The sequence below is a fragment of the Scardinius erythrophthalmus genome (genome assembly GCF_964197995.2).
Source record: "Scardinius erythrophthalmus genome assembly, chromosome: 18".
NCBI classification, from domain to species: Eukaryota; Metazoa; Chordata; class Actinopteri; order Cypriniformes; family Leuciscidae; genus Scardinius; species Scardinius erythrophthalmus.
The window spans coordinates 8428135-8539346 of NC_138238.1; the positions used below are offsets into that span (position 1 = coordinate 8428135).

At 37.5% G+C, this 111212-nt stretch overlaps 6 protein-coding genes across 8 annotated transcripts in view; all 6 read left to right on the top strand.

The window, feature by feature from the left end:
- Window positions 1-9679: 9679 nt before the first annotated feature.
- oxld1 (oxidoreductase-like domain containing 1) lies at window positions 9680-11996 on the top strand. Of its 2 annotated transcripts, XM_081392931.1 has the most exons (3): window positions 9694-9755; window positions 9843-9896; window positions 10741-11591. In XM_081392931.1, the coding sequence occupies exons 2-3, from the start codon at window positions 9870-9872 to the stop codon at window positions 11107-11109; spliced, it is 396 nt and encodes a 131-aa protein (XP_081249057.1). In that variant the 5' UTR covers window positions 9694-9755; window positions 9843-9869; the 3' UTR covers window positions 11110-11591. The 2 variants fall into 2 exon arrangements, with proteins under 2 accessions (XP_081249056.1, XP_081249057.1); XM_081392930.1 differs by having other exon boundaries at window positions 9680-9896; window positions 10741-11996.
- Window positions 11997-15330: 3334 nt separating this feature from the next.
- Window positions 15331-18773, top strand: pde6gb (phosphodiesterase 6G, cGMP-specific, rod, gamma, paralog b). Its single transcript, XM_081392394.1, has 4 exons — window positions 15331-15423; window positions 16532-16732; window positions 16941-16981; window positions 17250-18773. Exons 2-4 carry the CDS (start codon window positions 16587-16589, stop codon window positions 17324-17326), a joined length of 264 nt encoding a protein of 87 aa, XP_081248520.1. The 5' UTR covers window positions 15331-15423; window positions 16532-16586; the 3' UTR covers window positions 17327-18773.
- A 5506-nt stretch (window positions 18774-24279) lies between these two features.
- nploc4 (NPL4 homolog, ubiquitin recognition factor) lies at window positions 24280-39740 on the top strand. The gene is made up of 17 exons (XM_081393200.1): window positions 24280-24437; window positions 25486-25566; window positions 31189-31298; window positions 31409-31636; window positions 31828-31876; window positions 32487-32581; window positions 32666-32789; window positions 32950-33129; window positions 34134-34220; window positions 35157-35228; window positions 35314-35440; window positions 35647-35807; window positions 36473-36544; window positions 36857-36949; window positions 37286-37405; window positions 37673-37775; window positions 37899-39740. Exons 1-17 carry the CDS (start codon window positions 24423-24425, stop codon window positions 38054-38056), a joined length of 1875 nt encoding a protein of 624 aa, XP_081249326.1. The 5' UTR covers window positions 24280-24422; the 3' UTR covers window positions 38057-39740.
- Window positions 39741-45282: 5542 nt separating this feature from the next.
- Window positions 45283-77182, top strand: rnf213b (ring finger protein 213b). Of its 2 annotated transcripts, none has more exons than XM_081392668.1 (63): window positions 45283-45696; window positions 46390-47176; window positions 47296-47451; window positions 47615-47781; window positions 47865-48145; window positions 48240-48475; window positions 48615-48833; window positions 48938-49151; window positions 49250-49305; window positions 49386-49548; window positions 49621-49764; window positions 49905-50003; window positions 50088-50216; window positions 50392-50551; window positions 50712-50879; window positions 51072-51221; window positions 51352-51974; window positions 52065-52224; window positions 52315-52532; window positions 52826-52969; window positions 54594-54746; window positions 54926-56102; window positions 56421-56605; window positions 56737-56886; window positions 57006-60920; window positions 60995-61131; window positions 61238-61336; window positions 61495-61628; window positions 61710-61826; window positions 62283-62332; window positions 62440-62596; window positions 62679-62814; window positions 63217-63405; window positions 63506-63639; window positions 63783-63958; window positions 64063-64266; window positions 64483-64670; window positions 64828-64948; window positions 65138-65238; window positions 65427-65609; window positions 65683-65828; window positions 66193-66292; window positions 66462-66573; window positions 67716-67914; window positions 68026-68216; window positions 68346-68468; window positions 69094-69204; window positions 69441-69683; window positions 69778-69859; window positions 69955-69989; window positions 70080-70328; window positions 70506-70671; window positions 70898-70983; window positions 71139-71375; window positions 71491-71623; window positions 71730-71807; window positions 72004-72184; window positions 73059-73260; window positions 73357-73434; window positions 73622-73819; window positions 73942-74031; window positions 75485-75660; window positions 76490-77182. In XM_081392668.1, the coding sequence occupies exons 2-63, from the start codon at window positions 46452-46454 to the stop codon at window positions 76623-76625; spliced, it is 15270 nt and encodes a 5089-aa protein (XP_081248794.1). In that variant the 5' UTR covers window positions 45283-45696; window positions 46390-46451; the 3' UTR covers window positions 76626-77182. The 2 variants fall into 2 exon arrangements, with proteins under 2 accessions (XP_081248794.1, XP_081248795.1); XM_081392669.1 differs by having other exon boundaries at window positions 46419-47176.
- Window positions 77183-77419: 237 nt separating this feature from the next.
- Window positions 77420-103508, top strand: cep131 (centrosomal protein 131). The gene is made up of 26 exons (XM_081392670.1): window positions 77420-77579; window positions 78391-78579; window positions 79292-79386; window positions 81302-81413; window positions 81601-81728; window positions 83685-83789; window positions 83915-84091; window positions 84248-84365; window positions 85737-85853; window positions 85950-86103; window positions 86242-86339; window positions 86430-86609; window positions 87216-87407; window positions 87494-87631; window positions 87793-87918; window positions 88714-88830; window positions 91075-91177; window positions 91696-91897; window positions 92810-92917; window positions 93783-93900; window positions 94448-94522; window positions 95706-95848; window positions 96350-96527; window positions 100160-100356; window positions 100490-100550; window positions 100659-103508. The coding sequence occupies exons 2-26, from the start codon at window positions 78391-78393 to the stop codon at window positions 100728-100730; spliced, it is 3303 nt and encodes a 1100-aa protein (XP_081248796.1). The 5' UTR covers window positions 77420-77579; the 3' UTR covers window positions 100731-103508.
- A 2944-nt stretch (window positions 103509-106452) lies between these two features.
- Window positions 106453-111212, top strand: part of st6galnac (ST6 (alpha-N-acetyl-neuraminyl-2,3-beta-galactosyl-1,3)-N-acetylgalactosaminide alpha-2,6-sialyltransferase) — a 14034-nt gene continuing 9274 nt past the window's right edge. The window contains exons 1-2 of the mRNA XM_081392721.1: window positions 106453-106749; window positions 110656-110919. Coding sequence (XP_081248847.1) covers window positions 106595-106749; window positions 110656-110919 — 419 coding nt within the window. The 5' untranslated portion in view covers window positions 106453-106594. The remainder of the gene's footprint in view (window positions 106750-110655; window positions 110920-111212) is intronic.

Genomic DNA, 111212 nt, shown 5'->3' on the forward strand with positions numbered 1-111212 from the left:
ATTGTTTTAATTGTATTAATTATGTAGATGTGAACTCGTGAATAAATGTGGTGGTAAATAAACAGGGTGGTGCGATACAGCGCGCACTGAGGCGGATCCGAGGACTGCCGTTCAAAAGTTTAAGGTCAGAAAGATGAAGAAATGAATCCTTTGTTTGTTTTTTGTTTTAAAAAGAAATTTAAGAAATGAATACTTTAATTCAGCAAGGATGCATTAAATTAATCAAATGTGACATTAAAAACATTTATAATCTGTTTGAAATAAATGATGTAATGTTGAACTTTCTATTCATCACACAATTTCATAAAAAAGAACAGAGTTTGTAGTAGCCTATGTGCAGGTGTATAAAATATCAGGTTGTTTTTTGGGAAGCAATGCTGATTAATTAAGTAGTAATGCAGACTTTTCAAAAAATGAGGTTTCAGAGTCAAGAGTAGCAGTAGCTAAAGTTTTTGCATTTATTACAGTAGTTTTCTGTTCCAGTAAATATTCTCGTATGTATATTATCAGAGGTTTTATGTTCCAGTAAACATTCACCTATACGCAGGTGTACCAAGAAATAAACAATCACCTACGCAAATGTACCACTAAATTTTCATGTATGCAAATGTACCACCAAATTATATTATACGGTGAGGTTATCAATGCATATCTGCCTCCAAACAATGAAAGTCAATGGGGTCCAATTTGTTTAGACCTCAGTGTTGTTCAAAACATCATCTCACATTCTAATATACAGGTTTGGAATGAGTAAATTATGACTTTTTTTCCATTTTTGGTTGAACTAGCCCTTTAAATTTCTTTCCCTACATCCTGTTCATCATATTCAACAATTCACCAGCATCTGTCTTACATTTCATTCGAGATAACAGGATCCACCCAAGCTAAATTCACAATAAAAACACAAACTACCTTCTAGATTTGATATAAAACGTGATTTAGGATGCGTCTGCAGTTTCTCGACTGTCTCCGATAACCTTCATCGGTGTAGACAAGTTCACCCCGGCTGCCTTCTTGGATGTGTTCCCTGCAGCCCGTCCTGACCGTGTATCAAATGTTAAGCGCTGCCGGTAAAATCTAGATGCTGAATCTATAGGTAATATGATAAGCATTTTCTCCTCACATTGAGAGCACAATGTGCTGGGTATTTAAGGAGAAAGCAGACATAAAAACATGTCCTTGAGACACAAGCATCTTTTCTCCAATGACATTGAATATAGGCCTAGCTATAATGTTTAATAGCTAAAAAGACATTTGACACATTAAATGAATGAGTAGGTGTTGTGGACCTATCAGTTTTCCTCATTTTCACCCATTTGGCTAAATTATGTGTATCTTATGTAAACTTGTTCGCAATTTGGCAGCAGATTTCACAAGACAAGATGATTTCAATTTGCCACCTGTCAGAGTCAGACATCTTTAAGACTGTCAAAGTTTAGATGCACGTAATTTTTCGATAAGAAAATCTATTTTCTGGTTAAGACTTCATTCCAATACCCAGGACGTGATAATCAGATAATCTTGTTCATAACCTGCCATGGAGCATAATTTATGGTCATGAACTGTTAAAAGCCGAGACACTTTCATGGTGCCTATAAATCCTCGGTTGACGCAAACTAAACTGAAACACACAGTACCTGGCTAGCCACCTAAACCGGCTTCATTGTATGCCGCAGGCCAGCACTTTAACATGATAGCCTACTCAAATTATGACCAATCAGAATTTAGTTGTACATGTAAACAGTGTGGTATCAAATGATCAGCCTCGAATAGCTGTTTAACAGGTGATATATTATTTGCCTGTAATGAGCAATGGGCAACTTTTATTTTCATAATGTTGCACAAACAACAAAATTCATTACAACAGTTTTTTCAATTTAAATGGCTGAAATCCTCACTGCAGGGCATTTTCTGTATAAACCTGAACTAAACTGAAACTGATCCATCTGGTTTATAGAGTCACCACAGCGCTTATTCTGAGTCTGACTCACCCATTAAAACAATTCTTATATTCTTATATTGCACAATCTTCATTCTTTACCACAAAACTTCAAAAGACTGACCCTTTGTCATTTTGGTTGTACACAAGGTTCAAACCATAGGCCTATAGAAAAACAAAGGCTTAAAATGTAACCTCACTGGGCATGTAATGTTTGCAAAGTGTCTTTGACGTTATAGTTAAAGCAATTGTTGGAAAACACACAAACTCAGTAAACCAGAACTAATTCATCTGCAAACTCCCGTTCACCTCACAGTTCATCAAACACACCCAGTGACTCATTTATAAAGTGCTGCCTTCAAGCTGAAAGAACATAGATGAATAGAAGCTGTTACACTCTATTTGTAAGTGTTTTAAAAGTGATATTTATGTCAGCAGCTACTGCTAAATTAGTCTCTGGTCAACATTAGCTGAATGCATGTGCTGACTGAACATATGTGTTGCATTGAAAAAGTATCTTAAAATGTCCAATACTCATTTAAGGGCTTTAAAAATCACACCTAAAGTCGATCTACCGTACCGATCTACCTTCTAAATGCATATTACTGATCTTCCACCGGAAAGTGTTACAAATTTGAAGTTGATATCACAAAAAAAGAACCCATTAAAAGGTTTTAAAGTATACCCAGGCTAATTTATGGCAAATAAAATTTGAACAATAACTGTGTGAACCAAAATTTGTTGTGAAACAAACCACATAAAAATGATTTGAGGTATACAAACTACTTTTTCTGAATTTTGAGCACCTCTTTTATTGATTTGTTGAAAAATAAGTAGCAATTCACTGTAAAAAAAAATAATACATAAAAAAAAATTCTGCCTTTAATTTTTTAAGTACAATCACCTTGGATGTTTAAGTAATTTCAACTTAAAATACATTAAACTGACTTAAAAAAATAAGTTGAATCTTATATAACTTATTAAAAAAGTTGAAAGTTGCTTAACTTATGTTGATGAGTCAAAGCTTTTACAGTGAAAGAACAAAATAAAAAAGAAACATTATGTGCCCTATAAATCAGATTATTTATCTCTGGAAAGAAGTGCCTCGAACCGATTTTAGAGAGAATACCGAAATTCCCACAAGAGTTGACTGGCTTTGGTCTTAATTGGACCGTTCTCATGACTCCTATGTATTGTTTGTCTTGTTGCCCTTGCGGGATCCCTGCTGGGATTCAATTTGTTGTACCTTGTCAGTCGTGACTTTTCATTACACACAACAGCCTCACAACACAGAAAGCTGCTGCACAATTATTAGCAGTTGCTTCATTAGCTTACACTCTAAATAGCAAATCATGACTTTACAAAAAGTGCTTTCCCAGAAAAGTCAATGTCTTTTTATATAGTTCAATATATTTGCAAAAGAGATATATACATCAATAGCACTATCCATGTTCATTTCATTCCGCTGTTGGACAAGATAGAAAAGCAGCGCAGCCTGTCACAAAGGTGTCATTCTGTGACCGTCTCAGTGAGCCTGTTAGGAAAAGAGAGGAACAGTGACGTCTTTGTGTGAGCTGGACAAAGCTGGACCTGTGTGAAAGCAGGTTAATGTTCCTCTACAGGTTTGGAAGCCAAGGACATCTGAAGGACCCTCACACACACTCATCCAAACCCGCCTTTGGATTCTGCTCTCGCTCTCTAACACCTCCAGTGAGAGACACAATGCAAACACGCAACAAAACCATAAACAAAGCAAGTAAAAAACTCCCAACATGCAGTATTTGAACAAAAGGCAGTACAAAAAGATCCAATTCATAAGAAAATATCTCAGTATAACAGAGGTGTGTGCTGTATAACGGTATACTGTGTGTTCAAGTGGGGTGTGGAGAGCTATAAATAACACACTTACAGTGCACACAATTGTGCAGACAATTTTCAACTTCTTAGAATTGCTAAAGAACTGTTGACACATGTGGATGTGTGTGTGGGTGGCAGGAAGCGTAATGACTGACTAGGCAGTGAAACAGGACGCCATGCACAAGAAAGAGAGTCCCAGAGGATCCAGGTGTTTGTCCAGTGTGTTGTCTTACATCAGCGAGTGAATTAGTCCTAAAAGAGTAAAGGACAGAACTTTGTTAATAAAGATGATAAAAACAGACTGAGCTGAACTATAGTTCCACGATGTTTACTTTATCTTTCATGACAACATCGCTTTGAGTACTGGGTAACAAATGGTGCCGTTTGTGTTCTTATATTGTGTACTTATATATTGTGAATGCCTGAATGACATTCACTTAAATTTATTTGACAGATTTAACTTTGTTTAACTCCTGTTACTGTATTGTACACCCAAAATGTAATTTCTTAAAAATATTTATGTAGTTATAGTTGTTGAAATGAAAATATATAATGGTATATATATGTGTGTGTGTGTGTGTGTGCGTGCGTGCGTGCGTGCGTGCGTGCGTGTGTGTGTGCGTGTGTGTGTGTGTGTGTAAAAATTACATGAATGGTGTTCTTGTGCCAAGAACAATATTTTCATATAAAAAATTTATATGAACCAATATGAAGTTATTAACATTTTACAGGTTTTTTTTTTTACAATCGTTGGACATATTTCTCAATACACTTTTTCAAAACTTCACCCAGTTCTCCTAACCAACTTTCAGCTCGGCACAGCAGTTCATTTCACATTCAAAATGTACTAAAACTACCAAAACGCTTCATACATGTCTCAAATCAAGCCATTATTTCATTACACTAAAGGTTGTCAGCCAACGAACACACTTTGTCACCCATACAAATGACCTAGGTAGCAATATACAATGTTTTCTTCTGTAAAGCAAGGGCACCTGTTTAGAATTCACTGTAATTTATGTTACTGGAGTGAATCAGACATGATGCAGTATGCTTCAATATATTTTATGAGGGTTTGTTTTGTCACTCAGTAATTCCAAAATACAAGAACTTGTGTACACACCATCCACCGATACAGAAATTCTAATCTACTCGGTCTTATGTCACATCTTACGTCATCTAGGGCAATACATTTAGTAAAGAATCATCTGGCATGCCTTATCCAGCCCTGGCAATCTTCTGTTGATATGTCCAGGCATCCAGCATTCATTGCGTCCAGGAGGGACATTTGGTCACGTGGATGGTAGTCATAAACCTTCCACCTCCACGAAGAAAAGAATTCCTCTATGGGGTTGAGGAATGGAGAGTAAGGTGGGAGGAAATGTGACACCATCCTGGGATGGGCAGCAAACCACTCAGTGTTTGCACGGGAGTGGTGAAATGTCCCAGTGTCCCATACAATTATAAATGTTGGCTGATTTCATAGAGGTCATGCAGGGACGCAAGGAGACGCCCAATTAGAGGTTTGTGTAACAGCAGTCCACCAGTGGATATTGCTGCACACATTGGGATGTTGGCACCCCTCTGACCCGGGACATCCACTGTGGCTCTCTTCCCAGTCACGTTCCTTCCTCGTTGCCATGTTTTGGCCAAGTTGAAACCAGCCTCATTCACAAAGATGAATATGTGTTTGGTGTTTGCCTGCCTCCAATCTCCATGACCCTCTAAAATAAATCCACAAGGCAACATAAGAGTTAAGGCCCGTTCACACCAAGCACGATAACTATAAAGATAACGATAAAGATATAATTCTAAAAATCGTTCTCCATATTAAAGAATAACAGAGTTCACACCACAACTATAACGATAAAGATATGAGGAACGATATCGTTGGGATCACTTTAAGAACGATTTTTTTCCAGCTGTCAAACGATAAAACACTGACAGCCAATCAGAATCCATTCTAGCAGGTCATCCATTTTCGCTACTTTGAAACCACAGCGCGGGCGCGCGCGTGCTTAGAATAAAAAGACCGTTATCTGTCGTTGGTGTGGATGCATATATAGTTATCTTTATAGTTATCGTGCTTGGTGTGAACGGGCCTTTAGGCTATTACAGAAGCATAAATTATACCTAAAAAATGTGTCTTTGTGTGTGTGTATTTGGAAAAGTAACGTTGTCTCCCAGCTAGTAAAAAGTCGTCTATTAGACGTTGAATAGACGTAAATCTTTTTTAAGACGTAAGACTTTTCAACATTTAAAACAGGTCGATCTTCAACGTCTTGATGGAATATGTAAAACTCTTTAAAAAAATGTGAGCTAATAATGAACATGGTTTGGTAGTTTGTTTTTCTCCGTTATTTTAGCATGTATAACAGACTTATCCTGTCTTAGATCATCAGCTGAAAACATGTGGTATCTTAGATGCAGTTGAAAACACGTAGTCAAACAGTCCGGCCGAAACTACTTAGTTGAAATCACGTTGAAAACCGGTCCGACTTATTTTCAACAATATTTCAACGTTGAAAGACGGTAATTGTTTACTGGGCTGCCAACACTCTTTCTCGAATGTCTGTGAGTTTTGCAATCGTTGATCAGTTTTCAACGATTGCAGTTTCCTCCACATCAGTGAACATCCCACCTCTGTGTGAGGTAACCTAAGCAGAAATGCAAAAGCAATTACACACAAGTAGGTTTGGAGGCTTTGTTCTATTTACTTCTTTACTGTAATGCGGAGCTCAGTCAGATGCCCTTGCAGAATACAGATTACCTGTTGGTTTGCTGAAAAACTCTAACAATAGATGCCATTGATAAGCGTTGCAGATTTGGCTGCGCCCTCAGACCAGTCTGATTTATTACATGATCAATTACAGTAGCTCCGATCTCATCTGAGACTAGCTCTTGATCTTCCTCTTATTCTTCTTCTACCACACATAAGTATTCTTCTCCCTCTCCCAGCCACTCTTCTTCCTCTTTCAGCCTTCATCTCTAGCTTCATCTTCTTCTCTATCTCTGGCTGGGTCCATGTTTACATCACAATACAAAACTATTCTGAGGTTGGCTCCATGAAATTGAAAGAGTAACACCTGTGTAGGTGTTCATAATGGGAATCAGCTGTGGTTGGTCCAGTTGTTTTCATAGCATTTCATTTTTAGATTCAAAATATATTTCATTACAATATCACCATGTAAATGTAGTGTTGTTTTGAACGTAAGTTTTGAAAACAGTATGTATGCATGCGCAAATTGGCCTGTAGGTACACAGAGTTTTGGCGGTTGTTGTGTGGAAGTGAGAAAAAAATCATGTAATTTGAAAGATGTAGTAATTGAATGCATTTTGTGCCAAAGCAATGATAAATTCTCAACAGTTTAGCCCACACATAGACTTCTGTTGTGCTCACTGTGGGAAGAGTTATGAAAAAGTGACCTAAGTATGTGTCCTATAGCGATTGTAAAAAAACTGTAATACAGAGCACACTTTTACACAATTAAATACCTGATAATAATGCCGAATTTTTGCTCTCATGGCTGTTTCTAGCACAGGCAGTTACACAGAGCAGGAAGGCATTACTGAGGGTCAGGAATGTGCAGACCTTGGCAGAAAATATGCCAGGGGCTTATTGTGCTGCAAAGAGCATTTCTGTCGCTGGGATTAATGTATTTAAAATGTCCCAGTCTGATTCGGGTCTAAGTGAAAGAGACGCTTTTATGCATTTGTGTGTGTGACTCTCTGTTAGGTAAATCCTCTAATGCCTTGTTTTCACCTTTGTCTGAGTTTGAAACATGTCCAACGTATTTGCCCGTAGGTAGAATCGAATGTGTGTGTGTGTGTGTGTGTGTGTGTGTGTGTGTGTGTGTGTGGCCTGGTAAACTCTACATAATGGGAACAAAATGTCCCTACAAAGATGGTAATATCCAAAATCCTTGTCCTTGTGAGGAAATTTTTTGGTCCCCAGCATGAGGAAAACAGCTTATAAATCATACTAAGTGATGTTTTTGAAAAGTTTTCTGTGATGAGTGGGTTTAGGGGTAGGGTTAGTGTAAGGGGACAGAATATACAGTTTGTACAGTATGAAAACCATTATGTCTATGAAAAGTCCCCTCAAAGCATGAAAACCCAAAGTGTGTGTGTGTGTGTGTGTGTGTGTGTGTGTGTGTGTGTGTGTGTGTGTGTGTGTGTGTGTGTGTGTGTGTGTGTGTGTGTGTGCACGTGCGAGCGCGGTTACTTATCGAAATATGTGTGTGAAAGCATGTTCAAGGACCTTTCCTCTTCTCGAACTCAGGACATGCTCGCATGCCATGCATGTTTACTGATTCGTACAGTCAGAGGAGCCATCACAAGTGTTCAGTCCAGACAGCAGCTCGTCTCTTTCAAAATATCATTACTGTTTTACATACTGATATGATCCATAAAAGGGCAAGAATAAATGTCACATGCAAATATATTTCTGTTAACAAACAGTTGTGTTCGTACATGATGTAAAACATTTCAGGAACTTTTGAATTGAATGATTCAGTGATTTTATAATTTATTATGGATCTTTTAGCTGCTTTAAGGGATAGTTACACAATATATCCCAGCAAGTATCTCAAAATACCATATAATTCTGTAATTATTTGTATGGAATAGTTAGTCAACTACAGTGTATAATAAGATCTTCCTGGACACACCTGTTCATACAATCACTAAAAATGTTCTAATCAAGCCACACCAATCTCTGTTCTGATAATGTTGTGTATCAGACCTGTGATTTTTTCAGACCCCAGATTACACCCCTGTCTCCTTGTTAACGGTACGTGTCACTGAGGACATAATAGTATTGCACAATTTTTAAGTTTAACTTGTCAGGCCAGTTGCCTTTAATGAATATTTCTGATATCAGTGTGCTCACACCTAACAAAACATGAGTAAACTTGTTTTATGAACACGGAAATTCCACCCTTTTTGGGTAAAATATTCTCAGCCAATCATTTGAAAGGCATGCCTTGTTTTTCCAGACGTAATCACAGGAAAACCAAGCCTTGTTTTTCTCCAGAGAGTCAAACTGGTTTTGTTCATGGGAACTTGTAAGTGATTCTGAGTCATCAGTATCGGTTATCTGAAAGATACAGTATCCACCAAATTAGCTGAGATAAATATTGTTTTATTATGAGCTAAAACAGAGGGTTAAGACATCAGCCCATATGAAAATGAATATTTTCCATGCATGCATTCATATTTTATGTACAGTAGGTCTCCAGGTTGCTGTGTTCTGTTTCTATGGACGTGCCTCTAAAACACACAGTCCTATGGGAATCGCTGGATGATTTCATGCATCACTGATATTTTACAACCTGGCTGACTATAAAAGTGCCATCCATACTTTAAAGCTACTTTTAATATATTTGCTTTAAAGCTATTTTTCTTGGCCTGTCATATAACTGGTACTTAATATTAATAAAAAATATAGGTACAACTGACCATCAAAAGTTGACCATCAAAATTAAATAAAGGCAGACTTGAAAAAAAAAACAGCATGATGGCAATGCTTTTTGTTACTCACACTCATGGCATTAATACAAATAGACCTAACACACAATTACCATCACAAACATGCACTATACATTAATAAAATTTAATCAATAGAGTATTTCTTTCACTCTAACTCTAATATGTAAAATGTGCTTATTTAATTATGTATTTGTATTACCATCAACTAACACCAACCAACCATCGTTTTTATTATTATGTGTTGGATTATAGTCAATTTCTGCCATCTAATGGATATACTTGGTAGTGCAGCTTGTTTGCACTCTGTATAAACCCCGCCTCCAAAAAATTTCTCTCAACTTCTAATTGGTTCAAGGAATTTTCTCTCTTCAATCTGATTCGCTACCTGGTTTCGCCATTGTCGTCACTCACAACAGAGGTCACACATGACTAAAAAATGGACGCGTCCTGTTGAAACGCTTTCTGCTGTGTGAGTTTAAAATGAATGTTTTTATTATTTCACTTATTTTTGAAGCGAAAACAATGAATCATATGGAAAATATTGATCTTCCTGAAGAGACTGTGTGAGCTGTCTACTCCTGCGATGCCTTCACATGCTGGTTTACAAAGGGTGGGTTTAAAATTATTCTAAAAACAAAGGCCGATTATTGTAGCGTTATCTCAATTATAATGTGATAAAATACAAATCAGATAAAATTGCTAATAGCAAAATATCTGAGGTCCGTGTCGCTCGTGTTTATTTATTTAATGATTGACATGTTACAAAGAGTCATTCTCAAAATTTGGTAACTGTCCCTTGAATTTTCATGAAAATTCATGAGAAATAATATTGAAGAACCACCATAAATACATTTTATTAAATAATATTTTTATCATACACTTGATACATTTACAATAAAAAAAAATGAAATATTAGAATATAAAAAAATGTATCATACACTTAATCATCTTTTTACAATTTTACACATCATCTTGTGACACTGAAGACTGGAGTAATGTCTGATGAAAATTCAGTTTTGCTTCACAGAAATAAATTATATTTAAAGTATATTAAAATAGAAAACCATTATTTTAAATTGTAATAATATTTCACAATATTCCTCCTGACGTTTTTTTTTTTTTTGAGTAAATAAATGCAGGCTTGATGAGCATAAGAGATTTCAAAAACATAAAAAATACAGTAGTGATGTTTCCAAACGTTTGACTCGTTCTGTGTGTGTGTGTGTGTGTGTGTGTGTGTGTGTGTATGTATATATATATATATATATATATATATATATATATATATATATATATATCAATCATACTATTTATGTTTTCCTTATGGAAAAAGTTGAAGTTTAAAAAAAAAAGTTCAGAGGAAGAAAAGGCTGTTCAACTATAAACATTGTCACTGCTCCACATATAAATTCCCACATAAACTGCATCAATCTATTTGTAACACTTTTCTCCAGCTGTGCATCTGCTACCTGGCTCTCCTCAGGACCAGACCCCGTCACTGGACTGTGCTCTCTCAGAACAGAGCTTTGCACTACGCTGCCTGTGGACTGCAGTGTTCAAGCCCAGACTCTTCCTCCTCTGTCAGCAGTGTAAACCAGACACGGACCGCCTCAGAACCAGCGGACGAGGGCCCTCCATCTCCACCCACCCACTGCTGCATGAGCGGCTGTCATAACTGTGTGTGGATCGAACATGCTGAAAAACTGCTGAAGTATTACAGCAATGGTGGAGAGAGAGCTCTGGCGGCCATTGAGGAGAACGTTCTCGATGACAACCTAAAGGCTTATCTTAAAATGGAGATCAAGTTACTGAAGAAGCCTTGATGGGGGGGGGGGCAATGAATCCTATCATGACAATTAAGCCCTCCCCCAAAACTCTCATTATCAAAATCTTTTTGTAATGTTTATAGGACTTTACACAAAATATAGTGCATTTTATTATAATTGAAATATACATAAAAGTGTGTTAAGGGCATGTTCAATATTACAGAACTGACAGATGTCAAACTACACCCGTGATAATACCTTACAGTATCTAAAGAAGTATGTTTTTAATATTTTTAATATGTACAATTCTGCAGTAAAAAAAGATATGAATTGCTGTTATGTATGTATAGATGACTATGTTTTATAATTTCATATGTATATTTAATATAATATTAGGAGAAAGTGCACAATTTTTTATTTATCATTATCAATTTTCTGTAAGATTTTTAATGTTTTTGAAAGACGTCTCATGCTCACCAAGACTGTTAATTTAAAAGTTACTGTAAAAAGAGTAATGTTGTGATAAATTATTACAATTTTAAATAGCTGTTTTAATATATTTTAAAATGTAATTTATTCCTGTGGTGGCAAAGCTGGATTTTCAGCATCATTACTCCAGTCTTCAGTGTCACACGATCCTTCAGTTGGCCCAATTTCACAGACCATTCATTCAGGTCTTCACCTTTTTTTTCAAACGTTTCATTTTTTTCAGCAAAACTCTACACAAAAATGTCTTCATTTTGCACAGGTTTAACCATGTTCTTATTCAGGAAACACAAGTACACACTATAATTACCTCAAGTGTCACACTGTGAACTCAAATAGCATACATTTATCCATGTGTAAACATTAAGTAGCAAAACTGATGACACCAATCAGAAACTCAGAATAACATAAATAGGGCCACCTGTGATTATGTGCTTTGGATCCTACTGGTGGGAGACAAAGAGAAAGAGGAGGGAAAAAGAAAAAATAAGGGAGACAGGGTCAAAGGACATTTGTTCCTGATGAAATGCAAAGCATTGTAGTTGACCCATGTTCTTGTTCATGAGGAAAGTTGGCCTACAGGCTCATCTGCAGGGTTTTTATACTTACACATGCAGTATATATATATATATATAATTATTATTATTTTTTTTTTTTTGCAGAACTGAGAGATGATTGCCTAGGGGAGGGAGAGAAAGTCTTGTCAGAAGACTTAAAAAACAGTTATACTGTAGGATGGCAACTATGGTCACCAATACTGTAATGCAATTTAGCCGAGGATGCTGAATTACAGAAGTGTAATGAAAATAGAAATTTCTTAAAGCTTACTATTGAATTTTACTGTATCTGCACCCCTCTATTTATGCTGTATACTGTAATAGACATTAAGCTGTAAAATCAGTGTTCCAAATTTGAGGTTAATATCCCAAAAAGTGAGCTTTCAGAGTTTCCCATTCATTTCATTTCCAATGCGGTCATTTTTTTACTATTATGACGAAAAAATTGGGCTTTACCAATCAGGACAGTCCAGGGATGACAATATTAAAAACCAAGGTACAGTATATAAACAAAATAATTTGTGTAGGTTCAGTTGTCTTGCGCAGTATATGCATGTCAAAATGTTTTCTTGGAGAAGGACTAAAGCGTGGTAACAAAAGGCCAAACAACTTTAAGGGGTTAGTGAGTCTGTCTGTAGAATCACATCTAAATCATAACTAATTCTTTATGACCCAAATGCTGATTTAAATGACATAGGTCATACGTTTCCCTATCTGATCAGCTCTTGTGGCGTTAGAACCCACATTGGCTGACTCTAGTCATCAGAGTTGTCTAGCAGCTTAGCTTGTTCATGCCTTTGGCTGGCACTTGTATGAGTGGTTGACGACAGCCATCCTGATCTGTGTACCTGTGAGTCAGCATATGAGGGCTTGATGCCGTGTGTCTGGAAGCAGGGCTGTGATCCAGATGCTTGAAGGATTTGTGATGAATGACGTGAATAGGTATTCTGTGAACAAGATGTACAGAAGACAATGTGACACTGGTTCATGGAGGTCATTAATGACCTCCATAGTGAAGTTTGAGATGCAACTCCAGCTGTTGTAATTAATGGCAAAATAAATGTTTGGAAATGTAAATTGATATATCCTACTGACTTTTTTTTTTTGGGGGGGGGGGGGGGGTGAAAATACTAACATGCCAATATATATGTATATATATGTATACAGTATATATATATATATATATATATATATATATATATATATATATATATATATATACACTAACAAAACATACACACTCACTCACACACACACACACACACACACACACACACACACACACACACATATATATATATATATATAAATAAGATAAAGAGATTAAATTCCAGATATTGTAAACTAATAATACACTTGTAACTTCAAATCAAAGGGTCAGTGTTACGAGTGGTTAAATGGTTCAGATAACTACCAGGGATAACAGTTTGGTCACAGGTTTATTGTTTGAACTGGGTCATCACAGTAATCTCACAAGCTAGTTATCAATTGTCAGAGCATGGACGCAGTAACCCACTGGCTTTGTATATAATTGATCGATTCCTCTGTTGTGTCTTCATATCTCATTACACACAGACGGAGCAAGGGGCACGTTCGACCCCATGACCTTGAGCTGAGGTTGTGGGGGCAAATTCTGACATAAAGACAAGAACGAGCAACCAATGACCCATAAATCCCTTTTTAGCACATCTAATTGGATTTTTTTCCTTTTTCTTCTACAAAAAATGTGATTATCCCAATTATCATTTTTGTTTTGGTATTTTGTCATACAAAACAACTCACAAAACAACCCGATATTTAAAAACTAATAATTTATTAATATATATATATATATATATTTTAGTATTATATTATATTATATTATTGAAAGAAGACAGAAGACATCTTGAGATATTTTGCAAAACGTTATGTTCTGCAGACAAAAAATTAATTACATTTACCCACCCGCAGTAATGTACAACAAAATACTCTGAGTTATATTTAATCCTAATCACAGATTTCATATTATTTAACTGACAACAGCCTGTCAATAACAAAGACTCCTATTACTATACAGATGGCCAGGTGCCTGTAATCCTGACCGCAGATCTAGATCATGTAATCAACTAATTAAACCTCCAACCTTTAATCTAGTGTCTTCAGTAATTATTTTTGTGCTGTTAGTCTCAAATAAAGCATGTGCGAAACAGGGGTTCATGTCTTGGCTGGAGTCGTTCACTGAAAATGCTATAAAAACTACAGGATGAATCGCTAATCGCTCCACTCGACCCCCACAGATGTGAGCCTGTTGTGTAACAATGATAGAAAGTTGCAGAACAAACAAACCCTAGAAGAGCGCTCTGTGTCAAACAGTGTTTATGATTCTTTTCTGGATATTTCCATTATGATATTATCCGGTGTTATTTGATCAGCAAATCCACTCTCAAGCAGAATTAGCCCATTCTAGAAACCTTCTGGAAAAGATTCCTGCCTGTCACCTTTCTAGGATATATATGTAATATATATTTAATTATTCTCCTTAAACATTTCTCAGCTCATGTTTTTAAGTCAGTTTAATGTAATTTAAGTTGAATTGACTCAAACATACAAGTTGATTGTACTTAAAAATGTAAGGCAGCAACTTTTTTTTTACGGTATTACTAAATTCCGCAAGCTCTACATTTGTGCAGACTGAGTTCAGAAACATTATATATACAATGGACAATAGGAAAAGCATTTGACCATTATTATTGAACAATACAGTACATTTATATTAATTATTCATATTTATGTTATGCATGAATTATTATAATAATTTTATTAATTCATAACATGAATATGAATATATAATATAAATAAGCAAAATAAACCAAAACAAATATTATATTATATTATATTATATTATATTATATTATATTATATTATATTATATTATATTATATTAGCAGGTCAGCTTTGTAAGAATGTTTTTCTGTTAAACAATAAAAACACTTTACTAGGCCTATATAATGTGGCCTCATCAAATGACCATTGTATATGCAATTTACTACAGATATATGTTGTTTTATTATGTAAAAAATATATAAACAAGTTGCTAAAAGCTTATGGTGTTACACAAATACAAATGCTCCATTAAACAAATACACACATATTGTGTTCATCTGCAGCTGAGGGGATCAGGGGCGCGAGGCGTCCCTCTCCTAATCTTCTGAGGGGGCCAGAGAGTATAAAAGCCTGTAAACCCTGCACCGCTCCCAAGGAAAGCCGAGCGTTGACATCCACTCCTCCTCAGGAGAGAGATACGTACGGTGCTGCAGCTGCACCCAGTCAACAGCCTGTCAATCAACCGGTGAGTAGAACCTTTGAATATTTAATCATCAATAAGGGATGAGCTGTTCTTTAATAATATAATATAGTAAAGTAACAATGTGGTTGAAATAAAATGATGGGCTTTTTTTTTTTGATAGCTGATCGTATATTATCTTGCTTATCATATGGTTACTTGAATGAATAAACAGTATGAAATGTTGATTTGAGGTTAAATTATTTCATTATGCGAAAAGAGAAATGGACATGAATGGTTGCCTGGGACAAGTAGCCTAATTTATATAGTTTAGTGGTCATTATGCAAAATTATTTGATTACAGAATGTATAATGCTCTATAATAATTTCATCTGTAAAGTGTCGAAACGTTCAATGTAACTATTTCAAATAATGACAAATGGTTTATTTTCATTAACATTGTTTATTTAGAGTGGATAGTTGGTCATGTGCATTCAATAATGCATAATATACTGTATATATACATGATTTACAAATTGGTAAATCATGTATATAGATTATATATACATGTATATGTATATAGTATAGATTGGAATTTTTTTTTTTTTTTTGCAAAATATGTATACAAACCATTGACCTTATTAATATAAATATTATGTGATTATAAATTTAGAATTCATTATTCTAGGCATCATTTCCATTGTGACACTATTGCATCTATTCTCATTAGTCTTTGAGGAACATACCTGAAGGTCATATTTTGACTTTGTTTGCTCAGCATGTTTTGTGTTATCCCTGCTCTAATAAGATTAACCATGTGCAGATTGCCACCATTAGAAGGGGGGGACATTTATTAATCCAAGCTCTGGATTACACAAAATGGGTCACCCTACCCATCACTCATTCCCAGAGCTCATTTCAAGGAACACGGGCCATGACAGACATTCAATTAGAGGAGAATATGTATTTGGATTTGCGTATTACTCATCAGTAAGAGGATTATGGGTAAAGTTTTCTCAGCCTGAGGTGGAGGCCATAGATGTTTATTATAGGTGCTGCTTTGACCTTGATCTAGTCTAACCTTCCTGGCCTAACGTGTAAATTTGCCAAAATCCATGTGCCATTGGGTGTGAACCAAAACTCACTCCAGTTATTTCTGCTATTTTTACATCAGCACCACATCACGGAGAGTGAATACAAAGAGAAGAGACCAACAGTGACCAACAGCCATGAATCTTGAGCTGCCCAAAACGGAGATCAAATCAGCCACCCGTGTCTCTGGTGGTCCCGCCACACCACGCAAAGGGCCACCCAAGTTCAAGCAGAGGCAGACCCGCCAGTTCAAGAGCAAGCCACCAAAGAAAGGGATCCAAGGGTAAGCCACACTGTCAAAATCATGACTTTTATGATAATGGCTTTGTGTTATTTCACACGTCAGTCATATTTTATTATACAGCAGTGATAATGATAAAAATGGGACATTTTTTTTAAATGATAATATTGAATAATTCTGCAACAAAAATATTTTAGTTCAATTGAATATATCCAATTAATTGAGCTTTTTATTTTATTTTATCTGACAGTTTTGGAGATGACATCCCTGGCATGGAAGGTTTAGGCACTGGTAAGCATAATCTGCTTTACATTTTTCCTCACATGTTTTGCCATTGGGACAGCATCACCTACCGTCTATTCTAAGCCGCCCTTGTCTGACAGGGTTAGTCTGATCAGACAGTGCATGTATGTCAGACAATCCTCTCATACTGAGTATCATCAATGACATTATGACACCACTATGATTAAACAGACCTGAATGCTACCTGGCCTTCAAGCTGCTTAAGTTAACCCTTTGGATGATAGATGAACTCATGTTGCTGTGTTTCTACCTACAGACATCACTGTCATCTGCCCCTGGGAGGCCTTCAACCATCTGGAGCTTCACGAGTTGGCTCAGTATGGTATCATCTGAGCGTTTCACCTTCCCATCATCCTCCCTTGCCATGGTCTCCAAACCACCCGTCTCCATCCTGGCCATCAGCTCCAAGTGGACCATTCCATCTTTTATAATAGAATAAAAACACAAAAGAGCAACATTTATAAAAATGGAAAAACTAAGAAAAGATTTCTACCAAAAAAAAAAAATCTGACTATCCATTCCTCCGGTTTCTCTTTTTTCTTGCAGTCCGAGAACACGTTCTGCTCAAACTATAGAACAGAAAAGTCTATATGATCCCGTCAGATTGCGTTCTGTTTGCCTAGAAAAACTGCTGCTCCTTTTCTTTGCTCTTTTCTACTCTCCCTCCTCCGTTTTCTTCTGGAACACGAAACATACGCAAGCAAGACAGCCTCACAGTGAGTAAAAACAAGAGACGTACCCGTGAAATGCCTGGCTTCTCATTTCACGTGCCTCGTTGCCTCTTCTGTCCATCTTCGCCGAGTTCATAAGAAAAGATCAGAGTCCTGTAGAGATGAAACACCCTGCTGGCCGACACTTCAGTTAGACCACCAAAACTTTATTTCAGCCCACTCTTTCCCCATTAATAAATGCAGAATTTGACATTTCAACCTTTCCACTCATCATTCTGTGTCCTCAGGAACGGTTACTTTTTAAAATATCATATTGGCTTTGTGCTTTTGCAACCCCCTCATTCAACGCATGCATACGTTAACACATACTATACAGGCACAACTAGATTTCATTTTGGGATATAATTCTCGGTTTTCTCTCAGGGGACTGTTAGGGAGCAGTGTTGGGCTGGCATGTCTTCTGTGTCCTTCATCCATGTAGTTGTTTTTCATCAGCATCATTTATCATCTTCATCATCACATCCCACTTTATCATTGTGTCCCATTTTAGTTTTACTATTTAATTCTTTCCATTTGTATATTTCATTGTATATTCATTATAATTTGATCTACTCACCATTTAATGCTCCATTTAAATGTCCTGTATCTTTCATAGATTTATTTTCTAGCCATCATTTTCTTTCCCTTTTGTCATTGTGTCAAGTGTGTTATTTCCCTATATTTATTTTTGTTGCATGCTCTGTCTATCACCATTATGTTTTATGTTCATTCATTGATTTGTTTAACCATTAGTTTTATCACATTGTAGATCTTATCTAATTTAATTTAACGAATTCTAATAGAAAAAGCCCATTTCCCACACAGTTAGCTCCTCATTTATCCAAAAATTGATATATCCAAAGTAAATTCCTCACTTGTACAAGCATGCATATTTTTAATTTTCAGACAGATCCTTATGTATTTAGATTGTGTGTCCTCCTGAATCCTCAAGTTCTGAGTGAAGTTCTCCTGTGTTGTTTTGGCCTGTATTTCGCAGATTTTTAAAGTTTCATAACATCAGTGACTAAAGTGAAGTTTTCCCTCTACAGGATGAGATCAAAATAAAGCTTAAAAAAAAGAGAAAAAATATTTGTTTGTTTATTTTTCATGCTTCTGATATCAGTATAATAGTCAGTGGGTTGGGAAATAAATAAGATTAATTGTAAGATTAAGATTGTAAAAAAAATAATGTTACAAAATGTTTGAATATAATCAATTAAGAAACGAATATGATTTTATTTTATTTTTATTACAAATATAATGCATTACCTAAAATGTAAAGAATCCACTTCGACTTGTTGAATAAAATACAAAAATATAAACTGGTATAATATAATATATACAGACTGAAAGTACAGATACTACTGGTCAAATATCACTCCGTTACAAGTAAAAGTTGTAAAAACTGATTTTTACTTAAAGGGGTGGTTGATTGCTATTTCACTTTTTTCATTTTAAATACTGTGTAATGTTGCTGTTGGTGCATGAACAGTATCTGCAAAGTTGCTGCGCTGAAAGTTCAACGTAAGCAGAGATATTGTCTTTTAAAAATCAGGAAGTTTAATGCCTACAAAAACGACTCGAATGGGACTACAACGAGATACTTCCCGGGTTTTATACGTAACTAACCCATACATTTACATCAACCTCCGGAACATGTTCTGCTGTCGAAGAGGAGGAGTTATAGTGGAGAGCTGTAGCTGTCAGGTCTTCTGTGTTCAGGCTTCCTACAGACGCTGTAGTTCGTCAACAATGGTTAAAATTTAAGTTTGATTATGTTCCTGACAATTACAATCGTAGTTTAGCTCTCTGTGCTGCGCATTTTACCGAAGACAGCTTCCAGAATCTACACGAGTTCAATGTCGGATTCAACAAGAAACTATTACTCCAACATCAACTCCAAAACCAGAGGCCACAACCTGCAAGTAAGATTTAATCATTTTAAATGTATTTGCCTGTATAATTTAAGACGTACGTTTTAGTTTTATCAAGGATGTAAAAAAATTCCAGCGCTGGCTTTAGTATATGACAGATGCGTATAAACATTTTGGACCCGAATTTGTATATGTACAAATTTTGTAAACGTATTTTCCATGTATACTTTATGACGTAATTTTTTGATTTGATCAAGAACGCAAACCAATGCCAAAGCTGTTTGTTTATAGTAGCTAGTTAGTTCGATGCTATTTTGTGTGTATAAGAAACGTGTACAAACTTCAAAAAATTATCGCAACAGCGAACTTCAGCTGCTGTTATCACATGTAACGTTACACCTAAAGAAAACGACAAACTGAGTAAACTACCGGTAAGTTTTGTGAATAGTTAAACGGTTGTTCATTCTATCAATAAAACAATATCTTTAAAAAACGCTATTACTCAGTCATGTATTCAGTTATATTAAATGTTTAATCAGGGGGAAAGCGTATCTCAAAAGCTAACAAACAGCAGTAGCATTTTCAAGTAACAGCGTATGGGAATTCTTTGAGAAAATAATAATAATTAAAAAAAATTACCATTCAGAAACCTTTAGTAAGAGCCGTGTTTGCGGAGGTTCTGCTTGACTCTCTTCATCACCGCTCTCTGGGTCTGATTCTGGCTCAAACTGATGAGGCAATATTGACACCATTACATTTGACCGGGTCCGGAGCACATGCAACTGTCGCCCGTAAAGGTAATGGGCGTGAAGATTCCGGACGCAGTTTAGCCAATTACAACACACCGGCCGAACTAACCAATCTGAGCTCATTGCCTCTTTCTGAGGGAGTGGTTTCATAGAATCAGGAAGTCAACCGGTCGTTCAAATGACAGAGGAGGAAGCGGCTTACAATAAAGGTGAAATTTATGAAAAATAAGGCGTTTTTTAACAAACGAAACACGAAGACATGTTATATTGCAGCCCATAAACATAATCAAGCTAAGAAAAAAGGCAGTAAACCACCCCTTTAAGTAAAAGTACAGAAGTACTCGTTTTTAAAAGTACTTAAGTATCAAAAGTAAAAGTAAATGTCAATGCATTGTTTTATTATTGTTGTATGTAATACTTACAGTACATTATACCTTTGAATCTATGACTGCTTACCTACCCTCATATCAATATCAAATTTATTTCTAGAACACAGTTCCAGTAGTGGGATTAAATGTGAGATTGAATAAGTGCACTCATAAAGTCCACAATGGTTTCGGACACCCATATGACTGTTCTCTCAAATAGTGCCCTATTTAAAGTTTTTGGGCTTTTAGTATGAATATGTTATTACTGCCTTAATGTTATCTATAAGCTTGTGCTCCAAAACAATGACAAAATTCGTATTTAGAAGACCAAACCCAACGCTAAAAATGACAATTCGGTTGTTGTCAGAATCCAACGTCAGATTGACTTTAATCTCCAACGTTGGACAGACGTTGTATTGTGGTTGAAAATGAAAATCGTGTTGACGTCAGAAACCAACATCAGTCGGGTTCTGACGTCAAACCGACTTTCATTTCCAACCAAAATCCAACATCTGTCCGACATAGGATGCTGACATCAAGCAGACGTCGTTTTCTTTACGTCAATCTGACGTCGAGTTCTGACTTCAACCAAAATCATCCCCTGACTGACGTTACTTCTTTCTACTCAAGGACCTTGACAGAAATGTAGTGGAGTAAAAAGTATGATATTTGTCTTTCAAATGTAGTGAAGTTAAAGTAAAAGGTTACCAGTAGTATGGGATCAAATTCCCGCCAAATATATAGCGGTCGCGTATAAAAAAATAATAAGCGTAAATCAAAAATTTAAAAACACATGTAAAAATATATTGCACAAACTGAAAAAAAGAATGCAAAATGATCAGAATAGCAAACAACGTGGTCACGGATCAAAATATAATAAGCGTGAATAAAGAAATAACAAGCATGAATAAAAACTTTAAACACATTAAAAGTTATTTTGCACAAAACTTAAACTTATGGTCATGCTTTGTTAAAAAGTATGGTTTTATTACTGTGTACTTTGTGCTTTCTTGCATTTTCTGCTCATATTTTACTCTTTTGTACGCTTGTGATGTTTTTCTCTTCGCTCTTCTTTCTATGTTCTGCGCTTGCTCTTCCAAATGTTGCAGTTCGAGTTTCATGTAAATTAGGGCGGGCTTAAGCGTCACCATTGGTCCACTAGTTCTAGATTGACAGATACTCCTCTAGCCAATCAATCGAAGAGGGGAGTTGACGTCACACCAATGCGACTCGTGGCTACTGATGCTTACTTGTTATACAGGGGAAGACGACCATCAACAGGACACCTTTAAACTGCATGTGTGCCTGCAACTCAAACTGTTGCCGGTATACGTATACCTGGCAATATGGTATAGTTAAATTCGTCATCCTAACAACGACCTGTTACAGTTATGCCTGTCTGATGATCCATCATTCACCTCTAATGCACTGGACCTGGCACCGCGAACGTCGATCTTCTCCAAGCAGCCACCACCACCTACTGGCCGTTTTACTTTCATATTTAAAATCATATTTAATCAATAACAAGGATGTGTAATGTCGGTCCTGACTCCTGGGTGCAGAGTTTAGCTCCTTCAACCCTAATCAAACACACCTGAACCAGCTAATCATCGTCTTTAGGATATTTAAGACAGGTGAGGTTTTTAATCGGAGTTGACGCTAAACTCTGCAGGACAGCGGCACTCTAGAAACAGCGTTACCTATCGCTGATGGAGATGTTACTGTATTCAAATTTTAAGCTATATTTAAAACATTAATTCTAAAGTAATATGCAATTATGTAGCTATGTAAGTAAACACAGTAAGTTTGTAATAAACCACTGTATTAAATTCAACTGGTTTCTCTATATCTTCTCTGTAACACAATCATTTTCAATAATCTTGTCAAATTTGGCGAGGTTAATAAAAAAAAGGTAGGCAATGCGTAGCGGCGAAAGGTCAAAGTCCTAAAGTCTTCAGACAATGGCCGTTTTTAACTTAGTTTTTGCGACGAATTGTAGTGTTTCATAATTGCAGGATGTTTCGCTAACAGCAGCCTTAACATATTGGCATCATGAGCCAAGTAATATTGTTTAACACCAATTACCTGTGTGCACATTAACATTCTCATGTATCTAAAAAAAAAATGAATTTAATTATTTATGTCCAGAGTTCAGATAGCTTTACTGCTTGAAAGTCTTTGTAAAGTTAAATTGAACTGCCGTCTTCCCTTGTAAGTGTAGCACTCCTGAAAAAGAGTATAATGATTAAAGAAAAATGAAACAAAAGAGAGTGCAGCAGTGCTTCTTTGTTGTTATATTTACTCAGAATGAAGTGCTTCACGGGCGCGCACCACCCACTGAAGTGTGCGGTGACGTAATCACGCTGGTATGCCAAGCGAAAATAATTAATTTAATAAATGCACATATCAAAGCACAAATAAGAAATTGAACAGTATATAAAAGTATTAGAAAATAACATTTTAGTATATTATAATGGGATTGAAGAAATTGTACAAACATAAACAGCTTGTACCACGAGTCGCATTAGTGTGACGTCAACTCCCCTCTTCGATTGATTGGCTAGAGGAGTATCTGTCAATCTAGAACTAGTGGACCAATGGTGACGCTTAAGCCCGCCCTAATTTACATGAAACTCGAACTGCAACATTTGGAAGAGCAAGCGCAGAACATAGAAAGAAGAGCGAAGAGAAAAACATCACAAGCGTACAAAAGAGTAAAATATGAGCAGAAAATGCAAGAAAGCACAAAGTACACAGTAATAAAACCATACTTTTTAACAAAGCATGACCATAAGTTTAAGTTTTGTGCAAAATAACTTTCAATGTGTTTAAAGTTTTTATTCATGCTTGTTATTTCTTTATTCACGCTTATTATATTTTGATCCGTGACCACGTTGTTTGCTATTCTGATCATTTTGCATTATTTTTTTCAGTTTGTGCAATATATTTTTACATGTGTTTTTAAATTTTTGATTCACGCTTATTATTTTTTTATACGTGACCGCTATATATTTGGCGGGAATTTGATCCCATACAGTAGGCCTACAGATACTTTAAAAAGTGTACTTAAGTACAGTACTCAAGTAAATGTACTTTGTTACTGCCCACCTCTGAATATTTAAAGTAAAGTATATAAATTAATAAACATATTAGCAGTGTCATTAAACTGTCATCACAATTGCAGTTTAAGAGAGTGAGTGGTTTTGATTTCAACTTTTGTACTGGATCCAGTGTAAAACAGTGCATCTATTCAAAATAAAATACTAAATAACACACACACACACACACACACACACACACACACACACACACACACACACACACACACACACACACACACACACACAGGCCACCACAAATAAGGGTTAAATTACAGTATAAGTGTCATAAACTTTAATAAGATCTCTGGCAAAGCTATTAAAAAAAAACACCTAGTAATATATAATATATAAAAATAAGTATCTTTTGGGGGAGGAAAAATGCTCTTTTTTTTTCTTTTTTTTTTTTAATGAAGATATACAGGAACATAACACACATCTCCTAGTTTCTATCCGGTGACTTTAAACATGATCCCGTCATAGCCCGGAGTCCGGACTCATATAGATGTAGCACCGGCTCTGTGAGTTTGGCATCGCTGCATAGACCCGAGCAGATCACATAAACAGCGATATTAAAATACGTCAAGTCTCATTTCAGCGACATCAAGAGGGACGGTTCATACCATCAACATGGCAGAAAACATAGTAAGTGTCAGTCTGCGTGTGTGTGTTGGCAGTTTAAGTGAGGTCTGTCATCCAGTGATGAGGCAGCAGAATTGTTAGCATGATGCTAATGATCAGACTCAACCAGAATCCTCCAGAAACGCATTAAACAATTAAAACAACATTTGTGTTCACCACTCATCTGACTCGTTAACTTATGATTTACCGCTAGGGTTTGTTATTTCTGCTGATGTTGACTTTATTTGGCTTGGCACCGGTAAATGAAGACAAGATTTCATCTAACTTAAATTAATAGTTGAGATAGAACGCTATGACCTCAGTTAAGTTAGGATTGTTTTGAACTGTTGTGTTTCTGATAGTTTTATATCTGGGAAGTGAATTGACATTGAGTAACTTATTCAGGTGTTTTGAATGGCACATTTTATTTTGTTTAGCTTTTGTATTAAGAGAAAACGGCGAGACCAGGAGTGTAGCTCCGTGTTCATAAGATAATATGTAACGTTAACTTAACTTAATAATAATATATCACTCTGTTAGATGTGTGGCGTGCGTAGACCTCTGTACCGCTTTGAGTGTCAAATGTCAATGGTTTGCCCTCCAGCAGCCACCTGTTTTCTCTTATTTGTACTACTGGCTTGTTTTGGGCTGATAAACAGTTGTGCTCTCGTTCTGTTTTAACCCAAGTGATGCTCATTGCAGAGCCAAATGACATCCAGCTCCACCTCTCTGGACGCCATGGCTTGAGTTTGACCTAGTCCGGCTCCACCTCTGTGGATCTAATGGGTGGAGGGATAGAGTTATGGGTAGCCAGGGTAGGGTTTAGGGTGTGTTTGGACCTTCTAGCTCCATCCATTATGACATCCAGACAGGGGGAGATGGATGTCCAGAACTGGACATCATGCTCCACCTGTGGCTCTGCAGTGAGCAGCCTCTCTTTTAACTTGTAACTTGCATTATTCCTCTAAAAGAGATTGATTTTCTATTGAAAATGTGTACGTTTGCTTGTTTGTGTGTCATACCTGTTGCACTAACCGTAAAATTCCCTTCCCTTATATTTGCTCATTGACAGATCATCCGTGTCCAATCTCCAGATGGAATGAAAAAAATCCCCTCAACAAAGCGTGAGACAGCTGCAGCTTTCCTTAAGAAGGTAAAGGGAATTAAAATTCTGCTCTATATCTCTCTCTGTGCTGTAATTTTCTTTCTCACATATGCAATTAAAAGATAAAAGCTGTACAATGATCTCCTTTAAACCTCTTATTGACAGTACGGCTGCACTGCAAGATAGCAAATAATATTGTATATTCAAAAGTGTGGGCTATAAATTGTAATGTAAGGACATTTATAATGTTACAAATGATTTCTATTTTCAATAAATGCTGTTCTTTTGAACTTTCTATTCATCAAAGACATCTGTTTTCAACATTGATGATAACAAGAAGTGTTTCTTGAGCACCAAATCAGCATATTATAATGATTTCAGAAGAATCTTGGCTTTGCCATCACAAGAATAAATCTCATTTTAAATGTTATTTTTTTTTTGTAATAATATTTCATATTACTGTATTAAATAAATGCAGCCTTGGTGAGCATAAAAGACTTCTTTCAGAAGCATTAAAAAATCTCACTGACCTCAAACTTTTGAACAGAAGTGTATAATATTTATTTGCTTTTAGAATGGAATGTAACTTTTATTAAAAAGCCATTGTAGCCAAGCAGATTAAAGGGATAGTTCACTTTAAAATGAACATTCTGTCATCCTTTACTCACCCTCAAGTTGTTTCAAACCTGTATGAATTTCTTTCTTCTGCTGAACACAAAGGAAGATATTTTGAAGAATGTCAGTAACCAAACAGTTAACTGGAACCATTGACTTCCATAGATGGTTCCAGTTAACTGTTTGGTTACTGACATTCTTCAAAATATCTTCCTTTGTGTTCAGCAGAAGAAAGAAATTCATACAGGTTTGAAACAACTTGAGGGTGAGTAAAGGATGACAGAATTTTCATTTTAAAGTGAACTATCCCTTTAAGTGAAGTGGTAGTTTTTTATCTGCAGAAAAATCATTTAAATGAATATTAAACATACTGTCAAATGTATTTGCTCACCCTTCCCTATGACAGAATAGGTGTTACTATTCACCACAGATTGTATCCATTGTCATGCCTCTGCACTCATGCAATGGTTACATTCATAGCCTGCCAATAAAGAAGCTGAGAATAGCACTACAACAAATGCACAGCATCAGATCCTGAGTCAGTAAAAGTGGCAGGCGCAGCACAGACTCCTTCTCCTTCTGAGTGCTGAATGTTGATTTATTAATGAGGCGGCTCTGAAAAAGGAGACCTTCTGTATGTCCTTATGCTGCAGGCTCACAGATGTGGGCCGCAGTGACACACATCTCCGCTGTGGTGCAAAGCTTGATGGGTGGTGTGCTTGCTGCAGAGTCAGGAATGAACCAGGGCTTGGGGCCAAAATGCCACCGAAAGGCCAAAATATAAAATGTAGGGCACCTATATCAGGGTTATTATAGTTAGCTGAAACTTAGCCTCAGCCTTAGATATCGTGCCCACGGACTGATGTTTGCCGAACGTCTAATGCACACAAAATGGAAAACACTTCATGAGTTTCGAACTCATCTGATTGGTTGAATTATACAGGATTTCCAGAAGATGTGTGTGTCTCGTTCTTTAACGGTCTGTCTGAAAACAAAGCCGTTGTGACTTAATCTGCTTGGCTACAAAGGCTTTTTAATAAAAGTTACATTCCATTCTAAAAGCAAATACATATTATACACTGCCGTTCAAAAGTTTGGGGTCAGAAGAAGAAAGCCGTCCTGTTTACAACTGTGACAATAAGCGCTTATCAGGATCAACTAAACACTGTTTTTTTTAACTATGTGAAGTTTGCGGTGCCATTGTTGGAGAAAAGTCATTTATTAGATGCACACCGGTCTGCTATCTCAGGGACATTTTACACTTCATTTCATTTTTCATTTTTTTTACATTCTCACGCCCTTAAACATAACGCGGAACAAAACGAAATGTTATTGGTTGCTTTACATGTTGATCAGACATTGTCTTGGGCGGTCCTTGGCCAATGAAAGCTGTGATGGAGTCCAGACCTTCTACTGACACTCTGAAGGTCTGGCTATGTGAGACTACAGTAGCTGAAACTCTATATATATATATATATATATATATATATATATATATATATATATATATATATATATATATATATATATATATAAATATAAATGACAAGCCTAAAATTAAAATTAAAACAAAAAAGCTGTTCAAAATATTAATTAAAAGCTATAAAAGTGTTTGCATGATACTAAAATAACACTGCCCTATAGTCTATTTCTCTTTTTTTATTTGTTGTCTAACATAGATATATATATTTCATTATATTATATTTCTAGGTCTATCTAGTTATACATTTAGTAGAAAAGTAGTAGTAAGTGTCGTGATCAATATTCAGAATAAGTGAAGGAAAATGTTTTCAACATGTTACTCCATGGCAATCTCATGTCTTATCTAAATCTTGATTTTGATAGCTTAAATTGTCATTAGGATATAGAAATATATATGTCATAGAGGATTTTGGATGTTTTTAGTTAAGGCTGTTTTGAGGCACAGGGTTTGTGTTTGCCTGATGTAGACACTTCAGGGCCCATTAAAGATTCATGTCTCTCAGCAGGAGAGCGGAGAGTGAGTCAGCGATCAATTGAGACCGTCTCACTGTTTGATTTCGCCATTAAATGGCAGAAAAGGGACAGATCTTTTCTCGAGGAGTCTAGCTATGGCCTCTGAGTGAGAAATGTGTTCTTGTTCATCTTGTGTTCTAGGGCTGTCACTTTACGTTCGAAAATCGATTGCACAATCGATCGGACCAACCAACGCAAGTTTCGAAAACCAAAATAAGGAATCGATTTTAACGGTCTTCTCTTGGAGCGCGTCCAGTTCGTCACGATGCGCCCGCAGCGAACGCGCATCACACAGCAACGGCAGGCTCTGACAAACACGCATAACAGCAAATTATACTTCTGCATAATGTTTCTCTTTTTACTACAAAACTGTGAATTCTGCCGGTATTCAGACAGTCTCATGCATACAGATACAGTTTCGGGCTGTTCTTCAATCGCCTACGTAGGCGAAATTTGTTTGACCTTTCTAACCGTAAACACAGCCATGTTGAAGACTGAGGTAATGTTTTTCATTTATGTTATGGTAGTCCATTCTGCTTATTGTTTTTCGAGAATGTTGCACTCCTGTTTGTCATTGTGCACGAAACTTCGCACCAATAAATCATCAGGAATATTTGCTGACTTGTGCGCGTCTCAAGCGCCGTCTTTACGTTCGTCCTAAAGGCCGGTGACACACTGGATGCGTGGCGTGAGCGTCTCAGCTGCGTGGCGTGTCCGTTTTTATTTCGGCTCCCGGTGACACACTGGATGCGTGGCGTGAGCGTGGCGTTTCTGTTGCGTGTCAGCTGCGTGGTGGCTGCATCGCGTTTTCCATGTCTTTGCACACCAGAAGCGTGTCTGACGCGGCGCTGCTGCTGCTAGGTGACAAATTGGTGACATATGGGGAGAGAGTTGTGGAAGGCCTATACTTCATGTTAAACATAAATATATAGCAGCAAAGACAACGTCGGCAGTGTTGACGGCAATATAGACTATAGAATATTTCGTTCTGTATTGACAGGTGCAGTATTTGAAAATCGATAATATTTTTTTAAATTGCATTTATATTTGCATTTATGTCAAACCCTAGACACTTTCAAACATCAAAATGACATGTATTAATATGTATTCGTGTCAAAATGTCATATAAACATCTTTTCCTATTCAATTTTGCCTGGAAACGCTTCCAAGACGCTTGCGTGTCGCGTGAAAAATAGGCGTCGGTTCTATTTCTAGTAGGCACGCGTTTTCCGCGCGGCTCGAGCCGCGCCTGAGACGCGCGTGTCACGCACGCAGTGTGCAAGCTCTAACCTGTTAACATGGGAGCCGAAATAAAAACGGACACGCCACGCAGCTGAGACGCTCACGCCACGCATCCAGTGTGTCACCGGCCTAACAGGTTAGAGCTTGCACACTGCGTGCGTGACACGCGCGTCTCAGGCGCGGCTCGAGCCGCGCGGAAAACGCGTGCCTACTAGAAATAGAACCGACGCCTATTTTTCACGCGACACGCAAGCGTCTTGGAAGCGTTTCCATGCAAAATTGAATAGGAAAAGATGTTTATATGACATTTTGACACGAATACATATTAATACATGTCATTTTGATGTTTGAAAGTGTCTAGGGTTTGACATAAATGCAAATATAAATGCAATTTAAAAAAATATTATCGATTTTCAAATACTGCACCTGTCAATACAGAACGAAATATTCTATAGTCTATATTGCCGTCAACACTGCCGACGTTGTCTTTGCTGCTATATATTTATGTTTAACATGAAGTATAGGCCTTCCACAACTCTCTCCCCATATGTCACCAATTTGTCACCTAGCAGCAGCAGCGCCGCGTCAGACACGCTTCTGGTGTGCAAAGACATGGAAAACGCGATGCAGCCACCACGCAGCTGACACGCAACAGAAACGCCACGCTCACGCCACGCATCCAGTGTGTCACCGGCCTAATGCCTATTAGTTGTCCGTGGATTTGCCCATATTTGGCGTTTAAAATGGAAACGTCTTTAGACATGTGGAAAATCGATTTTACAATCGATTCAATGAACACTTATGTCTCAAAAATCGAACAGGATTTTTTCACAAAAGTGACAGCCCTATTGTGTTCTGGTGCTTGGAGCAAAAGAAATGCATAGAGATAGAGCACATTTAGGCCACGCCCACACCTACAAGTTAGTTATAAGTTGTTATAGATTATAACTTGTTATAAGTCAGAAATGACCCTTCACGCGATACAAAGTCAATGGAGACGGTTGGATTGTAAACTAGATATCCATGAGTACCTACATTATTTTCCTGGTCACAATCTTACTGACCCCAAACTTTTAAAAGGTACTGTACCTTTTAAAAGTTTGGGGTCAGTAAGATTTATTTTTTTAATGAAGGAAATTAATACTTTCATTCAGCGAGGATGCATTCAATTGAAAAATGTTTTCTGTATTTTTAATTTTAAAAAATGCAGCCTTGGTTAGCGTAAAAGATTCCTTTCTAAAACCTAAACTTACTGACCCCAAGCTTTTGAATGGTTGTTTTTGGTAGTATTTTATCCTGATTTTGTCTTTACCATGCAGGGAGTCTGACCACACATACTCTTCAAGTTTAGATCTAGTAGCTTATTAATTGGTTAGTAGATTTTGGCATTATGTATGTCTCTATGTGTAAAGCCTTAATTATTTTTTGGGAATGAGTTGCATCTCTCTCATTTTGTTGCATCATCGTCTCAAATTCTTTCTTTTAAGCACTCTACTCTCATAACCTCATTAGAGTTTGAGGAATTGTATCTGCATGGCATTAGAGAGAGAGACTCACAGTCCTGCAGTCATCACTGCACAGTCTCTGAAAGTCAAATAATCATGACTGACACCACACATTTTGGATGCACCCCTTATTTAACTCATCAAAACTTTATTATCTTATTAGTAGAGACTCCAAAAGGTGGATTAGACATCCAAAATTGACCAAAAATGAGAACAACTGTGCTGCAGTTATATTAATTCCATCGATTTCAGGAATTTTTTTAAAAACTTGTTAACTTCTTGTTTCTGACATCCTTTGTTGCCTTCTTTACAGGTTGCCGAAGAGTTTGGCTTCAGTTCAAATGGTTTTTCGATCTACCTGAACCGTAACAAGACTGGAGAGATCCTGTCACAGAACAAGACTCTCAGCCTGCTGAAAATCAAGTAAGTGTGCAGTTGTGAGAGATTGGGTTTACTCTGTTGTGCACGTGTGGGCTTGTGTCTTAGCATGTGCTCAAGTAAACGTGACTGAGTTGTTTTTCTTTGTCTTTTAGGCATGGGGACATGCTTTTTCTGTACCCATCCTCAGCTGGACCCTCCAGTGAGAACATGGACACAGCTCAGCCTCACACTTTTTCTTCATACCCCTCCTTCCCTTCTTCCTCCTCATCATCATCTTCCTTATCCCGCTCACACTCTGCACCACAGATCCCAGAGGATGAGATTGACCAGTATCTGTCCAAACAGGAGGGAAAGATCTACAGAAACAGAGACCCCCAGCTGTGAGTCGGCTTTTCTTTCCACACTACCTCGGAAACAGTTTTCAATCTATATTGTTCTCAGTTTCTAGAGTATTTTCATACCATACTTAGGAACTGTTGCAATATGAATCTTATTGAATAATTCATTGCAATATGAGGACTCAGAGTACTCAAGACATATTTGTATGGCATTCTTTGTCATTGTTTCTCAGGTGCCGGCATGGTCTCATGGGGAAATGTGTGCACTGCGTACCTTTAGAGGTATAAACTTGTGATCTTCCCTCGGAAGTACTGATTGGAAAATGAGTCTAACCCAGTGGTTCTCAACCAGGGTCCCTCGGCAAACTTCCAGGGGGGCCCAAGATTACTTAAAATAAGCCAAAATAAGCTAATACAAATCAAGATGAAAGCTCACATATTTCTTATTTCAAGTGTTCCTTTACAACTATCATTTTTATATAAGAACCAGGGTCCCCACAGTCTAGAAAAACTCGGAAATATGAGGAATTTTAAAAAGTGTTTTTTAGACATGGAAGTAATAAAATCAGATAAAAAAAGGGGATTTGATTTTCAAATTTTTTTTTGTAATCATTACAATTATTTTATTTAATTATTTTAATATTGACATTCTTATTTTAGTTTTGCAGCAGCAGATTTGTCATTACAGCAAAAGTACCTTAAATAAATATCTTGGTCTGCATGGAATATTGTCTTGGATAATGAGGGGCCTTGAATTCAAAACGGTTGAGGACCACTGGTCTAACCTAGATGAGCATCTCAGAGAGTACTGATTACAATACTGCAGTTAAGACTGATCCACATGGCACAGAAGTACATTTGCTATTTCATCTTCCATTTTCTGTTTTAATAGCCTTTTGATGAAGACTATCTGAACCACCTCGACCCACCGGTCAAGCACATGTCCTTCCACGCCTACATCCGGAAACTCACGGGCGGAGCAGACAAGTTAGTGCTTCTGGGAACTCTCCACTCTTACCTGAATAAGACTGTGGAAATAAAGTGACTTAATGAAGTTTTCCTGTCTCTCAGGGGAAAGTTTGTGGCACTTGAGAATATCAGCTGTAAGATTAAATCTGGCTGTGAGGGTCATCCGCCATGGCCAGAGGGCATCTGTACCAAGTGCCAACCCAGCGCCATCACTCTCAACAGACAGGTACCAAGCTACTCTCAGTCTGTATCACAAACACCCTTAATTTCATCTAACTCCAACATTACATACAGACAAACTGTTCATTAATCACCCTCTGCTTCTCTGTTTCATGCCTGGTTGGATAAATCATGTCGAATTGAAACTGCAAAAATTCTTGTTGCAGAAATATCGACATGTGGACAACATCATGTTTGAGAACCACACCATTGCTGACCGTTTCCTTGACTTTTGGAGGAAGACAGGTAACCAGCGGATGGGGTACCTGTACGGACGCTACACTGAGCACAAAGACATCCCTCTCGGCCTTCGAGCAGAGGTTGCCGCCATTTATGAACCTCCTCAGGTGAGAGACTCAGACCTGACACAGAATCAGTGGCCCATCATCCTTTACTGCAAAGACAACAATAGCACTAATTATGTTTTCATGATTTTAGTGACTGATTCTCTATGTCAGGGTTCCTCAAATCCGGTCCTGGAGAGCCACTGTCCTGCAGAGTTTATCTTAAACCATCACTTACCTGCAATTTTCTAGTAACTGAAGACCTTGACTAGCTTGTTCAGGTGTGTTTGATTATGGTTGGACTTAACTCTGCAGGGCAGTGGCCCTCCAGGACTGGATTTGATGAACCCTGCTCTAAGCTCTTGTGTGTTATCTGCACATGTCCAGATAAACACAAGAGGGCAATAAAAGACTAACATTTATAGTTGGGCTCCCATTCTCAGACAAAAAGTATTTCTGGTACTTCTGCTGAAATGACAAATAAGCACATTTTCAAACTTTATTTATGGAAACCGAGTCATAATATATTAAAATAATTAAATTATAACAATTATAAATAATTTAAATAATTAAGTTCCATAATTTCGGATGTTTCAATAACTGAATGTTCTTTAGGTTTTACAATTTTAGACCAATTAATTTATGGGATTTTTCTTGCAATTTGTGATTACATTTCTACCCCAATTAAATTTTAGAACTTGACAGAAATATATATTCATTATAAAAATGCCCATGACTTTTATGCAATTTCTTTTTTAATTCCAAAAAATTCAAGAAACCGCACTTTTAAAATTCCCTCATATATCCAGGATTTCCAAAACTTGTTTTTTTTTTTTTTATAGAAATAACATTTGTTGAATTAATTAATTAAATAAAAAATGTAATTCACCATGTCTGCCATTTCATCCAAATTGACACTAGATGATTATTCAAGTTATGCACAGTACTGCACTTCATTGCTGTAGTTCCTTAATCATGCATGTATTGAACTATTTGATTTAAAAAGGTCAAGTATTATTTTGCTGCTTCATATTCTCTTCCTTTGCCACCCGTGTGCTCTGACTCAGATTGGAACCCAGAATAGCTTGGAATTGATTGAAGATCCCAAAGCAGATGCAGTTGAGGAGATGGCTGCAAAACTGGGCCTACGGAAGGTGAGAGACCTTTTCCATGCCTCTTAAAAATTGGGTAAATAGTAGTTTATCAAAGAAATAACATTTTACCCAAATTATTAAAGACAACAGGATTTAAAATGGTCTGCTTGAGGGAGAGGAGAGAGAAGGGTTGCTTTAATGACAAAAGCACAACATATCACATGTGGCTCCCATCAGGACCAATAAGCTAAATTATCCCAATTTTATATACCTAGGGATTGGAATGGAGTACTTTCCATAGGATCATCTCCCAATGCAAATCAAACCAGCTATTAGGCTAACTGAAATAAAACCATGCCAATCTCTAGGTATGGTGAAGGCTATGTGATGATTTGGGGCTATTTTAATTCCAAAGGCCAAGGGAACTTTATCAGGATGCATAGTATCCTGGATCCATGTAGTAACTGGCCTTTAAAAATAAAAATCTGCCTGCCTCTATGGGAATTTAACATAGGGGTGTCCAGACTTATGCAGCCTGTATTTTAAGGAAGAACATTTATTTATTTACGATACATTATTCATTCACAAAGAAAATTGGTGTCCGTGAAGGTTGGGTTTTTCCTAATTTTTTTAATTAAGGCATTAAGTTCAATTTCCAAAAGATGATTTTTTATTCCTCTTTTTAGTCAACTTTAGCATGGGTGTCTAAACTTATGCATAGCACTGTATATATATTATAGGTGGGAGGCTGAATGCTTTTAGTGAAGATCTGACATAGTGTAGTCATTTATCCCATGAGGCTCTAATGGGATTTTTTGAGTTCCTCTCTCTCCACACCTCTATGACTTCCATATGATACTTTCAAGTTACTTGCTGATGGATGATAGAAGTGTCCCTTGTTTGTGCCTGAGCACGTGTAACAGCTTCCAAATGTAGTTTTGGCACACAGAAACTGTAAAGCTGTTTTTGATTAGTAATATCAGCTATTTTTTTCAGGTGGGGTGGATTTTCACAGATCTGCTGTCAGAGGACACCAGGATAGGCACCGTTCGCTACACCAGAAACAAGGTGAGTTGACAAATGAAAGATGAGACTAACTACATGGTGTGTTCTTATTTCATTATTGACCAATGGATATGTTTCACCTGTTCAGGATTCATACTTCCTTAGTGCAGAGGAATGCATCACAGCTGGACACTTCCAGAACCAACAATCCAATGCGTGTCGGCTTTCTCCAGATGGCCATTTTGGATCCAAGTTCGTCACAGTGGTGGCAACAGGTACTCCTTTACACAAGATTTACTGCTGTTCTGTTATCCAGTGAGGTGATAAATTAATTGCATTTGGTTGTGTCAAATGCCTGTTTGGGATTTGCTTCAAGGCTGATAAATCACTGTCTGTTTCAGTTCATGCTGTTTTTTAGCACAGAGCTTTTTTTTTGGTACCTGTGAAAAATAAAGGTTTAGTAATATTTGTGTGTCGGCAGGTGGTCCCGATAACCAGGTGCACTTTGAGGGGTATCAGGTGTCCAATCAGTGCATGGCTCTGGTGAGGGATGAGTGTCTACTTCCCTGCAGAGATGCTCCTGAACTGGGCTATGCCAAAGAGTCCAGCACTGAGCAGTACGTCCCTGATGTCTTCTATAAGGTACTGGACTAAAACGCTCCTCACACATCATGTTATGAAACATAGATGCTAAATGCATACAGTTATGATGCATGCACATACAATACACTATGTTCAAAAGTTTGGGTCGGAAAGATTAAAAAAAAATTAAAAAAATTTATTGAAAGAGGTGTCTTGGCCTCACCAAGGATGTGTTTATCTGATCAAAAATACAGTAAAAACTGTATTATTGTTACTTATTTCAGTTTAAAATAACTTTTCTATTTTTATATATTTTAAAGCTTAATTTCATTAATTTCATTGGTGAATAAAAGTATTAATTTTCTTTAAAAAGAATCTTACTGACCCCAAACCTTTGAACTGAAGTATAAATGCACATTTTCAGTAGTCATAGTCACACAGCTTTTAAGTGGTTTCAGGTTTTTTGCCTCTCTCTTTTCATTTTCATTTCTGTTTCAGCATGTAACTGTAGCCATGATCATGTCACTTGCAGGTTTTGCAAACAATCTGAGCTTTCCTTTTACCTTAGCTTGTCACATTTCTTAAAAAAGTGAGAAGTTAATATGTCTAGTGTTTTGGGCATAAACCATCTTATCAGCATCACTTCTGCCACAGGAATGAAGGGGATTAGTTGTCAGTGAGACATAAAAAGGTTAACATTTTCTGATCTTTTTCTTCACCTTCAGGATACAGACAAATTCGGCAATGACATCACGCATTTAGCCCGACCACTGCCAGTGGAGTACTTGATCATTGACGTGAGTAGTTGTCATGTTACAACCACATACTTTTGCACTGATCATACTGTCTAGACCTTCAACCTACACATGCCAGTCAAAAAGCCAATGGTGTAGGGGAGTAGATTTATACAATCGTTGTCCTTGATACAAAGTGGATAGCTGGTCTTTAAGATTCAACAGAGAGCCATGTGTCAATTATGATACATGGCATCAAACTGGCTGTAAACAAATGGCCCATTTCTTATTGACCCCATAAACTTTCCTTCATTTAATGCTATGAAAATAAATGAATGAGATCATAGTCTTTTGTTTTGCATTGCTTTTTTTCAGATCACTACCACTTTCCCTAAAGACCCTGTGTTCACCTTCTCCTCTACTTTTCGCTTCCCTATTGAAAACAGAGACGCTTTGGGAGAGACTCAGGTACACATTTAGGGCCAAATTAGTGTGAGTAAAATCCTATAAAAGCAGAGATGGGAGTGGAAAATTCTGCGCGTGATCTACTGACGATGTGCACATTAAAGAACACAGACGCAGCCGGATCATTTTCATAATGACCAACGCAATCTACCAAGAGCAGCGCAAATCAGCATCTGGTTTAAGACATGCTTTTTTTGGAAGTTAAATAATAGCGCAAATACCAGTAAATTGACTAGCGGAGCACAGCTTTTATTTTAAAATGTTACTTTTTAACATGTGTTTTAACCTCTGGAAGTATAGTTCTTTGTTAAATATTCACTTAAAAATGTGTGTGTGCAGGACTTCCACAGTTTAGCGACGTATCTTTCCCAGTGTTCTTCCTCCTCCTCCTTCCTGGGCATCGTCTCAGATTTCCACCTGCTCCTCTTTCTTGTCACCAATGAGGTCATGCCCTTAGAAGTGAGTTTTTCCATTGTATTTATCTATATATATACACACACACACAACACACTCTCCTACTTAACCCTGTAATTCCTTCCATTTTTTTTGGTTCTTCAGGTTATCATGCTTAGTTTTTATTTAGTTCCTGTGTTGGCACAACTGATACTTGTTGTTTGTTGTACTATACTACTACTACACTTGTTTTTGTCAAGTGTGAACTTAATCTTATAAATAGTTTATTTATTTTGCCTGACAACCTCATCCCCTTCTCTCTTACATCTACAGGACAGTATCGGACTTCTGCTGGATGCAGTGAAAACATCCAATGAGGAATTGGCTCAGACCTGGAAGAAATCAGAGCAATGGGCCACAATCGATCAGCTCTGCAGTGAGTAGTCATGCGCAGTATTATTTAGTGTTTTTTGATAAAGAGTTCATTGATGAGAGCGTCTCCATTTTGATATTATGATCAAAGATGGGTCTTGTTCTTTTTTTAAATTCTTTATTCCAGACACAGTTGGAGGGCAGCCATCGGGATCTATGGATTATGCCATGGGTGGCCAAACTCTCCCACAGTCCTCTTCGGCTGTGTGGTCCTGCCTCCACTGCACCTTCATGAACCAACCTGGCACCGAGCACTGCGAGATGTGCAGTTTGCCTCGCAGCTAAAACCACAAGAATTCGGGCTGAACCGTACATCCCACCGGGAACAGCAGTGAGAGTGGGCGTGCTTCCCTGTATTCCTGCCGTTTTAGAATGCCTAATCCTTAACTCCTCCCCTCCTTCACTGACTGTGTCGGACCTAAACGCCTATGCCAGTCGCGTGCTTGAATATGCGCCCAATCCAACGCTGTGAGCTGCATCACTTGGATGATGAATGATGGCTGAAGATGATGGGTTGTACCCATGTAGCACTCTCTGTGTGAGCCCAGTGCATTCTGGGACTTTTATTTTGACAAAGCACTTGGGCGAAGCTCCTTTCACCACACTCATCTCCCTTTGCGGTCCAGTATAATCTTTCAGCGCCATTGGTGAAACATGATCAATTTCTCTGATATTAAACGTCTTTCCCCAACTCTCACTGAGGATGTTGTGTAAATAATAAACAGAGAAGGAATAATGCTGTTATTTAATTTCAAAAGATTTTATATGTTGCGAGAAATGACTTTTTCAAGCCCATTTCGAGGTGAATGTGCAGCTGAAAGATCTTTCACGTCACCACGGTCTCTTAGATCTTCAACCATAGTGTTGCAAGTTCAGAACACTTTCTTCACCCAACATGCATGCTTTCTTGATATACACCCATTCATTTCCTTCACATAATCCTTCACTTTGTTTTGATGGACGATGATTTTCCTTAAGCATCAGTTCTAAACGCTTGATTAGATTGGAGTTTGAATGGTTGATTGGCTGCAGACCCAGAGTGCGGTTTCTTTTCCTCAAGATTGCAATTGACCATTGACTTCTGAAGGCTTAAGAATCTATGCTTTGATTGGTTCACGTTTGCGTCGTAAAATCTGTAGCCACTCAACTTTTGCGCTGGTACCCTTTTCTGCACCATTTCACTGTCATCACCCTTTCATTTTCAATTTCCCCTTCGTCCCCATGGCGCTTGTCTAGATTTCATTTATGCTGATTTAATTTCCAGCGTTTAGTCCTTGAGGAGCCTGTATCATTGCCCCTTCAAAGAGATCTGTCAGGGCCATCTCTGAACACGCTCACCCACCTGTCGGCTCCACATCTGGTGGAAATAGAGAGATTGATTGATGGGGAAGGAACAGAGCTACAAATATAAAAGCAAAAGTCTAAACTTAGTCCACTTGATTGACATCTTCGTCCTTGGACGTAAACCAGCCTCATAGATCTTTTAGATTGGTCTGTGTAATCTGGACAGATTTTACTGGCTGGACACAGGGTTATACTGTCTTTTGACAGACTTTTTTCCATTTGGTCATGACTTCCTTAATGTTTTAGAAACCAGCCCAAAGACATGATCTCTTAAATATGCATTCAGGAGAGTTTCAGCCTTCTGAAATGATCTAGATGTTTACATTGTGTTATATTTTGTAGAGTTTCCTCAAATTTCTTGATTCCCAAACTCACCCATAATTTCCGACACTAAAATTCAGGCTATTGGTTCACTTAAATAGGCACACATTGATCTTTGTCCACAGGATAAAGTCTATTTTTGGTTTAAAAATGTGAGATTTGAGGTTGTACACAGTCTTTCCTCCAAGCTGCGGATATCTGTACTTACATTGTCAAAAAACACAGGTGCCCTGAGTTGTATGCTTTCAATTGGTTTTGGGTTTTTAAATAAGAGATTAGTTCAACAATAAAACAGATTACTTTGGATGCTGTGGTATTGTCTTTTTTTTTTTTGCTTGATTTTTATTTAATGCATTTTTTTTGTTCTTACAATACTACAATAATTTCTAAAAGAATAAGTTCTTACAATTACAATAAAAAACAGTGCATTCGTTTTTTCTATCGTTTTTGTCCAAATGATTCATTTCCAAGATAAGAGAGACGAGATGGGGCCCTGTGCTGCTTGATGTATCGCTTTACATGTACTTCAAGGGCTCTACATACATTAGATCCCAAACAAATGGAGCATATGGACTTATTCAAAGGTTTGGTTTTAAAATAGGTCTTCTGCTGAGTGGAGATGCATGGACATCATAATACCTACCGCTTCCATCCTAGGTTAAATGATGAAAACTGCACCTGAACTTTGATTGTTTAAATTGTTTTAACAAACCAGTTATTTTTAGAATAAATATGAGTGTAACCTGAGGTGGGATACTTTAAAGAATATTTTTTTTAAATGGCTACGCCAATTTTTGTGTTTCTTAAAAACAATGGTTGAAGAATAGACCTGAAGTTTTTACCTCCAGCCAATCAGAAGGACCTCATGTGTGTGGCAGATGAGTCGCTGGAATGTTGAGGTAAAGTGAACTCGACATCAAACATCTTACCTGAAGCTCTCTGAAGTTCAATCTATAACCCCAGACACATCTGGATCCTATCTAGTCCTCTCAACATTACTCTTTATAACCCTTCACTCCACAGAAGTGATGACCAATTTTATGGGACAGTTGTAGGTCCTTGAAAGGTTTTATTTTTTACCTTTGAACTTTGGAAGAGGTGATTGGCATGTTGTTGTCGCTGTCAGTATGGTTTTAGCTGATGTGAACACATCCACACCAGTGAAAGTAGGTATATATGGAAACCTTATACTTCATAACTATTTGTAATAGGTTAATTTAACATTAAATCATTTTATATTGTTATTATTATTATTCCATTACCATTATTTTCTCTCAGGTGTTTCCCGGGATGTTTGACCCTATTTATTTATTTTTTTACCATGTACAGATTTCTAGAGATTTGTCTATACCGTAGTTTTGTATCCAATTAAACTGTTGGTTATGTTTATTGAATATACATGAAAAAGGCAGATTGGTCTTATAAAATAAAGTGTGTCATTGAAACTGAAACATAACTCCGCTTTTAGACACAACCCTAGCCAGTGGGCGGGATTAGGTCGGGATGAATATATAAAGCCAGAAAGACACATTTTACATTTATTTATTATTATTATTATTTCATTGGCTCGTGAGACCAGACCAACCTCAGGTAAGCACTTCTTTCTAGCAATAAAATGGTAATTTCACAAAAAATGATTTTGATATTTCATATTGGCAGTACTTAAATTTATGAATACATTATTTTACCCCATCATCTCTTAGCCAGTGTAAACAATCATAAATGTTTGTGATCATGTGAATTTATTTGTTTACACAGGAATGAATTGTCTCATACCGTTACTTTTTGTGCTCTCCATGGGAGCTGCTCAGAAAAGCCAAAGACAGACTTCAGAGTGGGACTACAAAGCTGAAGGTGAAATACTGAATATGTACAATAAATGCTACTATTTTCCTTTAAAAGCTTTTGAAATGTTAATTGCTGCAAATGCAAGTTAAATTGTCAAACATCTATGAAAATATCATGATAACATTTTTATTTTAATGAATTAACACAATTTATAAACAAAAATACAAATGTCTATATATGATCACTCATATCCCCCCTCCATTTGTTAGCTGAGAAAGTGAACTTGAGAGGATGTGCCAATCTCACCTTAGTCTTGGATAACTGGAAATATGCCATCATGACCCAAGTCAAAGACCTCCTTCTGAATGATCACAATACAGTGCTACCAGACTATGGAAGGTACGGTAAATGCCTATGATGTTATAGAGAGGGAGAGAGAGAGATGTGTGACCTTTTACTAAAGAGAAGAAAATCAGAAAAAGTTACTTTTGAAACAGAACTAAAGTGTGGAATCATGTCTCTTTTCACATTGTTGTCCCATTTAATGTGGTCTTTTCAGGATTCAGCCATTATCTGAAGCTCTAAACGACCTCTACAAGGAATTTAACTCCTTGAAAGAGAGACTTGCAGAGCTGACCACAAAGTTTGAGGGCATAGAGTTGTTTGTGGATGAAGCCCGAACCGGCAGGAGTCACTCACCTCCTCGAGTGGAGCGCCCACCTCCTGAGGGAGAGGCAGCTGAGCCTCAGCCTGGCACAAGACAGGGGCGCAGGAGCAGAGTGGTGGTGCGAAGAGTTAAGAAACCTGATAATTCACAAGTTTAGGACTGATTCAGGTATCTTCTGTATAAACAAGACAAGATTTATTGTACATTAATGTATCTAGATTTAGAAATATATATTTAATGTCTCTTTACCAAGTTTCTCAGGTGAGAAAATGTAAGCTATTTGGAATATTTAGACAATGTATGGGTTAATGTCAGGCTTTACTCTTTTTGGTGCTCTTTTCACTTTTATTCATTGTAATTGCATTCAAATAATGTGATGATGAACAATGGCAGCAGCTGCTTATGTTGTATTATGTTCTGTAGTTCTGTTAATTTTTCCTTTTTAACTTGTGAATACATTGTATAACATTAATAAAACAAATAAAAAGATTCAATACCCATTTAAAAAATAGCTTAAATACACAGTCCCGTGACAATATTAATGGGTTTCCTCTGGCCCGAAGTTTTTGTGTTTCTTTTTTTAGAATGTTATCAGTGTCGGTTATAATGAGTCTTGCCCACTCTGTCAGTGTCAAGGTAAGTCAACGGCAGATTTTTCAAACCTAAAATATCTTAAAAGGGTTACATCTCAATAATTACAGAAATGTGTGGAGAAGAACTAAAAATAAGATGAGATTCAGTAATTATTAGCTAGTGCCATGTTTGCCGAGACATCAGATTTGAACGTTTAGTGTTTAGGAAGGTACTTTCCGCCACAGAATAAACCAAAAATTAACGCCTTTTATCTCACAATCCTGACTTTTTTTCTCGCATGCTAGTTTATATCTATCACTTCTGAATTTTTCCCTTACAATTACGAGTTTATATCGCACAATTCTGAGGAAAAGTCAGAAATGCGAGATGTAAACTCTCAATTGTGAGATAAAAGTCGCAATTATCTAAAAACGTTTTATTCTGTGGCTGAAACAAGCTTCCATATTAGCGCTCTCTAGTGGCGGATATTGTTCCCTACAGCAAGATATTCACACAGTCGTACTAAGTTACCAAATTGTCTGTTTTATGGGTCACTCTTGTTATGATGTAGGCCTACCTTTAAACTCTGTGGAAATAAAGAGCAGAAGTTAGCTATTGCCCAGTGATGTGAGTAATGTAGAAGGGAAGGGTATGGACTGGCCATTAAAAATTTTCCAGTTATGTGAGGGTGTCAACAAACTTATTTTTTAATTGTTTTTATTTAATAAATCAAAATTAGATATATAAAAAAAGAAATCGAGTAGTACAAAAAAGAAATCACAGAATTAAATCATATATTTAATGTTGATTTTTGTACATCTAACGTGCCTCTTCATGCCCCTCCCTGGCCCTATTTACATGTACCTATCCCATTTTTTCCTTGAGCTTTCAAAATGGACACCGAGTGCATTGAGTCACATAACATTTCAGAAAGTATGGTGGTGCAGGAGGACATCCCACCTGACCCTTCTCTGGCCACCGATTTGAGTAGGCCTACTCTACATAATCTGCAGTTCTGGCACACAATTCACATTGAGGTAAGAAGAGCAACAATGATGTGAACAGCAGTGAGATTTGTCAAATATGACTGTTTTGTCTTTTATTAGGTTACATGCCAAATTATTCTCTTAATCATAACTAAACATTTGCTAAATGGCTTTAAAAAAATCTTAATTATTAATTTAAAACGATTGATGCAGATGACATTGAGGCAACTGGCCGCTAAGTGCAGAAGCATGTGTGTTATCAGCACACGGTTATGGAAATTGCTACTGTGAGTGCCAACACACCATAACCACAATTACTATTTTAAAAAACAAAAAAAAACATTTTAGCAGTATGTCAGGTACTGTAAAGTGTTTAAGGACTAGTTCAGCTAAAGATGAAAATACTGTACTTCTAACCAAGTTCTTATCATGTTGTTTCAAACCCATGTGATCATACAGGGGCATTATTTGTATGATTCTTTTATACTTTTAGGTGCTTTTGCCTTTTGAAGCTTGAAAGCTGTAGTTTCCATTCATTGCAATTGCATTAGGCATTGACAGTGCACTTGCATAGATAAATTACAATCTTCAGGACTTCTTTTGTGTTCAGTGGAAGAAAGAAAGTCACATAGTTTTGGAAGTTGGAACAACGTGAGAGTAAAGAATAACAGATTTTTACAAGTCCTTGAACAAGTCCTTTAAGACAGCGGGGAGATAATTAAATTGAATTAGTTTTTGGTTTCAGATTTTACCTCCATCTTTCTCAGAACTGCTCTTTAAATCTCACAGAGGCAGTAGGTATAGGGTCCTCAGTAGAGTTCATGAAGTGACTCGAGTTTCATTCATTTCATAATATTTTAAATCGTTAACTGTTTCACTGTCAATAACTTGTTGTGTAAAATATATCAATAATCATATACCAGACAAACTACAAAAGAAATGTAGTTTGGCTAGTCTCAAAGTTTTGGATCTATGTTTTCTAAAGTTGATTCTTGTCCCCTGCAGGAAAACAGTGAGGAGACATCCAAGTAGAAGACTGCTTCCAAACATGCCAAAACGAGGAAGTTTTTCTAAACAGACTTTAAATCAGTTCTGTCTAAAGTATATTGAAACAAGCATCCACGATGAATTACTCCACATCAGTTTGTTGAACATTTATTTTTTTGAAGGTCATAACTTGAGCATAGACAATTGTACACATATCAACTCTGCTGTTATAAGTTTAAGACAAGCCTGGAAATTAAATGTGAAATGTGAAAGTTTCCTTTAATCTCTTCATATTTATTTTACTAAAAAACACATTACGCTTGATTACAGAGAAATAAGTATGTCATATGTCAAGTTATTGAAATTTTAAGACCATAAGAAATTATGCCTCCATACAGTAAATAAATGTATATAAATGAACCACATTAAAATAGAGCGATTGAAAATAGAGGGTCCACTTGCTTAAGCATTGTATAATGCACACCTTGGCACTATTTCTTGTGAAGTAACCCATCTCTACATTTGTGGATGTTAAGACTTGACTTTTGCGGATGTGAGAATGAAATATTAATCCATCTTTCAGCATGAAGTAACCCAGAAACAGCTGCACCATCTTGATCCCTTTGAAGTGCTCTATTCCACAAATCGTAGAAAGAAATAATTATTTGATATTGCGACACGTATTAATACCATTGAATAATAATATGTAATATCATTATTATCTCAAATACAGTAATAAAATAAAGAAATGTTAAGATGGTCAAGCAACGTCAGTTTGGGATCTAATTAATATTCATGAGTTAAGCTTGTGTATGAAGGTAATATGATGCCATAAAGAATCGTTTGTGCAGGGTAAGATTTGTGAAAGTGTAGGCTAGGCTACATAAGATTGCAAGCGTAAATAAAATGTGAGTGTGAAAGAGAAGATTTGTAAAGGTATAAATCGCCTTTCAAGTGTAAGAAAAAATATTTGCAGCATTTTACTGTTATTCGTAAGTGTTGTGGATGTAGGCCTATTTATGGCATCATATTAACTTCATACTCGTTCGTTCGTTGTATTGACGAGGAAACGGCCAGTGTTTAGAAACCAGCTGGCGAAACGAAACTGAAAGTTATGTACCGAATGCTATATAAGAAGCGAAGAGAGCGGAACTGCAAGGAATAGTTCGGTTTGCTGACAGGAGTGAAAACTGTTCAGGGAGAGTGACTCTCCAAAACATGTATCTGTCATCTTTTTACAAAGCCAAGGATCAATTCAGGTAGGCATGCCGAGATATGTTTTGTTTGTGTTTCATGATGAGCAGTTTTTCATTTTAGATTTCACTTAAATTTACCAACTGTATTTAGACTTTTTTTACATTTCCCCTTTCGAGAAATATGTGAGGCAGTATCATTTCTTATTAACTAAACCTAAAAGAAGTAATGAGGAAGTTATTTGTGAACAGAGATGGTTGAGATTATGTTGACGATGCGCTGTGGAAAAAACATAAAACATTGTTATGAATTTGCGTGGCGATGCAATGTCCTGTGATTCCTTATGAACAATTTAAAAGTCATTGTATAGTAAGCTTACCGTGTTTAAACTGTGGTTTTTGCAGCCTAACCATAATAGCCACAGGCAAAATCATGGATGTCTCTTCACTACTTCCATGATTAGGCAATAGTCTCTGGCAAACTATGGCATTTTTCTTTATAATTTAAACGCATTCTGAAACCCATTTTTGAAACCATAGTGCATTTTTGACATTTTACATTTTTGAAGACACACATACACACACACACACACACACACACACACACACACACACACACACACACATGATTTCTTCACAAAATGTGTTGATCCATCAATGTTCAATACAAACTTTTTTTTTTGTTATGCAGTGCCTTTAGTGTCCTTGTTCCATAGCCTTTATATTACATACATATTTACAAAATATTTATTTTTGAAGATCTTTTAGATTTGAACCTCTTTTCCAAGAACCAGGAAGCCACAAGCTGTAAGAAGGTAGAAATGCCACAGAAGGGAAAGGGTAGAGCGAAACGAAATGCAGGTGAACAGAAGAAGGGGACTCGAAAAAGAGATGGCAGCACATCTTCATTTAGAACGAATTCACAGAATCAACCAAAAGGCAAGCGTACGAGTCACCCAAGCAGATCCAGATCCAGAGGCCATGGACAGCACAGCACAGACGCAACAGAGTCTGAGCCGCTGAGCAAAGAGGTTCAGACTCAAACAGGCTCAAGTAGGTTGGAAAACAAGGAGACTCAGACGGAGACTGTCAGTCATGCAACACAGCAGACACAAACAGAGACAAATGGCAACACAGAGACCACAGAAGTGTCACAGCCAACAGACCCCAGTCCTCCTGAAGATGTTAGGATGGAGGTGGAAACTGTGCTGCCAAGGAGCAAAGGAAATGAAAGTGATGGAGAAAAGAAGGAAAGTGTAGAGAGGAAGAAAAGGAGAATGAGTGAATCAAGAGAACCTACTAAGGAGACAAAAGAAAGGACTGAACTATCAGATGGTTGCAGAGAACAAGATGGAGATCATCTTAATAAAGACAAAGACACAAATGAAAAACATTTAGAAGGAGATTCACAAAAAGACACTAACCTCAAGTCAGGAAAAGAAGAGCCAAAATCATACGCAGCGGCTGCTGCTGCAGCAGGAAAGACTAAAGAGTCTAAGGAGGAGAAGAAGCAGACCGCAGCGGATAAGGTCGATAGTAAAAAAAGGTTTGCAACATTATAATAAAATGCACGTATCATATCAAATGTTTGACCTAAATAATAAACAGTATATGAACTGTAATTGTTTAAACATTTATTTTTTTATGTTTTTTTTTTTTTCATAGAAAACCTTCTCCAGTGAGGGCTCCAGAAAAACAGCCGATGTTCACTTTCTACATTTATGCTGTTCTGGACAAAAGATTCTCATTTGACAGACAGCATGACACCCTTTTGCTGCTTACTGGAACTAAACGCTTTGAACTACAAATTACACATTTTTTGTAAGTTTCTCATTCATTTATAAGGACAACACAGTCACTATACAGGTAGCAAATACAATATGAATTCTGCAAGAACATATAACTGATGTAAAAGTTATATGTGATCTTTGTATTGTAAATTGTCAGTGTTTTTTTTACTGTCATGTCATTTCTTGTTGCTTAGGGGCCTACGACAGGAAGGCTATTTGATTGAAGCAACATTTCCATTTTGGGGAAGCATTGCAAGGGGTGTTCCAATAGAATACAAGTATGCAGTGCAGAAACGACATGGCCACATTGAGGAAATAGCATTAAGATACTTTGATGTTCCCACTGACAATACAGTAAAAGGTAAGTGTTAAATAAGTTTTTCGGTAAGTCATTGTACGTTGTGTGTGATGTCATGCCTGATCTATATTGTATTTCCTCTCAAGAACTGCACCTTTATGAAGGTTTTATAAGTTCAAGTTCAAGATCTGTTAAAGAAAGAATGAAGAACTGGTTGTTTTCGAACGAACAAGAAGAAATTTGCAAACGCTGGGAGACCTCTGCTGATGCGCTGCTGGACAGAGTGTTTCAGAAATGGGGGCCATTTATCAAAGAAGACAACAAGACACTTATTGAACACCTAAACAGATTCCAAGAAGGTTTTCAGTGGGTCATGAGACGTTTGAAATTTCCAGCGAATCTCTTCCCGTTTCAAATAAACGTAGATGTGAGCTTTCTGTAGCTTTATTCCATATTCAAAAGACTATCCTAAACTATCCTAAAAGATTAGAATGACTATAGATCTGCCCTCTTTGTTTTAGGTAGCTGGACTGATTTCTGAAAGACTGAGTTCCGTTTTAAAAGGAAAATCTGGAGGGAAAACTTCAGAGAGCTTCATATCTTTGGAAGTTGCCCTCTCAGTGTTCAAGGTGTGCTGTGGCTGCAGTGTGAATCTCAGCACAAAAGACTGGGGCAAACTCTGCCGTGTTGTCTCTGAAAGGATTGCATCTCTTGGAGAAAAGCAAACAACCATAACAGCCCTACCTTCAATTGACTTGTAAGCAAGGTTTATCGGACAAATCTGTGATTTTATAAAATATACAAAGACTACAGAATACTTATTTATTTCTTGCATTTTTAATGGTTATGTTTTTAAAGACACCACAATTATCATCATAACTTTGGTTTCTTTGCAGCACTGTGATGGGACTGATGAACCAATGTTCAAGGAATCTGATCTCTGAAGTGGTGTTACTTGTTCCTGTCCTTCATTTATTGAGAAAGCTCAATGCACAGGGCAAAGGGCCAAAGTCAGATCCAGGCTCAGCTATGGACGAACAGAGCTGGGCAGGGCTTGAAAAAATAGCGTATCGATCTTTTAGGGAGAGAATTAGAGGACTCCCTGATAAAAGGAGGTTTGTCCGAATACCTTTAGAGGAGAATTTTTTATTCTCAAAATTTCATAATGACTTGAACATAGATATGTGTAAGATTACATGTGGTGTTCTTAATTTTGTAGGATGGTCCTTCAGATGATCAGAGATCACTTATCAATGACCAAAGATAAGCCTTACTTGTTGAAAGGCTGGCTTGCCATCGTGGCATTTGAGGATGTCCCTGAGTTTGCCCAGATGACTGGAAGTGGTCCTGAACTCCTCATCCAGAGCCTGATGTACAGAATGAAGGAAACTGAACAAAACACTGATCCCAACCGCACAGAAAAAGATCTGGAGGTATTTGATTAAGGGCACATAGCTTGCTCTACAGGTTTTACATTTGGCACAGAGAGAACACTTTCATACCAACTGGTGTTTGTTTTTTTAAATTGCAGGCAACTGAAAAGGTCCTGAACTTCTTGTTGAAGAAGGTTGAGGAGGACAGAGGGCGGTATGGAAGTTCATTACATGTGGGATTCATTGACATTTAATATTGAGCAGGTATTAATGCAGAATTTCTTTAACCAATAGAATCATGGAGCCCAAGTCATCAGATTTAATCCTTCAGCATTGCATAAGTGTTCACAAGAGTGCTTGCAAGAATGCTCGACTTGTCTCACATTACAAAGTCACAGTGCTCTCTTTCCAGCTCCTGCTCAAAGTGGCTGAAATTCTTCATGATACGTTTTCAAAGGTACTGTATCATTGAGGTCTTCTTGTCAGTCATGGTATTCTGTTTTTTTAAGCAAATCATTTTATTTTGCAGGGTGGAGAGGAAATGAAACAACAGCACAAACAGCTTTTGTCCAAACTTAAGGACATTCAAAGGGAGTTGACTAAGTGGAGAGATGGGTTGCTCTTCAAACCTCTGATGCAGACCTCCGGATTCACTTACCCAAAAGAAATACAGGTGAAGTAATCAGCACAACTAATTAACTACATGACAGTCTTAAGCCACAGTTGAATTGTGCTATGCAGATCTGCAGGTCAGAGTTCTTGACCTTGTGGCTGGGTCTATAAAATAGTAATTTGATATATTCTTCATTTTAGTTGTGGAATGAATTGTATGGGATTGAGTGTTCAATACCAGGCATCTCTGAAAGCTGGATGGGTTTATTAGACCGAGACCTGAAACAGAGAGCGTCCCAGGTAAGATATGAACCTTATTTTAGAAGCATACAGTACATTGGAATTGTAGATAATGTATGTAGCCATCCTCCTTTTGTTTTCCAGACCTCTGACACTGACAAGATTGGTATGTACTTTTTGGAGACGTCAGCAAAGGCTATTGAGAAAAGTCATGCAAACCTTCAGTCTTGTTTCAGAGAGTTGTGTGAGGCTGCTATTAAGAAGCAGTGTCAGGTAATGTCGCCTTTTGAAGCTGATAGAATTATGTTGTTTATGCAGTTTTGTTTTATGTATCACTCACTCTTTTTTCTTTTCTTTATAGAATATTAGGTAGATTGGTGTATTTGTACATCTTGTTCTGGTACCTTTTTGTAAAACATTTTTGTGTCTTTTTGCCTTTTTCTTGCAGGCAAAGAAGGAAGGAGGCCTTTTACGCTCTCTCTTTTCCAAGTATATTTCATGGTCTGTCGTGTCCTCCATTATTGTGGAGTCAGCAGCTCGCTTTGAGGAGAATCACGAAGGTCGTCTACTAGACCCACAATCAGCAATTAACTTCCTTTTGTCTCAAGGTGCAGTGACTATGTCTCATAAGTTTCATGGTTTTAACATTGTCTAACAACGTGACTATTCAGAGAAAGAACACTTGGACGCAATTTAAGAATCCTTGTATATAAATACATTAGGGGCAGCAGTTGTTCATTAACATTGTGGCTTGTTTCATTTTCACAGACAATTGGAATCAGTGGAAGTTAGAAGATGATGCCAGACGTTTAATAGCAGATAGTCAGACATTCTTGGGTTGTCTGATTCAGACCCTTTGTCTGGGAAGTCTACCCCTCGGCCACCTTAAAACTATCCTTAAATATAAGAGCCAATTTCAGAGGCTTTTCAGCCAGTGTAAGTACCTCAGAAGAGCTTGAGCATTTAAAGCGGCAAATTATGCAAATTTAGATATCATAATAGTTATCTTAATAGTTATAGTTCTTGGTGTGAACAGTCCTTTATTCACTTAATTTCTGTTATTATTACTTTTAGAGGCTTCATTGGGCACCAGCTTATTTAATTTATTTTGGTTTATTTTGGCTTTAGATAAGAGCAACAAGAAAGAAGAGAATATCTCAATCGATGTGTCAGAGCTACTCAGCCAAAGAGAAAATGACTTGAAAGCCTTTGAGCAACAGAAGGAGTACATGACCAACTTTATAAATATGCTGGGGAAGATTGAAGATGTCATAGATGGTAAGGAAGGTACCTTAGGGAAGTGATTTTCAATGGGTTTAAATGGGTTTACTTACAGCTCTTATTGAAGCTCTTTGAAGAATTTTCTAATAAAATTTTGTTTTCCATACCTGCCATGTGGGCACATCAGTACCAGAGGTTTCTTTCCTTGAAGACATGGTCAAAACCAACCTTCAGGCGGAAGCACTGCACAAACTGGTCGAAGTGCAAACATATTTCTCCAAAGACGATCTCAACAAAAACAGCACAAGGCAAGTGTTATTCTACACTTCTAATCGGCAAGTCCAAGAAATGGCACGGGAGATGTATGAAGTGAAAACCAGCAACATTCTTCTATGTATATGGCGAGAAAAGGCAACAGAATATTTAATGCCTGGTCCTCAGCTTTTGTCACTAGACTTTACAGAAGTCAATGAAAGAATCTGGAGGCCTTGTCTTACTGAGTTCCTTAACCTTGGCAACCGGATTGCAATTGGAGAAACTTGTTTTAAAGAAGTGGACCAGGCTTTGCACTGGTGTGAGGATCGGGGTGAAGGAGATCGTTTAAAGAAAGAGTTTACTTTGATGGCCACTATGCTGAAAAGCCATCATTTTGAGCCACCAGTTGAGAACTGGCCAGAGTATCGTCTCAATCAGATTCAGGAATATAGACGCCTTCATCATGCTGCGGAATCTGCTGAGGTCATACTGAAAATTAAAGATAGGTTGGGATTGCAAGGAGACTTCAGTCAAATACATTGCCTGACTCAAGTGGTAAGAGACCAATCTTTATTGTGATCACATTAAATTTAGCATGTATGTGTTTTTGTTTAGATTTGTGAACATGTTTTGTTTTATGTATAGAGAGATGACTCGTTCAAACAAAACACTCTGGGTTCGCTGAGTCATGATCTCATCAGCGCCAGGCAAAAGCTGGCAGATGTCAAACGCCAGCACACAGCCTGTCTGAAGGCATTCTTGGACAGTGATACTCTGATTAAATGGGTCATAATGCAAATTCAAAGTAAGATTTTCCAGATTTATCTATTTTATACTGTGGGAAAATTCTTCATATTCAATACATTTTTGTCAATTTACTTCTTATTTTATCCAGGTTTAAGGGACCTGAAAGTTTTTATGGAACTGGCCACAATTTCTGCTGGAGAGAATGATGCAGACATTGATAGGCTAGCCAGTTTTGAAACTGCTGTGATGGGCTATGGCCCTTTGATTTACTCACTATCAGAAAATGCAGGATTTGAAGAGTTCATGGACCATGCTAAGCAAGTATGGGACACCCAAGACAGAGATGAGAAACTCCTGGATAAACTGGTTAGTTTCTGTAAACACCTAATTCATAAATATGAATCTTATGATAGATTGCTTGATAAGTTTGCTTTGGATAAAAGTGTCTGGTAAATGAGTAAATGTACACCTTTTTTATTTTGTTTTCTACTATAATAATTATTATAAATGGTTCTGTATGCCTCTATTCTTCCAATGAATATGTGCCGAATTATGCTCATTTTTAATGCAATTTAAAACTGGCAAGTCACTATCATGAAACATGTCAATACATGCTTTTAATGAAGTGTTGACGATATATCTATAAATCTTGTATACAGATAGACTCTGCTCGGTGGTTGGATTGGCTAAAAGGTTTAAGGGAGACTCATGGCTCTGTAGAGCAATCATCTTTGTCCCTGGCCTCAGCAATCAACACTGGAGGCGTGTATCATGTGGGCTGGCCTGAAGATTTCAATGGGAAAGTGAGTAGACACTAGTATAAAAATGTTAAATGCCTAAAACACAAATGCTCTGTGGATTAAAATCAGACTTTTACCTCTTCCATAAAAAGCTTTCTTAAATCAATGGTAATATTCTACTAAACAGTAGTGATGGGAAGTCCGGTTCTTTTCCGCGAACCGGTTCTTTCGGTTCAAAAAACCGGTTCACCAGTTCTTTTACGTCATCACGTAATGACGTCAATTCTATCATCCCGGCGTATAAATATACATTCAAATAAAGGCATTTGTAATCATAACTTCAGTTAAATAATAGTACTCATCGTCATAATCATCTTGGATAGGTTTCTTACATTTACGTTTTGAAAATGAACCCAGTAGGCCCAAGGCAATGCGCAAACGCGGATGTTTTACATGTCTTAAAGTGAATAAACTGGTCTTCATCATTTTTATTTTATTTGTAATTAAATAAACTTACATTTCGCCGCTTAAACTTACATTCGGCCCCTCATTCAAGTCCTTGGTTCACCCGTGCTCATGTAACAGCACAGCACGCAGTATATAAACACAGCATCAGTTGGCCAAAAGAAAGTTCGGTTCAGAGACGGTGCGATCACGCATGCGCAGTCTCTCCAGCTCATCGGTTCTCCGTATCGAACGTGTCCGAAAGAAACAGTTCTCGGTTCTGTACTGGTGATCCGAGAACTGCTGCAACAACCAGTTCTTGACTCGAGAACCGTAGCATATGCCTGTGTGTGAGCTGAAAACTACTGAAACCTTACTAGGCTAATTCAGTCGACAAAACTAAAAACTCGATGCATGTCTGACTCCAGTAGGCTATGTTTAATACGTTATGTTTTGATTAACACATTATAAACATTTAATTTGCACCCTTTAAAACCTTGGAAAGAGTTTACGTCAAAAATGTATATCAACTTACTTAGAAATTAAATGATCTGTTCCTGAAAATAATGTTTTAGTATAATAATAAATGTTTAGTTTTATAATCCATTCATTGTTTCCAATCTTTAAAATAATACAGTGAAAAGGTAGTAGCCTATGTGATAAACATGTTTCTAACATGTTTTATTTTGTTACACTTATTGATGTTCAATAAAATACTTAAGAAACATGCATTTCGTCCCTCTGAAAAAATTGCACGCATGCTCAGCTCATCAGCTCATCGGTTCTCCGTATCGAACGTGTCCGAAAGAAACAGTTCTCAGTTCTGTACTGGTGATCCGAGAACCGCTGTATACCTGTACGTTCGGTAGTGCGCGCATGCTCAGTATCAACTGCTCGTGCTCATCACTTCTCTCAGCACAACATGTCTCAGTTCAGTGAACTGTTGGATTTACTAGAGTAACATACATGCCTATTTCGGGATATTGGTTTATTTTGAGTCGAAGGGACTGTCAGGACTCAGGCATGTCCGAAAGTGAGTAACTTAACTTGTGGATCAGCGCTGACGCAAGACGCGAACTGTTTCGAACGATTCAGTCCGATTTAGTGTACTGGTTCGACCAGTTCACTAAAAAGAACCGGTTCAAAAGAACGATTCGTTCACGAACCGGCCATCACTACTAAACAGACATTCTGTAGTTTGTGAGCATCCGTTTGGTAACAATAAGTTGTGATATGTTTGTAGACAGGTTTGGAGAATGTCTTTCATGTAAAAGTGACGAAGAACGAACAAGCAAAGACATACAATCTTAATGAACTCTTAGAGCTGCAGAATAAGCTCATGTTGATGTCATCTAAAGGGGAGCATGGAAGGGATCAAGTCAACAAGTTTACTCAGGTTTGGTCCATTATCACCATTGTCCACCAACATTTTGCAAAAAATATTAAACTAACAATGTCTGAAAACATAAATTCCCAATAAAATACCAGATACAATAATTTCTCTATTTGCATATCTTTTTTTTAAGGAAATGAAAGTTTGTTTTGGAGAGACTTACCTCTGTTTTCATCCTGTAGGTTTTTGAAGGAGTTCAGAGGATGGGCCACATCCTTCTACAGTTGCGCACATCGGGTAATATGCTCTTCCGAAACTGGGGAGCACAGATAACATGCAACCACCAAGATCAACCCTGCATTCAAGTTAGCTTTTCCCTTTTAAGCAAGTGTGTTGAATATCGGGGTGAGGTTACAGAGGAGCTTCAAAAGCTGTGTCGCTCCCTGGAGGGCTTCCATAAAGAGTGGTGTAGCCACTTGACTAAGATGCGCTCTCAGTACTACGCACTGAATCACTACACTTCAGAGCAAGTGGTCTATCTTTGCGAATGGATCAACAGCGTCACTATCAGAAGGAAACCTGTGCCACAACATATGTGGCATCTTTTGACTCCTATTAAACCAGATTGCACCCTAAATGAGATCAGAGAGGCATTTGAGAAAGCAACTGAGACTGAATCTATGTTTCAATGTGACACGGCAGAGGAATCAGACCAGAATAGTGAATTTGGTCTGCCTTTACTACACATTGGAATGGAATGCTTGGAGGACCTGTGGCAGCAATTTAAGGAGAACATGTGCAGATTCCTTATCCACCATGTGGATGTTGAAACACTTGGGCGGTTTCTCTCCAATCTCTCTGACATGAATCAAATGCACATCGAACGTAAGATTCCTCCGTTTATACAAGAGGGAAGGCCGAACCTTGTCCAATGCTCTGATGCGGAACTGATTAGCACCACTCTGTCTTTTTATGTGGAGAGTCCACAGCATCCTCTTCCAACAACTGATGAGGTATTAATGTGCCAGGAGGAGACAACTAAAGAGGAGGTGGAGATCTTCCTCCGCCGATGCCTATTACAGGGTACTGCAAGCGGTCATAAGAAGATTTACACTCTGGTCAATCCAGGATCACTGACCTATGATGTGAGTGTGGCTCTGGTGGAATACTTTGAGACACATGAACGGTGTGCTGGGCCTCATTACCGTCTAGTGATGGTCTGTCCTGTAAACCAGGATAGATATATTCCTTCCTTCTTCAGCAACTATAAGGTGCAAACTGGTATGAATATATCTGCAGAAAGAATGAAAAATTATATTCGCCATCACTTCCATATACCGTCTAAGCTGGTCACAAACTCAAAAGTCTATCCAGAGCAACTCTCTGTCTGGTTGATTGCATCTGAACGTCCAGCTGTTGGTAAGCATTGGATATATTATATAAGTCAACATGAAATAAAAAATGTACTCTTATTTTCTTAACACATGTTCTAGGTATCATCAAATTGTAATAGTTTGCTTCATCGTTGCTTCTGAAGCTATTTTGATTTCTGGCTGATATTCCCTCCAAATATGTGCTATAAAAAATTGTGGAACAAAAATGTATTTCCACATTGTGGAAATAAAAAGGGTTGTGTTTTATCTTGGCTTTAAATATGGTGATAACATTCTCTTGTAGATAAGACAAGACATGCTGATACTCTTCTTTCTTTGGAATTTCTCCCTACTCTTGTTGCAGGAAAGTCACTCTATGTCAAGCGTCTTTTTGAGAAGTTCAGAAGAAAAGTTCCAACAGCCACTTTTCAAACAATCAGACTCATTGAACCTTACGTTGACATGCATGGATTTGTCCAAACTCTGTCTGAGAGACTAGATCCACTGAGAGAGCAAGACCCTTTGCTGTTGCACATTGATGCTGCAGCCGTATGTTTTTCAAAAAATATCTTAATCATTTTAGCTATCATAGCTTGCACTATTATATACTATTTTTGGGTGTCTCACTACATTTTCTTTTACATTTTGGATTGCTATTAATGGATTTCTTGACTCTACAGGTGCGTCATGGCTTGGAGGAATTCCTATTCAAATTGCTAATTCTAGGATGTCTTAGTGACAGCAAGGGAACTATATGGAGGAGAAATGCAGCTCACTTAGTGGCAATTGAAGTACTTCAGCAGGGTCAAAAGAGTAAAACCCAAAAGGAGGTAGAATGTTTGCTTTGTAATTTTTTTCTCCTTTTTATTAACTTGTTGCTCCTTGAGTCATAATTAAAACCTTTTGATTGTGGGACTAACCTGGAATTCTGCATTTCTTTGTTTTACAGACAACCCATGGGTTTTTGAATGCACTGCCTACTATCTTCTGCAGACCCCCTAAAGACATCAAGAATTTGGAGATCTTGAGAAAAAAAGGGGTGTACACATCCTTGGATCCACTGATGGATAATGGAGAGTTTAAAAGTGAAGACATTCAGAGACCCTACCAATACCTAAAGAGGTTCAACAGGAATTTCAACTTGGATCACTTCAACTATCAAGCTCATTCTGTAGAAGGTGATCCAGTTGACTGTCTCCATCATCTTTTGTCAAACTATGGCTTGAAGGACCCATCATGGGCAGAATTAAAGCACTTTACTTGGTTTCTTAACCTGCAGCTTAAAGACTGTGAGAATTCTTTGTTCTGTGATCCAGACTTCCTTGCTGACAATTTAAGTGGCTTTAAGGGCTTCATAGTAAAATTCATGATTCACATGGCTCGAGACTTTGCCTCTCCTTCCATTGACATCTCTGACCAGAGCCCCTCCTTTTTCTCTGAGAATGAAGATGAGGAAGACATCCTATCTATTCGAAAACAATGGGAAAATGAATCTCACCCATACATCTTTTTCAATGCAGATCATTCCACCATGTCTTTCTTAGGATTCCACGTAAAGAAAAATGGGACAATTCTTAATGCAGTCGATCCAAAAAGTGGCAAAGTGTTAATGGAAAATGTGATGACACAAGACCTGTTTACAGACATTCAGCGACAAAGAATTAACCTTTCTGAGGACTTTGATGACCTTTCCAGAGAAGACAAGATACGAAGAATTTCCTTTGTTGTTGGTGCCAAAAAAGGCTGGGTAAAAGGAGAGTTTGATCCAGATCCAACGTATGAACTCACTACTGACAATGTTATGAAGATGTTGGCTATTCATATGAGATTCAGATGTGAGATTCCTGTGATCATCATGGGCGAAACTGGCTGTGGGAAAACACGGCTTGTGCGCTTTCTCTGTGATCTGCAACGTGAAGGCAGAAATGTTGAAAACATGAAATTAGTCAAAGTTCATGGAGGTACTACTTCTGACATCATCTATAGGAAGGTGCGGGAAGCAGAAGAACTTGCTCAGAACAATTGGCAAAATTATAAACTCGACACCGTTTTGTTTTTTGATGAAGCCAACACAACCGAAGCAATCTTTGCCATTAAGGAAGTGCTATGTGACAAAACTGTACAGGGATACCCTCTGAAGAAAAACTCTGGCCTGAAAATAATTGCTGCTTGCAATCCATACAGGAGACACACACCCAAAATGGTTGATCGCTTGGAGCAAGCTGGTTTAGGATACAGAGTGAAAGCTGAGGAAACGGAGGATTGCCTTGGTAAAGTTCCCATGAGACAGCTTGTGTACCGTGTTCACCCGTTACCCCCAAGCATGGTGCCTCTGGTATGGGATTTTGGACAGTTAAGTGATTCAGCTGAATTCTCTTACATTCGTCAGATTGTGCAAAAACAAATGAGAGATCATGGATTGCCCCTCTCATGCCAGCGTGTGATCACAGAAGTTTTGGCTGCCTCTCAGAAATACATGCGCAACCAAGCAGATGAATGCAGCTTCGTAAGCCTTAGGGATGTAGAGAGATCAATGGGTGTCCTGGTTTGGTTTTACAACCACAGAGATGATTTTTTTACAACTTTCCGCTTGATTGAAACTAAGCAAATGATCTTGAAATGCTTGGTGCTTGCAGTCGGTGTTTGCTATTACCCATCACTTGAAGACAAAAGTCCATACCTACAGACTATCAGCAAATACTTTCCTGATGAGTTTAACTCTAAAGAGTCACTGGAGAAGGAGATAGCTTCATGCCAAGAGTCCTTTCTTGAGAACATCCAAACAAGAAAAACGATTGCCAAAAATCTGGCTTTGAAAGAGAATGTCTTCCTTATGGTGGTCTGCATTGAGTTGAGAATCCCACTCTTTCTGGTTGGCAAGCCAGGTAGCTCAAAATCTCTTGCTAAGACTGTCGTAGCAGATGCAATGCAGCGCCAGGCCTCTCACTGTGACTTATTCAAGAAACTCAAGGAGGTTCACATGGTGTCCTTTCAGTGCAGTCCTCACTCAAGCCCAGAAGGAATCATTGGTACCTTCCGGAACTGTGCCCGGTTCCAAAAGGATAAGAATTTAGAAGAGTATGTGTCAGTAGTTGTACTGGATGAAATAGGACTTGCAGAGGACTCTCCTCAGATGCCATTAAAGACATTGCATCCTCTTCTAGAGGATGGATGCATAGACAGTGACGACCCACAACCATACATGAAGGTTGGATTTGTTGGAATCTCAAACTGGGCTCTCGATCCAGCAAAAATGAACAGGGGTATATTTGTGTCCCGTTGGGACCCAAGTGAAAAAGACTTAGTTGAGACAGCTGAAGGCATCTGCGAATCCTCATTAACCGTTCTTCTCAAAATCAAGCACCTTCTGCCAAAATTGGCAAAAGGCTTCCTAAACATCAGTAAAAATGACAGTGAGCAGTTCTTTGGACTCCGAGATTATTATAGCTTGATAAAAATGCTTTTTGCAACAGTCAGCGATTCAGATCAAGAGCCATGTGACAGTGAGTTGGCAGAGGCTGTGTTGAGAAACTTCAGTGGACAAAGGGAGGATTTTGATCCACTTGATTATTTCTTGGAAATTTTTCAAAACATTCAAGATGTCCAAAGGCCAAGTACATTGACAATGATTGAAAAAAGTCTTAACCACCACAGTGACAAAGAATGTCGATACCTTCTTTTGCTTACAACTAACAATGCTGCCTTACACATAATCCAACACCATATTTTCTCAAAGGAGAACTATACACGCCCAGAAATTGTCTTTGGATCAGGATTTCCCAAAGACCAGGAGTATGCCCAGATATGCCGCAATGTGAGTAGAATAAAGGCATGCATGGAGACAGGTCGAACGGTCATCCTTTTGAATCTCCTTAATCTATATGAAAGCCTGTATGATGCTTTGAATCAATACTATGTGTACTTCAGTGGACAGCAGTATGTTGATTTGGGACTTGGTTCACATAGAGTAAAGTGTCGAGTTCACAAAGACTTCAGACTAGTTGTGGTGGAAGACCAGGAAAAAGTCTACAGAAAGTTTCCTGTTCCTCTTAAAAACAGATTGGAGAAACACAAAGTTGACAGAAGTACAGATTTGACTCCTTGGCAGCACAGAGTTTTGGGAAAACTCAAACAGTGGGTGCAAGAGTTCTCAAAAGTTCAGCAGTCTGAATCTACTGAAGCAGATTTCAGCTCATCAGATGCCTTTGTTGGTTTCCATGGCGATGCTTGTGCCAGTGCACTCCTGCAGGCTTTAGAGAAAATACAAAAATTGGGCCACGTTAAAGCTACTCAAAATGATGAACTCCAATGCATTCCCATTTACAAGAATGAAATCAATGAACCAAGTGAAGAGGGATCTAACATTAATGTGGCCATGGACATATGCATGAAAAGAGAGGAAACTGTGGCTCATCACATTGATGACGATATAACAGAGTCTCAAGAGGAAATTAACAAATTTCTTGATGAGGCACAAGGAGATGCCTCAATGGAAGTTGACAGTAAGGTACAGGATGCAGAGGTTCATGAAGAAATTGTGACTCTTGGAGATGATTTTGGTCTTGTAAAAATGAATGAAGATCCTGTTGATGTTGAAGCAAGAGACAGCATGGAGTCAATCAAAACCATAGAGTCAAACAAAACCATGGATGAGGAAGAGGAGGCCTATGAAACTGCCAAAAGCTTTCTCTTGAATTGTTCCACACCAGACTCCGTACTTAGGTTGAAGTATTCCGAATTCGGAAATCAGGAGAAAAACACACTTCAGAGAATGTATTTCCATCAGCAAAGCCATCAGTCTCTCAGAGACCTATTAGAAAACCATCTGAACAAAACCGATAAGGACAAGAGCAAATTCTTAGAGGTAATGTTTTACAGATGACAGACAATAGATGCACTTTTCCTAAGACTTTTAACAATGCTCATGTTTTCTGCTAGGTAACCACATTCTCTAATCTTCTCACTGGAGCTGATGTGAGAAATCTTGCTCCAGCCTTGGGTTTGTCCACCGAGCGGCTTCTTCTGCTCTCTTTACACCAATTTGACACAGAAGTTTCTTTTTGCAGCAAGATACGGTTAATTTGATAATATTTTTTTTATTATATATTTAATTTATTCAGTACCTTTCACTTTAGAAACAAATGGTCAACAATTTGTTGTACGTTATCTCTTTTTCCACAGGTTATTCCTGAAGGAATCTGGGCTGTCTCTACACATTCTCTTGGTTCAGATGGACATGGAAGAGTCATTGTGCAAAAATGAACTTATTGCTTCAGCGAAGTGAGTCTTTTGATGTTGGTGGCTAAAAAACAATGAAATCTCTGAGAAAGACTTTTAGAAAAAAGTGGATTACGTTACTCACATTTTACAGTATACTTGCATCAGATTTCAGTTTAGTAACAGTCCGTACATTTCATCTTTCATTCCTCTTACCACAGGTACTGTACCATGAATGAAATATTATCCTTAAAGTCGGATGAATGCAATGTCTATACTGTGTTCATAACAAAGCTCTCCCGATTTGGGGAGCAATGTACAACAAGTGGCAACAAGTACATTGGCTTTCAAGGAGGTAAGTGGAACTATTTTGGTAGGTGAAACATGTTTAGATATTATTTTCAAATAACATGTATCTCTATCTTTTTTACTAAAGGAGTTTGGCTGTCTGCTCATATTGATGATCTCAGAGATTCTGATGACATGAGCTTAAATCTTAATGCTTTTTGTGGAATACCTATAAGTAAACTCATCTCTCAGACAATCCAGTCAGGTATGTAAGGACCACATGCTGCCTGCAATTTGTACATCCACTAATTGCTAAAATTGGAGAAATGAGTCAAATATTTTTTAGATTTATTAGTGGTTCTGGCTAAGGCAACAATATATTTTTAAACAATCCCCTAACACTTAATATTAAACTCAACAAACATGAATTATCCCTCAAATTGTGCAACTTATTAAGGAGATGTGTAAGTGGTTGGTCTTACAGTTTCGACCTGGTAGATGATAAAAATCCTATAGACTTGCACTGAAGAAGAGACCCAAGCCATATCAAGGGTCTATAAACACCCAGAACACCCTAGAAACTTAATATTAACACCCTGGACACCACCCATGACTGTATCATTGTGGCAAGCTTTGCCCAAGCAAGCACCATTAATATTTAAAAAAAAAATTAATCGGAAAACCTTTGACAAGATGCAAGAAAAACAATATTCTTTTACAGATGTCAAGCAATCTGAAGAAATGGATACAAGTGGACCAGAAAGTGAGAGGGTAAAATCCTTTAAGCTTGCAACAGATAAGTTTAAACATATACGTCGATGTGCCATATGGGAAGAAATTGCATTATTCTGACTACAACATAATTAATTTGTTGTCAGGGAGATTCAGTACATCTACACAGTTTGTCCCTAATAAGAGCCTGCACCCAGAAAGCTGCTTCATTGCTGAGAGATATAGGCAAAAAACCCTCCAGGAGTATGGAGCGCATGAACATATTGCTTGGCCTTCTGGGAGGTGACCCTGGGCGGATAGGAGGTCAGTCTGCGCCCCCTAGAAACTAGAAACTGTCAGAAATTATTAGCTTGAGTTACAACTATTTGTTTATATACATTTACAGTACGGTTCCAGAAAGTGTTGCTAAGGAGGCTGGAGTTTGCACTGATGCAGAAGGAGGAGCTGGTTCTTAATCCAGAAGACTGGGCTTATAAAGTGGCAAAGAACCATAAAGCTCTGCAGGAAGGTGGAACCCTTCGGTAATGCAGTACTATGATGCAACTAGCATTAACAATCTATCATCTATATATCCCAGATGGTCAAAAACAGCCGATGCTCAGGGCCAGTTATATTATGTCAATCAAAAGGCGGTAGATAAAAATCTCAGACAGTTAAAACTTGTGCGGAGAAAATAAAGGTAACTACTTTGAACTGTTAAAAAATGACTGTAGAATTATGATTTGGAAGCTTTGCATATCTAGCATTTCACAAAGCAAAAATGCCTTTAAAATAATCTCAAGCTTAATCCCTACTAAAGGCTATTGTGACTCTGCGTGTCTGTTATACAAGCAATCAAAACATAAGATAATTAATGAATGATCGGCCATAGATTAGAGATAACTAACAATTAGCGAGCAAAACATTTCTGTGTTTGTGTTCAGGCACACTTTGTGGCGCTGTCTACAGGGTTTTTTGACCCCAGTGTTGGCCCAAGTGTTAGAAGTGTTAGACAGAGACTGCAACTTGAACCTACTGTATGGAGAAGGGCTCAGTGAGGGTCTGTCTCAGTTCTGGCTGGATATCTTTGAAGATCAACAGCTCCTTGACCTAACTCTCTTTCAAAATGCAAGGTATATTCAATGCATGAAACCTGTTAATGATTATATGCGGCATTCAGTTGGTTTTAAATATCTGATTTTAACTGATGAGGTGAATTTTTACGTCTTTTAGCTCTCCAGAACAGGAGATTAATGTGCAGTGTCAGCTGTTTGTTGGAGAAGTGGAACAACGCTGTGCTGCTCCTTTCAGCTGGCGGATAAAAGCATACTGCCAGAGTTTGTGGGAGGAATCAGAGTTTGTGCGAGGTGAGTTCTCTTGCTTTGTGTTTGGCTAAAGTTGGCCTGTTAGCTAACCAGATACCACATACACTTGCACTTAAAACACCTTTATCTTTGGAATGCAAAGTCATGCAAAACTTTATACTTAATGCTATTTCATTTTCTCTCAGGCACTGAGAAAGGCAGCAAAGCAATGATTCTACAGTTTGTTAGTGCTGTATCAGACAGTGGACTGGGCAGCTATATTCAGAAACTCTCAGAGGAAGAGAAAGTTCATTTGGGTCAGCGTTACTTGAATGATCATGTTCTTCTGTCATTCAAAGTCCGCTCTGAGGAAGAGCTTTGGGTGAGATACATTTGTTTTGTCTTTATGGCAACAAATTTGTTTTCACACCACTCTCGTTTTAATGTGGGCGTCTTTGGGTGTGTATGTATTATTATTTTTTGCAGGTCTTTCGTACTGCAGTGCTGGGTTGTGTGTTTGCTCTGCAAATGGAGATGTCAGTAACTCCTGAGTTCTCTCCATCATGGATCCTTGCAGCAGCCCAAATCTACGCCCCACGCATGGACACATTATCACATACCCTTCAGCTCAACCCTCAGCTGGTTCAAATCATCCAGCGAGAAAGATCAAAAAGAGAAAGCCCTGAAATGGTGAGGAGCAGGAGTGTAGCATGGATTTTCATGTTGATTTAGGATTGTTTATGCTAGTCTGGTCATGCTGTTCATCAGCAAAACGTAGTTAGTTGGTCAACACATGCTGGCGGCTTAGATTCCAGTGCCTATTTAAACTACTGCTATGTAGCAATATAACCTTCAGTGTGCAGTCAAACTACTAAATGATGACTACTGAGACTTGTTTCATTACAGTGCGAAGACATTCTAGCTGTTGGTATCTGTGTTGAAGAAACAAAGCTCCTACCCGTAACATCACTACCTGAATGCCAGACCTTCTTGCAAGGAGTTGAGAAACTTCAGCCATGTTTAGAGAGAGTGCTTAGTCCAGACTACAGCGCCCTCTGCAGCCCTGGCTGTCTCAAACACCTAGATACTATAAAGTGAGTTATAAAGAATGTTCCAGAATTAGAAAATAGGATAATTTAAAAACTTGATTTTATATTAACAAAGATTTTAATATATATTATGACATATATATGTAATGAATTCTTATTCAATTCATGTCGTAAAAATCTTTTTTTTTTTTTTTTTTCTTAGGTCAGTGTGGCAGGGGTTGCTGCTAGTGGCTGCTTTCATTGAAAAGGTGGTCATCAAAATGAAAGTTGGAGATGAGCGGATTCAAGCACTGACTCTGAAACACTGCAGTCAGTTACATGGGGTCAGTCTAGGCTTATTGTCTGCTCTGTTTATTACTTTTGTACAAGACATCAAAGCCATTTTTGCTGTAGTAAGATGTAGTGCTTATAGCGAATTTTCTCAGGATAGATGCTAAATCAAAGTGACACATTTGAGTTTAGAACCCTAAAAGCCCTTAGCATATATGCTGCTTATATTTCCTTTCTCACAGCTAATGGAAGGGTCTCCTGATTTGAGGACCACAGACAATCTTCGGAAAATCATCCGCATACTCAATGATTACCACGATGAGTCCATCATCAGAGAACTGCGGTACAATTGAATTTCTTTTGAGCTGTAAAATTTGAGATGATATGTTTGATTTTATTTGAAACTATGTAACAATATTTTATTGTAATATATTTAAATATATTATTTATTTTAAATCTGCATTTTACTTTACTAAGCATTACTGAATGATTTATAACCTTTGTTTATTTCTGTATACTCTTTCTTCATAGATATGGTTTGAAGTGCTCTGTGTGTCTGTTAGATCTGTCAGAGCCCACTTCTCTTCCTTGTGAGCATGTGTTTTGTCTGTCCTGTCTGAGGAGATCCACGGAGAGAGAAGAAGCGAAGTACTGTCCCAAGTGCAGGGCGCCTCTATCGAACAATTACCGGCCCATTGTCTCCACAACCATAGAGTGAGTTTAATTCCTTGTTCTTGGTAACCTTTGATATATATAGTCTGTAAAGTCTGAGTTTTGTCTGTTACAGCTTAGCCCTGAAGCAGCATAGAGAGATAAGAAAATGCTGTAACACATTTTTCCTGGAGGTGGTTTCTCGCTTCTGTCTGACTGATGATCAAGACCCCTCAGAGGACCTGGTGGAACTGCTTTTCTCTCTCCTCATCTTGGCACAAGGTGGGTGAATTTCCTTGTGGAATTTTCCATCTCAAAATTTAATTTCTGTACAATGAATAAGGACTGGAGCTTTCAAGGATATAAATTTTGCATTCAAATATCATAAAAGGGGTCCATGCGATGTTCTGTATTCCAAGTCTTCTGAAATCATACAATAGCTTTGTGTGAAAAACAGGCCGAAGTTTAAAACATAATAATTTCCCCCTCTAATATGCTAATAACGTGAGAACTGCTATGAACGGATGATTGAGTGTTGTAAAACAGGTCAACCAAATCATTACAAAGATCTAGAAATAACGATTTATTCTATAATATGAATTATGTTATCTTTTTAATGTTTATGTTTACATGTCTAACATTACAGGAGATGTTTATACGACCAGAGAGCTCACCCCATTTTTGCAATGTGTTGACCAGAGTCCTGTGGTGCGCTCTGTGCTGCCTAAACTCCTTCTGCAATACAGGTGTTGCAATACTGACAACACATACATACACTTTAACACACCAGGCATATGTGACCTTTTATGTATGTCTTTAAATATGCAGTATATAGTGAGTTGTTCTGTTCAAAGTTGTCTTGTGAGTTTTGGTCATTATTATTAAGAGCAGTATTAAATAAGATAATCTCTTCAGTTTCAAACAGGTGAAGAAACATATTCAAAGGTACTTAGAAGACCTGGAGAACAATATTCTGGACCAGGAGGACAGAACTGAACTCTATCGACTCTTTGTTAACTGTTTCCAGGTGTGTCATAATCTCACCCTTTTGATGATGATGATGATGCATTTTATTTGAAGGCGCCTTTCTGAACACCCAAGGACACCTTACAGCAAACAACCAGTGAAATAATAACAATATAAAAATGAAATTATAAAATTTACAGCATAATTACATCCATCACACAAAGAAAAGAATGCTGCAATTCACACGTAAGCCTGAGTAAAAAGATAAGTTTTTAGACGGGATTTAAAAATTTGAAGACTGTCACAATTCCGTATGTTGGGGGGAAGCGAATTCCACAACCGAGGCGCCACAAAACTAAAAGTTCTCGCTCCCATTGTAGTTAAGCGAATACGTGGCGACACAAGAGAAATAGAGTGAGACGATCTCAGAGAACGAGAAGGAGTATAAATGTTTAAAAGATCAGTGAGATACGGAGGAGCCAAATTATGTAAAGCCTTAAATGTGAGAAGCAGAATTTTAAAATCAATACGGTACTTAACTGGAAGCCAATGTAATTGTTGAAGAATTGGAGTGATGTGCTCGCGTAAAGAAGTCCTAGACAGGACACGTGCCGCTGAGTTTTGAACCAGTTGAAATTTACGATGAAGTTTTGTAGGAAGACCAGAGAGAAGAGCATTACAGTAATCAATTCGTGAAGTGACCAGCGCATGAATTAGAATTGCTGTGCTGCTCTTAGTGAGAGAAGGACGAAGACGGCTAATATTATGCAAATTAAAATATGCGGCGCGTGTAATGTTATTTACTTTTGTCTTGTATTTACTCAATAATGGCGCTTGCTTAGGCAAGTATCACTTTTACTATTGCTCGAGTACTAAACTTTGGTGCTTAATCCATTTTGTACCATGGACATGAATGATTTATTAAATGTGATCATACTTAAGAGTTTTGTCTGGTGGATAACCGAATGGAAGAAAAATCCCAGGGTGGACTCTTTTGACTCTTTTGTTTTGGGCCAGTAAGCAACCTTCTATCAATGCCTTAGCAACCATCCAGAGTCCCTTGCAAATGCCCAACAATGCACTAAAAGCGTTTTTTTTTTTCATGTAGTATAATCACCAGTGGCTGTATTCCGATTTCAGCCACATACATTTTTATCTAAAGTCTGCATATGTCTCTCTAAAAGCAGAATTATGTTTATTCAGGATTCCCTGTTTTGTTCTGGATTAAATGGAGATCATAGACATCTGAAGGACAACTCAAGCTTCCTTAGCCGACTGGCTCGTAAACAGACACCTTCCAGACTGAATGACCCAGCTGAGTTTCTGCTGTCTATGGCTCGCCTCAGAATGTGTCTGGACTCTGCTGCCCGTATCCTGTCTAGAGCTGTCAGCCAAAGAACCGGTAAGAGGGTCTTCTGGTCTGACTGATTCATGGCAGTTATATTGCAAATGAATAACAGTAGATAACATTTGCAAAACTGTGCAATCCTTCCATATGTTTGATGTCTTTTAGATGATTTTGATGAAGTGGAGATAAAGCTTTTGGAGCAGGTGAAGGCTGTGTGTGAATACTGTGACAACGACTGGTACAGAGTTTACCTGCTTCGGGCACTCAACAGGCAGGCTGGCATGGACTGTCTGCAAGCACTGATCAACAGCACTGATTATGAATGGATGTTTCCTGCGGAGATACTACGCCTTCACGTATGGCCATTCAAAATGATGTTGTTTTTAGGGTGTTTACAGTATTAAATAGTTAGTATAAAATAGTATAAAATTAAGTTTGGAAAAATTGTAGCTGTTCCATTATCATTATTATTTTCTCTTTTACAGAGGTTGATTCCTGCAGAGGTGGATCGTTTTTTGTGTTGTGATCAGTCATACCACATTCTTAGAGATGGAGTGGGAGAAGCACTGCAGGAAGGCACAACAAATGGACTCAAAGATGCTCTACGGGTCAGTGTCTACATCTGTTTTTAAAAAATAAATGTATTTAAAAGAAAAATATGTCAGATGTCTTAAGGACACATTTGAGAGTGCCAAGTTGTTTGTTGAGGCACTGTATAATGTTACACTACTTTTCAAAAGTTTGTGGTAAGATATATATATATTTTTTGTATTTTTTTGCATGTATTTGAAGTGTTTTCTATTTTATTGTATTTTAAAATGTAATTTATGTATGTGAAGGCAAAGCTGAAGGTTCAGCATCATTACTCCAGTCTTCAATGTCACATGATTCTTCAGAAATCATTCTAATATGCTGATTTGATACTCAACCAACATTTCTTCTTATTGTCAATGTTGAAAACGGTTGTGCTGCTTAATATTTTAGCATTAATACTTAGCATTTTTTAGGATTCTTTGATGAATAGAAAGTATAAAAAACAGCATTTGAAATGTCTTAGAATGTCAGTAAAGAATGTATTTGTCACATTTAATCAATTTAATGCATCCTTGCTGAACAAAAGATTAATTTTCTTAAAAAAAAAAAAAATTATAATCTTGAGCCCAAACTTCTGAACAGTGGTGTATAATGTACTTGGAGTTGGAGTGTAAACAGTTTTATAAAAAACTTTTTCAGACAATAGGTGGTTCTGGCCCACTGAAAAACGTCCTGCTGACTCTAGCTGTGTTCAGGCAGGTCACCTGTCGCTTCATGTCAACTGAAAGAGCTATATGTCCTCAGGCACAGGTAAGTGTTGGTTAGGTTTTTTGAGTTTATTAACCCAGATATCAATTGGAATCCATACATAGTAGGACTATATTTGAAATTGCAACAAAGTTTCACATACTTATCATTCTGATGATTTAAATGTATCCAACCTGTAATAGTAACGTGTTTGAGCATGAATGCCTTTATGAGATTCTCAAAATTAAAAAAAATGGCAAAACACTCCTGGCAGACTATACTTTCCTCTCTGTGAACAGGAGATCAGGCTCTTGGAGGACGTTATTAGAGAGAACATCTCAGGACATGCCAGAGAGCTCTGCAGTGCTCTCTTATCCAATCAGATTGGAGGTCCAGGATCTAACCTGAGTCTCAGTGCAGCTGTACCTGCTCAGCGTCGTCCTGTACTGGAGCTCCTAGTGCATGCGAGCGCAGTGTTTTACAGTGGAACCAGACTGCTCAATCCCCTCTACAACATCGCCTCTCAACCTCAGAACATGACAGTGAGGACCACTACTTAATGAATTATAGAGATTTTGATTTTTGAATGGATCAGAATGATAATTAAAATAGCCATGCTTCTCTACTCATCCTCAGGAAGCCTTTCTACCCACAATGCCTGACGACCATACCAGTGAGGCCCGGCAGTGGCTCAAAGAGGGAAAACTGCAGATGTACTGTGAGTGGGACTTGTTCATGAAGTCAATGAAAATAATAATATTTCTTTAAATGCCACCCAACTAAAATAATTTGTTTTTCATTCCGACCTTATAGATTGTTCTAATGGTCATGCATGCTTTGTGGGAGAGGTGAGATATTTTCTTTCATTTTCAGTTGAGTGAATTGATGCTGTAGTCTGGGAAATGATTATGATTGTTTATTTCTCTCCACCTGTTTAGTGTGGTAAACCAGTGGCTTTTTCATCTTGTGCCACTTGTGGAGTGCCAATAGGAGGCCATAATCATAAACCAGTGGAAGGTTTTACTCAAGTCAATAGAGTCACAGACCTGACACAACCTGGACATATACTGGGGCGGGCTGAAAACCGGTCTGAAGCCCCAAACAGGAATCTCACTCCAGCACAGTCTCGTGTCCTACGTCTATGTCTTCACCTGGCCATGTTACAAGGGGCCATTCATCAACAACAGGTAAAAAGGTTGAAAGGAACCCTAATGGCAATATGTGAGAGTAAAATTTGACTTATTAGATGTAGTTTTGCATGCTAACTCCCTTGGTTTTTGGAAACCTTATCTAAATGATGCCAAGTGGGTCACTAGCATTAGAGAATCAAAGCGCTGTTTTCTAAAGGCCTTGGTTCTTCACAGGGAATCAGAAATATGATCAAACCAAATGTTTATGATGTCGAAGAATTCCTTTGGCAACATCTTGAGAAGGACATGGAGGTTCTTGGGAAGACTTTGAATCTTAACATGGACGACTGTGCCATTATAATTCATCTGATCTTCAGCAGGTCTCTACAGACCACCTCAGGTATCCATATTAATCTTTTTTTTTAAAGATTAAAGAAATTGAAAAAAAAAATGTATTTCAAATTACGCTTATTTATTTCAGTTAGTTGCCACAGCAACATTTCTAATTTTTGTGTACGTTTTTTAATATTTGTATTAGTTTTAGTTGTAATTGACAGCAACAACACTGGAAAAACAATTGTGCAATAAGAGAACGTATGTTTGATATTTTCCCCCCTCTACATCAGGTGCTGGCGTGGATCTGTCTTCACGGAAGTCCAGAGAGCAGTGGGAGAGTACAATGTGTAAAACAGTCATCAGTCCTGTTTTACAGGTGAGTCTTGATACTGATAAATATCAAGGGGATACAATAAACCATAAGTCGTCTTTGAAAAACCCAGATTAACTCCTAAACAATTAAGGAAGTATAACTATTTAGTCATTTAACTGCATGTACTTGCTTTTGTCAACCTTTGTCTCTGTTTTCAGGATATGAACAGAATGTTGGGCCGTGCACAGGAGCAAATTGTAACTGATAACCAACTTTCTAACAGCCCCCTGATGAAGATACTGAGGGGAAACCCTAAAAAAATCCTTACTCTCCCCAGTAACTGCCCCACCCACCACTCTACCTTCTGGAGCCCCTCACCTGTCCTAACGGTGGAAAGCTTATCGCAGCAAATAGACCAGAGTCAAGCAGCCCTGCTTAAGCTTTTTGTCAATAAGGTTCGTTAACCGAAGACATATAATTATCCAGGTCCTTGCGTCACATTACGGAAGTTGCAAACATGGTTTCATGTTGTTACAAACATATGCACATGTGTGTGTTTGTGTTTATCAGGTGCACTGCATACGACAGCTGATCCATTTGCCGGCTCTTGCTGCCCTGTCGTCTGATCTAATGAAAGTGCTTCCTTCTGGCTCTGAGACCCAAACCCACACCATCGCTTCACTTCTGCACACTATTCCTGCTGGTCTGTCATGCTTATACTCACTGGTGGAGAGAGCTAGTTGACTGAATTATGAAGCTTTTGTATACATGTTACATTACTGTACTCTAATTTGTGTTACTGAATATAGGCCACCAGAAGAAATTATTGTCGGAAAGAGTAGATATCTTCATGAAGGTGTGGAACCAACTCAGAATGGAAATATCCAGTAAGCTGTTAGAGGTTATACATTTAAAACAGATAAATGCTTAAACATTAAAACGCTACAAGTGAATTTAGTCATTATAACAGCACAACATTATAATGTATAGAATGAAAAATGGATAAAGGACCGATATTTTGTGCATCCCTATGTAGAAAACACAATACTTTGGCTAACCTGCTGAATTGTTTTATTATTTCAGCTTCAGTGGGTTTAGATCATGCACTTTGTGAAAAAGACCTAACTAAGGAAAGCTCCGGGCAGTATCTGTCCCTGAGTCATCGCGGACCAGGCTCATGTCTCCACGCAATCATAGATCTTCTGTCTGAGACCCACAACAGTCTTGTGCGAGAAGCAAGAAAACTCTGTCACCAGGAAGACAGGTGTGTATTTGAGAATGAATGTATACTACTGTTCAAAAATGTGGGGTTGGTAAGATTTTTTTAATGTTAATGAAGTATTTTATGCTCATTAAGGCTGCATTTATTTGAATTAAAATTACTGTAAAAAGAAATATTGTGAAATATTATTAATTTAAAATAACTTTTTTATTATTATTTTAATATATTTTAAAATGTAATTTGTTCCTGTGATGGCAAAGCTGAATTTCAGGAGTCATACATTACATAGAGTGACCATACCATACGTCCTCTTTTGCCAGGATTTGTAAATTTGCAAAAATGTCTTGAAAATGAAACTTTTTTACTGTCACTTTTGATCAATTTATTGCGTCCTATTATGTAAGAGTATAAGCACATTCTAACCTGTATTAGTGGTGACCATTTTAATCAAAGAGTATATGTTTACATGTTTATAAGTCTGCTCAAAAAGAAGGCTGCATCCTAGTGAGGCTTTGTCCTTCTTAGTCCAGTCCTTTGGAGACGTGTAAGCTAGAGCCCTCCTTAGCATTAAATGCTAGAATGAAACGATCTAGTAAGTGCACATGGCTACGTCACACATGTATACCTTCATCTCCGAACTCCGACAAGCTCAGTGCCGACTCATTTTCCATCAGTTCTTTTTATGAATTGGAATGTGTGCAAAGGATTGTTGGTGATTTAAGGATGCAAAGGATATACTTGATGCATCCTTCAAAATGAACTGAATAAAGGACACGAAATGTAGGCAGCTTTCCAAGGATCCTTCAAATTAAGATAGCCTTCAGCAGCGCTTACTAGAATCATGCAGCCTTCCGTTTGAGGAGCACACTAAATGTGTTTCAACATCTTAATGCATTAGTTGTATTTTATCTTACAGTGACTATAAAGTTCCATTGGCGGCACTGTCCGAGAGCCAACTTGCCCTGTGTCACCCGGAGAGGGAGTTGCTCCCCCTGGTGTTAGCTAACTGCCATTACACACTAAAGAAGGGTCAGCAGACAATGAGCTCCTATGATCATCAGGCTATTGAGAGAGAACTCAGCCGACGATTTTTTGCAAGCAAGCCACGCATTCAAACAGTGAGTCCACATATTTTAAACCTTATTATCATACTGTTCAATATATGACCAGATTCATTGGTTACTTAAGACTTCATAATTAAAAATGTATTGCAGGACACTGATAAATATCTGAGAAGACGCCATCAGAATTTTATAGAAGTCCTCAAGGAGGTCGGAGCCAAAATACCTCAGGTAATTTTCTTCAGTCTCTTTGCAATTTTATCAAAAACAGTAAGCAAAATGCCTAATATATAATATAATATAATTCTTATAATTATTTATGAATAAATTTTTATTTAATTCAAAGTCCACTTGAATATTTCTTTAAATGAAAGCATTTTTTCTTAAGGAATCCTCCTTTTTCCCATTTGATTGACAGGAACCTCTAAAGGGCTCTCAGCTCAGCTCCATGAGATCAATGTTGCGTTCATTCACTGATGTGTGTGATGCAGTGTATGCCGTGGAGATTGGACTTCGTTTCCTAGGTAAAACTGGAGGAGACCCACAGGCCCTGCTGCTGTCCTATCTGACAGACTCTTTGAAAATGGACCAACACATCTCAAATAACATAGCTGAGGTGAGGCATGTATTTAAAGCAGTAACTTCAAGGAAACTTTACCAAACGGGTATTTCACCACTACTCTCAGTGCGTATCACCTGTGTGCTTCTGTAATTCGAATCCACACTTCTTGGTTTCAGGCTTTAAAAGAGAACCGGCTCAGTCAGTGCACAGCCACCTGGCAGCTCCTGACTTGCTGGAAAAGTGAACAGATGATGAGGAAAGGACAGGTAATTTGACATTCAGCCTAGCTGTGATGTGGAACATACAAGGTGGCTTTGAGACGCATAGTACTGTACATCATTAAGACACATAGCTATTACGTAGTATTTTTACATCTAAACTATGAATTACATTTATAGCATTTGTTTTCTTCTGATCTACCTACACTAAGCCAATAGGAAGTGTGCATTAACACAGGTTTTGACCATTATAAAATTTCCTCAGTATAGTTCTCAAAAGATTTAGAGTGTAAAGAGTGTCTATTTACAAGTGCAAACCATTCATCTGAACGAGCTGGACAAAATTACAAAATAAATCTCACTGACAACATAATCGGTGACATGTACTGTAGAATAAGGCGGGTGGCGTTAGCCTTTAACATGACCGACCCAGGTTCTTATCAGCTCAGAGTAGTGATTATTTTAAATGAAAATTATGAAAACATGGAAATAAATTACCTATAAAGGGTATTTGATAGTGGGAATGAAGTGTTTAACGGGTAGGGTTGAAGTAGGTGTAGGGAAGGTAATGACAAGTACTGTACAAGTAATGTCCCAATAAAGCAGCATCCATTTATTATTTTAATAAATATGATAATATACTCTGAATATGTTATTATTGCATACTGTTTTATAATATACTACAATACACTGAGGTGCAAATAGTTTCTGCCACTATTTGCCCTAAGTACAAATATTTACACTTAGTGCAAATAGCCGGTGCCTTAGTCCAAACTTTTACACAGCAGTGTATTTTATACTAAGTACGATTTTCAAGAAATTGATAGTTTTATTCAGCAAGGATGCATTCAATTGAGCAAAATGGACAGTAAAGGCATTTATAACGTTGCAGAATTTCTTGTTCAAATAAATGCTGAGTAATGATGCTAAAAAAATTCAGCTTTGTCATCTCAGGAATAAAGTCAATTTTAAAATATATTAAAAAATAAAACCGTTAATAATATTTCAGAATATCATGTTTTTACTGAATAATAAATGCAGCCTTTTTCAGCATAAGAGACTTCTTTCAAAAACATGAAGAAAAATCCCAAAATTTTGAATGGTAGTATATGCATAAATGATTTCTGTTTTCACAGTGCATTCTTTGTCCAGGCATCTAATACTTCTGCTCAGCTATTTAGCCTGTCACTAAACTGACCCCATTACTAGTAACCTCTGTTGACCTCCTCTGATTGACCCTAAACAACAGAGAGAGTGGACAAACGAGGGTTGTAAATCCGAGGGAGAGTGTTGGTCCGAGTGTGCCAAGCTTTAACAAGAGAGCGTGTGCCACAAACAACAGTTCAAAGACTTTTAACCCATACTCTTCTAAATAGCTGGACATTATTGATTAAAGACTTCTTTTTTCACGCTTCATTCCAGAACATACTAATGATGTTTTCATCTTTATTGACCCGGTTTATTACGGTTTTTCTCATTTAAATCTTTTACAATTTTACAGGATCCATTCCAGCAGTTGTCCAAAAAATTCAGAGATAAACTGAAATCAGAGGAAAGAAAGCAGGTGAAGGTTTTCCTTGGCCTCACAGATATTGACATTTTCTCTTTGGAATTACATGAGATCCTTCAGCTCAGGACCAACAGCACTGTGGAAGACGGCTTCGCTCCACAATGGGAGTAAGAACTGATCTTATTTTTTTTTTTTGCATTTTAGCCATCTGGACTGCAGCCTTCTTGGCTCACCATTTGTGAGAGGTTTAATGAGGCAAACTGGCTACAAAAGGCAAAATGCTCACAAAAATGGCCTGACCATTTATCACATAATGCTAGGCATTTGATTAGCAGACTTTTTAAATGTACATTTCACAAGGGATAACTACAGTCAGCCATTCATTATAAACCTTTACAGAATGTTCAGGACCCTGGGACAAAGCATGAAGGGAATGACATGAAGAAATATACTGCAAAATGCCAGTCAAGTATTTTAAAGATCTGAATAGTAATTCATTTTAAAACTGGATGACAACATTTTGATATATGGCTTGTAATTGAAAACATCAGTCCAATTCCAAATGACTTACACCTTAATGGCATTGTTCAGGGTAATTATTGTCAAAATAAAAAGTCAGGAAATGTTCTGGCATCCCAAGCAAATACACTCAAAAAGACCCTAGAGCATTTAATACCAAGTCCTACAACACAAAGTGACATAAGGGTCTTTTAAGTTTTACCCAGAATGAGCACTTTCAATCACAACAATGCAGACCTCCTAGACCTAGTCATTCCCTGGAGACCTGTGGGCTTTCAGACCCAAGAGAGGCACACTTTGACCCCTCCAGGCTCCCATCTGTCAGTATGCCCTGTTCTGGTCACCTACTGAGCAGGCAGCTGGTCGGAAAGAATATGAATGCGTGTGTTGAGAACAATAGCATCCAAAGCTAACTGTTGATCCTAAACCACACCACTGAACACCCTTCCTCCTTTCTCTTTCTGTGTTCCACCACAGCATCAGGTACACCATGGAATTTCATTTGGAGACGAAGAACATCACTTCTCTTCCTGGTCTAGACACTCTTCCTGAGGAAATTACGTTGGCTAAAGCAGCAGACATCTGGAGGCTTGCAGTGGAGTTCAAACATTGAAATGTTCTTCTCAATGAGTCGGACCAAATGAATAATATGTGAAAAGATCTGGACTACTTTTGTTGATTTTGTTGTCAGATGTTGGTGCGTTTGCTCATTTTAGTTGTATAGGACTCATTCCAACGCCCAAAAACTTTCTTGTCTTTTTTATTGTTTATTCAATTAATTAAAAATAATCTGTTTAATCTTTTATGACTTTGAATGTGTCTTTAAATTGTTAAGCACTTTATTGTATAGAGATTTGTTCAGACTAGGATTCAGTGACCAAGAATTAATTGACAATACTGTATTGTTGTGAGACATTGTCTCATTTATTTTGCTTCATTCTACTTTTGCTATTAATCAGGGACAAATGAAGTTGTATTACTGATCTACAGTGCATTTACATTGTGACAAATTTGATTTGTATACAAAATATACAAAAACTTGTCCAATTATTTTAGAAAATAAACCGTTTCTACACTTAACGGGTGCATAGTTTCAGTTTCTGGTCAAATGTAATAAAATTATATTTACAAAATGCAACGTTCAATAAATAAATTAATTTTTGCCATGTGTGATAGTTATAGTTATTAGTTTAATTAGTGTGTCACATTTAAAGCTCCCTTACTAGAAGTCAGTAAATTATTTATCTCAGTAGCTCAAATTGACACCACATCTGCCGCCTGTGCAGCACGCCTACCTATCTTGCCTTTTCGTCACGCCTCTTTCAGCCATCATGTATAAAATACACATCGAAATAGCCAATCAGATAATCAGATTGCTCGTATCTCCACCAATCAAAACTCTTAATGGGCGGCGCTCGTGTGTGTTTTCTGGTTGCCAATGAGAAGATGTTGCGCTGTGGAGTTGGAGACAGAGGAGAAATCACTGTCAGACGCTCCAAACGGGAATAACAACGCTCTTATTTGAATAAAGACAGTTGCTTCATCTGATGTGGACGATTTAGAGAAGGTAAGCAGTGGATTGACAGTTTAATCCTACTGTATTCGTCGTGTTTATCAAGTGAAGCTAGCAAGAAGTGGTGCAAGAAAGACAGTTTCGCCATAGCTGAACCAAGTCAATGCAATCCTGTGGTAGTATCCAGTAACTATTCAATAAAACATCCGTTTATATTTTTTGCAATGTTTCTCAGAGGCAGTGTATTGTGTTTTGACCTTCATCAGGTTTGAGCTGATGATACCGAAGGAGGCCTTTGGTTTTAAAACGTCCTTGTTTTTGTGTGTTTAAACTGTAGACAATTGTAATAGAAAGTTCTAGACTGTCATATTGATATCTAGTTTTATATATAGTTTCCAATTTACAGATAATATAAACTATTTAGGGAAACCAAACAGTGTTTGGAAATCTTTTGATATATGATGGACGGTGTTGATGCTTTGAATCTGTTACCATAGAGACTGGCCCATGGATGACTTTCAACAGCATCTTTTACAGTATTCGTGTTGACATAAATACTATGGTATTCCACCTTCTAATCTATAGGATCTAACGGTCATGGGAAAACCATGAAATATAAGAGACACTGAACATTGAGATTTCAAAGTGATGGAAATGTTTATAAGTCAGCCAATATAGATGTTTCTAGTTATGCTTAGCTCTAAAATATTAAATCAGTGTAAATACAATATGTATAAAATAATTGTATTATAACAGTGATTTATTAATCACATTGGAAATTCATTAGTCTAAAGTTGTGGGAATCCTGACAGTATCCAGCACTACTTTTGTGGTTTTTGAGCTCTTCTATGCTCATCATTTTAAGATGCATACAACTCGCAGTCCATCCGCATCGATCCAGACAGGAGCAGCTGGAGACGTACCGGACCTCAGCCTGACCGGCTCTCAGCTCGCAATGGGCCGCAGACCCAGCAGTGCTTCACCTGGAAAACACTTCTCTCGATCCATATCTGTGTCTGTGGCCAGTGACGGCCGGGGGAAGCGAAACACTTTGGTGAGTCTGTTTGGCTACAATATTATAGTAGGTGTCTCTTGTATAAGGGGAATCAAGATGGTCATAACTTTGTATATACATAGCACTTCAGAGTGATTAAGACAAAGCAGGTTATGCTTTATTTTATGCACAGCAGTTAAATTATGTGTTTTCATTGCCACTATTGAGATAACCATTAAATGAAAGCATAAAATTGGACTCTTGACGCCACCATCTTCCCTTGGAGACTTGCATTTGTCTTAAAGGAAACGTTTCTGTCATGCATGTGTTTGTCTTCACCATTTGACTAATTTATTAAGATTTGGGCTAATGAAAATAAGGATATTTAATATCACCATTCTTTCTTTGGTTAAAGTACAGCAATAAATTCTGTGATTATTTACTCACCATCATATTTTTTGGAACACAAAAATATACTTTTTAATACACCTTCATATAGATTTTTTTTCAGCTCCATATAAGTAAATTAATACATATGACTCTTGCACTACATTTCACATCGCCTAAAACCATGTGATAACTTTGTGTAAGAACAGACTGAAAGTAATGCAATATTACTGTGCAGTTTGGACATCAATAACAGCATTGGTTGTCTTGTAACCAAATGTTGGGTGTAAAAACTGCTCCTTTAAAGTGAGAGATGCTCCATTTTAAACCTGTTCTTAGTCTACAGCAGGCCAAGTAACTGTTTTGCACTTCTTCTTGTTGGCAGACTGATGCTGGATTGGGAAGCTCACGGGCAATTAAGAACCTGCGTCGGTCTAACAGCACCACACAGGTGAACCAGCAGGCCAACACGAGCCCCAGGTACAGAACCATCTGTCATTCATTTGCATGCCATTTGACTCTTCTGGTGCTGATGAATCTCAACAAAAAAAAAAAAAAAGGAAAAAGAATTCAATCCCATTTAATAAAATTAAGCTTGTTTTTAGGATCTATAGGTTTAGGGTTGTTTGTGACATTATTATATTCATTACAATGAAACATTTTCTTTCCAATTCTCATTACCGTGGTGCAAAAAAAAAGGATATTGCACCTTATATATTAAGTTGTATAGTATTTTATACATCATATGTTGTGCTTTCTGTAGTTTATGCTGAGTTACTTTACAAAATGTAGCGTTTGCTTTTATAATACTGTTAAAAAAATACTAGAATCTAATGGGATTATATTATTATTAAAGGATTAAGATATATTTTAGAATACAGTTGTTTGTTTTTTTGCATTACGGTAATGAGAATTTGAGGGAAAAATCTGTTTAATTATAATTAAAATGCTGTCTCAATGCAAAAATAAAAAAATGGCTTTTATGAAACATATAATTTCTGATTGATTTCTTTTGATTTTGCGATGAAATAAGATCATGTTTTGTGAGATTCACTGCCAGCTGTCCTATTCAGACCTTGAGAATGGATAATCCCCAAGGGACATGAGTGAGAGGTTATTCAACATGTATGATTTTTTTAAAGCAATGATGGCATGTTTGTGCACGCACATGTCTAGTGCACATGCCTTCATGCACTCGCTTCACCCAAGCTGTGGTATGCTTGCTTGATCACCTCCTAGACGTGGAGGTTGGGGGTTTATACCCTTAAAGCAGCAACAGCTGGGGGTTTGAGTGAATTTGGTTTTCCCCAGACAATAGCTATTGTGGCCCGCTGGCTGCAACACTAGACAAGCAAGAGGGGGCCCGGGTTCAGCTTTGTCAAGAGGGGAGCCGGGGTCTCCGGTTTCGTTCGAATGAGAACGCAGTGAAAGGAGAAGTGTGCATGCTGAAATTCTTTTGTCCGGCAGCTGCCAGTCCTGCCCTCCCCTCCCCTCCCACTGCATCCTGGGATGCCACAGAGGGGTTTAAATGAAGGAACGACCCAATACCCCTTCCCCCTTCCTTCTGGTGTTTAATAACTGTCATTCCGTGACCCCTCTTTCCTCTGAATCACTTAAAAAGAGGAAATGTGGAGGAATGCAGTACCTTGAATTGCTTTTCATTGGACCAGCTGACGCTAGGCGCCCCTCACACCCCCAAAACACTCACAAATGCATACTGAAGTTGCTAGCGCAGATGCCGGTGGGTCAGACATAGGGGTGGACATCATGTTAAACATTTGATGCAATTTAAATGTTAAGGGGTGCGATTGCCATATGCTTATGGACATCTGCCCCTCTGCTGTAGCATTCCTCTGCTGGGAGCCCAGTGCAGCTGTTGTCACCTCAGAAAAAGGAACTTTTTTTTTTGATATGCTCGTCTGATATGTTTAGCTTAAATAGTCTGGTTGGCTTTACTGGAGCTGAATCTCAGGTCATGCACTAGATTTGCCTTTATTTTTGTTCTAAAGAAAGGAAACACATGCTAGGTATTCCTAATGTTTATAAGAAGCATTTGAACAAACCCTATACAACAACTATTAATTTATAGCATGTACCAATAGCAATAATATAATTATATTATATAATAAATATACCTCTTTAATAAATTATATTTTGAATTACATTAAAATAGAAAACGGTTGTTTTAATTTCTAAGAATATTTCACAATAGTACTGTTTTTACTGTACTTTTGATCAAATAAATTCAGCCTTGGGGTTAAAAGAGACTTAAAAGAGACTTCTTTTAAAAACATTAACGGAAGTGTCAGTATTATATGTTCCTCATGTGTGTTTGGTGTGTAATAGTCTGACCTTTCTTTCCTTCCTTCCTCCCTCTCTCTGCGTCTGATTGCAGTGAAGGCCACACAGAAGACTTCCTGGCTCTGTTCAACAGCAGCTCTGATGGACGTAGAAAACTGGCCGGCCTCTCCAAGACGTCCAAAGACCGTACCACTTGGAACATCCTGGTAATGTCCAACTCATCCACTACTTTGTCTCATGCCATTGTGATTGTCAGATCTTATTAAACGTTTTTTAAGGGTAACTGGCCCTTCTGATTGTTATGCCATGAAAAGTAACTTAACAGAATGTATGAACTCAAAAGGCCTTAAACAGTGGTAAGATTAAAAGTCACGTGGTCTGTCTTGCTTTCAGGATGATCAGCAGAGAGTGTTCCCTGTGCCCAGCAGCTCTCACAGTACCTGCAGTATGGATTCTCCTACAGGGCTGAAGAAGAGGGAAGCTGGCGTCTCTCTGGCTGCCAACTTCACTGCCAACAACAGGTGGGAGGCCATTTTCTCCGACAGCGTAGACACTGTCCTCATGGTTTAGCTTTCCAACTCTGCTGTTGCCATGACAACAGTGTCACTGACAAGTTTATGCCTTTTTTTTTGTGCTTGTCAATTAAAGCATGAGCATGCCCTGGGGAGAAGATTGCTAGGATTCCTTTCGACTTTAAGGCTTTTAAATATACAGAACCAGAATGTTTAGATACACTTGACAGAATTTATGTTTCTAATTATCTTAAAAATCCTTTTCAAATAACAGTTCATGCTTGAAGTCTTGAAATTTGCTCCTAAATTGTGAGTTTCTTCTGTAAGGTATCAGTAAGATTTAATTTTTATGCATTTTTATTTTGAAACATTAAATTGATCAAAAGTGACAGTAAAGACATTTCTATTTCAAATTAATGCTCTTCTTTTGAACTTTCTATTCATGAAAAAATCCTAAACAAATTTTTATTTGATAATAATAAGAAATGTTTCTTGAGCACCAAATCATCATATTAGAATGATTTCTGAAGGATCATGTTTCACTGAAGTAACAGAAATGGCTGCTGAAAATTCAGATTCGCCATTACAGGAATAAATACAATTTAAAAATATATTAAAATATAAAATGGTTATTTTAAATTGTCATTATATTTCACAATATTACTGTTTTTACTAACGCCACACAATTTTGAAAAAAAAAAAAAAAAAAATCATATTTTCTGGATAAATTGCGTTTTAAAATGCAACATTTAAAGCAAATTAAAATTAAAAATTATAAAGAACACCAGGTTTGTTGTGCCTGCTTGTAGAGCTGCAAAATTTGGCCCCAAATTTTGTGCTTGTACATCAATATGACTAATAATAATTATGAATATTAATACTAAATAAAAATATTAACAAAAATAAGAATTATTACTATTTTATTATTAAAAATTAAAAATACAATACATTTAAGAATAAATATAATAATATAATAATTAAAATTATAACAATAATATAATTTTTTAAGAGAAATTTTATTTTATGGAAAACTGCAGGTCCTGTTAACATGCAGACGGCCTATAACTATAAATCATTAGAAAGGAGCTTTTCTGTACACTACACCGGAGGAAAAAAACATTCTTTAGAGAAAATTTCTTTAGAGAGAATAGGGTGGTATGAGCATTATTGAGCGTTATAAACACATGTAATGTATGTTTCATTGATACTGGAAGCTGAAGGGCGCCCTTGTGCAGAAAGTCCAAATATGCCTCACAGAAGTAATAAAACTTCCAGGAAATTCCTAATATGGACAAAGGCATCCAGTTATCACTGTAGGTAGCTGAATAAAAAAAAAAAGATAGAAACGCTTTGACTTACTAAACATGAAGACAGTAAACATGGTTTATCTGTGTTCAAGTCATATCAGGTATTTTCATAAGAATAAAGTATAATTATAATGCAGTGCTAATCGACTTAGCATTAATTACAGTATAGAATACTACAAAGTAACATATTGTCTGCCTCATTCTGTGATAAGAAGCCACTTCAGATCCCAAATGGAAGTTATTTCAAACATTATGAAGTGAGTTTGGAGTAAAAACTTAATGTTTGGTGCATTTTACTTTTCAAATGCACATTATAAGTGACTTGAACTCAGCGTTTGCAGAGATAGAGCAGCATTTTCTGAACCGATCAAGCCGCTCTGATCGCAGTGTTCCATATATTTAATTAAAAATCACAACCTTTTTGATTTCATATTCGCACTAAGCAAAATCGCGATTTCAGTTTTATTTCAATTAATCATGCAGCCATAGTTTTAACGGTTTTTAATCAAATAAATGCAGCCTTGGTGAGCGTATGAGACTTTCAAAAATACTTCTTTCAATATACAGCATATTATATTGATATATATTAATAGAATTAATTATTATATTATGCAAAAATGTATTTGAATATGTAGGATGTCTGTGTGTTGACTTTCAGGAGCAATAAAGCAGCTGTGGGAAACTCTGTGACCACCATCCTCCATAACAACCACTCAGAGAAACCCCTCACTCCCAAGAGCTCCAATCAGAAACCCTCCTTCAAGTAGGTTCATAATGACCGTTAAATGATTGCACAGCTCTGTGAACTAATCTTAGACATAAGGCTCTATTTTTGCTAGAGTATGCTGTTTCCAGGCTTACACATTTACAGTTTTCTCCCTCTTACAGTAATATAATCAAAGCCACCGTAAATGATGATTCGACTCTGGATGTGAGTGGTTCTCTTACTAAGTCTCAGAAGAATTTCTCTTCTGCGTCATCGAGCTCCAACAACAACGCCCCCCGTAGTCCCCGAAGCCCAGGTCAGCCACGCAGACGAGAGGTGACCGAGGAGGAGGCCGAAAGGTCAGCAGTGTTTTCCAGCCCTCATATGTTTGCACTTGAGTTGTTTTATTACGTAATCATGTCCGTACAAATGTTTGATTGGCCTTTAGACATTTCAGACTTTTCAAAAATGGCCTTTGTTTGTACATGGTTAAACACTTAAAAAAAAAATTACAGGTATATTCAGCAGGTGAACCATGCTGCTATTATCATCCAGCGTTGGTATCGTCGCCATGCCAACAGAAAGAGAGCCAATGAGAATACAATCAAACACCTCCTCACATCTAAAAAGAAGGTAATGTATTTCACCCAAGAAGGTTTATAATACCTTGAATTATATTATATTTTATTGTATTGTATTGTATTATATTATATTATAGTATATTATATCCCTGATAGCACATGTACATCACAGAGATGTCTATTTGATGTCTGCATTTACATCTGCAAGATGCATTTTTTAGAGTGTTTGCTCATCTGCAATATGTCTCTTAGATGTTACATAGACAATTAGAAAATGTCTTTAAGATGACCACTCTCTTCCACCCTCATTACCCACAACTGAGGTGCCCTTGAGCAAAGCACCTAGACCCCAATTGACCGGTAAGCCCAGCCCCCCTTAGTTATTGTTGCTGTCTCGGAAAAACAAACAGAGTTGCTAACTATCTTACAATGACAGCTGTCCGTGTGAAAACCTTGTCACAAGATGCTTTTGATACATTTTGGACACAGAAGGACCACCTCTTGTCGAGGAGCATTCAAGTGGGACTTAAATATGCTATGGAGGGATATATAAAAGATTTCAAAATAAATATGGTACGTAACACGATTAATTTGGTAGCGAGGGTTTACAGATCACAATGCAAGCGGGAGAAGCCTTGTGTTACGGTCGTCAAGTTCGCAGATGGCTGTCTTTTGAGCCATCAGGTGTTTCTGACCTAAACTGTACATGACATGAGAACAGTTAGCTATTTAGGTTTGTATGTTAGCATGGACTCACTAACTTTAATTGTAGCTTATTGAGAGTATGGCAACCAGAAAATTAACGTTTTTGTCTTCATTGGGATTGGGGTTGAATCCTTAGGCAACCAGGTTACTGCACTCACATTTATTGATATTATGAATAAACCTGGCTTCATTCGTATTGTGCTGATAATTGGTCCATTCGCGCAAATCTTATCACACTTTTGAAACGCGCTGGTGAACGTGCGCACAGTACAGTGATTCAATAGATGAATACCCATGCCCATCCTCTCGGGATACCTGGAATCAGTGTTAAAAGAACCTCATGCACATAGTTTTACCATTTTTGTAACATAAACATCATAAAATCGATGAGAGCTTCGGATCTTCCAATGTTTCTCTATGACGCTGAAACCTAAAGATGTCCCAAGTTCCGGTCCCCGTGCAATTGATACTTAACTGCCATTGGCTCATCTGCGTTCGAGGGGGGGGCTTACGGATAGGTCTATTGCTCCCCGGGCACTGCAGTAAAAAATGTATGTTCACACCACGGTGTGTGTGTGAACTTGTATGGGTGAAATGCTGAGAACAGATTCCGAGAATGGGACACCATACTTGGCTAAACATCACTTTCACTTTGGTATCTAGCCTATTTCAAAGGTATCACTCCATTCTTGTGGGTAATTCTGTGTATTTTCCCTAGGAGAGGGAGCAAAGAGCAGAGGAGGAAAAAACCACTGAGTCACTGAAGAAGAAAGAAGATGATCGAAAACACATCAGGGAGGAGAAAGCTCGTCTGGCTCGGCATACCGCCATACAGGTAGAGTGTAGTTTGCAATGCTATTGTAGTTTGTGTTGGCTAATGTATGTTAAATGTTTTCTGACGTATTATTGCATCATTTGTGCATCCAAACAGGAGCTTCAGCAGAAAAGAGCCCAACGTGCTGCAGAGGTACAACAGATCGCAGAGGAGGAGGTAGAGGCAATAAGACATGCTGGGAAAGTGGGCCGTAAAAAACTCACCAAGAGTTCACCCACTTCTCCCACTGACGTCAAGGCTATGAACACAGGTGTGCACTACTCTGGGTCTCTGATCAAACTCGATTTCCTCTACCTTATTCTGCGTCCTTTTATACTTTGTGGGTGAATTTCATGTGGTCACATAAATCACTCTTAAGTAGTCTCAAACTTTGCCATTTATTCTTTAGATTCTAATGTAAATGTGGTGCCTGATCTGGATGATGTGACGAATTTGAGGGCCGCGTCACCTGTTGGTTCTGTGTGCAGAGGATCTCAGTGTTCACAGGTAACCACTTACAACAAACTGGCCCTATTTTCACCAGCTGTGAATTTTTATTTTAAAGCTTTTGCTTATCACATTGCTTCATGCCCTAAGGAGATCCTCCAGAGGTCTGTGAGCATGGAGGACCAGCGGCAGGGCGCGCCATCGAGCAGGACGCAGTCAAAAACCACTCTGAATGACCTGCTAGACACACTGAAGCTCTTAGAAGAGGAGCCAGAGAGACTGTCAGAGCCCAAGAGCTACAGGAAGGACAAGTATGCGTGGATTGACAAGGTGGATTGACACTTTCTTATCTTCAGTTCTGTATATACACTACTGTTCAAAAGTTTGGGGGTGGTAAGGTTTATTTTTTATGTTTTTGAAAGAAGTTTATTAAGCTCACCAAGGCTGCATTTATTTGATTAAAAATACAGTAAAACTAATATTGTGAAATATTACAACTTTTTATTTTATTTTAATACATATTGAAACATAATTAATTCCTTTGACGGCAAAGCTGAATTTTCAGCATCATTACTCCAGTCTTCAGTGTCACATGATCCTTCAGGAATCATTCTGAAATGCTGATTTGTTGCTCAAAAACATTTATTATTACTCTTATTAGTTGGGCTGCTTAATATTTTTGTGCAAACTGTGATACATATTTTAGGATTTTTTGGTGAATAGAAAGTTGAAAAGAACAGCATTTATTGAAAAATAAATATTTTGTAAAATTATAAATGTCTTTACTGTACCTTTGATCAATTTAATGCATCATTGCTGAATACAATTTCATTTTTTTTTTTACATAATTAAAATCTAATTGACCACAAACTTTTGAACAGCAATGTAAATGACCTTTTTATGATTGGCTAACCTTCACATACATTTTCTTCTTAGGATGGAGACGCCAACTCCCTGACGACTGATAATGTGGAACGGCACAGGCAGCTGAGTCAGACTCCAGTCCTTCCAGATGGGGGCGCTCTGCTTTCAGAAGCTAAACTGCAGAGCATTATGAGCTTCCTGGATGAGATGGAGAAGTCCGAGCAGGAGAGACCACGCTCGGTCACCTCTGGATCACATAGAGAGGTAAACATTTGAACTGACTATATGAAGTTATTAAGTTTTATGTTATATCAGCACTGAATTTTATATTCATATGTGTGTGTGTGTAGGTGGTGTTGTCAGAGGAAGATCTAGCAGTTGTGGAACAAGCCTCGGCCACAGCTGCTGAGGTCACCGGCTCTATGATGAGACTCAAACTGGAGCTAGATGAGAAAAAACGCACCGTCAATATGCTACAAACAGCGCTGGTAAAACAAACACACATATGCATATATTATCATCTGTATGTTTCAGAATACTCTACACAACCTCAGATGACTTTCACCAATGTTTACGTGAAATCTGCAACCGCAGATCTGTGAATAGTGCTGCCTGAGACTAATTTGTAAATATGAATGTGTGTCTTTAGGCCCAGCAGAGGGAGCTGACGATCCGGCATGTGAAGGAGACAGAGAAAGAGCTCAATCATACGTCCCAGTTACAGAAACAGCAGTATGAAGCTACGATACAGAGACACCTGACGTTTATAGACCAGGTATTAATCTCAAGCATAGAGAAACCAAGACATTTAAAGACAAGACAATAGCCTCTATACAGCATCTATTCAGCAACTTTCATCAATCATCAAATTTGTCTTTACAAACTTCTCTTCCCTAATTATTGTTTTACAGTAATAAAATTCATCATTGAGAATGGTGAGAATTACAAAAATAAACAAAATCTAGAATAAATTATTTGGATGGATTACAGGGATCAGGAGAAAACAGATGTTTAGTTGTCATGAAAATCATGTCAATTTAAAAAAATGTATGCAATTGCAAAATTTACAAATGTTTATAAGGGTATTTTTTAAAAGAAATTAATACTTTTATTCAACAAGGGTGCATTCAATTGTTCAGAAATGATAGTAAAGACATTTCTAACATCACAAAAGATCGGAGCTATTCGTCAAAGAATCCTGAAATATTTTTACGTGAGTTTCCAAAAATATTAAGCAACACAACTGGTCCACATTGATGTGGAATGTTTCTTAAACTGCAAATCAGCATATTGATGATTCAGCATAATGATTTCTGAAGAATGCTGTTGAAAAAATTACTTTGTCATCACAGTAACATTATAAAATAGCTTTTAGTTGATTAAAATTTTTATTTTAAATTGTAATAATATATATTATATAATATAATAATATATAATACATAATAACACCGTTTTACTGTATTTTTGATAAAATAAAATCAATCAGCGTGAAATATTGTGACATTCTAGTCTTACTGCTAGATTAGGTTGTGCTTGTATTAATGTGTCTCTCTCTCTCTCTTTCTCTCAGCTGATTGATGATAAAAAGGCCCTGAGTGAAAAGTGTGAGGAAGTAGTAGGAGAACTCAAGCAGGTGGACCAGAAATACACTAAGAAGATCGCTCAGATGCAGGAGCAACATGAGCTGGTGAGTTGAGTTTTAATGAAGTGGTGCAGTGATCCTATCAGGACCTGCTGCAGAGGAGGTGCCTCAGGGTCTGAGCAGTTTTTGCATCAGCTTTGGCCACAAGGGGGCGATCGACCTTTAAATGTCTGTTCAAGTGTATCTTGTAGTGCCTCAATCTCAAACGTGTACTGGTTTCTACATTTCTTATTTTCACTGTGGTTTGTGGTTTTCTCTGCTGCTGTCATTAGCTGTGTTTCTGCACACAATCTTGAGTATGTTTGTATTAACTTGTGCACACCATCAAATGCATGTTCGCTTGCTCAGTTGCTTTTGCCACTGCTAACGGTTTCTCTTTCTGCATTTGTTGTGCGTTTCTCTCTTTATCTGTCCTTCCGTCTGCCTGTAGGTGTGGCAAATTCTGGGTCCCATGTGCGAGGTAACTCTTGTTTTTCTCTCTAACCCTCATCACTCCATTGTTCTGTCATTTCCATTCTTTTATTCTTCTCTCAACGCTGACTTACAGAGACAGCTTTATTTTGCTTGGAGCCATTAACCTTGCATTCTTTTTTTAAACTTCAAGGAACCAGCAGTTCTTGTAAGGCAGCAAACATACAGTGTTTATTTTCAGATTTAGGCTTTGATTTTGCATAAAAGAAACGCTAAATTGGAGCTGCTTTGCCATTGTCATAACCCTCTGCAATGTGACTTGTTTTCAGTCTGTAATAAACACACATCACTGTGCAGTGCAAGTGGCTGCATGTAAATGGTTAAATATTTGCTGAGTAAGATGAGTTTCGATTCAGTATGCTAATTTAGTGTGTGATAATATCAATATTCCAGTGATTTTCCATTGCTTTGGCACTTGTTATATTGATCTGTCATGCATTCATAAACAAAATACAGAAATAGCCAAACAGAAAAGATACCGTAAAGGTGTAATGTTGAGTGCACATTTAATATAATTCAAGTTTAATACTTTTATTTTCATGTTCCATTCACTCATTATTCATCATTCTGTTCCACTGATTGCTCTAGTGAATCCCCAGCGACATGGAAAGATGCACAGAACAAATTCTAACATTATAAAAACTGTAACATGTGTGGCCTGCTGTATAAACACAACCATCATGTGAAGACTGTGCCTTAAGAACTAGTCTGACCAACTAGCAGTTAGCCAAGGGTAATCTGTCTAATTTAAATCAGATTCAAATTAGGCCAATGTAAATGACTTTATGAAGTTATGATCGGTCTTAAAGAGGAAAATTAGTTGATTTACATGTACAATCGGTCTAAGCGGTGTATGCAACCAGCCAATGGTTGATGAATAAACCTATTCAGTGACTTCAGCTGTTTAGTTTCTTTTTAAATGCAGTAGTAAATGAGAACATCCCCATTGTTATCATTTTAGTTCTCATCCAATAAACGAGTATTTTGTGTTATTAATTACTCACAGTCATGTTGTTCCAAACTTGTATGAGTTTCTTTTTTTTTCCCATGGACCACTAAAATTATGAATAATGTGCTGGTCACTCTCTTTAATGCAGTTACAGTGAATATGGAATGGAGCTTTTAAAAAGACAAAAGCATTATAAAAGTGATCCATATGGCAATATTTCAAGACTTCTGAAGTCATACAATATCTTTGGGTGAGAAAACGAAAAAAAATTAAGTTGTAATAAACTGAAATCTTCAAACATCGGCTATGGTCACCTTGGCACATCAATGAGAAAAGTAGTGATGTCTGATTCATGAGCTAATTATTCTTTGTGGATCTTTTTATTGACTCAATTGATCCAGTTCACAAAGAACATTTAAACAATTAACAAATCAGTCATCACTACTTCTCTCATGAACTTTTATAAATGCAGGGCTAAAGTGGATGTCAGGATGTTCTGTGTATGACAATATATATTTAGATCTACTGTACACTACTGTTCAAAAGTGTGGGTCAGTAAGAAGAAAATGACAGGCTTTGGTGTTGCTGAAGACTTGATAAAAGGAAACCGCCTCAAAGCTCATCTTTTTGTGCTGCCTGCAGATTACCGTAGTTATCGTAATAAGCGCCAGACTATTTTATTTTTCACCGTGACTGGCTTGGCGGGAGTTAATCACTCAGCATGGTGTTATTAATGCACCGTGTCAAGTTAAAATAGTTATTTTAAGAGCCTGTCTCAAGATGTAGCAGTCTTTCCCATTCATTTGCGCTCTTTCTGGGGCTGGTGATGTTTTCTCTTTCTGTTTAACCATCCTTCTTCCTCCACACAGGAGATTAAGAAGCTAAAAGAGTTAATGAGTGCCACAGAAAAGATCCGCCGGGAGAAATGGATCGATGAGAAGACCAAAAAGATCAAGGAGATCACTGTGAAAGGTCAGCAGAGTTCGACAACAAGTGTCTGTTTGTACCAGTGCCACATCACCAGATGCTTCAACAGTATCCATTTCAGCCCAGTCTGCATGTTTCTGCCAAAATGTGTCACATGTTTATGATTTGTCTCTGTGCCCTAAAGACATAAATAAAATGGCTGATATATGACACACCTGTGAAAAATGTATTCACATTCCATAATTAGCTTTGTGCGTAACCTGGAGACAGAGCAAACTGGTTTTTAATTGCTTACATAATAATGAGAATAATAATGTCCCAAGGACTTTCAAGCTGTTCAAACTGCATATCACTCATCTGACACCCGTTTTGATTTTAATATATACAGTGTGTATATACAGTACTGTGCAAAGGCATGTTAATACCTACTTGCATCAGCAAATAGTGTGATGTTTTATTCTTTTCCTCCTTTAAATTCTGTTGGAACTCCCATGATTATTTGAATGCTATACTGCAAATATTTATATTAGTTCTTTATAATGTTTGAAAACTGTCTCTTCCAGGTCTGGAGCCAGAGATTCAGAAGCTGATCTCCAAACACAAGCAGGAGCTGAAGAAACTGAGAGTTCTTCACGAGGCAGAGCTTCTTCAGGCAGACGAGAGGGCCGCTCAGCGCTACGTCAGGCAGAGCGAGGAGTTACGACAGCAGTTGGAGAGAGAAAGAGATGAACAGTGCCAGAGAGAGAGAGAACTGGCTAAGCAAAGGTACACACACTCACATGTGTCCAGTGCACATCTGTTCATCAGAGATCAAACCAGTGACAGAGATGGGCAGCCAAGACGACGTGTTCACAGATGTTAGAAAACACAAACACACTCAAACTGGCCTGGAAAGTGCGACAGAGGAAACTGGCTAGACATGATCTCAAAGCTAAATACAGCTTTTGAACACACACACACTTACTTAGTTATAAGAATAAAGAATATAGAGTCTGCTGTTTTTATATAAAGCTAATTATAATTATTTCACACTAACACTGCTGTTCTGTGAAATTGTAGTTTTCTTTCCTGTTTATGTATTTTCTGTTAAAAAAGGATGTTGAAGTAGAACATGTCAAAGGCTTTATCTCTTTTTTTAAATTACCAATAACCTTTGGTTTATATCTGTGAACCATAATTTGCTACAAAGATCATTTTATTTCACACACAAACTTCTGTCATACACTCCTCATGCAGCTCTTTCTCTACAACAAGAGTTCATAATTACCACATCGGTCAAGCTCCTAAAAAGACATATAAATACAATAAAAGGACCATAAACGTGGCCCATATGATGCTGAAGCCACATGATAGCTTTGTGTGAAGATCAGACTGAAATACAGTTTTGGATAGCGTTCAAAAGTTTGGGTTGGTAAGATCACCAAGGCTGCATTTATCTGATTATAATATATAAACGAGATATACATACTTACAATTAGATTATATTACATTTTTAAAATACTCATAATCAGATTAAAATTACTTTTTTATTTTTTATACGATTACATATTCTCACAATGACAGTAATTTCATCCCTCAGATCCTTGTGTATACGTAAAACAAAGATGAAGTCTTAATTTCACCTGCATTGAATTATGAGAACACAACTGAGTAAATGAATGTGTGTTTGTGTGTCAGGTTTGAGAAACAGCTGCAGGAAGAGGAGAACGCACTGCAGCAGCAGAGGAGGCGCCTGTATAAGGAAGTGTCTGAGGAGAAAGAGCGAATCACACAGCTGGGAGCCAGGTCAGGTTTAAAGGATGTTTAAGGTCACATGACCAGGCTGTTTATCTGGCTGAACCATTGGGTGACAAAAGTTGCTAGCTAGGAATTGTCATAAATAATTACACTAAGAAACTTCAATACTTTTCCTCGTTGGGATGGTTGATTTTTGTTCAAGTAAAAATATCAACACATTTTTTTTAAATCATTTTCAGAGAATACATCTTGAGTCTTGTAAGTTTATTTTTCCTTTTTAATAAAAAATCTTATTAATGCTTAAAACGAAAAAATCCAATGGAGTAATAGCTATAAGATATATTACACGAAACAAAATAAAAGTATATCACATAAAACAAAATTATTTTGCTTCTCAAGTGACTCAAGATTCTCAAGATTTATTTTAAATATTTATTTTTAGTTGACTAAAAAATACTGATTTGAAAATATTTAACACTTTACTTAAAACCTTTATATATCGTGCATTCTAAAATTATTTTAATGCATTAATTATGCCTTATGTTGCATTGAATGGTCTCATGAATAATTGCAACCACAGTTACAACCATAACCATTTACCGTATATGTAATTAAATAATACATTATAATACTTGTCTGTTCACTGAACACCTTTATAAAGTGTAAAGCATTAAAACACATGGCAAACAACAAATTTCAGATGCAACAAGGGATCTGCAAATAATATAATGCATTTTAACTTTGGTTACAATTATTTATGAAAAGATATAATGCATTATTACATAATGTTTATTATGAAGATCTTTATAATGCATTATAAATAAAGGCTTTAAGTCTTTCCAAAAGAGAGGGACGAGATGAAACATTCAAGTTACGTTAAAACTAAATGTGAATGTGTGTGTGTGTGATATAGGCAGCATGCTGAGCTGGAAGACTTAAGGAAGCAGTTGGAAGACAACAGCTCATTGGCAGGAAGAGCGTTAAGAGAAGAACTGGAGAAGAGCAGAGATGAGCAGGAGAGACGTCACCAGGTAACACACTCACATCTATAGTCATGTTAGTCCACACAAACTGTTATGTATTCAAGTAAAGCATTCTTCCATCATTTGACTCTGCCTCTTTTTAATTGCATCGAACACAATGAGATGTTTAGCAATCAGAAATTGTAACATCAAATGCTGCAACCAGCCACATGCTTTGGTTACAGTTCTGTGTGTATAACTAATACTTTCTTGTGAGTAGTACCAAAAAAATGTAAGAACAATGAACAAAGGAAGCCAGCAGTAAATGCAACTTTCAGTATTATTGAATTGATGCCAAGTATTATTGATACGTTTTTAACATTCTCAGGAAATGTCTTTTGATTAAAGATGTCATTCTGTGCAGCACTCATCTCCTGCCCTCCGTACATCATTCCTTGTCTAACCTGTCTAGTCTGTTTTTTTTTTGCCTGAGACTTTCAGACCAGAACTGTATTTGGTGGTGCAATATTTGCAGAGCACATTTTTGTGGCAATATAGAATGTTGGGTCTCATTCTTTTGGTTCTTTTAATTGTTTTTGTCTGTATTTTTCATTAGGTTGAAGTTAAGGCCCTGAAGGAAAGGCTTGAAATTGAGAAACAGACATGGGAAGAAAATTATATGAAAAAAGAGGTATGTGTTTATGTATACATGTTTTGAAATTAGTTTATATATTTTATCTTGTACTACACTTATTTACATGTTTACAGAGTAAGACAATCGTATGCATGTATGCATATGTCATAGTTGTGCCTAAATGTACATCTACAGTACTTATCAATTTCATTTTCTCATGATTAATGTTAGGTGATCTCACATAAAGCTTGAGTGATCGACTAAGATATAGGATGGATTCCCAGTACACTGGCAGTTAACTGGGAGTTGGAAATTACATCATCATAGAGTCCACACTAATATCTTCTTTCTAAGACTCTCAAATTTACACTTCACTAACAGTTGTTATGATTACATTTAGTTCATTATTATTCAACAAGAAAATACTATATACTGAATTTTCTTGGCTTTGAGTTTTACCATCAATGCTAATTGATACATTTTTCACTACGTTTCAACAATTTTGGGGCAATATATATGTTTTTTTGGAAATTATACTTTTATTCAGCAAGGATGCTTTCAACTGATCAAAAGTGATAGTGAAGACATTTATTGTTACAAAATATTTCTGTTTCAAATAAATGCTGTTCTATTCTTTGTTCTTAACTTCCTACGGTATTCATCAAAAAATCCTGAAAATAATGTATCCACAAAATATTACACAGCACAACTGTTTTCAACATTGGTAATAAAAAATATTAAATGTTTCTTGAGTGGCAAATCAGCATATTAGAATGATTTCTGAAAGATAATGTGACACTTAAGACTGGAGTAATGTAAAGCAAAGAATTTTGTGTTTTTTAAATAAGTGCAGAGTTGGTGATCATAAGAGACTTATTTCAAAAACATAAAAAAAAATGACAGATTCCAAATATCTCTTTTGTGCATTAAGCTTTTTTGCTCTAAAACAGTCAGAATTTCATAGCAAATGCAAATTACCTGATTGGCTAACCTCTGTGTACCACCAATAGGCTATTTGGACTGGTCGAGTTTAGTAATAATCCACCTGTCCCAAGAATTAAAGGTGATAACAGAGTAGTTTGCTATGGCGTAAGTTTTCAGGTTTAGTGTGTTTACCCACCCCTGATACCAACCATACCATCTCTGTATTAACAAAGTCAAAAAAGTTTTACAACTGTAAGTGTGTGTAAGGTTACACAGTCTTTAAGGTCCTCTCAAAACATGGTGTTTCCCCTCACAGGAAGCGTGGCTGCTGAGCAGAGAGAGGGAGCTTAAAGAGGAAGTGCGCCGAGGGAGAGACAAAGAGATTGAGCTGGCCATTCAGAGACTAGAGGAGGAGACCAGAGGGTCAAGAGAGGAGTGTGAGAGAGCGGCTGACAACCGGTGTGTTTCCACCTTCCTGTTTATGTGAACTTGTGTGTCTGTGGAGAGCTGGATAGCACAGGATGTTACAGTTTTGTTCACATCAGTTTATTTCCACTGGTGGTAAAACTTGGTATGTGCTACAAATGTCCCTGCTGACCAGTAACTTGCTGGTAGACCAGTGTAGCCATACTGTTCATCATGAGTTTCAATTATAAAATAATAATAAAAAATATATATATGTATATATATATGTATGTATAGTATATATACTGTGTGTGTGTAATTCAAATTTCAAATTTGAAAAAAATTAACATTCAGCTCATATGCTGACTTTTTTCCAGCAGGGTTTTGAATAAAACAATATCCTTGTGAGCCACATATTTAGGCTCTTCCTGGATAGTTTGAATTTAGGATATGTGGCCATTTACATTTAAGTCACTGAAGCCCATCCATTTAACATATATGGCAGAAGAACTGTGGTTTTTACAACCTGAATGTAAATGTGGATGTCATGTGCAGGATAAAGCGCGTGAGGGAGAAATACGAGGCCGAGATCAGAGATCTGGAGCGTTCAGAGCGGGCGGCACTGCAGAAACAGCAAGAGATGAGAGAGAAACACAGTGAGATGGAGGCAGAGCTCCTCCGACTGCAGTCACTGTTACGACAACGAGAGCAAGAGATAAGCGACCTCACTCAGGTAACCGCCGTCACGGGGACGCTGCCTTGTTTGTCCTCGCTCATAGTTAATAGGTGACTTATAAATCTACAGACTCCATTGTAGATTTCTTGGTAGAGATGGGAATCATAAGGATTCCATTTTCACATAACGTTTCCGGCTTCCGGCACAATTCCGGCGATTGTGTTCATAGCAGCAGCGAACCCTACTGGAGATCACATGAACCGTACACCACACCAAACTTTTTATGCAGACTCGGGTACGGTTTGCACCCAAGTTCGGAAAACAGTGCTCACGAGATCGCACCTAAAGTGCTAGTGTGAAAGCACTACGTTTCACAAGCTCTAAATACACAACACTGTAACAGTTCTCAGTTATAAGGGGCCAAGCACTGAAAGTGCATATGCACCTCTTGAAGTTGTTGACGTTCCTATTGATCTTCCAAGTCTATGGCACCCCATGGAACCGCTTGCGGGAATGTTATGAAATTTGCACACTGATAGAGGCCAGTCTGAACAGTCACCATAGCAAATTTGTAGTCTCTAACTCAATCCCTCTAGCGCCACCAACTGTCCAAAGTTTCACTCATGTTTATGCTAATAACTTTTGAACCGTAAAGGCTAGAAACAAACAAGGTGTGTTCGACATCGGCTGGATGTCACCGATCGGCGAGAGTAGCCGCGTGCAGGCGGGGAGGAGCTGCAAACGGAGACGTGAAGTCGGACACTTTGTGGTTCCCGTAGTGACCGCTCACGTGGTGTTTGCATACTTTACCACAGCTGAAGTGAAATAAATGCAATATTTGCCAAATAATACACAGATGTTTCAGAGACATTTTCATGCAATACTTTATGTACTGCTTCATACAGCGTCTGTTCAAGTTAATCTACTGTTTAAGTTAATCAACATAAGCTACTATCAATGAAGTGGAGTCTACGTTTTTTAATCCGTTTTAATTTGATAAACATGACACAATATAACATCGCAACTACATGAAAAGAGTGTTTACTGTTATAAAAAACTGATTTGTGAGCTTTAGAGGAACTAAAGGTGTTCGAATAAACACGAAACACACGTGATCGTTGTCATGCGGTGAATCCGGCCAATCATGGAACAGCTGTGTCGTCATCAGCCCTCGTGCAGCCGCTCTTGAGAAGCTGCGCTGGCTGAGTTCTCCGGCTACTCTCGAATCGCTCTCGCGGTACTTTGATGGCACACGTCACAGTCACGTGGCGTTGGCGCTGCATCAAGTCGGACAAAATTTCTAACCGGCATGCACTGCTTCAAGTCAGCCGCCGATCGGTCTGCGCAGAGCTGCATGAAGTCGAACAAGCCTATAATCTTGTTTCCTCTGATTACGTGGCTCAAGCCGATTCGATTGCACCCTATGACGTCATTTTCTGTCATGGAAATCTTTCCACCACAGGGCTCGCAAAATCGCTAGCCCGACGTCCCGGGGCTATTGTGTTTTCCAGTTGGGCTACCAAAATGCATTACGGCCTGCCCGACGGGCTATCTGAAATAGTGTTCGCATCAGTCTTGTTATAATCAGATTCAGTGCGTTCTTCATCTTCAATCCGCAGCGCCGCCGAGCAGAGTGCACGTCAGAAACAGAGGACAGGGTGTGTGTGTGTTCATCTGAGCCTCATTGGTCTGTCACTGCTCATCAATGTCAGAATATTTGAGATGACCAATCAAATCAAAGTAGGCGGGATTTATGTTCACAGAAGCTGCTGAGTGCGAATTTTAGCAGAGCGACTAACGCTTCAGTTTAGGGTCAAGTGCGAGATAAGATGGAAGTAGCTAAACTAAACATTTCATATTTGACAGTTTTTTTAGGTCATAAATGTGAAACGAATGACAAAAATAATCAGGCAAACGAATATACTTTTGTCTAATTTCACCATTTTGAACTGAAAATAGGCCTATGTAACGTGACTCATGTAATGTAATAATTAGTTTACTGTCATTGTGAGGGGACAAGAAACATTAACAAAGCCGTTTTCATCATGTTAGGTACAAGATTAATCATGAATGTGTACATGTTAAGAATAATTTGGAGCCTTCAGTAAATTGAAAAAGTTCAGCTTTAGGAGGGGAAGAGACAGGGCAAGATGAGGAGACTAAGAGAAAAAGAAAGAGTGAAGGATAAGAAGTGAGAGCAGGTATTGACAAATAATCTACTGCCCGCCCGCTGACATGGTTTTAAAACTATTTCTTATCCTTTTTTTGGACTTCAAACGTCTTGAAATGCACATATCAGAGAAATAAAAAAAATTCAACCTTATATTTAGGACCTCTTTGATTATAAAGCCCTGTCTACGGCCCTGTATTAGGAATAAGATCAATAATGAATGTGTACATATTGTGAATGAATTTAATAAACTTACTTAGGCTACCTAGGTTTCCTAGTAGCTTTCAGTAAATGAACGCGTCTTAGAAAATGATTCATAAATCAACCTATCAGTTGACCCTATGTTTACTTTCTTCACTGACAGACAAAAATGAAAAGCCTATATCAGTCAAAGCTCAGCTTTAGGAGAGGAAGAGACAGAGCAAGAGAAAAAGAGTGTGATGCTGATGAGGAGAGAAAAATAATCAGCTGCGTGACATGGTTTTAAAGCTATTGTTATCAAATTTTTTTGGCCTTCAAAACATCTTAAAATGCACATATGTAGATCAGAGAAATCAAAATTTTCTTGGGGGAGCCCCCGAACCCCCATAACTAGCCTACCTCACATTCGGGACCTCAGTGATGATAAAACCCTGCCATCTGCATGTTAATGAAACTAGTTAATAGTGAGCATTAGACCCTAAACTAAAGTGTTACCTTTTTTTTTTTTATCATACCCTCATTGGGGGCTGACCCACAGACACAGACTGATTCATGTTCCATACAGATTACTTACGCCACCAGAAGTGGTGCAAAAGATGCTTCAGTTCCAGACATGGTGTCTATCTGAGAAGGAACTCAATAAGACGTGGTGCATATAAAAATTATCATTTTGAGTTGATTCAGGGGCTTGGTCCCTGATATATTGATGAGTTGGTATGATATATAGTATGATATGATATATAGATCTATAGATGGTATGATATACTCAAAAATTATATATTTTTGAGTTGGACTTTATAAAAAAAATAACTTGTTTAGTAAGTCAGGAATTCCTCAGATGGAATTCCTCAGAAAAAGCTAGGCTACTTGTTTCTCTAAAAGTGTGATAAACTGGTTGACCTTTGACACTTTCTATTTAATGTTACACCTAACTGTAAATGCATGTGTGTGAAACGACTGAAAATAGATTACCAATTGTGGTTATATAAGATGTCCAGGATTAGAGTTTGCACATGACACACAAGGCCAGTTGCTTCACTCTTTAACTACAGCGGAGAATGTCACAGAACTGCCAAGAAATGTCTTTTTTGCCAAGAAGACTCATTTTTTGACCCTAACATTATAATTTATATTATAATTTAAGCCTATTTTAATACTTTTAAACTGTTTTATTTGCATATTTATTTATTTATTTATTTGGGAATTAAATGTCTTGGAATTCTAAGCATCAGTAAGTGCTGTGATTTGTTTAGCTGGGTTTTCAATCAACTACTGTCCTCATGCTTTGCCTCTGTCTCTTTTCATGAACTGGCTACAGGCTCGTGATAAGTTGTCAGATGAGCGCCGCAGCCTAGCAGAAGTGATCAGACAAGAGTTTGCTGAGCGCCTTGTAGAAACAGAGGAAGAGAATAGGAGGATGAAGATGGAAATCTCTGAAGCCAAAGCACGACTCCGCTTAGAGGTGGAGCGAGTGAGCAGAGAGAAAGAAGAGGAGCTTGCGGAAGTGCATCAGAGGTCAGAGGCAAAGAGTATTTTTCCTTTAGTGCTGATATGATTAGCTTTAAACCTTCAGATGAGGTGTTTTACTATGTTTGAATTAAGGTTCTGGTCTCACCACAATAAAAATGGTTCTCTCTTCCTTTAATAGAGTAAAGTCAGCTATTTTGAAGAAGGAAGAGACTGTTAATAACTTGCGGAAGCAGCATGAGGTATATCACAACACATTTGATTCAATATATTTGCCTTGCAGTAAATGCAATGCTTGTTGTGCATACATTTTGATTCACAACTAACTTGTCTTTTCCTCTGTCTTTTAGGCTGCGGTGAAGAGAGCAGATCATCTTGAGTCTTTGTTGGAACAGCAGAGAAAACAGCTGTTAGGGAAATGATTGACAAGTTAGGGCATTGACCCCTCCCACCACCATAACCCCGTCCCTTCTGTTATACCGTCCTCCTGCACAAAGAAACATCCACCTCTCTTTATTTGTTTTTTATTTTTTTGTTTTATTTATTTTGCTTGTTTGGATGAACTGTGGATTCTAGGTGGACATTTTAGTTCCACCAGATTTTCATCCAGAAAGGCGGCCTTTGGCATTCCCATGGGAACAAGGCAAGAAATAAGAGAGGAATTTAATCTTCTCCGGGATTCCAGGAGAGGCTTTTGTGGGTCTCTCTTGCACGGATATGACCAAATTACAGATTCCTTTGAACCACTGTTTTCACACAGCCAGACAAATGAACTAAACATTTTCTCACTAGAGTTTAGATCTATTATGTTGTTGAATCTTACAAAACCTCACCTCATAAACTCATGCATATTTCACCTCAGAATCAAAATATATAAATGAAAATTTTCTTTTATGAAAAATTATGCCTCATTAAGCAACAAAAAAAGTTTCAATACAATAATATATTATTTAAGTTGTAAAGTATTTATACAACATGGTATTTTTATTTATTTTAACTTTAATTTATGCTTTTATTATAATCATTTTATAATAATATAGTAAAAATGGAAATCTGATGAGAATCCCAATCGAGATTAATGGGAATTGCAAAACCCTCAAAAGTAAAACAATAATGACGGTTCACATTGTGGCAAAATGTCATTGATTGTCATGGAAATTGTCACTGCAAAATGGTCCTAAAAAAAAGCTTTTCTAGCATTTATTATTTTGATTTGAGGGTAAAATCTGTATGCGTTTGTGAGATTACCCAAGAAGTGGAAAAGCCCCTTTTGCTGGGCACAAAGGCATTCACAGTAAACTGTTCCAGATGTTTCTGTTACTTCATACTCTCTTCCCGTCTCTCTCCAGCACTGGAATGGGTGGAGATTACAGTGGACAGGAGAAGTGGGAAGAGCAAAGGCTTTGATACTGAGCAGAGAAGTTAACTCTTCACATTAAAGAGGAGTGGCCTATCCCCCTACTGACACAAACATCCCCACTCCCCTGCCTTTTATGTGTTGCATACAGATGCCTTTTGTCCTGATCCCCCCAAGGCTATCTCTAAATTACAGGAGATTTCCCAGAAGCCCCCAGGACACCCAAACATGCTCACACAGAGCCCTCAGTGAAGCCCAGTTCTGGTTCGGATGTCAGTGAATGATGGCAGCACAGCTATGCGATAGAGATTTTCGAAGGTTTGTTGACAGTAAAGCAGTAAGGTGGAGAAGTTAAGTATGGAGCGTCTCTTTAGATTGATAGGGACTGACAGTAGATTTAGCGGCTCTCACGGAACGTATATGTGCAGTCATTTTGCACATACTTAAGTGAGAGACCTGGATGAGGTTGAGTTGAGATGGATGTAGAAAGTTGGGTAGATAAAAATATCAGATGGATAGAAAATTAAGAGTATAAATTGGGATAGCAGAGCTGGGTTCTACAGAGCGTCATGGGACAAGATGACTAATTTGTCAAGAAGGATGTTCCTGAATCAACATACAGGGTTCCCACAGTCGTGGAAAACCAGGAAATGATTTTGAATTTGAATTTACAGGAGTGTTGTTCTTCCACTAATGTACTGTAATATTGATCTTGGAACACTTCTCTCTTGGTGAAATGACTTTGAGCCCGGGGAGACGTAGCATGCAAAACATTTAGAGCCAATAAAAATGGCACAGTCCAGAAAATCATTGAATGTTTGGTCTATTATCTTGGGAATGTTTGACCCAGGTGTTGATCCCATTTGGGCAACCTTAGGTTTTGTATTCAAAAGAGAACTTCTATTTAAAAACTTCTCTTTATCTACAAAACACAACCCTTGTCAGAGAAGTTGATTTATATGGCAAATTAAATTGCTTATCGAAAGTTGAACTACACGTGCGAGCCGTAACTTCCCGTCCAATGTTAGACAATGCTTTCTTGTACCATTGTTTGATGGATTTTGTATATCAGATTCTTACTGATTTGTGAGCTGTTTAGTCAACGGAACCACATGGAAAAGGTCAGAGTGAAAAGTGCCTCATTCCTGTTCTCTAATGAGTGGATCAGGTGTCTCATTTGAGGACAGAGAGGGAACGCCAGAGTAAGCTTAAACTGCAGACCCGTTGCAGAATACAGGAGGCTCAAGAGTAAATACTGAGATTTCTCTGAGGCATAATTTCATGAGTCACCTGTTGACATCACACTTAAATGTGTGTATCCAAAGTCAGTTGGATGCAATTTATTCGAACCCTAGTGTGAGGTTCAAAGCGTTAAAACATTCTGAGAATGTTTCAGATGCGTTTGGTGAAGGTCAGATGCAGATTGGCAGCAGATGCAGGTCCTTGGCTGACTTTCTGCCTTTGAATGGCAGCGTGGTTGGCATGGCCAGTGCGTGTCAGTCCCACTCGTGCCAATGAACCATTCTTTTGTGTGTAGTGTTTAATAGCCAAGCGCCGGTCGCCATTTTCCTGGCCTTTTGTAACTGTGGTCTGAAAAAACACTACTTTTATTATCTTAAATAATGTCTGGATCATTTCGCCTTCAAACTACTCTCCCTCTGTGTTTTTAAAATGTTTGTTTTTGCATGTCTGAGCTTTTAAATAAATTAAATGTGCCCTTTAACATGTAGCTCTTAATTTGATTTCTTTACACACATGCTGTATTTTGATCATTGAGTTTAATAGCTGTTTTTTTTTTCCTACAGTGAAGTAACGAATTTTGTCAGAATGAAAATAAATCTTGAAAATTAGTTTGTTTGACTTTTTTTTTTTTTTTTTCTCTGGCAAAAGCCAGCAATTACATAATCACTCCCGTTCTCCACCCTGAGCATTCAGATCTGGTGCTTTTTGCTTGGTTTTTATCCCCTGCAGAAATTGTCCTATTTCAACCAGCTCTTTTCTTCACATTTAAAGCGAGTTCCATGTAAAACTGTTGATTCAAATTGTTCCACAATGATTGGTGGAATGAACTTCCAAACTAACCTACTTTAATTGCACATAAAAGACCTTTTTCTACTGTTCTGCACTTCTGATAGTTGACTAAATATTAGTCATAATTTTTCTCGTCTATAATGTGCATGCGGATTCATGACCTCATGAAAGTTCAGGAATATTTATACTTGTAAAAATGTATTTGACACACCGCCGTCTATTTAAAATTATAAAGTGAATGTGAAAAAAACAAACTCTACTGTTCAAAAATTTGGAAAGTCTTTTAGAGTCAGCAGTAATATTATAGTCACACGATTCTTCAGAAATCATTCTAATATGCTTATTCGGTGATCAAGAAAATGTATTATTGTCAATTTTGTAAACCTTTGTGCTGCTTAAAATTTTTGTGATGCATTTTTAAGGATTCTTTGATTAATAGGAAGTTCATAAGAACGACATATGTCTGAAACTTTTGTAACAGTCTAAATATCTATACTATCACTTTTGATCTATTTAATGCATCCTTGCTGAATAAAATAATTTAAAAAAATCTTACTGACACCAAACATTCACACAAAAAAAAACTTCACAGGCATTTTATCTCACCTAACCACTTTCACTTCAGCTTTAGAGCTGTACTTCTTATGTTGTTTTCTCCCCAGTTCAAATCGTTTCAGCTTTGCCATTTGTAAGTTACTTTGTATACAAGTGTCTGCTAAATAAATAATGTGAATGCCAATCCGAGTCACATCCATTTGCAGGAAAGTCTGACCCACATTTCTTACCCCTGTTTTATCTCTTGCTCCCTCATACTGTATGGTGTTTCCCATTTTGCACTGCATTTGTTTTCTGCAGCTTCTTGCAAACCACAAGTTGCATGCAGCCTATTTACTTCTGTATCAGTCTAATGTGACTGTTTTTGCCCTCCTGACGGGCCACTGTGTGATGATAACTGCCTTGTATGTAAATGAGGCAGCTGTAAGTTGTGATAAAGCAGACTATCAGGCTCCTTGAACATGGGGTGCCTTCAGCATGTCACTGCATGTTGTTTTTTGGGTAGTTTTTGCACTGTTGCATGCATCCTTATGTCTGTTCCATGATGCCTGAACGCTCACGTTTGCACATTCCAGGGTCTGTCTTTCAATGTCAGCTGACTTTGTTTTGTTTCCTGTTGTCTGTTATCACCAAGCTCTGAGTTGAAGTAGCCATCTCTCTTCCTCGTATTTTATGTCTTCCTTTGGGGGAGGGGGAGGGGAGTTGACCAATTGCTAGCAGCTGTTACTCATTTCACAATAGGCCCGCCTCTACAGCCCTGTGTGTGTGTCTGTGTGAGAGTGACTGAGAGTTGTGTTGTTAAACTAGGCACATTGCAGCTCGACTTCCCCTCTCATTGCTTGACAGGAGTTTCCCTTCAGGTAGGAGATTTATTTATTTTTTTTACTTCTTTTACAGTTCTTCTTTCCTCTGTCTGTTGACATATTCTGTCAGTTCTTCTTGAGTTTAAGGGCTTTAGCGAGTCGGCTGTCTTTGAATGTTACATATGGTGACAGTTACTTTGTCTGATGTAGTGGGAAAATTGTTATTTTGGTGCTTTGACAACTTTTTTTAAAGTTTCATTGGCTTTTATGCATTTTGGGAGAGATTTTGTATTATTTTCTTTATTTAATTCTACCTTTAATGCATTTAAAGAGAAATGTATGCAGTTTCCTAAAGGATTTTGGTTTATAATTTAATCTTTAGACATTACTCAGACTGAGTTTATAAGAACAGCACGTTTCTGGAGCATTTCTACTCACTAAAACACTGATTCACTCAAATAGCATTCTTGTCATTCCACAAATGTCAGAAAAAGTAAGGCTTTGCGCCTCTGAATTCAGCTTTATTCTCTCGGCTTTGAGACAGAATTGGAGAATTAAACTTTGTTAAACAACCCAAGTGAAACTTTTAGAGCATTTTTTTTCTTTCCTTATTCAGATATTTTTCACTCTAGATGTGGTTGGTGAACCTTCAAGGTATGATAATGACTAGTTCATGAATGTTGAATAGCTTAAGATCAATACAAGTCGTGTTTCCAGTTTTACATAAATGATTTTCAAATAGTTGTTATTTGTATTAATGTGATTTCTTTTTAGTGAATAACAAAGCCTGACTGTGAACTCTAGAGAAAACAGAGGTTTTTAAAAGAAATATGTGCTAAAACCTAGGCCTACTTGTTGCATACTTGGTCTGCATACAAAATGATATGTGAAGTTACGTGTTTCCAGACTCATCAGCAGGAGATGTGGTCATGAGGAAATATTTCCTGAGGGAGTAATGCTGTTTTGCTAGAAAAAAAAATCCTGTACTCGGGGGAGAGTTGCTAACAAGCAATTTCACCACAATAGCTCAGGCTTTTCCTCGCCCTCTTCTGTATACAACTCTGAAAACAGCCATTTTCTGTCTGTATGGTATTTTCACGCTCCCTCTTTCCGTCTTTCACCCGTTCCCTCTTGTTTCTTCCTTTGTCAAATCATGCAGTCTTTCTGACACCATTAATTAGCATCTGAAATGCTCTTTGAGCAAAGGTGCAATTTGAAACTAGGATCACATCTTCCTGGTTTACCAGGCCCTTTAATCAAAACAGGATTAATAGCGTAGAAACCGCCATGTGGAGTTTTACTGTGTTATTTTCTTCCTCTCACAGATATCCTCTGTGGTGCTGGAGACTCCCACGTGTGAAAGCCGGAGCTCAAAATGAACTAGTTAACTAACAGCGACCCTCCCAACCCTTCCCCTGGAGGAGCGCTTTCAAACCCCTATTTCATCAAAGCTCCACTTCCTCAGGAGAACGCTAATGTGCTTACATGGTGACCAGACGTTCTGGGGAACTCGCAGCAACTTGTGCACGAGGAAAGTAGCATGATGATAGGCCAGCTGCCTCAGAGGCTTCTGCTGTGGTTCATTGGGTTGTTGGGAATCGCGATACTGACGTTAATCGTGGTGTGCGTGGCTTTGCAGATCCAAGTGCCATGGCACGTGATGACCCTCCAAAGCTTCACCATGAAACATTACAGGTAAAGACAGATCTCTTAAAATGCCATGTGGACTTCTTTACACTCTTAAAAATAAAGGTTGTTTATTTATATATAACGAAATTGAAACCGGTTTACCGCCCAGCACTATATATATATAAATATATAAATATATATATATATATATATATTAGTGCTGGGCGGTAAACCGGTCTCAATTTCGAGACTATGTATTTTTCAAAAAACGTCATACGTTGAAACAGCTGCTGTATCTATTCAATAGCCATGAAGAGCGCTATGAAGAGTGTATAAAGAGCGGACTTCTATTAACTGCATACCCTTCTTACACTAATGGTAACAACTTTATAACACAAATGGCACTTAGTATATAGCCTAAAGTGGAACATCACAGAATTTGGCAAGTTTTGGATGATTAAATCAAAAGTAGGACTGTACAATAAATCAGTTATCGATACGGACTAGTGTCTGAATATTAAAGCTCAAAAAGACTGCTATTGAAGTCTGTATGTTCTGCCGTGTCTGTGGGAATGAGCGCCGCAGTTTCGTCTACTACTACACATACAATACCTCACAGATCATTTATAAATCTGTAAATCCCCATTTCTGACTACAGGCTGTTTTCGTGCATGCATATGAGCTGCTGTGTGCCGCCCACTCCACTTAAGTTCCTGCTTGAATCAGATTCTCTGCCAAACATAACAAGACATCTACTTGGTTTTGATTATCATTTACATCACGATCACACTCACGGCTATAATAGTTCTTTCATCATTAAAGGTTATTATTTCCACGTGTTTTAAAGCTTTATCAGTTTAAACTTCTAATGGATAGTTTTCTGAGCGCCCTTATCTAAACCAAACGCACACAGACAACTGGCTGTCAGACGTCAAGTCTCATGAGTAACTTCTCTTTCACATTTTTTGTTGTGTTTAAACTGTCAAATACACACAAGGGTCTTGTTCACCGTTGTTGTTTGCTAAAAACAAAATAGTTCGGCGCCGTTGATGGGAATGTGGGGATTAAGGGGTGGTAATATAAAGATCCCCTTCCTACGTCACAAGGGGAGAGAAATCTGAGCTGCTCATTTTTTCAGCATGCTTGCAGAGAAAGGCTTACCAAAACAAAGTTACTGGGTTGCCACTTTTCACGTTTTCTGGGTTGGAAAATGCACCGGGGACCCGATTATAGCACTTAAACACGAACAAAATTCAGATTTTCTTGATAGGTCCCCTTTAAAGGTGAATTCAGTTTTTTTTTTTTTTTATGTACACTTAAGTGGCGTGCAATATGGGGAAAAAGTTTGTATTTAATTATTGTAGATTTTAGCTCAGTTGCTTTTCGGTTTATTTCTTTTTGAGAAACACTGTTGTTGTTCTTCTTCTTTTTACTAAAGAAAACACCACTGTTCCAAAGCTTGATAATAAGGAATGTTTCTTGATAATAAGGAATTGATTTCTGAAGGATCGTGTGACACTGAAGACTGGAGAAATCAGAAAATTCAGCTTTGCAGTTGCATAAATAAATTATATTTTAAAATGCTTTAAAATTGAAAACAGTTCTTTTAAATTGTAATAATGTTTCACAATATTACTATTTTTTACAGTATTTTTGATCAATTAAATGCAGCCTTGGCAAGCATAAAAGACTTTTAACTCTAAACTTTTTTTAATGTTTGTGTATAGATTTTATTTCCCCATGTCAGATGAGTAACAAGCTATTTGACATTGCCCCACCCCTGTCTAGTTTCCTTGTATATGTGCATATTCTGCTACATGTGTAATCCACACAAAAAAATTAGTTTTCTTTCTTTAAAAGACTTATCCCCAGTTTCACAGACAGTTTCAGACTAAAATGCATGTTTGAGCTGTTTTAACTGAAAGCAGCTTGCAGTGACATTACTTAAAATAAAGTAATTTGTTTTTCTAATACACATTTATAAAATCTATCCCCTGGTTTCACAGACAGGGCTTAAGAGTCCTAGACTAAAATGTAAGTCTGAGCTGTTTCCACTGATATATTTTTAAGATCAGTCAGTGCAAGTTTATTTCAGTGTCTTTTTAATTTTAAGATGCACATCGGTAATGTTTTTTTCGAAGCATGTTTATAAAAATTACTTAAATGTCCTAATTGATCTATGGTCTAATCCTGGCTTAGTCTAAGCCCTGTCTGTGAAACCGGGCCTATATGTCCTAATTGAACAAAAGCCTAATCCTGGCTTAAAGACCTAAAACTATAAAAATAATAATATTATGTATATATATATATATTGACTGACAGCCATATTTTAATTAATGTCAAATTCAGAAAATATAATTGGGGAAAGTTGAGCACTAATTTCAAATGTGCCATGTCACAGTCCGCATGTTATCTCTAGAGAGCCATGATCACAGTTCTCTTCCTCTGCTAATTATTTCAGCATGTTTGCTATTGCTATGGAGACGGGCGTCAGAAGCTAAGAAAGTGATTTCATGTCCTTTTGCTCTCTCTGCCCTTGTTTTCTGTAGTGAGGGGGAGGGGGAGGTTTTTGGATTTCAATGTATTTGCACGGCGCTTTCCAAAATAGGTATTGTTCCAAAAAACAGCTTCTCAGAGAACACCGGCTTATAAACCCTTGAGTGAGCAGCTAAAAGCGTTAGAGACAGAGTTTGAGTTTGGATATCCCTTTTCCTAAGTTTTCTACTTTGTTCTCCAGTAAGGGACAGAAACAAACAACCTGAGATTTACTGCTGCTCCTTTAAATCAGTCAGGCATAGAATCATGGTTTGGCTTGATTCTCTATAGAAGTGCACAATCATTGCTCTGAAAGTAGGGTCTGTTATGTGAAATGTAGCCCAGATGCTTTTAAAAGGGCAAAGCTCTAATTTTAACACAGGCATGGTTGAAGAAAAAAAAAAACCCAGAATGTCAGGAAATTACACATTACACTAACTGGCGTTACAACTTGTGATTCTCTAGAAGTTATTTTAGGCCTTTTAAAATTGCACTTTGAAAACCTGTTGTGCCAGTAGCCACGTCATAAAAATAACTCATGTGTGACAATTAATGGATAAATAATGAGCTATTGTTAAGTGTTCAATTATCTGACAGTGTTTGTAATTGATTTATTATTATTATTATTATTTAGTGAAGTGTTAGTATTATATGGAAGCTTGTTTCCGCCAAGTAATAAGAAAAATGTAAAAGTAAATAGCATCTTTTTATTGCAAATCTCACAATTCTGACTTTTTTTCTGACCTCGCAATTGCAAGTTATAAAGTCAAAATCTGAGGAAAAAAAGACTGACTTTATAGTTCATAACTCTGAATTCATAACTCAAGATGTAAATTCGCAAGTCACAATTACTCTTTTTATTTTTTATTCAGTGGTGGAAACAAGCTTCCATAGTACTGCTTCTAATCACTGTTTTGGTGGTGGTGGTGGTGGTGGTGGTGGTGGTGGTGGGGGGGGGGGGGGGGGGGTTCAGAAAGATAAGAGGATTTTGAAGTATGATGATATTAATAATTTTCCCAACCATTAACCTGATTACACACTGTGAAGCAATAATGAAAAAAGACATTCAGATGTTTTCTCTTTCTTGTGTTGTCATTTGATTTAAACCTCTGCGAGATATTAATATGTATTTAGTTTGATTACATTTCTCTTATTAGTAATTTGCTTTTTGTTGTCTTGAACAATTATGCTTGTCCCAGTTATGAAGTCATTGGCAGGCATATGATGCATGTTTGCTGTTCAAGATGTGTTTGCTGATGTATCAGATATCGAGACTGGCGATAAAAGCTCTATTCTGTCTTTACATGGAAAACAGTGGAATATTGATATGATTTAGTGGATGGGCGGTTACTAATGGCGTTAAGCTGGTTGTTCTTAGCTTCATTCTTTCTGTTAGAAAGTGAAAAACATTGTGTTTTTTTTCTTTCTTGCCCACAGGTTATATTCTGTCAAGAGTGACAACAGCTCAATGGAATATCAACAATCTGCTGAGAATGAACTAGACACTGCTGAAGAACTGGAGGATTCATCAGTATTAGAAAACAGCGCAATGTCTGGTCAAGCTAATTTAAACACAAACTCCTTAAAGCCAATGCCAAAAAATGAGACAAAACCCACTGAACCAGACTTTTTTGGTGACCGGTATGCCACGGATGACTTTCCATCACAAACAGTGAGTGTCTATTTGTGGTTTTTGGCCTAGTATTGTGAACTATCGTGCCTGTGTTAGTATTGTGAGTGAGTGCAATTTCCAGAAGAACCTGCTTAAATTCAGTTTAATTCGAGTGTTTGTACAAATGCAGTGGTCATTCAAATTTAATGGTCATTCAGATTCAGGGAAGAGCCAGTGGAAGTTTGTAGCAAGCAAAGGTTAGTCTATCACAACAAAACGGCAGTATTTTATTCAGATTAAAAATGCTAAAATAAATGACCCAAAATAAAATATCTGTGACCAGTGAAACCCATCTGTAAGGCTTTAACACACTCTCTCTCTC

Excerpts from the sequence above, each read along its gene's own strand:
- oxld1 (XM_081392930.1), top strand. The coding sequence starts at position 9,870 with ATGCCTTCACATGCTGGTTTACAAAGG. Across the intron at positions 9,897-10,740 it reads CACATGCTGGTTTACAAAGG|CTGTGCATCTGCTACCTGGC; the intron begins GTGGGTTTAAAA and ends ACTTTTCTCCAG.
- pde6gb (XM_081392394.1), top strand. The coding sequence starts at position 16,587 with ATGAATCTTGAGCTGCCCAAAACGGAGATCAAATCAGCCACCCGTGTC. Across the intron at positions 16,733-16,940 it reads CCAAAGAAAGGGATCCAAGG|TTTTGGAGATGACATCCCTG; the intron begins GTAAGCCACACT and ends TTTATCTGACAG. Across the intron at positions 16,982-17,249 it reads CATGGAAGGTTTAGGCACTG|ACATCACTGTCATCTGCCCC; the intron begins GTAAGCATAATC and ends TTCTACCTACAG.
- nploc4 (XM_081393200.1), top strand. Across the intron at positions 36,545-36,856 it reads TGGAGTACTTGATCATTGAC|ATCACTACCACTTTCCCTAA; the intron begins GTGAGTAGTTGT and ends GCTTTTTTTCAG. Across the intron at positions 37,776-37,898 it reads CACAATCGATCAGCTCTGCA|ACACAGTTGGAGGGCAGCCA; the intron begins GTGAGTAGTCAT and ends TCTTTATTCCAG.
- rnf213b (XM_081392668.1), top strand. The coding sequence starts at position 46,452 with ATGCCACAGAAGGGAAAGGGTAGAGCGAAACGAAATGCAGGTGAACAG. Across the intron at positions 51,975-52,064 it reads TACATTGCCTGACTCAAGTG|AGAGATGACTCGTTCAAACA; the intron begins GTAAGAGACCAA and ends TTTTATGTATAG. Across the intron at positions 63,640-63,782 it reads GGAATCAGAGTTTGTGCGAG|GCACTGAGAAAGGCAGCAAA; the intron begins GTGAGTTCTCTT and ends ATTTTCTCTCAG.
- cep131 (XM_081392670.1), top strand. The coding sequence starts at position 78,391 with ATGCATACAACTCGCAGTCCATCCGCATCGATCCAGACAGGAGCAGCT. Across the intron at positions 88,831-91,074 it reads TGCAGGAGCAACATGAGCTG|GAGATTAAGAAGCTAAAAGA; the intron begins GTGAGTTGAGTT and ends TCCTCCACACAG. Across the intron at positions 100,357-100,489 it reads CTTGCGGAAGTGCATCAGAG|AGTAAAGTCAGCTATTTTGA; the intron begins GTCAGAGGCAAA and ends TTCCTTTAATAG.